This window comes from Lacerta agilis, chromosome 1 (assembly GCF_009819535.1).
Source record: "Lacerta agilis isolate rLacAgi1 chromosome 1, rLacAgi1.pri, whole genome shotgun sequence".
Classification (NCBI taxonomy): domain Eukaryota; kingdom Metazoa; phylum Chordata; class Lepidosauria; order Squamata; family Lacertidae; genus Lacerta; species Lacerta agilis.
Window position 1 is genome coordinate 75640462 of NC_046312.1, and position 126210 is coordinate 75766671.

The 126210-nt window shown below is 42.6% G+C and overlaps 2 protein-coding genes, 1 long non-coding RNA gene and 1 pseudogene across 7 annotated transcripts; 1 reads left to right on the forward strand and 3 right to left on the reverse strand.

Annotated features, from left to right (window-relative positions):
- Window positions 1-11170: 11170 nt before the first annotated feature.
- Window positions 11171-40255, reverse strand: LOC117050343. Its single transcript, XR_004427079.1, has 3 exons — window positions 40167-40255; window positions 26912-27032; window positions 11171-11225 (listed from the first exon to the last, which is right to left on the reverse strand). It is a non-coding gene; the product is annotated as an uncharacterized LOC117050343 (long non-coding RNA).
- On the reverse strand, window positions 35991-36474 carry LOC117050337 (annotated as a pseudogene).
- Window positions 40256-43408: 3153 nt separating the features above from the next.
- LMNTD2 (lamin tail domain containing 2) lies at window positions 43409-81133 on the forward strand. The gene is made up of 14 exons (XM_033139723.1): window positions 43409-43530; window positions 47100-47285; window positions 51879-51960; window positions 53377-53538; window positions 57587-57685; window positions 58834-58931; window positions 60285-60425; window positions 65720-65944; window positions 68727-68922; window positions 70043-70162; window positions 71300-71490; window positions 72745-72893; window positions 74501-74640; window positions 80919-81133. The coding sequence occupies exons 1-14, from the start codon at window positions 43409-43411 to the stop codon at window positions 81063-81065; spliced, it is 2058 nt and encodes a 685-aa protein (XP_032995614.1). The 3' UTR covers window positions 81066-81133.
- A 2628-nt stretch (window positions 81134-83761) lies between these two features.
- On the reverse strand, window positions 83762-121638 carry LRRC56 (leucine rich repeat containing 56). 5 transcript variants are annotated; one of them, XM_033155965.1, is made up of 13 exons: window positions 121612-121638; window positions 115554-115723; window positions 110783-110870; window positions 108379-108439; window positions 100468-100564; window positions 99820-100017; window positions 96416-96593; window positions 94842-95039; window positions 92956-93020; window positions 91615-91745; window positions 89565-89758; window positions 86463-86832; window positions 83762-84545 (listed from the first exon to the last, which is right to left on the reverse strand). In XM_033155965.1, exons 2-13 carry the CDS (start codon window positions 115710-115712, stop codon window positions 84353-84355), a joined length of 1932 nt encoding a protein of 643 aa, XP_033011856.1. In that variant the 5' UTR covers window positions 115713-115723; window positions 121612-121638; the 3' UTR covers window positions 83762-84352. The 5 variants fall into 5 exon arrangements, 4 of the variants coding, with proteins under 4 accessions (XP_033011856.1, XP_033011885.1, XP_033011875.1 ...); XM_033155977.1 differs by having other exon boundaries at window positions 84434-84545; window positions 86449-86832; XR_004427080.1 differs by lacking the exon at window positions 83762-84545 and adding an exon at window positions 85797-85952 and having other exon boundaries at window positions 86311-86832.
- Window positions 121639-126210: the final 4572 nt, after the last annotated feature.

A 126210-nucleotide genomic window follows, 5' to 3' on the forward strand; every position in this document is an offset into this window, starting at 1 on the left:
ATTTCCACCCCAAATCACTACGGAGGCTTCTGTAAATTGTTACCAAAACATCTGTAGAGCACCAGATTGTGAAATCTAGTGTAATCCAATCTAGTATGATATGATATGATATTTTGCATACTAAGTGTACTTAGGAGTGCAGTCTTCTTACAGTATAAGATTTTTTTATACACATGTGACAAATTGCCGTTAAAATACAATTAAAAATTCATCCATGAAAGCATTTATTGAAAGATATGCACAAGTTGAGCATAGTACTGTAGCCTTAGTTTTCTTCCCATTATGTTAAACAAGTGCCATCTTCACATTAGCAACCCCAAGCACTAGACAGTGAATATAGATCCACTCCACTACATGATAATGGTTATATTTTCCAAAGTAACAAAAGTACATTCAGTGTCTGTTTTCAAATTGAAGAATCCTTCACACAAGTAAATTACAGTCAATTTAAAACACTTTTTGTGAAAGAGAAAAGAGAGGTGGGGGGAGAGCAAGGTAGGTGAGGGAGACATTAAGCTTTCATTCTTTACATAGTATATGAGTGGCACATTTTTTGTTAGCATCACCTGGATAGGTGTCTTATTTTTGCTGGCAGAGTAAGAGATCACAGGAGCCTGGGCGTGGTTGGTTGCAGTTGATTGGTTGCAGTGTGTTTTGTTGATGTGTGTGAGGTGGAGGCGTTGCTGGGTTAATTTAGTCATATTGATTCATATGATGTCGGGGAGGATCATTGTCTTGTTGGCCTGTGTATGTAATAAAAGGGAGCCACACCGGGGTGAAGGCACCTTCCTTTGTTTGTCCTTGTGATATCTGAAGAAGTGTGCATGCACACGAAAGCTCATACCAAGAACAAACCTAGTTGGTCTCTAAGGTGCTACTGGAAGGAATTTTTTTATTTTTTATTTTGACTATGGCAGACCAACACGCCTACCTACCTGTTTCAGTTTGTTAGTTAGCTTTTCTAGTAGGGTGGTTTTCCATATAGTTTGGTATCAGTGGTCCATGGACACTCCCAATAGTTCCCTCCAGTGTCTGGTTATGACACTCCTAGTTGCTGAGAGCATGTGACTTATGAGTTCTCTGTCATGTAAGTGTGCATTATTGCCTTGGGAAATATTTAGTAGGGCCTATTCTGGAGTTGCTTCTATTACCTGTTTGCTGTTTTGCAGATTTCTTATAAGACTGATACCCAAAAGGATTGAATTTTAGGGCATTCCCACCACATGTGGAGGTGTGTTCCCGTGGTGGTGCAGCCTCTCCAGAACCTAGGTGAAGTTCCTGGGTGCAACACTACCAGCTTATGTGGTGTTGGGTACTGAGTTCCCTCCTCTTTCCTGAGGGGGTTTAAAGGGTGGGTTAGTGCATAGCTTCAACCGTTGGGTTGGGCTTATTTCATACCCTATGTCGTGTTCCCATTGGTCTTTCACTCCACTAGCATTTTAAAGTAAAATTATATCATCATTTTTTCGCCTTTGGAGCGAGCCCCTGCTTGTTCTTTTTATGGCACAAATATTGCTGGCTTTCAGTTTTGTTTAATATCACTAACAGCTTTTTAAAAGCCTCACAAGGGGAAAAAACCCCAGTAGTACAGATCCTTCAGTACCATGAGAGATGAAAGCTGCAATCCAAACCCCCTTACACTGACTGTGGGGTCCTTGGATTGAGCAGAGGCATCCATCTGCTCACTTCTGCCAGCTCAGCTGCATTCCCACTGGTGCAGACCTCCCACTCCTTTCAGTCTTCAAACAGAAAGGCAGGTGGAAATTGCACTGGCAGTATTCCTGCAATGAAGAAGCGCCAAAATAGTATGATCCGAGGGTGAGCCTGGGTTGCCCTGGGATCTGCTAGAATTAAGTTGCTGCTACAGCTGGTGCTGGCTAGTGTGGGACCCAATCCTGGCCTGGAGCTGACACAGGGATTGGGTCCAGTCTGCCTTCCCTCCTACCTTTTTCACCACTGAGTGGCCAGGCTGTGCATGGGACACTAGCTCTGTTCCTCTGCAGAGCCTCAGACACAGCAGAAAATTCAAATTGCGCTGCAAGTTACAGAGTGATTGCTCTGAGAAGTCCCCAGGGGAAAGTATGTAGGTCTGAAATTGTTCAGATCATACACAGTTGTTCCAGTTAAGAGCATTAAGAACATTTTGGCCCATTTTTGAATACTGACATGGTTTGGCATCTCGCTTCCTGCTCGGGGGACTTATTTCTGAGAAAAGTCGAATAAGACGTAACGTGATAGAAGTTCATAAAATGATGCATGGCATGGGAAAAGTAAATAGAGAAAAGTTTTTCTCCCTCTCTCATCACACTGGAACTCATGCAATGAGGCTGAATGTTGGAAGATTCAGCATAGATTCAGAAAAATTCAGGACAGATAAGAGAAAGTACTTTTTCATGCAGCACATAATTAAACTATGGAACTTACTCCCCCAGGAGGTACCAGTGGCCACCAATTAAGAGGGCTTTAAAAGAGGTTTAGGCAAATCCATGGAGGATAAGCCTATTAAGGGCTACTAGCCAAGGTGCCTAATGCTTCTGAACACCAGTTGCAAACCTCAGGAGAAAGTGCTTAGGTCCTGCTTGGGATTTTCCCATAGGTGTTTGGTGGACCACATTGAGAACAGGATGCTGGACTAGATCGGCCATTGGCCTCATCCAGCAGGCTCTTCTTATGCTATTATACCCTGTACCTTTAGCTGCATGCAGGAATAAATAAGCAGGTAGAGGCAGATTTTCCCAGCATGGAAATAGGTGCAAAGAAGGGAAAGTTGCCCTTGTTCATTTTTGCCTCTCATGCCACAGTTTAAGGCATAGAGTCTCCTGTGTCCATAAAAAGAGACCACAACCCTCAGTTCCCTTTTTTTTAAACAAAGCACCTCTAAAACAATGATAAATGTTAAGTTGCACACACAACTAATGCTAAGTGTTTCATTGGCAACAGAATGACACTGTAATTGGAGTTGATGTGAGCTGACACATGGAGAGTGCTTTGCTGTAATCCTACCAGCATCTGCAAGAAAACAACCTGCTACACCACCTGAGCTGCTGGCAGTCAGCAGCTGACACCTTTATTTTTACCTGAGTCAAAGGTACACTTCCTGAGTTTGATCTGGTTTCTATCTAAGCTACTAGCAAAATAAGGAAGTGACTCAGTGGCTCCATCTGAGTGGCCTATTCAAAGAATCAATCAGTTACTGTACTTATGTGAGTATTATTTGGATGTCATAAGCAATTAGGTGTCATAAGCAATTACAGGATTCTCTACCACTAGAGAAAAGTCCATTTTCAGAACAGAAGTCTTTGACCAAACCAGGTGTGGTGAAGAATATCAGAATTTCCTGCTGCTTTTTTTTTAAACTAAAGGGAATGAGGAGAATTGAATTAGGGGATGATGTTTAACCCCATGCCTTTTTTCTAAACCAAATTCCCCTCCCAAAGCTGTTATTTGTCCTATATAGGGAGAAAACATACAGGTACTTGAATGGTGTTTGCATGCTTTCCTCCATGTGAGACAGAGCAGCTTTTGGGAGGGTTGATTAAAAATAGCCTGCCCTAGCAGAATGTGGTTTTGCTATTGGTTTCAAGCATCCTATAGTTGTACAAATGTTATTTCCCTGATGTGGAGAAATCTTTATCTCAATCAACACCTCTCCCACCCTATCGACCTGCAGGGAGAAAGAGCGACCTGAGAGTCGACCTGCTTTGATCTGTAAAAAAGAAAAAGCTGTGGGATATCTTGATCATGGATCTCCTGTATCAAAGTGTAACTTGTAAATGTCTACTTGATGCAACCCACTTCCTCCTCTTCATTATCCCTAAATTTGGGCTTTGCTAACAGAACAGACAGATCCTGAAGTTGAGGCTCCAGTACTTTGGCCACCTCATGAGAAGAGAAGACTCCCTTGAAAAGACCCTGATGTTGGGGAAGATGGAGGGCACAAGGAGAAGGGGACGACAGAGGATGAGATGGTTGGACAGTGTTCTCGAAGCAACTAGCATGAGTTTGGCCAAACTGCGGGAGGCAGTGAAAGACAGGCGTGCCTGGAATGCTCTGGTCCATGGGGTAACGAAGAGTCGGACACGACTGAACGACTGAACAACAAAACAGAACAGGTATTTGCATGGAGAATTCCTAGACTTACCATCTTGCTCTAATGCAGTTCAAAAATACTATTCTTCATTTGCGCTACTGCTACTTGTTTTCCAGCTTCTACAACTACAATGCTTACACTACAAAAATAGGTGCATGTGTATGATGAAGTGACCAGCTCGGGGGCCGGGTCTCTTTGGGTTCTTTAGACCACATTGTTTATTTCCATGGAGGGAAAGAGCAAGCCTGTTTTACCAAAATTGTTTGGAATAGCCACTTGAACAAGAGAACGTCAGAATGATTAAATAATTCTGGTTTATATGATTCTAGATTTTTATTTTTGTGGATTTTTTTTCCCAAGGGGAAATCCTTGCTGCACATTGTTTTGGATTATAATCAAAAGGAAAAGCCAACAGGGAGTTTTTGTTGAATGCAGAAAGATAAACCTGCTTCATAAAAATAATTAAAAGCCTGTGTTTCGCTGACGATAAGGCGGTGCCATAAAACTGTCGCCTTTCTTGGCAGCAATCAACATGGGGGCTTGAAAAAATAATCTCTGTTTAGAGAACTGCCAGGAATGAAATGTGTCTACTTGATGTTTTCTAAACTCCAGTCATTTGCTAAAGCCTTAAAAGATTAGGGTTTTAAAGAAGCTGAGCCCCTGTCTCAAAAGATTTTGGGCTGGTCCTTAAATTCAGGTACATGTATTCCGAAATCTAAATCATACAAGCTAAAGAAAGAAGCAGGTAGGAAGGCAGTAAGAACAAGCTTCAAGAAAAAGCAGAATCCTTCCCACTATGGCAAAGGACTAAAATAGCTTCCCTGTTATAGCAAGTGGACAACTGTCCTCTGCTTGATCCTTTGGAAGACTGAGTGTGGTCTGCCAGTTTCAACGCATCAGTGCTATAAGGCAAAAATGGACAGGTGTTTTTTCTAGCCATTCTTTGTTGTGTGTTCCTACTATTTGTTTGTTTGTTTGTTTGTTTCATTTATATACCACCCTTCATCATAAGATCTTAGGGCGGTTCAGATACACATACTACTACTAATACTACTACTAATACTTCTTCTTCTACTACTACTACTACTACACACACACATGGGTTCAGATCTACATGTTTCAAGGCTTAGAGTATCTGGGAGCAATGGCCCTTAAATAGGTAAAAGGCTATGAAAGGTTGGGAATTGCTCCATTTATCCTCTGTTGTTGTTGTTGTTGTTCAGTCGTTCAGTAGTGTCCGACTCTTCGTGACCCCATGGACCATTTATTTATTTATCCTCTAGACAGATCATATATTCGATGGAGCCCTATTGGTACATTGGGTGAAAGTAGGCCAGCAGTACACTCATTTCCTGCACCGATCAATATACAGTACACAAAGGGAAGTTCCAGGAGAATTAATGACGTTCTAGGAAACAGTCCCAAGTGAAGCCCACCACCTAGTGTGAGAATCACTTCCTCAAGTCAAAGTACTGTATTAGGATAGGTCACATCCACACCATACAGCACATATAAAATGCATGGCTTTCCCCAATGCATTATGGGAACCATGCTGGGAATTGTAATTTTGTAAGGGCTAATCTACAATTGCCCAGATTCTTTGAGGGAAGCCATGTGATTTAGTGCAGATGTTTGGGTCTGGCAAATAGCTAAATGTGATCTCTTGGAGCCATTGGTCTTGGCAGCTTTATGAAAGGGCAGGATACAAATATATCAGATAAATAAATAGATAATTAGCTGTGAGAGAGATTTTTCACAGACATTCTGGTAATGAAACGAAGGAGGTGGTAGAAACTAGTTTATAGGTGGTTTTTGAAAAACAATTCTGTGCTTTGTTTCTCAGATGACTGGTTAGGCCACTTTTTCTGGGATTGCATGTCACATAAATGCAATATGCCATTTGCACTAATTAAAATAAATATATTTGCTGTGTGGGCGCTGTCAGGCTTATATTATGCTTTAAGGAGTGTCTTTCCTTGTTTTAAATGCTTACGTTGCAAAATGTGTATACAATGTCACTCAACTACCTTAATTGTTCTTTTAATTAATTTTTTCTTTGCTAGTTATTTTTTAAGTAATATATGCAGCACCCTAGAAGACATCATCCTTCTTGAAAGAGAATACATTCCCATTACAGAACTGAACTTGAATGGGTTTGAACATCTTTGCCCAGCCCAAGATCATCAGGAGGAGGAAAATTTAACTTTGTCTACCCTTCAGATGTTTGATCAGAAAAACAGAGAAGGTGGAATTTTCCTTCCCATTACAGTGCTTGGCTAGGACTGGCTTAAATCTTTCTACCTACTCCAGTGCCACAATGTTAGCAGATTCTACTGTTGCTAGCAAAGCTGGAGTGTTGGCAGGCCATTAAAAAGGGCTTGGGAAGGCATTTTTGGCCTATTTATTTGTACAATTTGCATACCGCTTAATCATTCACCACTAAGTGCAGTACAGAAGACCTAATGCAGAAAGACTAAAGATGAGTTAAATCAGAATTAAATTAAGAAGCCTGCTGAAATAAAAACAAAAGTAGTCGGTTAGCACCAGAAGTTCAACCTCTACTGGATGTTCGACAAATTTGAATGCCCACAATACTGAATGCAAAGCTCTTTGTGGATATGAGTTGTGCATCCGAGTCATGGGGAACCAAAACAAGTCACTCCAAAGACCTCAGTGATTGAGCAGGGATATAAGGGATCAGGCAGTTCCTCACATATCCTGGTCCCAAGATGCTAATACAAGAACCTTCAATCTGGCCTTGTAGCATATGGGCAGCCAGTGCAAGATTTCAAGCACCGGAGTTACGTGGTGGTGATACTCTGTTCCCGTTAACAGCATTTTACAACCACTAAAACCTGCAGACCAGGCCCAAGGATAGCCCCACATACAGCATATTGCAACAATTGAGGTTGCCAATGAATGAATCATTATGGTCATTCTATCCTTGTCCAAGAATTACCATAGTTGGCGTACTAGCAATAGCTGATAAAAAGAACTCCTAGCCATTGAGGATAGTTGAGCCACTAGAGGCAACGACAGATCCAGCAACATCCCCAAAATTCAAACCGGTTCCTTCAGAGGGAGTGCAACCCAATCCAGAACAGGCAACCGGCCAAACTCCCAGACATAAGAACCACCAACCCACAGTTCTTCCGTCTTCCCAGGGTTCAAGCTCAGTTTATTGGCCCACATCCACACCACCAGTGAGACCAAACAATGGTCCAGAACACTAAAGACTCAAATGGTATGGAGAAGTAGAGCTGCTCGGCTTGCTTAGCATTATGTCTGAACCTGAACTAACCAGACTCATTTCAAACTATCCATGAGCTTTACAAACCATAAGCAGTAGACCAAGAACAAATCCAGGTTAAAGATTGTGGATCTCTGCAGTGCAGCTGTTTAGTCCAGGTTCATACATAATGCTAAGGCAGAGGAGTCCAGAACAGACCCAATCCGTAGCAGCTTCCTCCACTTACCCAACTAGCTGGGCAGGTCTCATTTCTGATTTGTTGAAGTACTGAAGGCCACACTGAAAGTTGCTACAGAACTCTGTCTGCTTCTGTCTTTCAAGGATCAGCCTAACCCAAAGATTCTCTGGAGTTAATTTCATGCAGATTAAATGCAAAGGAGAAACATATAGTAAGTCTGTGAATGGCTGATGGCCAGGTGGTGAAATTGGTGGTTGATTCTGTTGTACAATAAATTTCACTTCCCAGATGTTAAGAATTTTATTTGTTTATAATGCTTATTGAGTATACAAAATATGCATGGTGGCTCTGTTATTCAGCTGATCTACAGATAATTTATTTATCTTGCACACAAAGTGCCTATCCTTAAAAGCACTACCTAAACATTTAAATGCTGATATATACCTGGGATTCAATACATATTTGAGTCCTGGTTTAAATTAAGTCTTGCTACCTTGTGAAAGTAAGTTTGCCTAAACAACCTTCCAATTGGTTACCTGATCTGACATCTACAGCCACAAAGCTTCTTCTGAATTTTTAACTTTGTTGATCCCTGGCTATGCCTTCTGGTTTATTCCATGACCCTGGTGACCTGGTGATGGACCACTTCAGCTCCACACCCTTCTTTCTCATCCCTTTGGCCTGATAATTGAGTAAACAAATCTTCTAGGGAAAAGGTAGGCTCCTTCTTATTGCTACTTAAGTGTAACTAGAGCACCACAGATATTTTTTCAGAGACAGGAAGAAACTGCAGCTCTCATTGATCTTACCAGAGAAGTGTTTGATCAGCACTTGTAAAACACACACACACACACACAAACACAAACACAAACACAAAAGCCCCAGGTGCTTATCACCTGCAGTTGCACAATGTTATCAGTAAATGGGTCCTTTTGTTCATATTTACCCACTCATTGAAGGGCTAAGGGGTGAAGAATAGGATTTTAAGTATGGATTTCAAATTATTTAGGAAACATCAGAACATTTTATTTTTTTTAATTGCTTTTAGTATTCCTGCCAATTCATAGCTTAAGTGGAATTTATCCTATCTCGCTCCCTTTTCTGATTTTTTTAAGGGTTTTTCTCTTCTTGAAAAGTAATCATAATTCAATGCACTATGTATAAGTTTATTCATCTGGACAATTAAATGCCGACATTATCTTACTGCAAAGTTATAAATGGAAAGTTTTATGTATGTGTGTGTGTTTATTTTAAATGTCCCTAAACATATGTCTTGAACTTGGGAATTTACTGCATGATTTGTTTAAGCTTTGAGAAACTGCGGGCAACTGACTGCAGTTTTTTCCTCACCAAGGCCCCAGCAGCAGCAGCAGCAGAAAAAAGAAAGAAGAAGAAAAAAGCAGATAAGTTACATTGTATGGTGGACTCCTGGCTCACCACACACAGAAGATATTCTCACAAGGAAGTTTCTCTTTCTGGACAAGGTTCCGATCAATGGGTGATTGTCAAAAGCTATGTAGCATGTTGACACTGACATTCTCCTACTGGCAGAAGTCCCATGGCTGCTGCAGCCTATTGTCAGAAGTGATAATGTTGACCCTGGGTGTTACAATGCACATTGCAACTCGCACTCACCGTGCAGCAAACTAGATGACCCCCGGGGTCCCTTCCAACGCTATGATTCCATTTTATGAAATATGGGAAGCAAAAGGCAGCCAGGTAAGAAAAATCTCACAGGTATTTTCTTTAACACCATCCCAACTGCAGAGATGCTTTCGTTGCTAAAGCTCTGTGGAGCACCATGAAAATGGATGGCGTTGCATGGATAACTTTTTGTTTTGTTTTACATGCTCACGTTGAAAACACAAGGACTATTTCATGGTAGTCTCTACTGTGAGAAAACCCTGAGGTTTGATCCAAGAGCCGGTGAAGTTACATAGAATACAATTTTCAGGTCACACATTTCTTTTGTGGAGTGATCCCATGCATGCCTAAACAAATATATGTTGCAAGGGAATCATAATAAGACCCCTAGACTTCCGTTGGTTTGTCCTACTTATATACTTTAAAAAGTTATGCTTTAACAAATTGAGTGAATGGGAACCTTTTCAAAGGTTACTCTTTGGAGGCAAACTGCTATGTTGAAAGAGGGCCTAGGGCTGCAATCCTATATCCACAAACCTGTGAATAAGCACTATCGAAATCAACAAGCCTTGCTTCTAAGTATAGGATGGCCATGTGAGACTTTAAGTGGAAGCATACAAAGAATTGCAATGTAAAAGGAATGCTTTGCAGTGCATTTCTAACCATGTCTACAAGTCCTAGTTAATTCAGTGAGGCGTGCTCCCAGGTAAGTGGGGTTAGGATTGCAGCCTTTGACATTAAATGCAATAAGTGAAGCTTGTTTTCACTTAGATGTGTTTAGGATTGTAGCCTGTGCTATAAAACCAATTTGTGAAGAAAAACAAAGCTGAAGCAACAGAGCTGGTAACAATCCACCCCCACACAGAGCCCACCAGTGTTGGTTTTTCACAGGTACCAACCAGCATGCATCCCCGCCACCCCCCTTCCTGGGACATAGCAGGATTCATTATGTTACTGAGTATGGGAATGCAAACAGCTTCAGTGTGTCTGCCTGCAAGGAAGCTGATGACCTTAGCCATCTGGATCTTTCAAGCAGTTAGCAATGCAGTCACACTAATTTAGTTAACGTTTTTAAAAGACTCTCCAGGAGAAGCTTCCTCCTTCCCAGGGGCACTGACAACAGTGACCCACTGACCCTCTCTTGTACAGTTAGGTTCAAAAGCATAAAGCTGCAGCTGTTCAGAGTTTTTCTTCCCTCCCCAGTGACAGTGTTATGGGAGGACTAGGGCTACTGGAACAGCGTTACTGTTTATCTAGCACTGACCTCTCTTTTCCAAACATGAAGAAGCCACTTCAGCACAGCACAGCACAGCACTTGCTTACATACCTTCCCTGATTCTCAAAATGCTTCTCTGCTCTCAAGTTCTAGTACCGAGTCCTGCATAAGGATAGAGTTGATAATTCAGATCCTGGGTGTGTATCCCAGAAGTGAGCCATGAGAAATGCTGCCTGTTTTGAAGCTGTACTGTGCCACAAAACTTTACAAAAGCATGCTCTGTTGCGGTACTGCATACTGAATCCTTCTTAAGGGGCTTTTAATAGAACAGGCCTCTCATACTTGCCTAGTGTGGTTTAGTCCCATGGGCTGGCCCTCTTTTAAGCCTAAATAACAACAACAACCGCTTATAAATCTTCCTGTCTCTACTGAGTGCTGACCTGAGATTGGAAAAACCAAAGTGCTCTATCTCTGGAACCCATAGGTAAAGATACCATAGGTATTATACCATCCAACCATGGGCGTAGCCAGGATTTTTGTTAGAGGGGAACCAGGACTTTTTTAGGGGGCCAGAACTGATGTGATTGGTCAGTTCAGTATTTCTATTTTTTTACTTAATCTAGAGGGGCAGCTGCCCCCCTGGCTATGCCCATGCATCCAACATTGTTTGCCGCCCATCTCTTGTGCTAACAAAGCAGAATGAGTAGTATTCCAATCCTTAAAGCTTCTGTAGCATTAATGGACAAGTACACAGCAGTGAACCAGGAAATCTTGAAGGCCCATCTCACCTTTGCTCATTTAAGTAGATTTAGTCAAGCCTCTTTCTCATATTCAGTCCAACTCCCATCTGCAATTAAGAATAATAATACTGACTTAGCTTTCTGGGTTGTTACTTCTCTTAGCTCTTCTAGTGTGGATGTCTGTTTCATCATCCTCACCCATGAGCCTATTAGTCGGCTGCAACAGCTGGAAAGCCACATGCCATGTTGTATTGGGAACAGTGGTTCCCAACTGGTGGTACGTGTAGCCCACCCAGGTGGTCCATGGCACCATTGACATAACAAAAAGGTATTCTTTGTTACCAAATACTGAAGTTAGTCTCAAACATTGCAAGTATAATCTTGGCAACAGAATTCCCAGACTCCACCTTTTAAAGCAGGTAATAATTATTTACAACAGGATTCATCTAATGAGGCCCATCAGTGAAAGCAGTGCACAGAGACTTCCGCTTATGCAACGGTGCTTTTCCCTCCTCACCTTCCTATGTGCCCTTGTGCTTTGAAAATTGGATGGTGGAATCCACCACAACAACACGGGGTGGAAGGGGTGGTTCCATTGGGCACGATGATATGGAACATTCAACACCACACATTTTTGAATTTATTCCTGAGTTTCTAAATACCGTCTATCATCAAAAGAGTTTTCAAAATGGTTTGCATATAACATTTTAATATAATAAAGCACCTTACTGAAAGAGTCGTACAAACTAAAACGGAATCTTAAAAAGTCAGCAATCTAAGATCTTAGCTCCCTAAAGCATGAAAGAACGCACAAAGTTTTTTACCTGTCTCTGAAAACAGAAGGAGGATGTAAAATGACTTACCTACCCAGGGAAGGCATTCTCTAAATCCAGGGCCACCACAAGATAGCTCTGATCTTAGTTGATGGCAATCTAATACTGAAATAAAGAAATCGTACCTGACTGATTGTAAAGCTTTTTTTGGGGGTGTATTATACAGGTAAAGGAGAAACTAAGATCTGGTAGCCAATAAAGTTGTTTCAAAACTGGCATAATATTTTATGCTGCCTCTGCCTAACAACAATTGGGCACCTGCATTCAGAAGTACATAGAGCATTGTTGAACACTGACCCCAGAGAGGTTTGCTGGTGCCCTGCTTTATTTTGGTGTTGGGCACAGATCTTTTTAATTTTCCAGGATGTTTTAGAGGAAGTTTTAATCCTACTACCGGTAGTTGTTTTATGCTGCTTCTCTAATGTTGCAGCTTTTAGCTAATTTTTGTTTGTTTACTTTTTTTTTTAAGTCTTTATGTAAACTGCCCTGGGAGTAGGATTGAAGTACAGTATAAAAATATTATAAATATTAGAGAGAACCGATCTGGAAGATGACTAAGGAATGGCATTTACCATTTAATGACATCTAAGTATCCCTCAACATGCCCTGCTCCAGGTTCCTCCTCTGTCAGGAAGTTTACCAGGGACATACCCACCTAAGGAAGGTTTACCTTCTCTCTCCTGATACTTAGATACCATGCAATGGCTAGATTTTTACAAACTGCTTTTGGGGTTCTCTCTTCGGTATTTCTTGATTTGCTGGTCCTATTTTCTGTTTCTTGACACTGAATGTAATAGCTATGAAACTGTGTATTGTGAATGTTTATATAAACAACCAAATAGTTCTGGTAATTCCAAAATACACTTATGAGAAGCATCAATACTTTTTGCAACATAAAAACAACAGCAAACAACCAAGTTCCAAAGAAATAAAATAAATTCCAGGAATAGGATAAAAAACACCAATATCTGAGTAATGTAAGGAAAATAATAAAATAAGAGAAAATGGCTTCAGAATACCCTGCTCTAAATGTAACTGTACTGTTTCTCTCCTCCTGCCCCATTTACCAGTAGCTTTAGTCTGTACTTTGGGTGCTACAGTGATGTCATGTTTTACAGACCTAGTTAATACCCTCCGAAATGATGGCCTACACCCTGTGTTTATGTTTGATTCATTCTTTCAAATTGCTGCATGAAAGGACAAGGTGGTTATTATTTCTGTGGAAGGGGAGGTAGGGGAATTAGTTGCCTAAAGTCAAGCAGAAATTTGGGACAGGGGAAAGAATAGAATCTAGACCTTTTTACTTTTAAGTCTATGATGATTGACCTACAGTTAGCAGCATTAGCATACCTTCTAGTTATTCAGTTCATACTTGTTTCAAGCACAAGATGAGAAGAAGCAACCTGCTCATAAGCAAACTGATTTTTAAAATGAGCTATATTTTCCCATTGATGGCAGCAGCCAGGACTGGCCTGTGACCAAGGAGTGGCCTCCCTCCTTGCCATTATATCGCTGGCCCTCAGCGAGATATTTATTGGCTCCTTCGTGTACAGCCCCAACGCTAATTACCACCAAAGCTAAAAAGACAATTCACATTTACTTTAAAACAGAGGCACAAGTTTCCTCTGCCTGGATCACTTAGTTATATGCACAGATCAACTCCCTTATCTGCATGTGAGCTAGCACTGAGTTAGAAAGTGCTTATTACAGAAGTGGAGCAATTTACTTACCATCTTTGCTCTCCAGATGAGCCCCTAAAACCCATCTTCCCCTTCCCTGCCTTTCTGCCACACTCTGTCGTACGCCTTGACTCCAAACTCTGGCATAACTCCTTCCTATGCCTTGCAAAGACAAGATTATATCATCCCTTAGGGGTGGGGGATGGGCAGAGAGTTATGCTACTGCCCTCTTAACTTCTTCTTTGATTTTCCTATTCAGAATATCCTAGAGTGGCCCTGTACCAAGCAGCCATGTTCTACCATTAGCTCCTATTGAGATAAAGGTAAAGGGACCCCTGACCATTAGGTCCAGTCGCGGACAACTCTGGGGTTGCAGTGCTCATCTCGCTCTATAGGCCAAGGGAGCCGCCATTTGTCTGCAGACAGCTTCCGGGTCATGTGGCCAACATGACAAAGCTGCTTCTGGCGAACCAGAGCACTGCACGGAAACGGCGTTTACCTTCCCGCCAGAGCGGTACCTATTTATCTACTTGCACTTTGACATGCTTTCGAACTGCTAGGCTGGCAGGAGCAGGGACCGAGCAACAGGAGCTCACCCCGTCACGGGGATTCAAACCGCCAACCTTCTGATCGGCAAGCCCTAGGCTCTGTGGTTTAGACCATAGCACCTATATAAGTCCCTTATATAAGTCTCTTATAATTCCAAGACCTCAGCCAGGTATTGCCCTAAGGTAGGGTTGCCATACATCTTCTTTTTCCAGGACATGTCCTCTTTTTCAGGGATAACATTTCTGTCCGAGTGGATTTTTTGAGTTTGCCAAAATGTCTGGTGCAGGAGCGGGCTACCTTATATGTTGGATGTGCAGTACTAGACAACCAAGTGCAAAACATATACATACTGTGTGAGTTTTGCATGGTGCAGGAAAGAACCAGGTCCTTGTTTTTGTATATTTTGAAGGTACACTGCAGAATGTGCTTGCTCCTGCACCCCTTCCCCTCCCCCCTGCCCCCTGTGTCCTCTTTTTCACTCTTCAAAATATGGCAACCCTACAAGGCAACCCTATCATGATAGTTCTATTCTCAGAAAGCTGGTATCAAAATCCTTAACAGCAGAGTTGACCTAATGTCTTGGATGATATTTGTGCCTCTTACACTATAAGAGAAGAACTAAGGTCTCAATTATTAACTATGTACGGTTTTTAATTTTAAATATAACAACGAATTCTAATTTCCAGCAACTTCTTTTAAAATTGCACCCATTTTATTTTCAGATGGAGTGCAAGCATTCTGAGATGAAGTAGGTATGCTGGAAGGAGATCTCCCATTAAAAATGCAGGAGACTGTACTAAGTGAGATCATTATTTGACTGAGGTCAGTCTACTTATCTATAAAATGAGTATGATATTGATCTCACTTGTTGGGGTGTGGACAGAGAACAATGTGAAGATATTTTGAGGAGAAGGCAAAGGGTTGTTATTGTTACCTTGCTAAGCAGGCTACTGATTGTTAATAATAAGCAAGCAGATGATTGTTGTTTGTGTTGTTTAGTCGTTTAGTCGTGTCAGACTCTTCGTGACCCCATGGACCAGAGCACACCAGGCACTCCTGTCTTCCACTGCCTCCTGCAGTTTGGTCAGACATACAGTGGTGCCCCGCTAGACGAATGCCTCGCTAGACGAAAAACTCGCTAGAATTATTTTCGTCTAGCGAGGCACCACTGTATCTGATTTCTAACCATCTGTTAATAACATTTTATCTTCTTGTCCTTTAAGAGAGATGTCTTCTACCCCAACAGCTTCTTACACCCCCTTTCTGGCCTGTAGTAATTTAGGGTGGAACCCTGCATGCTTACTTGGGAGTAAGGCCTATTACTTTGTTCTTCTGAATAGATAAGCCCTTTGGAAGGGAACTTTGGAAGGAGACTTTCCAGCTGTTGTTAAAACATAGCCAAGAGTCACAGATGGTGGTAGTAAGAGTCCCGGCAACTTCTGGCAGGACACACGTTAGCCATTTTTGCACATTAAATTGCATGACTGACTGGTTCACAAAAAAATCATGTGCAGCACTACCCAGCAAGGAGAAGAGATCCATATTAAGGGTATAAAGTAACTTTTCCATAATCAGATTGATCACAGATGGGATGTGAAAAAGGGGTGTCCATCAGCATCATTGGGAAATGTGTCTGATTGACAGTTGATTTAGTTTGGTTTAATCATAAGACTGCACATCTTCATTTTGAGCTGTACTGATATACCTAGCCGAGCAAGGTCTCTCTGAAGTGCCTACAGACAGAATCCAGATGTTTCTGCATGCAGAGCCAAGGAGGACAGCAGGGTCACCAACAGAGCAGGCAAGAGCTGGGGTAGAAACAAACCTGTTCAGTTTCATAATTGGGGGGAGTAAGCTGGGGCACATAAATCCTCTCTGCAACTCTGTCTATGAAGCTTTTGAGTTCTGCAATAAGCAACAGTCATCTCACTATAATATTGTTTAATAAGAGGCACTCTTATGTTGTTTTATTTATTGTCACCAAATTAAGGACACCAAACTGGGGGAAATTTTAATTTATGACTTACCCACATGGCCACCTGGCATGGGGGGCAAATGCAGTTATCCAAGGGTGATGATGCTAGGCCTACTCTGTTGTTGTTTTTTAAATAAAACAATTCCTGATGACTGGTGGCTATGAATTCTTGGAAGAAAACTGGCTAATTTATGTGCAACTACAGGAGATAATACAGGGACGCAGGTGGTGCTGTGGGTTAAACCACTGTGCCGCTTGGGCTTGCTGATCGAAAGGTCGGCGGTTTGAATCCCCGCAACGGGGTGAGCTCCCATTGTTCAGTCCCAGCTCCTGCCAACCTAGCAGTTTGAAAGCACACAGTGCAAGTAAATAAACAGGTACCGCTCCGGCAGGAAGGTAAACAGCGTTTCTGTGCGCTGCTCTGGTTTCGCTAGAAGCGGCTTAGTCACGCTGGCCACACGACCCAGAAAAACTGTCTGTGGACAAACGCCGGCTCCATCGCCCTTTAAAGCGAGATGAGCGCCCAACCCCAGAGTTGTTTGCAACGCAACTGGACTTAATTGTCAGGGGTCCCTTTACCTTTGCCCTACAGGAGATACTATACCTACTATGTTATAATGTTTTAACTAATTAAAAAGAGATCTAATGGGGCAAACTCACATTTCTTTCTCAATCTGTCATTTTCTGTAAGTGGGAGACTGAAAATTTAGAATTCAGAATTCATGGAAACTTAGAATTCACTCTAGTGGCTAATTCTGTAAACTGTAGATCCGTATTAAGGATGAAACCTCAGCTACAAGCAATAAATAAAACCTAAAATCTAGAAGGACAATATTTCTGCTAAAACAGAAGCAATGTCAGGGACAGGACTAAGGAGCACCAGTAAATATCCTGGGAGCTGTGAAACAGGATTAATGAGAAGATCTTCAATAGAGAGTGATAAATTTTATTTTTTACTCTTCTGTTCTTTAACTACTCCTTACCTTTAAAGCCCTAAATGGCTTGGGACCCCAATATCTGAAGTGCCTGCTCACATACCAATCTTGCACAAGTTGTAGTTTATTTTGAAGTTGTGAAGAATTATCTGCTGTTTTCTTGTCTTTTGTCTTGTGTGTTGTATGTTGTACAACACCCTGTAATCTGATATTATTATGAAGAATTATTAAAAAAATGTTCAAAACAAACAAGCTCTAGAGATGAGAGAAAGCGATGACAAACATGCCAGCCGAGTTGCTGTCGAATTCTTTTCCAGATAGAATCTGGCAGTGAAACAACAGTTCTATTCATGATGTAGTGGCAAAACAAACAAACTGGCACTAACTAGAATCCAGTACTGTTCTATCAAAAGACATCCATGTCATGCTAAGTGCTGCATATGTACAGGGAGTCTTCTTTACTGATGTGGCAATGTTATGTTGGCAATGAGGCCTGAAGTACAGGACTGACGTGAGATTGCAGAGCTGTGCGCCACACACATTCAGGGAGGCTTTGCATGGCCTAGGATGATCTTCACCCTCACTGCACGTGAGCAGAGCCCACCAGAGCATCGCATGTCAATGTTGGTAATGTCATCATTGACCAGTTGCCAGAAGTCTCCGTGCATCTTCACTGATGCTTAGCAGTCCTTTACAGATCCTGGAACAGTAATTCCAGAATCTTGCTGAGCTTTGGATCAAATACAGGAGTTGGTGTAGAATTAATTAGAATAAAAATCTGGTTCTGACAAAAACTATGTCCAGTGCAGAATCTGCCTACTTGTAATTAACATTCATAAGGTCAGATAAAGTGAAGGAGAAGGCACCAGGTGATGCCCTGATACAGAGACCAGGTATTGCTTCCAAGTACTTCACTGAGAGGACTCAGTAAGTTGCAAAAGGACTGATTTGCTGTTCCTTTCAACAATTCTTCTTCTTCTTCTTCTTCTTCTTCTTCTTCTTCTTCTTCTTCTTCTTCTTCTTCTTCCAAATACCCTGGTACCAATGGCATAGCCAGGGGGGCAGCTGCCCCCCTAAATCAAGCAAATAAATAAAAATACTTGACTAACTGACCAATTGCGTTGCAAATAACTTGGTTCTGCCCCCCTAAAACAAAGCTTGCCTCCCTAAAATAAATCCTGGCTACACCCATGAAAGTGTAAAAAGGTAAAGGTAAAGGACCCCTGACAGTTATGTCCAGCTGTGAACGACTCTGGGGTTGCGGCGCTCATCTCACTTTACTGGCCGAGGGAGCCGACATTTGTCTGCAGACAGTTTTTCTGGGTCATGTGGCCAGCATACCGGTAACTAAGCCGCTTCTGGTGAACCAGAGCAGCACATGGAAACACCGTTTGCCTTCCCGCTGGAGTGGTACCTATTTATCTACTTGCACTTTGACGTGCTTTCAAACTGCTAGGTTGGCAGGAGCTAGGACAGAGCAATGGGAGCTCACTCCGTCGCGGGGATTTGAACCGCCAACCTTTCGATCGGCAAGCCCAAGGCTCAGTTGTTTACACCACAGCGCCACCCGCATCCTGCATGAAAGTGTAGGCACCCTGAAAATGCTTCTGGCACAGAAGATGTACTTTCTCATGAATGGAAAAGGACAAGGGCTCTAGAGGGATCATCGGACCTGAACTTTTGTGATGAAACTGCAATGGTTGAATTATTCTCACACACTTCCAAAAGGAGCAATGCGCTGTTGCAACTCTGAGAGATGCTACATGCATTGTATTTTTTTTTCAGTACATACATGAAACATTCATTATCTACATACACCTAGTTGTGAACTTAATAAATATGTGCTTGCGCAACTATGTAACATTCAGAGAGAACAGAAGCAAGGTCAAGGAGCCAGGACTGGCAGTGGCTTCCTGCCAGCTCAAATCTAAACTACACACGGCCATGGAAGATTCATGTCTTTAAACATGGATCTACCTTTTTTGAAATGTAAAGCAGGGATAAGGAGATGGAGCCGCTTAGAATCCATTTTAACAGCATTTCCATCCAAAAGCAGCTTAATCCATCATTAACTTAAGCATCTGTCTGACAGGTAGAGTGGCTTGGGACAATTATTTTCCAGCCTTGCTGAATGCATAATATGAAAAAAAGAATGTAATAAATACACAGCATTCATGATAGATACCCCAGGGCATAGAACAATGTTGTTCTCACAAAGAGCTGGTGTTTGTCTCCCTGTCGCATTTGGATGAGCAATCAAGAGAAGGAACAAGCACAAGATGCCATTGCTTCCTTTCAGTCACATCTTCAAAAGCTTTTGTGCATGTATAATCAGCAAAACAAAGTAAAAGAAGAAGAAGACGCCACAATCCAGGGGGCTGTTTTAGGTGGGGAACCATTATACTCGACAGAGGAGGGATTAGTTGTTGACCTGTTATGAAAATTTCACTGCCTCACAGAAATCTCATTCCAGCAAAGGAAATAGTCAGGCAAAGAAGAAACATTGATTAAAATCTATAAATGCTTGAGGGGTTGCCATCTTTGTCGGCTAACTCATCCTGATCACAAGACGAAGCAGAAGACTAGTTCTTGTTATAATTTCCCTTCTACAAAAGGACAGCACAGGGGTGTGGAACCTTTTTTCAGTTCAAGGGCCATATTCATCTCTGAGTAATCTTCCAGGGGCCATATGCCATTGGGTGGGGCCAAAAGCATAAGTGAGTATATTTACATAAAATGTAAATTTTAACTTTACACAGCAGGCTAGTTCCTACACGGCTGCCCACCCCTCTGTGCCCTCCAGCCATGCAAGTGACAGGCATTAACATAGTTTAAGGACATATTCCAGCCAGCCAGAACTATTCAAGGATGGTGCAAAGCCAAGTCAGTGTGGGGTGTGGTCTGAGAAAGAGTCCTGCGGGCCATCAAGAGAGACCAGCTACATTTGGCTCCCCACTCTTAGGATAGCAGATTTTAGATTCAGAATAAGAATTTGGGAATTAATTTATCATGCACTTTCATTTCTTCTGGAAGCCACTGAGAACGGTAATCTAAGTTTTTCCAGAAAAACTTCTCAAGCATGCTTGAGCACAGAGCAGAAGGCAAGGGAACCTGCTGGGACTTGAAGCACAGTCGAAATGGAGGTTTCAGGTGCAAAAGGTGGAGTTTCAACATGGTTTTGAAGATGACTTGTTCTGCTGTTGGCACTGCATGTTTACCATGAAAACATGAAGAAAATATGCATTTCCTATTACAGCTGGAGCAAAATGCCATGCAGTTGTGAAGAAGCAGCTGATCCCCACTCAGTTTGAATTTACTTCTGAGCAAACATGCATAGTGTCAAACCTTCAGGCCAACAATCCTGTATTATCAAGGCTTTAATTTGGTTTGGCGGGGGGTTGCCTTCTGTTGTACAGGTAGTTTCGTAGGTGCTCAGTTAAAATAGAAAGGCACGTTTAAACATTTTTTGCATCTGTTGACAAAAGTGTATAGAACTATCAGAGTGAATAAAGAATGCACTCATCACATTGAAATACCCAAATAGGCATTCTGTTAAAAATAATGTATTTCAATGCATATCAAAATGTTAATGTTCCTCTTGAATCACTTTACTCCCACTGGGATGCATATTTGGGTAAATGTGGCAGTGCAAAGGAGAATTGGCCTGGTTGTCACAGCAATGGAGACATCCTTTCCCCCTCACCCAGTGTGCCAGAGGTTTATGGGAACAATGGCTGCAAACAGGTGTAGGGGGAAAGCATGAAAAAGTGGAAGGTAAAGAATTTTTCAATAACACTTTTACATTTCCGACTAAACATCAGGAAGAACTTTCTGACAGTAAGAGCTGTTCCACAGTGGAATGGACTTGCTCGGAAAGGCTGTAGATTCCCCTTCATTGGAGGTTTTTAAGCAGAGGTTGGATGGGCACCTGTCATTAATGCTTTGGTTGAGATGCCAACATTGCAGGGGGTTGGACTAGATGACCCTTGGCACCCCTTCCAACTGCCCTTGAAAAATTAAAACAATTGGTAGCTACATTTTGTGCGCTCATTTGCTACTACTATTAGAGGATTACAGTCCTAAAGTTCCAGGCTTCTCATATCTATTTCTGAGCTTGAAAAATCTATTTGCTGAAGGCAAACAGGATTGCACTGGAAGAAGCATCTACGGAATTGAGAAATAATTCCCCAGTGAAATTAAGTCCATAGCTCTTGTAGTTTGAGGCAAAGATAAGCATTGGCCAATCATCGCTTAAAGGTTTAACAATGCTTGCTTTGCTCTAAATGTGGACATAATTGCATATACCGTACTTTCATCAGATCTTCAGTGTTGCTTTCAAATATGTTATAATGTCAGTACAGTACATCTTTTTTTGCTAATGTTCAATTAACCATGTTGTCTTCAATCCACTAGTTCATCATTAACAACTATACCCTTATCTTTCAAATCATTGCACCCTAATCAACCTTGCTACAGATTTACGCTGCCATGAATAATGAATAGCATATATCACTATTAAACTCTGTGAGAGGAAATTTACTACTAACCCTGCCCTTATTGCAGTAATTACTTGTAGGAGTAATTTACCGTATATCTACCAAACAATCTAGTGCAGTGCAGGATTGCAGATAACGATCTTCATTCCACCAGAATTAAATCAAGTTCAATTACTGATCAATAGTATTTTACTACATACATCACAAGGAAAGAAAAGTATGCAAAGGTTCTAGTTACAGGCAGGTAGCCATGTTGGTCTGCCATAGTCAAAACAAAAAACAAACAAAAAAAATCCTTCCAGTAGCACCTTAGAGACCAACTAAGTTTGTTATTGGTATGAGCTTTTGTGTGCATGCACACTTCTTCAGATATGCAAATGTTGTTTTAGCACCTTTATTTTGATTCTCCACTGGTAATACCGGTAGCTCACTTCACCCACTAGCTTAGCATGGGGGGCAGGGGGACCGTGGCCCTGGGCACAGGAGCTTGGGGGGCACGAACTAGGTGCCCCTGCATGTACCCGGGATGCAAGCGCCTGCCCATTAACGGTGGGGTCTGGGTGAATGTGGAGGGCTGTAACCAAGTCCAAGCACATGTAACTTCCAGCAGATCCACACCATACATTTAAGCACATTCAATGTACATGATTTTCATCAGGGGAATCCTGGTAACTGCAGCTTGTTAAGAGTTCTGGGAACTGTAGCTTTGTGAGGGGCAAACTAAAATTCCCACAGTTCGGGGGGGGGGGAAGTCACATGCTTTAAATATGTGTTGTGCTTTAAATCTATGGTGTGAATCTGCCCTTAATTAGGTATGTATTCTTTCCTTGTTTACCTCTGCCTCCGTGTACCTCAATTTCCATCATTGTTTTGCATATAGAATTTTAGATAGTAAGTTCCTCAGGGCAGGGACCTATACACTTTTATCCTGTAAAAAAACCTATGCACGAGCAGTCTTCAGCTGTTGGGTCATAAGTTATGACCCAGAAGTGGGCTGCAATCTGACCAAAGTTGTATGCATCTATTTTTTTCACACCAATTTCTATTTTTTTCTAGGCTTTGATACTGATTTCTGGCAAGGGGGTAAAGTCACGCATTATGCTTGTGTGTGCAATGTCATCTAAGATTGTGGTTTTTGGACACATGTACACCAGCAGCTGGTGCAAAAGGGCTGGCTAGGCTGCATGAGGGTGAAACAGAAAAGGGCTGAGAGAGAAAATAAGAGGAGTAAACTTAATAGTGGGTCCCATGTCAAAGGTTGGATTAAAGTTAGTAGGTATACAAAAGATTAAAGTCACTGATATATAAAACACACCCAAACCCGCCATCAGCAATGGACTTCTTCCAGAATGGTTGTACTCAACACCCAGAATTGTCCTCAGCATCTGGAAATGTACATTATAGTCTTTTTCTGCAGCAAAGAGGGGGAAAAAATACAGCCTGATCTATACGGCATCGTAAATTAATTATCCCTGACGATCAAAGCCAGAAAATACTCTCATCAGCCCGTTAACCAACCACCTAGAGAAGAAGCTCTGGAACCAATCTAGGCTATTATGCTCAGTACACTCATTGGAAGGGTTGCAGTTAGGCAGCATTTCTGAGTGTGATGATGAGCAACAAGCTAAGACAGGAGAGCTGAGCAATAACTCTCCATAGGGGGCTTGTCAATTCTTCTGCTTTGCTTGGCTGAAAATGAAGGTTTGGTACTACAGATACCGACTGCACTCCATTACTCTTATCTTTGGAAATAATCTCAAAATGTCAAGTTCTACAGATGCAGGCTAACAAATTATTTGTGTACAACTTAATCTCACCCAAAACTGAGGTAACACCGAGTAACACAGGATTGTACCCCGAGGTGCAAATCCAAGAAATCAGTTGCTGAGAGCAAGGCATGTGGAGCAAACTACAATAATTGATCTTTACATTCCAGAATAACTTCTGCACTTTTAATTTGGATTTTCCCTGTTTGCAAAGGCATTGTTTTGGCTTGTCAACAACTTGCCTGAAATTCAGTAATATCACATCCTTGAAGATCTTTCTCCAAATTAGCTCTCAGATTCCTACACAGCAGCAGCAGCAGCTCCCAGCCTTTCTTTAAAGTGAGCTCCCCTCAACCAGCGGTTCCTGTTCTTGGCTTAACCAAGCACCACCACCCCCAGAACTCGCTCCTCTGCTGGCCTGAAGGGGAACAGAGGACAGCTTTGTGCTGACAGGTTTCTCTTTAGCATTAAAGGCGGGATATTTTAGAAGCAGTGTACTTCCTTATGCTGCTGTAATTCGTTTAGGAGCCCTCGATCAGCACGTGATAACTTTAGTTGTTCTTTTCATCACCAAGAGTAGTCTAACATAAAACAAACAAATAAAAATCAGGTGCATTTTAAAGCACCTTTCCAGGAACCCTGCCTGGGCTGTTACAAAGCCTTGTGAAAATAGTTTTAACATAGCCACAAAGAAGGTCTCCTCCTCTGGCTGGGAATTAATTTTGGACATAGTCATTCATTATCCTACAACTGTATGTTAGGCTGAAATACTATAAAGGCCACTTGATGTGGAAATAAAGGCCACAGTCCTGTACACACAGCCCCTCACAGAGAATACTTCTTACAGTTGGACTTGCTTCAGACTAAATATACATAGGGTTGTGCTGTTGCAACTCCTATTAAAAACCAAAAGAACTTGTTTCCAAGGAGATATGCTTAGATCAGGTTGTTACGGCAAGATCCCAAGCATGCTTACTCAGAAGTAAGCAAGATGCCAGCCTTAGGGCTAAATGAGGTAACACAGGGCAGCCACATTCATTCATGTGTTCTCTTTATTCAGATATTTTAAAAAATGGAATATGGGGGGGTGTATTTGTAATGTTATGCCGAGAGCTGGTGTGGGGCAGCAAAACCATTCTCCCTCTCCTTCCTTATCTCACTCAGTTCCATTGCTCAAATGACTTTTCTTCCAGCCAAGCTTTGCTACCAGTTGTGAGCAAGGCAGGGGAGAAAAGTGTTTCAAGCAATGAAGTGCAGTCAGGTGACACATGGAAGGGCCCCCTTACTTGCACATAGAAACATAAGAGTTGGAAGGGACCCCAAGGGCCTGGAGGATGTGGACCATTTGGATCCCTTCCAATCGGGATTCAGGCCCCACCATGGGACTGAAACTGTCTTGGTCGCGCTGGTCGATTATCTCTGGCGGGCTAGGGACAAAGGTGAGAGCTGGATCTCTCAGCGGCCTTTGACACCATTGACCATAACATCCTTCTGGACCGTCCGGGGCTGGGAGCTGGGGGCACTGTTATACAGTGGTTCTACTCCTTTCTACTGGGCCGTGTCCAGAAAGTGGTGTTGGGGGATGAGTGTTCAGACCCCTGGGCTCTCACTTGTGGGGTGCCTCAGGGTTCCGTCCTCTCCCCCATGCTTTTTAATATCTATATGAAGCTGCTAGGAGAGATAATCAGGGGGTTTGGGCTGGGTGTTCATCAGTATGCAGATGACACCCAGCTCTACCTCTCTTTTAAATCAGAACCAGTGAAGGCGGTGAATGTCCTGTGTGAGTGCCTGGAGGCAGTTGGAGGATGGATGGCGGCTAACAGATTGAGGTTGAATCCTGACAAGACAGAAGTACTATTTTTAGGGGAAAGGGGGCGAGCGGGTATGGGTGACTCCTTGGTCCTGAATGGGGTAACTGTGCCCCTGAAGGACCAGGTGCACCGCCTGGGAGTCATTCTGGACTCACAGCTGTCCATGGAGGTGCAGGTTAATTCTGTGTCCAGGGTGGCTGTCTGCCAGCTCCATCTGGTATGCAGGCTGAGACCCTACCTGCCCGCAGACTGTCTCGCCAGAGTGGTGCATGCTCTAGTTATCTCCCGCTTGGACTACTGTAATGCACTCTACGTGGGGCTACCTTTGAAGGTGGCCTGGAAACTGCAATTAATCCAGAATGCGGCAGCTAGACTGGTGACTGGGAGTGGCCGCCGGGACCACATAACACTGGTCCTGAGTGATCTGCATTGGCTCCCAGTATGTTGCTGAGCACAATTCAAAGTGTTGAATGGGCATGGGACAGGTAAAGACACCGCTGCAAAAGGGTTGTTATTTGGTGACATTTAAACTTGATGCGTGCAAGCCCTACTGAGATTCATTCCTGTATACCTGAAGGAGCATCTCCACCCCCATCGTTCAGCCCGGACACCGAGATCCAGCGCCGAGGGCCTTCTGGCGTTTCCCTCATTGCAAGAAGTGAGGTTACAGGGAACCAGACAGAGGGCCTTCTTGGTAGTGGCACCCGCCCTGTGGAACGCCCTCCCATCAGATGTCAAGGAAATAAGCAGCTATCCTATTTTTAAAAGATATCTGAAGGCAGCCCTGTTTAAGGAAGTTTTTAATATTTAATGCTGTATTGTTTTTAACACTCGATTGTGAGCCGCCCAGAGTGGCTGGTGAAACTCAGCCAGATGGGTGGGGTATAAATAAATTATTATTATTATTATTATTATTATTATTATTATTATTATTATTATATTGTTCAACCTTCTGCAATGCAGGATTCTCAACTTGAGAATTACTGCGCATGCCTTGTGTGTAAAAGTAAAAAAGGGGGAAACCTCCACCCCCTACTTATGTGGGAATATGAGAAACAAATGCATACATACATGTGGCTGCCCACATCTAATTTCTCCCTAAGATGCTTGAGTTTCCGGCCACTGTTTTCTACCAATTCAGAGAGAGTTGGTGTGTTTCAAGAGGCCACCAGAAAAAAAAGTTTCTTTTTCTATATAGTTGAGCATCCAATCCTAAGCAAGCATACTTGGAAGAAAATTCAGCTGAACTCCATGTTGTAGTAGGTGAAGTGTTACTTCCAAATTCAGTACTGTATATGTGCTTCAGATTAAACTGTAATTCAGATGCCTTTAGGGAATTTCTAATGCTACATTTGAAAGATGCTAGGACCCCACTGAGAGTTAAACTGGTGTCTAAACATCTATGAAAAGCACAAATTCACACATTTAATTTTTGACGAACGACGAGAAAAATTCTGGAAGCAGAAACAGGGTTGTGGCATGTGTAATACAACTCCAACATAATACTTATTTTCACAGATTTTTATAACAGGTGCAACTCCCAAGAGTTTGCCCGCATCTTGTAAAACAGCTCTTATAAAAAGCAGGGATGCATTCAGTGAGGCTTTGGGAAGAATGATAACACCTCACTTGAAAATACTGCTAAGTTCACCAACATAATTATTTGCCATAGAAAAAGTTTGATTGGAAATAAATAAATAAATAAATAAATAGCCCATTCACCCACCCAAACAGCCAATAGGTAGGTACCTGAAGAAAGTCCTGTTGGCTGCTGTGGTCCTGTGTGCTGCTGATCTTTCTTCTGTCTGTGCTGCACTCCTCTCAGAGCCCAGGAAAGTATGGCTGATCTGCTTCTCGTTGCCACGGACACCTAGGCTTTCAAAAAAGGAGCCACTGACCAATCAGGCCTCAGGGCTAGAATGGCTCTCAGCCCTAGGTCATGTGACACGTCCGTGTCTGTCTGAGTGAAAAGCATGACAATATCCATAAGGACCAAAGGGAGCTTGTCTTTGTATGACTCCAACGCTTTCCACCACCCCCCAGCCGCTCCTGCAGAGCCCCTCTTGACGGGAATCCTATTTAAGCCCTGTCCCACAAAGCTGCAAGTGGGAGGGGAGGGAGGGGAGAAAGGGCCCACAAGAGAGGAGAATGGATGAGGCTGAGTCAATGCACTGAACCTGCCTTGCACTTCCCGCAAATCTGATTTTAAAACTTTTTATCTTTTATCTGGGCGTCATTTCACATCTGACTCTAACTGCTGCTTTCATGTTGAACGTTACTGACTCAGCTAACCTGACCAGAAATTGAAGGGCAGTCAGTTGAGGCCCGAGGAGGCAAGTGTTAGGGGCTTTCCACACAGCCAGTCCAAGTGTGCTCCAACTGCATTTCTTCCTTTGCACGATATTCCCTCGAGTCCCACTCATGAGGACAACAGCGCAATTTCGCAGCTACATCTAGATAAGAAGATATCTGTGTGGCTGTCCACATACATCTACCCTTTATTTTTAAAAGCCAAAAAGGATGTGTGCTCCACAATGAAGCAGCGAATTATGTCAATTCCAAAGAATACAAATACAATATTCACAAAATGGAGAGATATTGTTAAGGAGGGGAGAAAAGGCGTGGCTTCGCTAATGCTCAGCCTCCTCCCTTTCAATAATATGATTACATGAGAAGGACTACCCACAGGATTTTCTGGGCCCTGTACAAAATTTCTATCCAGCACCCCTGACCCAAATCGTAAAATTTGGAGCTCTTGGGAGAAGAAATTGGAATAACAAGTTAGCAAGCCGCAAATGGGATGATGCAGGAAAGAAACCACAGTTATGTACACTAGATGGTCAGAGCCTGAGCATTTCAAGCTCCCTCACTCTCTGCTGCTAATGCATCACCATGACTACACCACAACATTGTTGTAAGAAGTTCACATACTGGCTCAGAGTTGTCATGTGGGGGCTTGGTTTCCTACAAGTTGCAGAGCTCCATAGAGTTCCATCTCCATACGTCTGTCAATTAGTGCTCCTATTGGGAGGTAGGGCCAGCCCAAGACATTTTGCAGCCTGAGGCAAATTATATTTATTTATTTATTGGGTTGCCCCAGCCATTCTGGGTAGCTTCCAACGCAATAAAAACACAGCAAAACAGCAAACATTAAAGGTAGCATCCCGCACCCCATGCACAGAAGCTGACTGAAAGTTGACTCTTCTTTAAAAAATGAAGATGGTATAGTTAGCTCACTGCAATTGAAGGCAGCAGACTAGCCCAGGAAACATTTAACAGGCCACGTGGTGGGACACACAATTGTTTTCCAACAGCTTTCCAATGCTCCCCTGACCCCCATGCGGCAGTTGCCTAATGGCCCTGCTTGAAGCACATAACCTCTAAATAATTCCCACATACAAAATAAGAACCAATAAAAGTAGCTGAATTTGGCTGTGGGCAAGAAGGGAAGGGGCATTATGCAAACACACCAATGGCACTTGGATAACCACTTTCTATTCAGCAATAATTTCAACTGCAAAAAATGCAGTGAATAGCAAAAGGGTGGAGAGGGAGAGAAACAAACTTCCCCCATATATTTCTATGTGAAGTACACAGCATTACCCTATTCCCACAACAGAAGCACAGGCTTGAGGGAAAGTATATGGTGTGTATACAATAAACTGTGTGGGAAAGGGCCCTAGTCTCACTCAGCACAACTGAATAATGAGCAGGGGCCACCTACTGTGCATATAGCTCCTGCATCTATTTCTGCCCCATCAGCTCCACTGCGTATAAATTATATGTTTTCTCTCTGTATCTGTCTTGCCCTTGGGACATAGAGAGCATATTGCATAACCAAACAGGTTACCTGTTGCTATGTCATATCACTCCTTCAAATAGCAAACTCAGGCTGCCAAAACAGAGGGGGGGGGAGGGAGAGAGAGGTACCAGCATGCTTGAGGGCATGAACATCTGCAGGATTTTTTTCCAGATGCCAATATCCTTTTTGGAAGTGAGGCAACCCAAACTGTACCTACTGCTCCAACTGTGGTCTCCCCATAGGTTGTGATATAGTATAACCCATAGTATAACTGCGTTTTGATATGGGCAGTTTTCTTTTCTTTTTATCCCTTCCTTAATGATCCCTAACATGGAATTCACCATTTTTCACAGCTGATGCACACTGGGTTGACATCTTCATCATGCTATCCACTATGGCCTTGAGGTTTTGTTCCTTGTGAGTCACTACCAGTTCAGATGCCAGTAGTTTATATGAGAGATTTGGATTCTTTTGCCACAGTGTCCATCACTTGACATTATTGTGAAAAGATGGAGGTGTTTGAATCATCTGTTTTATAACCCAGACTTGGGGTTGTTTTTTTTTTGCTATGATAATCACATCTCCACATGGGGGGGGGGAGTTCCTACTTATCTGAATGCATATTAAATGAGAAATGTAATTCAAGCTCTTCTAATTGATGCAATGGAAAGGTGCTGACATGACAACCGAATTTGTGCCTTTAGCACAAGCCGAAGCTTTTACAGCTTTAAATAAAGGCTACATGTGTGGCTTTGGGTTTTGTTTTTTCTAGCTCTGCAAAACAAGTAATAAGAGTCCATTGCATGCTGCACTGTTAGAGCAGCTGATTTGCTTTGGGTTTGTGTCTGAAAGCATTAGCCAGCTCATAAAGCTCTTATGTGGACCAGCTACTATATAATTAAACAGAGGCACACACGACTCTTGGGGTGAATTACATTACCACTACTTGCTACTGAATTTAGTATCCTGAAAAAACAACCATGCCTCAAATTTGTATTTAGAGCACAGTAAATCCCAGGGCATTGTAGCTTCAAATCTCCTGTTCACATTTTTGGATTATTGTGTGTGGTTTCTGTGTATTGTGACTGTGCCGAGATCCAGCATCACATATTATGTATTCATTTACCCTGCCATTGCCACAGAGGAGAGCAAAATGGCCTTAATTATTCATTCCAAATGTGGATTTTCTTCTTGACTACGTAAATTCATTTGCAAAATGAAGTGAACCAAGAAATAATTGTGATTTACTGTGAATGCAAGCTCTACAACAGTTTCTAGCTCATCATCTTGAGCTTGTTTCTCAACTTATTAAATATTGGAGAAGTCAGAAGAGAGGTACAGGTATCAGGCTTGTACTGCTCTTCAGAAGCCTCCTGTGCCTGACCCAGGATATACTTAATTCATGCAGATAAAGGCTATGAAGAAGTGTTGAAGTGGAAGATAAACACAAGCAGGGTCAGGTTTGAGTCAGAAAACTGCACTGCAGTGGACTCCCTCTGCAGAGCCAGAGCTATGGGGGTGGGGGTGGGAGTGGGGGTGGGAGTGGACTAGCTGGGTTTTTTGCCCCAGGTGAAGCCTCCAGAAGGGGTGCCATTGAGACTCCCAGCCTGTGTGTTAGTGTATGAAATTTGTGTGTGTGTGTGTGTGTGTGTGTGTGTGCGTGCGCCAAACTGTGTCTTTGACCCGGGTGAAATAAAGCCTATTTTCGCCCCCATCCCTCCAACCCTGGGTCCTGTGCAATGGTCCTGGAAGTGGCAATAAGCAGCACACTGAAATTGTGGCCATTTTACTTTTCTACAGTGTCCCAGAGTACTATGGGAAACAGTTGCTCCAAACTGCCTGGCATTGAGGGTCCCAGACAGGCTTCACTTCCCCGAAGTTGCCACATGCTGACATGCCACATGGCTTGGATTTAGACACATACAGAAAAAGCTTTGGTCCTTTGTATAAAAGATCCCCTGTATAAAAGAGTTGAGAGCATACTCATGAGCTATGTAAATATTTCACCCAGATAAACTCAGCCTGCTTATTCTGAGTTACCACGAAAGTTCATGCAAAATCAAAAGTAATACCAACGCCACCAATATGCATCTTCAACTCAAGCAAGTTCCCCAAGGTTCAATATTTGTTGCTACTTCTCACACAGAACTTATTACACACTGGCCCTAGCATAAGCAATATAGCAGAGTACATAGCAAGGATGTACTCTCACAGTTTAAGTAACAGGTGGGTAGCCGTGTTGGTCTGCCATAGTCAAAACAAAATAGGAAATTCTTTCCAGTAGCACCTTAGAGACCAACTGAGTTTGTTCTTGGTATGAGCTTTCGTGTGCATGCACACTTCTTCAGATTCTTTTTTGGTATCTAAGCTCCTTAGAAACATTGTATCCGCTAATGCAGCAGCAGCTAGAAACATTGTTATTTTCTCCGTTCAGCAAAGAGAGGAACGGGCTTCCTTTTGACGTTCCTCCCGGAGTGCCAATTGTAAATTTTTTAGATCCAATTAACTCCGTATTTACGGCTTACGGGGTTCTTCTTTTTTTTCTTCAAATCAGGTAAGAACGACACGCTCATTGCAGGCGGCAGCCGCCACATTGCCTGCCCGGTTGGGGCATAGCCTCCACAGCCCGGCGCCGTTGTCCCTTCACTCCCGCGCCCCTTTTACAAGGGGACCGGGAGAAGGGTTCAGCACCATAGTGGGCCCGCTGGAGAGCTCGTGCCGCGGGACGCTCGACCCGCGTTTCGGCGGAGCCCGCTGTGCGGTAGCGGAGCTCCTACCCCCGGGACAGGCCAGGGTCGTCTCGCTGCCGAAACGACCCTCGACCGCCCGCAATGGCGTCCTCGCCGGAAGTCCAACACGGCTACCTACCTATAACCAAACTACAGTTAAAAACAAGCCATGCTTTGTCAGCCAAAAACAAACCATGGCCTCATATCATGGTTTGCTGACAGGAAAAAAAACCATGATTAATCTGCTAGGCTAGGTTCAAACATTTAACCAAAGCATAGTTAAGCTAAACAAGCCACGGTTTGGTGTTATGTGCAAATGAGACCACTGAAATAGCATGAGGCAAACTTTGCAATATTTTAGTTCAGTATTATAGACTTTGTTTGAAAGATATTACTCCAAAAAAGAATACCCAGCAAAACTATGTAAGAACAAGGGAACTAGAGAAGTGGGAATGTGTAAATGAAGTGCATTGTACACCTCAGGTCTTGGATGTGGGCCCAAGAAGTATTGATTTACTTTTTAATGTAATGCATGTTTATGTGAAGCAATTCAAAATTGTTCTATCAATGCAAGCTTGTATAATATTCTTAAGCTCCAAAATTCAAGAACTCTGTCAGCTTTCTAGAAGATATATTATTCTGAGCCAATTTATAAGTAACAAGGTTAGAATAATTGGGGTCCAAGAAAACTATTCTTGGACGTACTTTCCCCAAATTAAAACAACTCAACAGAAAAAGGCCTCAGTTCACTGTTTGCATTGGGTTGTGGTACTGGCTTTCACCAGTGCAAAGATGTTGCACTGGTTGCACTAAAACAAGTGTTATCAGGGCTGCCCCTGGCTGTTTTATCATTAGAGGCAAAACAGAAAATGCTGCACTTGCCATGTACCCACACATCCACTACCTGTGGCAGCAACGATAGGTATGAGGGCAATGGACATGCAGCAGAGGAGGTGGCCAACAATTGCCAGAGGCAGTGAACAGCAAGTTGTTCAAGAGCTGGGTTTGCCACCGTTCGCAGCTATCCAGATCCAGCAGCCCTGAGACAACTGCCTCACCTCATGGGCAGGCTGGACCTGCAGTGTATGCATTGCAAACACTAACCATTTATGTAAATAGCTCTCACATGTGCCCAAAGAGTTACTTCTGAACGAACCAGCAGTACAGCAGTACATCACACGAAGTAAGTGAAGTGAACTCTTTATTAGAAAACAAACAAGCCAGGATCTCCAAAGCAGCCTAAGTCCCCACCTTTCCAATTTGAGACACTGCCTGTGTGCCTGTCTTTGCTCCTCCCACTTTATGACTCTCCTGGCTCTGGGAGACCAGGGGCAGGGGGGGGGGGAGAGAGCTTGTCGCAGCAGAAGGGGGAGACACCCATGGCTCTTCACCAGCCTGACTCATCTCTCTGCCTCTTGGCCTCCCTAATCACACCCTCCTACTGCAGCTTCTAGTTCTGATTCGGGACTGTTCACTAAGCCCTGTTAGTTCTTCAGCTTCTGACATGTCTTCTCCTTCTTCTCCCTCTGACTACTCATTGTCGTCTCACCACCAATCCTTGGGCTCTGAGCCTTCTTCCTTTGAGGGTTCCCCAGCTGCTTCTTCCCACCATTCCTCTGTGTCCAGCCAGTTCATGACAATTCTTCAGAAGGGTTTGCTGTCAGGCTTCTGTTGTTTGAGACAGCCACAGCAGTTGCAGGTATACTGTGGTTTCTGGTAATGGTGGACATCTATCTGGTTGGCAATGTATGGGCTTCCCAAATTTTCAGGCGCCTGAGTCCTCATTGTGATGATGGGGAGAAGGAGCACACCCAGAGATGGGTTCTGGATCACCTTCCCCAACAAATTATCATAGCACTATTCCTTCAGGTTCTGCTATCACAATGCTGATCCATTATTAACTTACAAGTATCTAGAATTAGCCTGCATGCTTCCTTGTTTCACCTAACAGATTTGCAGTGCTGCTCTCACAGTCCTGCCCACTAGAGAAGAGTGTTCCCACAAGGCGAATGTATTCAGAATGGAATGTCATTATTTCTTTTTCTCACATTTTAAAATACAAACACCCCCATAAAAGTCAAACCTCTCAATTTGTTGGTTGTGTGATACTGCCCTTTTTCTCATTCCTAAAGGATTCCTTCCTACCATCCATTTCATCAAAGCACACAATGCTGATCAAATAAAACATGTGCTAGAAAACCAATAGTCACAAACATTGTAAATGCTAACTTCAGCATCTAAAATCCATACCACCCCACTTTCTCCACATTAACTCCAAACCCCTTGAATTCTAATGGATCCTATCCTATCCTATCCTATCCTATCCTATCCTATCCTATCCTATCCTATCCTATCCATAGCAGTGGGTCTCTTTCCCTGAAACAGCTGTCAACATTATAGCTAGTGAGCAGAAAGGTACCCAATGCAGATAGCTATATATAGCTGCAGATAAAAATGCTGTTGTGAATTGCATCCATAGCAACACACTACCATGCTGCAAAGTACAAAATCAGTAAGGTCACAAACAGGGCCGTCTCATCCAGCTGGGGCTCCGGGAGGCGAGGGCGGCCGGCTTGCAGCCCGCCCGCCCGCCCTTCATCCCCCGCCCACCGGCGCACGAGCGCCTGCTCCAACGCCATGCCCCTCATCCCCCGCTTGCCCACCCCCCCTCCCGAGGGGCGGCCAGCACGGGAGGGAGGCGGGAGGGAGCCAGGCGGAGAGGCGGCAGGCCGGGGGCGCTGAGGGATCGCCACGCCACGGCGGCCGATCCCTCTAAGACGGCCCTGGTCACAAAGATTTAAAAATGGAGGCTACAAGAGCTTAGGTTGGACAGTTACATGAGAAACTGATGGAAAAATAAAACCACTGGATTGGATTGAGACTTGTTCATGTTTAAAATAGAGCCATAAAATCAATTATTGGTTTACTCCAAGCATGAATGCCAGAATCCCACCCACTGGCTGCATTCAAGTTTCAAAATAAACCATGGTTTATTGTGAGGGGAATGGACCATGCTCAGGCTTACACAACTCCCATTTGTCCCTTCACAGGTTGCCATTTCATCCAGCTACAACAAACTGTAGTGTAAAAATAACAGCCTACACAACTACTCAAACTGCTGGGGAAAACAAGGGAGAGAAAGAGGAAAAACAATCAACTATTTTGTACATTACAAAAGCTTGCATTGCTGCTGGTCTGGAATTTATTCCTCCTTGCCACAGGCTACCGTGCAAGTACATTTTTACAAGCCTATAGCTAGCAAGTGGAAAGTGGTCGTGATAGTGACTTGATATTATGTGCAGCTAGGGCCAACCTGAGATACATTAAAACATGAAAAGAGAGGAGTTGATTTTGTGTTTTAAAACACACTGATCTCTATACCACCGCACAGGCTGTAAATAGCAAAGAAGATTAGAACACACTAGAACACAGAGTAGAATGAGATTAGAAATGACATTACAGGTTTAAAGACCCTTACCTTGCCACCTGTCAAAGAGATGCACACAATACCAATTCTCCCAAAAAAGTTGCAACAGACTAGAGAAACCAGTACAAGGTTCTGTTATGAGACCAGAGACTGCAGTGCTCAGGTGGGTGTGTTATTAGAACAAGAACCAGAGTTGGGAGGGTGCTGAGTTAGGTTAAAGGTTCATGTTGTATGTTCACAGGAGACTAAATAGATTGTAAAGTAAAAATCCAATTAGCAAGTCTAACTGTAAGAAGTTGGTCTTTGAAACAGCACTAACATATTGTATTAGCAGCCAAGGAAGGGATCAGAGCAAAAATTTGGAAAAAGCAGATTTATGCAATTGATGGATGAACAAAATGCAAACATTTTAGTTGCAAAACATTTAAGATTTTGCCTATACTTTATCTCAATTTAGTTTGTCCCCAACCATTGCTGATTTTTAGAAAATATTACAACAGGATATAAAATGTTACCCACAACCACATTTTACACATGGACAATTAAAGCAGCCCTTAAACGTTGAAAACAGTCCCCATTTCACCTTACCTTGAATGAATAAAGCAAAATATGTCATGATGTTTGGCTTTCCCCTTCTCTTACTTCTAAGTATCATCAATTCACAGTACAAAAAGTAAGTTACAGAAATGAAGGGAGCAATTATTATTATTTTCAATAGTTAAAGCTTTATTGAAAAACAATATATGTCCATCCCCAAATGACTAACAAAGCAAAAAGGTAAAGGGATCAGGAAACAAGCAGCTGGTATGTTTTTCCTTTCGTGGAGGAGGGGCAGCAGCTTAAAATGGAGTTTCATTATTTACCCCACTTAATCATATCCCATCATGGATTCTCCACCTCTCACACAGGATGAAGTGTTAATCAGTTGTGCATTGGTAATCCTGCCCAGTTGTTGACTTTATTCTAGGTTGCTCTTCAGCATTTCAACCACCTTGTTTGGTTTGGGAAACTTGAGCTTCCATGGTGGCCCTTCCTTGAGGCCGCTCCATAACTCCACCTTGGTGCCATCTTCTTTCCACAAAGCAACCTCAAAGCTATTCCTGCGCGGTTTCTCAGGGTTCACCATCACCACGATGTCAGGAAAGGTCTGGTGCAGTGCCTCGCTGACTGCATTGGCACTGTGCCCATAGACTCACCAGCTTTTACGATGCTCAATGATCACATGAAAGCCCAATTCTTCATCCTTCTTCGGTTTCTTGGGCAATTCCTCAGCAACATTCATCCCCACTCCTTCAGATGTTGCAGTCTTTGCCTGAGGTGCCTCTGCCTTCCACTTCCTCCCTTTGGGGGCCATTCTACTGGCCTCTCTTCTTTCTTGCAAACAGTGCTATAGCCCCTGAAGGGAGCAATTATGCCCCCCACTGGATTCTCCCTCAACCCCCTACCAAGACAATATTAGTCTTATAATCGATTCCTTGGGGGGGGGTGCAAAACCAACAAAATTCTAATTACAGGAAAGACACTTGATTTTCTTTGCTCTGCAGACATAAGATGTCAAAATGTCTAGACAGCTTGAAAAAGAAACTGACACAGCACCCTTTCTTGACAGAGTGGGGGGAGGAAGAAAGATAACAAGCTTATTACACATAAGTCATCCCTCATTACTTAAATTGAGCAGAATCATGCAAACTGGTCTGCAGCTGGAGTGAAATAGGAAGCTTGGGACATATTGAAGAATTGTCAACAGTCCATGTTATACTGATCATAACTTATTTTATTGCTTCTAGACAGCTGTATTTCCTAATTTCAATCAATGGTGGCCTGAAGTTAGACTGCATTTGCACATGTGAACTAAATTCTGCAGCAAGAAAATGTACGTTCTGAGCTTAGAATAAATTTTGCAATACTTTACAAAATTTGTCCAAAGTTACTGAGTTTGATCAGAACCATTAGCACGGGGAGCCTTGAAGGCTTGAATCCTGACCACAAAATATCCCATTCAAACTCCACTTTGGTTTCCATGCATTTATCAGATTTTTTACACATTCCTTGGCAGGGAGGGGATAAAAGCACTTGGGCACTTTTTGCTTCCAGCATTTATCTCTAGCAATGATTACTAGGAACTATATTTTAAAAAGAAAAAGAAAGTCAGTCTGCTTAAGAAGCCAAATCAAATGTCAGATTCTTTGGCAGGTCACAAGACAGAGATGAAGAGCATAACTGAACATTTTTGTGACTGCAGTTCCTAAAAGCATAGAATTCTAACACCCAGATTTCCTTCCTCCAGTAAGTAGTAGCAATACTCAACATTTGCAAAACACTCAGATGCACTGTAAAGACTGCACTGCACAACAAGCTAAAAAAATTTTTTTATTAAGGATTTTCTTGTTTTACAAAGGTATATGCAATGTCTCTCTCGTATTTTTCCATGTAACATTTATACACATCAGTTTTGTTTTTTGAGACATTAGGGAGAAAAGGGGGAGAGGTGGGTGGGATGGGGTGGGTTGGTGATGTTTCTACTTTACTTTATCTATGTAGGGTTTGGTGTCAGCCTCATTTGTGCTGGTTCTCTGTTGTTCGCTTGTGCTCCTTTGGTGGTGACAGAGGTCGGGGTTGGCGTAGGGTGTGATTGTTCATTTGTGGTTGGCTGTGGTGGTCTTTGGTTTCCTGTGTGAGTGGGGTGGGTGAGTGTTTTTGGTCAGGTTATCCATATTGATTTGTATGCTGCTGGTAGGTTTTTGTCATTGTCTTTTTGGGCTGTCATTATCTTTTTGGGCTGACAACAAGCTAAAATTATGATGCGGAAATCTGTGGTCAACAAGAGGGATTTAAACTTCTATTGTTGTACACACAAAAGCAGGTAAAGCCCTATTCAAGCCGAATGTTAATTGGATGACAAATCTCTACAAATATGCTTTGTTGTATCTTCATCCCTAAGTCTAAAAGAAAAGGATATAAAGATAAGGAGGCTAAAAGTTAACTTTAGATCAACAAACCCATTGAGTTTTGAGGCCAAAAACAAAGTCAAGAAACACCAAAGAAAAAAGACTATAATAGATACATTAAGCTGGAACCAACCTCCAGGGGTCATCCAGTCTAACCTACCTCAGGAAGCCTTAACCAGCCAGGAGGAAAGACAAATAAACAAAAAATAAATAAAATGAGATATTAGGGAGCCAGCTGTCGTCTATTTAATGGTATATGTGTTTTTTGTGTATGCATGCATATATGTGTGTGTATGTATTTATATTTGTGTGTGCATACAAGAAAAGCCTTTTTTTATTAATTTTATTAATTTTTATTTTAAACAATTCTGTTCAGCTAACACAAGTAAAAGGTTAAATACTGAGCCCCCAAGATAATCATATCTAGGTAGGCTGGGCCCACTCCTTGATTCCACCACTGTGTTAAACCCAAATAATATTTCAGCCAGATAGTTCTGCCATGTAGGAGTTTCCAACTTCTGTAGAAAATTATCCTCATTTAACACTATGACTGTGTGCAAACATAACTCTAAACCATGGTTTAGCACTTTATGCAGAAGCAGAAACAAAATGCAAGTTACAACACAGGAACAATGAGAGAAAGGCAGTATCAGAGCAGTATGACTCCAAATGTCCATTGCTAGGGGTCACCAACAGAAGGGTGCTATTGCACTTGTGTCCAGGAGCAGATGGCTCCAACTTCACTCCTAGTATAACTGAGAGCAGCAAACCACGATGCCTGACGCATCATGTCCACACCAGGGACTAAGGTTTGTTTCACTCCAAATAAATCATGATGGTAAGCCAAAGCTTGTTCTTGGCTTACCATTTGTGGTTTGGAACAAAACTACCCTCAATCCCCAGTTCTGATATAATACTAAGCCAGGAAGCATGGTTTGTCAGTCCCATTCCCACTAGTGGAAGAGTGAAGCAGCAACAATCTCTGTTTTCATAGTAAACTATGGCTTACTGTGACATGTAAACTGGGCCTGGAAAGATGGAAAGAGATGAAGGAGTAACGAACACAAAAAAGGAAGATTTGCTATATATATATTTTCTGCTCCGTTAGAGAATTTGGCATGTTTTATGCCTCTGCCTTTACAGACGAACTCTTAATAATTTATTGCCTTTGCTGCTTTGTCAATATGACACACTCCATTTGCAAACTCAACAAAACGATCTGTCTTGGGAACTCAGCCAACAAGTGTTTTATGAAGGCTTCAAGCAGAGAAGCCAACTCTGTTAAAACAGCATCCTGTTGATAAATCCTATCCATATAGGTAGAGAGTGTAATGTGAGCAGGAATTAGAGTGATCAGATCCAGCTATAATAGTGTTAGAATACCTTTGTTGTTCTTTCAAAGGTTGTGTGTTCATTTGCCATATTTTGTAGTCTAGTAGGCTTACACAATTATTTCTTTTCCATGTCACCTTCTTTGTCACATGAATTATCAATGCATTCTGTTTGAGTCTGGGTACCCATACAGTCTTAACATACCCTGCCTGACTTCCATCTTCACTTTGCCCTTGCCTAAACTTCTTGTGGATTCCTCCTATGTAGAATAAGTGAATGGTTACATGGTTGGTTAGTATTTAAGAACTATGTGAAAGCATTGTTGTCCCTTTCTTGGGGTGCCATGCTTCACGTCGTCAATCCACATATGCTTGCTCATCGCATGAAGTGTTGCATATGAGAATGAACCATCAAGATTCAACCACATCTGCACACTATTTCACAATAGAATCAGTTCACATATTTTGTTGCAATGAGAAACCACAGGAATACATATATGCAGAAACCAAGATCTCGGTTTTGTACTCCCTTCTCCCTCTTTTCCCGTTCATTCTTTTTCTGTTGCAGTTTTCTCAATTATAATAACATGTGTTTGTGTGGGGTATGTTGTGTTGTGCGTGGAGTTAAGTGCGGAAACACAGTATGAGTAATATGTCAATACAAAGCTGATGATTTCAAGAATCCATAATCTAAACTAACATTGCTTCGTATGAAAAAAAAAAGTTACATACAGTTCTCCTCCTTCTAAATCACTTCTGTGACTTACGGATTTTTCAGGAAGGCCCCAAGATAACACCCTCCTCAATAGGTCTTTTTCCTTCTGGTCTCCCTTCCTGCATCATACTTCATTGTCTCCCACTCCTTTACTATGTTACTATGGTGACCTCAACAAAGACTTTGCTAGACCTCTGGGGCAGAGACACAACCAACAGTACTAGGATCACAAAGCTCACCCCCTAAGTGCAACAGCAGAGGAAAGATAGCCATGTGAGTTATGGGGATTATGGGGTAGGGGGGGAATAAGCAATTATATGGTTGGGAAAACATAAGCAAGTAAACCTAGTTATTGGATCCCATTATTTTGGTGGTGGCGGTAGTGAGGAAGAATAACTTAAGAGACCATTTTGAAGTGGTGGTGCTTCCTATGTGTTACTGTGTTTGCCTTTACAACATTCCTGTAACACTGGTCACTCCAGCAGTGGCTGTTGCTGATTGGGGCTCGTGGGGCAGAAGGGTGGGACACCAGTAGGAGTAGCAGAAGCTCAAGTCAATGACAGGCAGAGAGAAATAATTCCGTTTTTGTTCCTATTATCATCCATGCTGAGTTCTACGAGGGAAACAATGGGCCTAAGGAGGAGTAAGCTGACAAGCAGTGGCTGGTTGTCAGTAAGAAGGCAGGCAGGCAATGTCTTAATAATCATAGAAAAATAATCATAGAATTGTCGAGTTGAAAGGGACCACAAAGGTCCTCTAGTACAACCCCCCCCCCTGCAATGCAGGCTTGTTGAGGGCAGGCTGGGCTGCTGGCACAGTACCCCATTTGCCTAAACAGAAGCCTCCACTTGGGTCACTTTCCACCTCCATTTTATCCACTGAGAATAAAGGTGAGGGAAAGTGGCTTACCTAGGGCTATGCAAGAAATAATTTCAACCCATTGTCTCCCAGACCAAGTGCATCAAATATCACCTAAATGTCTGAATAGGCCATCTTAAATGCAACCCCACAAAGAGAACTTTTATTTGTCTTCAAGCACAATATTTTTAATGGAGTCAATTTACTTCACACATTAGCTGAAGTAATGTACATGCATGGGTAGACCAGCCTGTGAATGGATTTAGACTGCATAGCTGTCAACCCTCCCTGCTGTTTCCCAATGCTATAAGGGAATTTCCTGCAAAAAAAGGAAAAGGTTGACAGCTATGATTTAGAGCCCACCTGGACCTGGGAAGACAATGCTGGATCAGTGAGACTTTGTACCTGCTCCATTAAGGGGAGTTCAACCCCTTCAGGACAGGCTACACAGCTAATTCCAGGACATGAGAACCACTTACTCCCAGTGTCTCTGTTTTGTCAGGATTCAGCTTTTGTTTATTATCCCTCATCCAGAACACTGGCATATTAAATCCCTGTCCAGCCTCAGATGGTTCAGAGGAGAGAAATAGGACAGAGTGTTGTCCGCATTCTGAGGGCACCTCACTCCAAACCCTTCTCATCATTCTCATCTTCTCACAACATTCTTTGCTTCTTTGTGATACCTGAATTGTTCTGTGTTTTGATAAAAGTAAATATTTAAATGCATAAATAATAAAACATATACCACATGCTTGCTCAAAGTGTTTTGAACAAAATCTATTTCTTTTTTGTAGTTAGCTTTTTTCCATTAACAACATATTAAATATTTTTTATGGAATGCATTGTTACAGTGTTTATTCAAGGTGTTGTAAACTTTCACTGGTCTACTGTTGCATTTCCATATATTCACAAAATTGGCCTGGTTGCTGTTGTTTGCATTCTCGTGCAGTTGTCAGTAAATTCATGACTGAACATTCACACAACATAACTGGGACTGTCAGGGCTCCCACATGACTGGCAATAACAACAATTTCTGATATTTGCTGCAATATATGCATGTGGTAGTGAGTTTTATAGATGCACTCATTGTGTGTGTAATGAAAAGCGCATCAGTTCCCAAATATATTGGATAACAAACGTTTATTGTTGTATCTCTCCTCCCATTTCTTCTCAGATACATGATCTCAGATTTTTTTACCCACACAGGGAAATTTTAGAAAAGAAATATATGTGAAACAATATCAGAAAAGGGGAGGGAGGAATGTGGATTTTGCAATAAGAGATGCATAAGAAGGAGGATGGACTGCTGCCCACACATGTTCAGAGATATTTCTTGCAGAATTCACATAGATTTTGCACTCTGATACCTTGTTTGTAAGTGTATGGTCAAAACTGTGATGTTTTGTGCCATCTCTCTAAGTAGGAAGCCCTCTAGAGCAGGGGTAGGCAACCTAAGGCCTGTGGGCCAGATGCGGCCCAATTGCCTTCTCAATCCAGCCCACGGACGGTCCGGGAATCAGCGTGTTTTTACATGAGTAGAATGTATCCTTTTATTTAAAATGCATTTCTGGGTTATTTGTGGGGCCTACCTGGTGTTTTTACATGAGCAGAATGTGTGCTTTTATTTAAAATGCATCTCTGGGTTATTTGTGGGGCATAGGAATTCGTTCATTCCCCCCCCCCCAAAAAAAAATATAGTCCGGCCCACCACATGGTCTGAGGGACGGTGGACTGGCCCACGGCTGAAAAAGGTTGCTGACCCCTGCTCTAGAGCAATCTTTTTTCTGTCAAGGACCTCATTCTCTCAGAGGTAAATTGCTGGGGCCTACATGCCACCAATGGTTGGTGGTCCACAGCCAATTATTGACTGTGCCAGAGCCAAAGTAGGCAGGGCATCCCCTTTTCTTTCTCACCCCTCTCTGCCATCCTACAATTCCATCCTTGCCAACTGCATGTTGTTGAGCATAGGCTACCCACAACAGCTCTAGATGAAGACTGTAACTGGAGAGTGACAGGACAACACACAAAGAAGAAACACATAGGGAGGGGCTTCACATGCTGCATTTTAAGGTATAGGCTATGCCTAACATTTTAATCATCTATCATGAAAAGGTATGATATTAAAGGCAAAAGCATGCACGCATCATATGTACACTGATCAAGAAGCTAACTTTGGCTGAGGCTCTCTGTCAAGTCAAGGGCACATTTAGGCAGTAAATTCAGCTTTGTTCCTATGCTATGTGTAAAATGGCTGGTGGTTGCAATTCATAGGAAGAGTAAAGGAGTAATGAATGTTTTGATTTGCAGAGAAGCTATGCTGCACGGTTACTTCTTCTTTTTCACAGGGAAAAGAAATCCAGCACGAAGCACATCATTGTGGAAGAAGATGAAAATGAAATAGATAGGGATGCCACTAACAACCAGCTCGTGGGGGAAATGGAGAAGGAATCTCCTGTCGTCAGACTCAGTGTGATGTTCAGCCCCAATCTGGACAGTGAAAGAGTTGACGGCTCCAGCCCTTCCCCACCTGCTGCTGAATCCCTGAAGAAGCAGAATGTGTAAGCATTGTTCACAAATGGGTTCCTTCATAACCTGTAGAAGAGCCTTCTCCAACTTGGTGCCCTCTGGATATTTTGGGCTACAACTCCCCTCAGCTCCAGCATGCAGGGCCAATGCTCAGAGACGATAAGAGTAGTGTCCAGCACCACCTTAAGGGCATCTAGCTAGGGAAGGCTGCTTCATCATTTCTTATATGTAGTTGGCACAGCACAATTTTGCTCCCGTGTCATTTTTTTAGAGCCTTTTATAGACTCAAGTTAACATAAGTATCTTAACACCTGCTGGTTGAACATGAGCTTTATTCTACTGTACCGACACACCTGCAAAGGTTTATACATCTTTAACTTAAAATTGTGCAGTTTGCCATCTGAATGGCCGACACCTCAATCATGTTTGCACTTACTTTGGGGGACTGTTCCTCCACTGAAATAACGAAATCCACCCCTTCCTGGGTATATAACACAAGTTGATGAATGGCCTCTTTCCCTTTGTCTTGTAAGGATGGGACTGTGAAGCAGCCATATGCCCTTTGTCTCATAATGGGGCAGAATAAACAAAAGTAAACTGGGAATGATGTTTGTTGGGCTCACAAGGAAGGATGCTAACCCAAAAAGAAGATGTAAAGGAAGCTGTAGCTCCTTCACCTGTGCAGCTCAGGAACATATATCTCTATTTAGTAGGACCTATTTTATCTAATGAGCTTTCTTTCCAAGCAAGCACTGATGGAATTGCAGCCTCAGTAATCAAGCAGGAGAAGGAATATCAGCTGGTGTAGTTTGTTTGTTTTTTATGATGCTGGAGGAAGGCTTGGGAAATGAGAAAAACTTCCAAATTCCTTCTGCTATGCAACTGCTAAACTTAACCTTACCTTTCAGAAGTTACTTGTAAAGAAGTTAGGAGTGATTGGCTCTAGCAGGGGTTTGCCTGCAAAAGCTTAGCTTCCAGCCATGCTTGTAACCTTTGGGTTGAAATGCAAAAGATGCTTTCTATTTCTGAAGGTTTTTAGCAAGAGTTGAAAATTATTGGCTCTCCCATCCCTTTATTTGCCTTTATCTAACAGATAACATGGCATATTTTTGCTGTTTACACCCCCCCCCCCCACCTAGCAACCAAAGGCTATTGAACACAAACAAAACCACTCAACTTGCTGTTTGTGAGATCAAGTGGAATAAATGAGAGACAGATGGAGGCAGGTAGAAAAACCTCTTAATCTTAGAAGAGCCAAGATATCATAGGAATCCCTGAATGCTGGAGCCAAAATAAGCTGACCCCTGAGTTGTGAGGAGGATGAGTAAGAAGGAGGAAAAGAGACAGGAGGCTATTGAACAGAGGCCAGAACAGCAGGCCATCTGTAATTATTCCAACTTAGGAAGAGTCAAGATGGGCTCTGGGGAAACTGGCTTGATGCAAGAACAACAAGCCACGTGGGTGCATTTGACTGCAGGTGAACATCTCAAACAATAAGGGGTGAATGCATTCATGTCAAAGCTGAATTGTGGAGACTGGTTTACATCCAACCTTCTTTCTAAGGGATAAGGAAAGAGAGGGCATTTTCGGTCATTGTGTCCCATCTGTAGAATACCCTCACCAGGAAAGCCTGTCTGATGCCAACTTTGATGTAATTCCTTCCAGTCCCCTGCAAAATCATTTTTATTTGCCTGGGCCCTGCGGCATGCAGTCTAAACTGAGTTTGATTTTGGCTTTATCTGTCTGCTGAATTCATATGGTTCAATTTCATTGCTGCTTCTGATATTTTAACTTGCTTTAATTTTATACTTTTAACATGATAACATAAGCGCCGGTAGGGCCCTCCAATTAAAATGTTCCTCCTCAGTACCAAAAATAATCATAGACATATAAATTGAATTCCAGGGATAAAACTGAACTAGAATCCCTTCCCCTTTGACGTCTACTTTTTGTGCAGAGGGGAGTGTATGTTTGAAGGAAAAGGAGGAGCATTCAACCATGCTAAAGATTCCCCACTTGCAGCCATCCAGCCCACACACAGGTTTAATATTTGGGTGAGAACCAGACCCATCTGATGGCCAGTCCTAGATATTAAGGCCCCAAAGTGGAGCAGCAGCCACATGCAAACTATTTCCTCTAGTAGTTGGTGAACAAAATGTGTGGGCCGGCAGTGGCTTACCTATGGTCTTCCAGATGGATTCCAACTCCCATCAGCTCAAGGCAGCATAGCCAAAGATCAGAGATGATGGTAGTTGTAGTTCAGCAGCATCTGGAGGATCATAGGCTCCTAAACTTGATGCAAACTGAACTTTAGAGACAGTGGTTGTCAGGGACTGGGCAGAGGAGGAATGGTGGAGACCGCCTCCCCAGCCTGACCCTTCCAGAGAAGAAGGCAGTTCAGAATTACAACAGGGGTTTGAGGGAGATCACAGCTCAGAGGCAGATGAAGGGAAAAGCTGGGAAATAATGGGAGAGGAGGAAGAAGCAGCACCAGAGGGGGACAGCTGACGGACACAATGTATTTAGAAAGCATTCCAGATGCCCCCTCTCCCAGAACCCGGCAGGCATTGAAAGTAGGAGAGAAGAGAGCTCAGAAACAGAGGGCACATCTCAGCACCTGTAGTGATGACACATAGTGGGAGAGAGGGAGGGGGTGGAGACTCACTTGGAGCAACGCCATTTTCCAAGAGGCTGCATTTCTAAGCCTCTCTCTATGAATATTGAAAAAAAAGGCAATTTGGTAAGAATTTTTCCTTGTCTTATCCATTCCTGGCAACCCACCGTGGGGGTTGGATCCTCTGATGCCTGACAGTGGTATAGAAAAGAGATGAGTGCAAATAAAGGCTCCTATTGGCATCCTTTTTATTGGGTATTCATGATTTATGCCCATGGTGGCATTAGGATTCGACAGATACCTGTCCCCACTTTTAATGCTGTTTGTGCCTGAAAACATTTTGGGGCAGACATACTGTTTTGTAGCCATTTCCAACTCTACAGTTCTATGATTTTGTTGCACTCTAGCACAAGAGTGCCTCTCCAGGTAGTAATAATGTGTTAGCACTGGGGAAGCATAAAAGAATAACGAGAAAGGGTGTGTGGATGGGCCAGTATAAATCTACCACTACTGTTCTATTGCTGCATCAGAGACTTGTTTCAGAATACCAGGAAAAAACTGCACCAGTCTGGCTCTAAGAGAGACGGGCAGGTAAGAAAGAATTCTGACCCATAGTTATAGGTGTATTTTACTCCGTAAATGGCATGTTTGAACTGGAAGCCTCCAGATAACCAGCAAAGATTTATTACGGTTACAGATCCAGCAGGAGGGATAACAAAACATTGCTTGTGGCTCACAACAAAAACTCTTATCTCACATGTCTTTAAATCACCTACATATAACCAACCTGGAAAAATGACAGTTTCTTCGCTGGAGACAGCCAACAATTTTGTGAAAGGTTTTTGCATATACCGGTAAACAGTACTTTTGCCCCACTCTCTGTTCAAGCAGGTTTCTGAAAGAATTCAAACCTGCTTAGAAGAGACAAGAAGTGGACTTCCTTGCAGGATACATCATACAAACCATAGCATTCTGTTTCCTTTGCAGGGCAATCCATTCTCCGCAACAGAGCCCTGACATGATGGAAAATCCACGAACACTGCTCATGCTGCTGCGCCAGAGGGACCTGGAAATCATGGCACTGAAAAATGCTAACCGGAGAGATCCATCAGAACGGCTTGGCTGTATTTTGCAGGAACTTGTGAAGACAAGGCAAAAACTGCCACCTAGGAGGTGAGCAACATAAAGCTTTGCAAAACTGGAGTGTGTGCCTACTGAAAAGCACTTGCAAAATTACAGGTGACAAAGAAGGGCAGTGGCTGTCAGGTAACACTGTTATAGCTGCTTTGCTGGAAGGGGCAGGATTTATTCTGTGATGGGCAAAGGGTGTTGTGCAGATGCGCCCATAGGAAGCAAGGTTTAACACCTTTCGCAAAGGTAGGATTAAAAACATGATTTGCAGATTAAAGTCATTTATTGAAGATAGTAAGTAGTAAAACTTTAATACGGTCAAAGACCAGCAGAAATTTATTGAAGGTTAAGATATTGGGTGGGATTCAACTAAATTGTTGTATGTGCAGAACATGGTCCACTCATGCAATGGGACTTTCTCCCTCCTCCCCATCACACCCTCTAAAGTTGCTCTGGAGGGTTGGGGAAACCACCACAACGGGTTGGGGGGTACGGAGAGGAGATGGTGTGGAAGTTCAGTTGTGCAAGCAGACCTCATTTCCCATGCACATATCCACCTTCCTGCTAGTGCTACGCTCTTCCAAACTTTTAAGGATACATCTCTCTAACAGATTATCGTAATGTGTAGGATCATTAAACTGCTTCTGTATTGGGATTTTTTTGAATAGTTTGACAATGGCTCCATTCTGGTGTGTTGACAGACCTGTGCGATTCCCTACTACATCAGAGATGAGTTGCACACTGGTGTGCAACTGAGCCACGAAAGTCACACAGTGATCTGGATGCAAGCCATTTGCAACATGAGGTGCATGGGAGGGGGAGGGGGAAGACTTCCCACCCTTGATCTGAAATGGTACAATCCATAATTACTAATTAATTCATTCATAAAATGCATATACCTCTTGATTATATATATAAAAAACCAATCCTCTAAGCGGTTTGCAAAACGATAAAACAAGACTTTAAAATTATTAGTGAAAATGGTTAAAAACAAGCATATGAAAGCATGCAAAAGATATAGTAAAATCAACACTAGCTAAAAGGAGAGAAAATGCATGTAACTTCTACATGTTGGATGGCCATTTGTCATGGATGCTGTAGCTGAGATTCCTACATTGCATGGGGATGACTAAATGACCCTTGGGGTCCCTTCTAACTCTACAATTCTAAGATTCTATGTCTAGATAGACTTGAACAAAACTGTTTTAAGCAGGTGGAATAAAGAGTACAGTGAAGGTGCCTGACGTCACTAGGCAGGGAGCTCCAAAGTGTAAGTGCTCCCACATTAGAATAGAATATCAATTTCTTAAGAGTGTGGAATGGATATTACAAGGTACCTGTTAACAGTGCCAGTTCTGAATTCTACTATCTCAGTCTACTGCTTTCTTCTATGTGTGGTGTCTCAGACTCAGAAAACAGCTCTGAGTCAGAATTATGACTCATCAGACTTAGTTCCCCAGGTGAAATCCCTACTTGTTAAAACAAAATAAAATAAAAAATTTCCTTCCAGTAGCACCTTAGAGACCAACTAAGATTGTTCTTGGTATGAGCGATCGTGTGCATGTATCTTGCTACACAGAGATTTAAAGAATTGTCTGTGTACGAAATTTGCAAGTCTCCTCTCCAGCAGAAAGAGTTACTCCTGTACTGAGTTTTCTCCTTGTTTTCAGGGGAGAGAGAGTGGGAGGGAGTGTTATACTTTGCAATCCATCCCATGATTCACTGGACAAACAATGCCATTCTCCCTCCGCAAAGGAAGCAAGGGAAACAAAGCACCCATTCAAACCTAGTGATCCAGAACATGAATAATCTGCATGTGGCAAAGGGCAGCCACAATGCCTGTTATAAGAATATCCTTTTTAAATGGTAGGATTCCAGGACATCTATTGTGCTATGAAACTCTGACTAAGGTACCTTTTGATCTGGCCCACAAGAAGTAAGTCCAGCGTGGTGGTAGTATAGAATCACTAGTATCTGAAATGCTTAGCTATTAAAGCACTCTTACCTCCAACTTTAAAAACGGCTTGATCTGTAAACATGAACAGGAGATCAAACTTCTCCCTGTGCCACGATAAGCTTTGGCTACTGATTTCTGCAGATATGGTGCAGTTGACAGCAGTTGATTTTTATTTTGTTTGGGTGCCAATCATAAGTCAAATAAAAGTTATTTTAAAAATAAATAATGCAACCATTAGTAAACGTGCATACAGATATGCCACTCAATGAAATCAGTTCAAAACTTTCTGCTTTACTGGGCAGAAACAAGCAAGTTTTTTTTTTACCATCTGGACAGCTCAGTTGGTTAGAGCATGGTGCTGATAATGCCAAGGTTGCAGGTTCGATCCCCATAAGGGACAGCTGCTCTGCATTGCAGAGCATTGGACTAGATGATCCTCAGGGTCCCTTCCAAATCTATGATTCTAACACAAATGGAGTGGTTAATTGAAGAAAACCCACCACACTAGCATGTTGTAGGCATTTTAATGTGACAAGGAGATTGTCATCTAAATGACAGAAGGATGGAGCTCAGGCAAGGGATCTCTTCTGGGAGGTAGTTCCCAGGATATAGCACAACCATTAAGGTCCTACTCTGTGCTCTGACAAAGGACAGCTTCACTTTGTAAGCAGGAAGAACCAGGTATGCATATCTACTCCCATTCATCTTAATGATTCAAGGAAGTTGTACGGGAGAAGGCGGTCCCTAAAGTATTTTGATAGCTAGGCTGCTCTTCCTAGCCATGAAAAGTTTAGAATTCATGATTTATTTATTTATTTTAAAAAATCTGGTTTAGGCTATAAACGAACAAACAACCAGCATGGGCTGTAGTTCAGTAGCAGAGCACCTGCTCTGCACACAGAAGATTCCGGGTTCAATCCCTAGCAACTTCAGGTAGGGTTAAGATTGCCCCCAGTCTGAAACCCTGGAAAACTTCTGCCAGTCAGTGCAGAGAGTACTCAGGTAGATGCACCAATGGTCTGACTCAATATAAGGCAACTTCCTTTGTTCCAATGTTTTTTAAAAAAAGAAACCAAAAGAACACCACCCCTAAAAAGTAAAAGCTCACAAAATGGGTTGGGTGTTGAGGGAGTTTTGTTGCTCATCACCAGTCATGACAAAGGTACTATTCAACAGCCATCCATGACCCTTCCCCAGCCACATTCTATATGGCTGTTGGTAAGAGCACTGAATGCACTAGCTAAGGCAAGAATCACATTTCCCAGCAACATACCTTACTTACATTTGAGTGCTGACTGGGGAATTCGTGATAATCCACAAAACAGAAGTGCTGCTGTGAAGGAGGCCCATCAGATTTCCGCAGAGCAAATGTGTAACAGCCCTACATCTACTACTGCTCAAGATAGTTTTCTGGCTTCACTTATCAATACCGTTAATCCTGCTGGTTTCCTTCTTTGCTTTTCTGAATTTAAGTTGACGCTTGAGTTTAAGCTGTGCAGTTAAGAACTGACAGCCAAGGAAGAGTTCATCTTGCCTTGAAGCAATGTTCCTATATAAATTGTAGGCTGCTATCCCACAAGGCATGACATCAGTCCTGGAGAGGGGATGTCAAAAGGAGGCAAGCCACAACCAGTGCAGGGAGCAACCAGAGCAAGGTTCTCAGAAGAGAAAATGTGCTCAGACGTCAATTTTTACCAACTTGGCATGCTCATCAGTATCAGATCAGAGAAAGGACAGGCAGATTATATCAAACATCACTTTGTTTATGGATCACAAGCAGCCACTCACAGCTTTTTCAATTTCAAGCAATTTCAGGAAAGGGCATAATGACCTGGAACGCAACCGCCACACAAATGGGAAGTTGCCTGTATTTCAGTAGTACAAATCAAAGGTTTCTCTTTATCCTATTATATAATTCTGATTGCCATGGATTATGCTGTTGCCTTTGTCATCACTCTTCCACACACACACACACACACACATTTAAATGTATTTCTAATGCTCCACTTTGTGAACGCAAACTGTTGCTTTTATCTAGTTTTTAATTTATATCCTGCCATATTTAGTAGGATCTTGAGGATCCAGGGAAAACTCAGTTTCACAGGGACTTCAGTTTCAGGGCAGAATATTAACTTAAAACCATGGAGAGACCTGGTCTGAACAAAGACATTGGATTCTTATCTCATTATACATGACAAAGCTATCTTGAGCCATCTCACCCCTTGCTTTTTCCTGTAAGACCAATTGCAGTTGTTAACAGTCGTCAACAGGTTTTCCACACCTATCAGCCAATCACACATTCCCACCACCCTTCTGAGTAATACCCCTCCCCACTCTCTCACTATATATTAGGGTCTGGTGACTTCTGTTTCAGTGTATCTGAAGAAGTGTGCATGCACACAAAAGTTCATACCAAGAACAAACTTAGTTGGTCTCTAAGGTGCTACTGGAAGGAATTTTTTATTTATTTATTTATTTTTGACTATGGCAGACCAACACAGCTACCTACCTGTAACAGTTAGGGTTTCTAAGAAGAGTCTCTTCATTAAGAAGTATAGACCACAGAGCATAGGAAACTATCAGTTTCTGAGATAAGCTAATGTGTATGTTAGTTGATTTCTTTTTCTCCAAACACAGCTGAAAAACTAAAGCAAAGTTTTAATTCTGCTTGTTTTCAGGAGCCCAAAGGAAGAAGGTCTTCAAGCAGAAGTTGACCAGCTGAGTGATGAACTGAAGACTATCAAGAAGAGCCATGAGAAGGTGAATGAGTAACAGACACAGTAACACTGGGTGGCCTTTCTGACAGGCCAGATGCCACAAACACCTGCAAGTGGCAATTTAAAGAACAAAGTAAACAAACAGTGATATTGAAAAATGGACCAGAAGATAGACAAATCTTGCTGGGTCAGGGATCATCCTGTTGATTCCCAGGATTCCTCCTGGATTCTTTTTTTTTAAATTCCAGCTTTCAGGTGGATGCTGACTGCACCTGGTAATTTGCTAATTTTTAATTTGTTAGTAAGGCCCAGAACTTTATGTCTTTTCATGTCTATCTGAGTCAGTTCTTAAGGACTTTGCCCTGAAAACGTCAGCTCAGGATTAGGTATCTGTCTTATATTTTCTCTAGAGATGATGGATGTAAATTTTAGATTCTATGCAATCTCCTTACTTACCTTCAGCACACCTTTCACTCTCTTGTCAATTTAGGGTCAAATCTCCTCCCTGGCATATTTTCATAATTTCTCATGGTTGATTTTAATATTTCTAGCAATGTGCTTCCCAAATTCCTTTTTCACTTGCCTTATTGTCAACATACATTTGTTTTGCCAGAGTGTGTGCTCATTTGGGCATAACACTTACGATGGTTTTTTGTATTACACATATTCATAAAAAATAATGAGAAACAGATGTTGACGATTGCACACTTGATCCAAAACTGCCTTTCTTCGACTTTCTAGCTCTCATTAGCAGCCATGTGAGACCTATTCCAGAGTCACTTATTAAAAGGCTTTATATCTCTGATGTAAACAAGTATCAAGTGATGCATGTTGGAGCAAAAATATATATAAATTTCAAGTAGATGCTCATGGGGTCTGAACTGGAGGTGACAGACCTTTTCTGTGAACCGCCCTGAGACCTCTGGGTGTAGGGCAGTATATAAATTCAATAAATAAAAATAATTAAATAATTTTTAAAACTGGATGTATTAACACTCTGCTTTGTACACACTGTGTGGAATTTGGGCTGCAATACTATGTACACTTGCCTAGGTGTAAACCCTACAGAACTTGGTGAAACCTACTTCAGAGTAAATATGTATAGCACCAGGCTGTTAATTGCAGGCTCCTGGCCTAATATTTAATAGGTTCTTTCAGCGTATATGCTTTGCAGTTTGAGTTCATGAGTTTAACGTCCACTGAAATCCCAAGAATCTTTAAGCAGAAATATGACCATTTTATCTGTGATCATGCAGACTCATCTCAGTAGCTGGGAATATTAGTGAAATCAGTGGAACAAGAAAAGAAGCATTATCCTGGAATAAACTTTAAACGAGGATTGTCTTTTGCTGGCTTTTCTTTTGCCGGCAGATAATTTGGGCCTAGGCTTTTTGAGAAGCCTCTAATTTCCATTATTTCTCTTGTCCATCATTCCCTTTATTTTTTTATTTTTCAAAAGGAGATAAAAGTGATGGAAGATAAACTTGCAAAGACAAAAATGCAGGTTATGTATTTGCAAAAGGAAGCAAGAACCCCCTCAAGAAAGATGGATGACGAATCAGACACCGAGTCTAGCACTTCATTGGATGAAGGGGCCAAATTAGCATGCGAGTGCTTCGAGGTAGGAGCTACAATGCATACTCTCTGATGCACTGTACTGCAAATCGGTAGAATGCAGTGTTTTTATTTTACATTTAATAATAATTAAGACACAGAAGTATAATCATTCGGCGATATCGAGATAAGTCATACTCATTGATTTCATGGCTTCTACTGCATGTGACTAACATTGGATATAACGCACTGCATATATTCTTACTGCTGTTTCTGGTTTTACAAGTTGCTGGTGTAAGATGGGGACAGGCAACAGTTTTTGAAAGAGATGAAGGTGGTACGCAGAGCTGTAATTACCTACGGGGTGCGCATAGACATTTCTTGTGTCCCACACAATTATTTATGTTCCAACAGATTTTTGAAGCAAGAAATACGTATGTAGCCCATCATCAGTTCCTCCATTCCACTTCCAATTATTTTCTGTTTCCAACCACGGGCTGAATTTTTATCCAACCTTACCTACCACATGTATATTTTTCTTCAGCAAGAATGCTGCCTGTTGCCTCACTACTTTGCTGGTGCGTTCTCAGCGTAGTAATTCTGAAAAATGTCAGTACATGGGGGGAATGTGACGCTAGGAGGCATTTATAGCATGTGACTGGCTCTTATGATGCCTAACCCTGGGGAAGAAAGGTTTTTGGAGACTGCTACAAAAAGTAATATTTTGAAGGCTTTTTGGTGTGTGTGTGTGTTTTTAAACTGGCTCACACCGCACCAGAAATCCCTTGTTCACATAATATAATGCAAGTGTGTGCCTCCAGTCAATCACCAGAAGGGAGGTAATGAGAAGCAGAAGGATTGGTGCAGTGTTTGTATGCTAGGGGGATGGCTAGATGCTAGGAAAACATTTGAGGCCAGAAACAGAATACTACACATTCTTCATGCATGAGGATTCAAATGAGATTAAACTGCATGAGCTGCAAATGGACTCACTAGCTGGTGATTTATTAGTACAGTTTGCAGGGAAAAGTCCTGGCTGTGATAGATGCAGAATGATATCCCAAGGCACTGGAACAGAGATGGAAGCCCCCCCCCCCCTTTTTGTACAGTAGTTCCTAATGTTCCTTTCACAATAGACCTGCCTTCCTCTATCAGCAAATGACTGTACAGTTTATATGTAAACAACTGCAGAAAATGTAGAAGAGCTAAACCACTTTTAAAAAGCAAGCAAGCACAGAACAGCAGCATCAAGACCCAAAACTAGTCAAAACCACTACGTGACATCAGTGGTAGCAGCGTATTGTCAGTTTGCACTTACTGCAAATGCCCCTCTTAAACAGCAAGCCTAGGTTGCTTAAATGGCCACCCTGGCAGGAACTTCCATGCACCCATTGGTTAGGGTGTTGGACTAGGACTTGCGAAAGCAGGCTTCAAATCCCCACTCAGCCCTGAAGCTCTTGAGCCAGTTCCCATCTCTTAGCTGAACCAACCTCACTGGGTTGTTGTGAGGATGAAATGGGAAGGAGAACCACGTACACCACCTTGAGATCCTTGTATATAAAGCTTGAATATAAATGTAATAAAATAATAAATTGTTGTAGCTGGGGTGCCACTGAAGCTTTTCATATCAAGTGCACCACAAGCCCACAAAGGAGAGTGCACGCAGTCACGGGTGACATGAGAAGCGCTGAAACCAATAAAAATATAGCTCCGACTCAGCACTCTCCTCTGTGGGTTTATTGTGAGCATCAATTAGAGATCAGGGGGCAGAACTCTTTGCCCTTCTCCCAGTCAATGACTTGCTCTTGTTGCCCATGGCTGCCTGGGCAATGCTGAGCTGTAGAAAGCTCATGTGAGAAACAGGAAAAGCTCCTGGGCCAAACTGAAGCTTTGTCCCTCAGAGATGTCAGTAACTCAAAGCTCAGAGGAAAGTCTAAGCAGCTCCCACAATGGCAGCTTAACAGGAAAGGTTAGGAGAGGTGTGAGATTGGGTCAAAGCAATTACTTGATTATCTTGACATCATTTCAGAGAGACAGAGAGGTGTGCACAGAGCAGCCAAGTGGCTAATGGGAGGAGAGGGAGCAGAGCGGGCGAGAGCAAACCCATATTTTACAAATCATGTGCCCAGGGACACCGCAGGCTCTTGTGCAGAGAGCCTCCAAGCTTCTTCAGAGTGCACTGTTCCGACAGTAAAGAAAAAGACCAGCACCCCAGCACCATACTTCTTAATGAGGATGATGATTCCTGGATGGAGACCTTGTAAGCCAACTTAGTAAGAGAAATGAGTTTTAAAAGATTCAGAAAAAGTCCAGAACTTACATAACTGCTTACATAAGCTGCAGCATCAAAGCAAGGCAGGAGAAGGAGGACACCTTGAGGCTGCAGCTGAGCTGAAGGGGCATTGAATAAGAGCATAAGGAGAGCCCTGCTCAAGGTTCATCAAATTCAGCATTGAATTTCATAGGCTGGCCTGTGAGAAGCTTCTAAGCAGTCAAGAGAGCTGCATTGTGCATGTTCACCCTGTGCAATCCCCTCTGTCCTGCATAATCCCTTCCCTGATTTGGGGGTAGCTCAGTCAGTAGAGCATGAGTCTCTCAAGCTCAGGGGTGTGGGTTTGATACCCATGTTGGGCATGCACACGGAAGCTCATACCAAGAACAAACTTAGTTGGTCTCTAAGGTACTACTGGAAGGAATTTTTTATTTTTTTATTTTGTTTTGACTACCTGTACTCAGGTTTTGTTATGGCGGTGTGGCATCCTTCATTTTAAAAGCAAAAATAGATGCCCCCCCCCGCCTGGGTTAAAACTTCTGTTATTTCCTATGTGTATGCACATTAAAGTAACTTGTCCTAGAACTGACACTCTCTCACACACACTTATATCCCACTTATCGCAATTTGTGTCTGAATCAGTACTAATACCCCTCTCTCTTTCACAGATGATGGCAACCCATCTTTATAAGTACAGTACTGTTACTGTAGACCCAAGATTAATTTCAATAACTGGCCAGTAGGGGGCACTCACTGCTTGCAAAAAGTTTGATGCCTGTTTCCCTTTTTCTTCTCAAAATCGAACACATCAAACCCCAGATTATGCAGAGTGCTGACATATGCTATTTCATTTGTATTTTGTTTCAGTATATAGCCTGCTTCATCGCAAATGATCAGAATAAAATATTTTTTAAAAAGGCAAAATATAAAGTAACTCCAGTCAAAAAACATCACCACTAACAAGATTCTGAGCATTTGCCAAAAATATTTGATTCTGCTCTATGATGGCTGTTGAGTACTAGGCCTTACAAATTGGTTGCATTTACAACTGAATCAGTCTTTTTCCTCTGGCCAAGCTCCTAAATGGGGGTAAGATCCTAAACTGGTTGCTAAGGCATTGCCCTTGCCTTTTCTGCCGCTTATTGTCTCCTACTACCTCCATTGTCCCATCCTTGCTTCCCATCACACAGAGACATATGTTGTTCTTTTTACTCTTTTCAATCTTAAAAGGACTGGTCTACCAGGTGGATTGAGGATTACCAGTAGTCCTAGCACCCTTATACAAATATGAGGTGGAACTGGGAATACTGTATACAGCTCTGGTCACCCCATCTCAAAAAAAAAGAAAAAAGAAAATACACACACACACACACACACACACACACACACACACATTGCAGAGCTGGAAACACTACAGAAAAGGGCAGCCAGAATGATCAGGGAACTAGACCACCTCACCTAAAGGGAAAGGCAAAAATGCTCGGAGCTTTTAAGATTAGAATACAGTACAAGGTGACTAAGATGGGACTCAAGAGAGATTTAGGAAAGAATGCACACTGCAGAGAAAGTAGAGGGGTTTTTTTCTCCCTCTCACATCATGGTAGAAGTTTGGTCATCCAGTGAAAGATGAAAGTTAGTACTTCATTGCACACAATGCATAATTGATTTCTGGAGGTTGCTGCCCTAATGAGTTGTGATGGTCACTGGCTTAGATGCCTTTTAAAAGGGACAAATTGATGAAAGGCTGATCTATCAATAGCTGGAAAATGCAACAAATAAATTCTAACTTGAGGGATTGGCAGGCACTAATAGGATCTGACTTCCCCCCACCCCTCTTGTGTAGCTCTGGTCGGAGACAGGAACAAAGGTAACATCAGAAACAAGTGATCTACGGCTTCGGAGAATTCCAAAGCACACAAGCTTTGTTGATGCTTTTCATAAGGTCAGTACCATGAAGACAGGAAAACCCAGAAGAGTGTGAGGACTAGATACTTGTCGCCTCAAAACCCATATACAGAAACACCGCCATCTAGCACAATTCTATACAGTATATAGCCCATCTCAACTGAATGAAGCAGCCTTAGAAGCAACCAGTGTGACCTTATTAAGTATACCATCTTAGTATAATAAGTTTGCCTGCTTACAGTTTGCCTGTAATCACACTTTGCACCTTGTTATTGTTCAGTTCCCTTACTCCTGTGAAATTCAGAGGAAGAGACTTTTGATTAGGTGTTAATGGCTCTGAAATGAGCATAGACTGAACTAAGAACCCCAAAATTTGGGATCTGCTCCAAACCAGTGCCAAACTTTTGCAGTTGTTTTGCAGCACTTTGTAGCAAAAAACCCCACATTTTGCAGCTCCCCTCCAACTGAGCAATAGCTAGGGTCATAGCTACCACCCCAAAATGCAATTGCAGGAAGCACATCACGGAATACTTCAAGCCTGGGTTCCAAGTTAATGCCAGAGTTTTGCTATTGTTTTGCAAACTTTTTGAAGTGAAACCCTCACATTTTGTCACACCCCCAACAGTGGGTTACTGCCTTACTCAGTGTGGGTTGGGGCCATAATGAACTGACTCCCAACAAGCACTATTTCTGGGAGACAAATTTTGGGGTTTGTAGTAGTTATTGGTGCTGGAACAATATTTCCCTATTTAAAAAAAACCTGACACAATGGAACCCACGATCTGTGTATGCGTGTGCGCACGAGCAAGTATGTACACACATACTTCAACATAAGTATTCCCCCCCCCCCAAGGAGCAGACAATGCCTTCAAGAGGTAATCTGGCAGCCTTACATAAGGAATATACCTTGTTTGGGCATGGATTTGCTTAGTATGCTTCATGGAGGGAACATAGATTTCACTTCACAGAATTACTGTATTTTTCCATGTATAAGACGCCCCCATGTATAAGATGACCTTTAATTTTTGTGCCCCAAATTAAATAATTGCAACATTCCATGTATAAGACACCCCCCCCCCCAATTTTAAACTTAAAAAAGTTGGGGGGGGATATAGTCTTAAACACGGAAAAATACAGTATTGTTATCTTTCCTTAATCAGTGTCATCACCTTTCCTGCTTTTTAGTTTGGAAGTATTTCGCTGAGTGAAGAGGAAAAAGATGAAATAATCCTGAAATTAGAGAAGGCACACATTTGTGCACTGGATGGAAGCTCACAGGAAAGGTAATTGCAAACCACAGGCTTTCTGAGAGAAAAGACCAAAAGGGGGCATGGTAGAAAAACAGCAGCCTGTCTGAGGTAAGTCGGTATCTGAATACACCTGAGAATGTAGTGCTGTAGAAGCATCCAAGGCAGCCCTTGGTCCTCTGATTATTGCTCTACATCCTCTCAACAGTGCTATAGGGCAGGGCCAAAGGAAGCCTTTTCAAGCAGAAGGCTGCATACTTTTAGACCAGGAATAGCTCAGTCAGTAGAGCATGAGACTCTTAATCTCTTTGACATGGGTTTGAGCCCCACATTGGGGGTTGGACTAGATGACCCTTGAGGTACCTACCAGCCCCACAACTCTATGGTTCTATGAAAAGTGAGCAGAGCAATGAATCTAGCAATGAGAAGGCTAGATTCTATACACGCTCGCATACCCCTCTGTCCTCCATCCAAGCAAGCAAGAGACAGTTCATGACATGCTGCAGCCAAAGAAAAATACGCAAGGAGTGTGAGAAGCAGGGTCAGTAGGGAGTAAGTCTGGGGGGATGAGGTCTGGGGATAGTCTGGGGGCCAGTTAGAGAGGCTTGGGGGGCACATTCACACACTGGGTCTGAAGTCCCCACCTCTGTTATGGGGAAATCAGTACTTCCCTACATATTTCCTCCTGTGAGGAGTTGGGGGGGATGGACAAGCAAGGAGCTATATGGCATGGCAGCCACCATGGATTCTCCTCCCCCCAACCTAGGGTCCCTGCTATGCCCCCTTTTTGAAGCTGTGAGTGTGTCCTCTTTAATGTGAATGTGGGAAGTAGAGAGAGAAGATGCCTCTGCTCCAGCAGACAGGGAGTGTGAAATATCTGTGAAGTACCACCATTGCCACCCTGCAGAAATAGTAAATCCAAATTAAATTGGGGCTGCGGGGGGGGGGGTGGGGTGGGGGGGATATAGGGTAACATTTTTATGAGGACAATGTCAAGTGACTGCTGCAAAAAACTTGCACGCACAAACTGTACCAAGTCCACAGTAAACTTCCATGCGGAAGTGCCGTGTAAAGCAGAAAAGGCCAGCAAAATCCCTTTCCTCATGCAGCAGTCCCACTATGCTAACCGTTGTTCATTTTGATGAAGATGCCCTCTCCACTCCAGTGCTAGAGCACAAATTTTCCATTAGTTATTTTGCAAGAACAAGCAAATAGGTTATGCACTTTGCGCCACAGCACCCCATTATGTATGGATAGGATATCACACTGCTCCTAATGTATTGGGTATTCATCTGAATACAGCACTAAGAAGAATATCTGGGTTTGTTTGTTGAAAATTCTGGATTAGCCCAAAGGATGCATGTCAAACTCCCCACCCCCACTTTACAGTTCACCTTCTGAACCATCCTCGTTAGCTGTCCTCACCTCTCAGAAATCAGACATCTTTTCAGCGCCTGACACCAAAACGATAGAATCGTCTTCCTTCAATACGGCACCATCTTCAGAGAAAATGCCCATGGCGAAAAGTAAGTTCAAATTCTTCCTCTTTAATTGAATATTAAGAAGTTTGTTTAGATAATTTTGATGATTCTAAATTTAAAGATGAGAAGTTATCAAAGTGGATTGGAATTGGAAACAAAGGAGAGAGGACGGGGGAAGTCATTTAGTAAGATTTGAAACAAGAATTATTATTTTTTAAGATGAATAAGAAATATTGGTGTTTGTTTTGTTGTATTTGTTGTTGTATTGTTGTTTTGTTTTGTTTGTATTATGTGGAAAACTAATAAATTCTTTGTAAAAAAACAAAAAAAAACAAATTCTTCCTCTTTAAAAATAGTCCGGCATTGGCCTAGTTGATCAAAAAGTAGTACATGCAATGCATACTCACCCACACGCATGTGCAATGCACATAGGCCCAGTGTAACCTAGGTTAATCTCTTGGATTGTTCCACGTAAACTAAAGCATTGACTTTTTTCTAATGTATTCTGTAACAGTGTCATTGCCACAATTATGACAGAAAGCAAGCCTCTTACACCCCTTCCTCACTCAAATGTTGCCCACCTGGGGTTGGCCAGTTGTGCCTCGATTATCCATTAGTCTCCCCCACCACTTCCCTATGAGCTCACAGCCCTTTCCCCAGACAGGAAGAAATCTGGGGGTGCTCAATTAAATATTGGATCCCCAGAACCTGGAATAAGCCACCCTGCATCACTTACAGTTCACTCAGAGAGTAAAGCAAACCCACAGCTCCCTATATCTGCCAGAGAACAGATTAACTTTTTGGTCTTTAACAACCCCGATCCTAGACTCCTGAAGCAGGAACCCAAACATTTTAGGCACATGGAGAACTACAAGAATCATTGAGATTGGCAAACACATGCACCTCTGACCCCCCCTAACCAAATCACGAAGCTTTATAAAGAACATTAGGGGAGATGGAAAATAGACAAAGCAGTTTAAAAGAAAACGAGCACTGTGGCTCAGAGCTATGTAGGTTGACCTAAGCAACAACACGCTTCTCGGTCTACTCAGAAGTAACAGAACTTAGATGATCAGTTGCAGGTCCTCCCCACCTCCCCCAGGAGCAGTAACAGACAGCATGAACCCCTGATGAAGGGGGGGGGCAAAGGCTTGCCTTCAACAGCTGACTTTTAAGAACTCTATACCCCACCATTTGTTGCCATTCAGTGACCAATCAGCCATGTCATGTTTTGCAGGTAAAAAGAAAATCTACACCTTTGGGGGAATAATAGAATGCAAGGGTCTGAGGAAACTAGTTACACTATATAGTTTAACTAACTAGTGTTAGTATAACTAACTAGTGTTAGTTAATGCCAGTATTTCCCACCACCTCACTCCTAGACAAGACTAATATATAAAGTATGGATTCATTAGCCTGGTAGGAATCATGTACAGTATTGGCCTCACTCAGTAGAAATGGAGGGGCAGTTGACCAGGGCTTTCTGTGCCAGCAATAATAGTGCATTAGTGGTATATTTTATACTGGACCATCTACACATCGTTCTGCTTTATTAGTTGTTCTGTGATGCTTCCCCAATGTTACTGCATTATTGGCATCTAGAGGGGTGCTCTTGTGCTACAAAACAACAAAAATGGAACAAAAAGAACCCTCAACATTTGTGGTATAAAAAATTATGGGACATGCACTCATTTTGGGGGGGGGGGGGGAAGCAGCAGTCTGCCCTGAAACCTTTGCAAGGGTGAACAGTATTAAAAGCGTAAACCCATCATACACACAAATCAGCATGAATGTACCATGCACAATAAAAAGGATGTCTGGAGGGGCTAGGAAGCAGGCCAAGTAACCAGAATGCAGGGAGATGTATGAAATAGTTCCCCACCTTGGGAGGGACCCTAGTAAAGGGGGAAGTCTACAGAAATATAAACCACTATCCCATTGATTCCCTTTCCACTGGTAATTAGCAAAAGGTGTGAGGCCATGATTTAGCATCCTAGTCCGGTTGAGACAAGCCTATTTTATGTAGTCACCTGGGTTATATCACATGACGAGACTTCCAGATAGGATAACACCTCAGGTTGCTTGATCTCAACAAGTTGGATTTTCCTTCTTCCCTTTACTATTGACAAAGAAGCTCACAATCTTGCTGCTGCTAGAAGGAAGCAAATGAAGGCAGCCCAGTTAAACGAACACTTGTCTACATTGAGCTTCCCCCTTTTGAGGCTATGACTACAATCCTATACACACTTACTTGGGAGTAGGTCTCACTGAACTCCATTAGGCATACCTCTGAGTGGACATTCATAGGACTGCATTGTTTATTTCCCATTTCCGTGGATGACTTTCCTGCAGTAAAATAAAACTTGTGGATGAATCATCATCACGCTATAGGAGCACAATCCTGCAAACAAGTAATTATGGAAGAATTAACAGAATTTCCTTTCTATGTGGTGAGATTTCTCTGTAAAACAAAACACGTATTTACCCTTTGGCTATGCTGTTCACCAGTGTTCTTGCAGGAACACAAACCAAAAGCCCTAAAGCTGCCACCCTATGCTCATAACCCACCCAAGCACGGGGTTAGGCCTGGTCAGGCTGGCAGAGGCAACCTTCCCTTTTGCCATGACAAGAGAAAACTGTTGCAAAGCTGGCTGGTTACTTCTTCTCTGTCCCCAGGGTCTTCTAAAGCATAACAAGCACTGCTTTACCTCTAATGTTCCCTTGCCTGTCCCTGCTGACACATAAAATCTTTTCTCAAGCCCTCCATGGAATTGATAACATGGACACCATATTGAGCTGCTTGAAAGCTTGCCTTCTTTTCCCCTCCCTTTCTCCTGGCCCAGCGCCACCTAGTGGTCCTTGTGTTTCTACAGCTACCCCACACCATATGTTGTTGCCTCCTCTTGTCCCTCCTTCTCTCAAAACCGTTTCCTCTTCAGGCTATGGGTCCCTAGTCTGACTTCTCCAGCCCCTTCCTTGAACTACTTTTCTCTGGACCTTGTGTCCTGCCCTACACTTCCTGAGGGAATCTCTTCCTACATGAGCATTTTCATCTGCCCTGCCTGCGGCCTTCCCTCTGTCCCTCCTTACAGCAGGCTGATCCTAGACTCAGGAACATTTGGCCTTTCACTTGTGTCAAAGAAGGTGTACAACAAATAATCTTGTAGCATCTTCAAGACTAACATGTCCATAATGACGTAGGCTTTGGGGACTGAAGTCCACAATTGTATGTTATTATCTGTCTGTTAGGTTTTTTTTTTAAGCAATTATCCCCCCCCCCCAATAATATGGCAATTGTAGCACAGTGACTCAGCCAGTGGCTGAACAGGTGTATTGATTGATTAAGTGAGGTACCGGTAATTCTACTTTTCAGTTAGATAAATTATCCAAGTGGCAGCTTAGTATACATATGACATGGAAGTAACAGTTGTTGTTGTTGTTTTAAAGCAACCCTACAATGTTCATAAGTTATTAAAAATTAGCATTCATGATCCTGCTTGGTAGGGACGCAGGAGACTTTGGAATTTCCTCCCTAGTGAAGCTAGACTGCTTCCCTCCTTGTTGTCCTTGTTGGAAGATTCATTCCCCGTGTGCAGTCATGGGTTTATTGTATTTCACATGACTGGGTATGTGTTTTGTTTCCACAGAGTGGGAAGTGGGAAGTGACGTAGACAGGATGTTTGTCTTACTGTCTTTCCCTAAAGTGGGACTATTGTCCTTTGTTCTTTCTCTTTGCTGTCTGATGCTAGAGAGAGAGGGAGCCATGATGAAGAGCTCCAAGTGTTTATATGTAAATAAACTAGGTTAGCCAACATGCTGAGTTGCTGTGGTCTGTCACGCAAGCTGGGCAAAACTTTGCGGATCCAGTAAGTGTGTTGATGTACTCCCACATCAATCACTGTGATGTCCAGGGGCTGAGGAAGACTGATAAGCTCCCAAATGATCGCCCAGGAAGGAAAGAACATGCCAGTCAGGTATGTGTCTCTGCCAGGGTTCTACTTGTGAGTAGAGGCCGTTTCCTGATAGTCCTTCCACCAGTAGGACTTTTTTGTTTCAACAGGCTTTTGGGAATGGACTGCTTTTTATGAAAGGGCTAGTGCCGTGTTGCTTTTATTGTAATTATTTATATAGTATTGATACATGTTATATATGTATATAGTTTTACTTCTATCAATGTTTAATTGCTTTTTAATAATTGTTTTTTCCTATGTTTTTAGCGATTCTCATTTTTATATGTAAGCAGCCTTTTATATGTAAGCGTCAGGGGGAAAGGCAGGAGGGGGTCTGTATGTATGTATGTATGTATGTATATACAGGGGCGTAGCAATACATACTTTGGCCACCTCATGAGAAGAGAAGACTCCCTAGAAAAGACCCTGATGTTGGGAAAGATGGAGGGCACAAGGAGAAGGGGACGACAGAGGATGAGATGGTTGGACAGTGTTCTTGAATAGGCGTGCCTGGCGTGCTCTGGTCCATGGGGTCACGAAGAGTCGGACACGACTGAACGACTGAACAACAACAAAGCAAGGGGGCGTAGGGGGCGGTCCGCCCCAGGTTCCATAATGGAGGGGGTGACAAATTATCAAATTATTACTGCCCTACTAGGGCGGTTCATAAAAAACTTTTTTTTTAATGCCTGCTCCAAAGGTCTTACCTTACTATACTAGGGATTATATAGCTATATATGAAATAGCTGTTTACCTGGCTGTTTTCCTATGTCGTGAAGGCTGAAATTTCAGTTCAGTGGAGCATACTGTTCCCAACCCTAACCCTGTGGAAAGCCATCTAATTATATTTAATTTGATTTTGAGATGTTTTAGGAGGTAATTTAATTATTATTTGATTTTATGCCAATGTTATGTACCTGATGTTAGCCACCTGAACACGACTTTGGCCAGGGAGGGCGGGATATAAATAAAAGTTTATTATTATTATAACTTGTTATTATTCCTTTGTAAGAAAATATGAAATAACGCAAAACCATTTTTGCAGGGGGGGATCAATGGGGGGGATGACAAGAAATTTTCCGCACCGGGTACCACCTGACCTTCCTATGCCTCTGTGTATACATACATACATACATACATACATACATACATACTTTACAACCTATTTGTATAATGCATTTATTTATTATTTGGTTTATATCCCACCTTTCAGCCAAAGCACTCAAGGCAGTTGATAATTTTAAAACATAAAGTGATATGTAACAAAGAGACTTCTCTCAGACCTACAAAGGGTCATTTCTGGAGCTGATGGCCGGTGCTCTGTGGTCTGGCCTTCTCATCTGCCTTCCTCCAGGGCACACAGACCTTTCTAATGCAGCTAATATCACCACAGTCTAAAGTCTGACTTTCAGCTACAGTGTTTTTTCCTGGAAGTTTTCATTAGTTTTTCATTAGTTTTCATTCATATGCCATATGAGTATATTATGTTTCAACTTTTGAAAGCTCTTTCCCTGGATCATTGGAGCCTTGCACAGTCTGGTCTCACTCTTGGACAGCTGTCAGAGGAAGAAATGTACGCCCACTTTTTGGCCTGCCCCTTCGTAGAAGAATGCAGGAGGTGAGTACCTTCAGAGCTCAACTCTGGTGTGAGCATTTGCTGCTATTTCTCTGCAACTCAGGAGAAGAGTGATAAGCCTCTGGCCTTACAGTTTCACCAGACTTAAGAAGAGACTCCTGCATGCTTTCTGCTACATTCCATTTTGAAGCAAATATTATTCCTTCCTCCTGGATGGTCTGTACACTACTCCACTGTGTGAGAGATTCTCTAAAAGCCCAGCCCATAAAAGACAGAGTGCACCCAACCAGTAGCAACCCAGTTGCTTACCTGGCTTTCCAATTTTGAGTTCACGGCTGGTAAAGAAGATGGGGAAGGGTGAGGTGGCAGGGATGTTGGTGCAGTGTGGGCACAGTGGAGGGAGTGTTTGATGGGCTCCACCAGTGCTGGTACCACGCTGAACTCCCTGCCACCTTTTCTCTCTTAAGTTACTGGCAGCAGCCTCTGCCATGGGAAGCCAGATGATCAATGCCAACCTATGCTGCTGTGCCCTGCTGACCACTCCTGGCTGAACCTGTGTCCACCTGTACACTGAAAGCTATGGCCTGGGGCCACCCACCCCATCCTCTCATAGTGCAATAGTAGTTCTGCCTTCAAATGAGGAGGTAGGCTTTTTCAGAGCAGGGAGCAAAGACCTTTCTTTGCAAGTTTCACTTGGGACACTTTGAGACAACAGTGTAGAACAAGCAGCCCGCCTTCAGCTTTTTAGTGTGTTGCTGCCCCACTTTGGAGCGCTTTTTGAGGCCCTGTATCATTCATCAGTTTGCCCATCCTTTTGTGTAGTGCTCCTTTTCTGAGACAATGTTCTGGGCCTACCTGCTGTCCATCACTGATCAACATGAAGGAGGCCCTCAGCAATGCAGGGCAGGGTCCACCCCTGAGGCACCCTCCGCCATTCTGTCAGACAGGTGTCTGGTGGATCCGGAGCTGCCAAAGAATCATAAGTTACCGTATAAAGACCCAGAGAAGCAAAATTGGGAATACAGGTAAGTTGGGCTTTTCACATTATGTGGATAACTGTGTGCTTTAAAGCATCAGCCAGCTAGACATACAAGTCCACTACTAACACCTCCAGCACCATCTTAAGCTCACAAAGCAGCAAGTCTGTAACCACTTTGTGGAGTGTGGAAACATCTGCTCAACCCATGACTACATGCCCCCGTGTATACACACACACACACACACATATAGAGCCAGCATCCTGCCAACGATCCCTTCATATGTTTACCACACAAACCTCGTTGTTTAAGGAATAGCTGTTAGAGTCACTTCACCTCAGATGAAGTGACTTTACCAGCACCACTTCTCTCTCACATCCGCTCTAAATCCATGTGCTTTAATTACCTTCTTATGTGCCTCCCTCCCCCCACATCTTTTTGGCTTTTAACCTCCTCAGTTGGCTTCTTATTTTTTATTGCTTTTACCACCTTCCTGGAATATATAATGGAAGTGGAGCGAATATGATCTCTGACAGGATGTGCTATTTTGCCTGTTCTTCTGTGACACAGCTTCTTGTCAGGCTTTTCTGCTCCTCCTCTACAGACCTGGTATTAACTAGGAAATTGCAAATGGCCAATTTGAATATGGCAAATGTTTAATAATATTGGAAGTATAATAAAAAAATTCTGTTGAAGATAAACATGTATATCTGTTAACCCAAGAAACTATAGCTGTTTATGCTCTATTCCTTAAAAGCACATTCAAAGCACAGTCTTTTTCTCAAAGAATTCTGGGCACTGTAGTTTACCCCTCACAGAGTTACAATTCACATCCACATGTTAACAAACAGCAGTGCCCAGAATTCTTTGAGGAGAAAAATGTTCTTCGAATGTGCTTTGAAGGCATAGTGTACATAGTCTAGATTTTGTATAGATGTGATCTCTCCCACCCCCACCCTCAAATATAGTTTACCCCAAGATTGTCAGAGTGGTTCTCATGGGTGCAGCTGCACATGCAGAGACACTCACTGGCTCTCAGAGGCTTCCTTCCCCTGCTGAAATTAGGCTTGTAAAGCATTTTGTTGCAGCCAATAGAAAGATTACAGAGTGTGCTTGGTCATTCTGTGCATGTAGTGCTCATGACAGTTTGTCCAATTTGCAAATGCACCCATGAGCAAAAAAAGGTTGGTGATCCGTGCTCTGCCCTAAATAATCCTTTTCTAATTCTACTATGTTTCCAGACAAATTCACAACTGTCTCAGCTGCTACTACTCTTGTAGCTTCAGACCACCATTTCCCTTATCCTGGAACCTCGGTTTTTGAACATAATCTATTCTGGAAGACAGTTCCACTTCCCAAACGTTCGAAAACTGAAGCATGCATTTATGGAAGCATTTACTTATGGAAAATTCAATACGGAAGCCGTGTGGCATGTTTGACTTCCGAAAAGCGTTCAAAAACCAAAGCAGTTACGTTCAGGTTTTCGGCATTTGAAAACCAAAACAATCGACTTCCGAGACGTTCAAAAACCAAAGTTCCACTGTACAAGAGTTACAGATGACTAAGTTGGTCTGTGAGAAGACTTGTTCTCTTCACAACTTCCTGTGCTTCTCTCAGCTGACTTCTAACCCACCACCTGTCTGGATTTTCACTTTTTGAAATATGGCAGCCCTAGATACCTCCCATCTCCCATATCTCTTACCTTACTTCCTTTGTCTGCCTTACACTTTAAGAACCCCAGAAGTATTCCATCACAGGCCCATAAGTAGCATAGCTCTTAGCAATTGTTTCTAAATCAGTCATACCTAACCCATATTTTTTCTCCTCTTCCCCCTTTCTGCCCCTAGATGCCATATTGGTTCAGGACCGTTAAGGATTGTGAGTGTACATAATACGGGCAAATTTGTCCGAATCTTCAATACATTATTGAACAAGGAAATAGATTTAAGTGGCTACGTCATCCAGCAGTGGGTTAAAGACTTCCCAGTGTCTGTCTATCGTTTCCCGAATGGCACCATTCTGCCTGCACAGCATCACATCACAGTAAGCAGCAGGGACCTCTCCTGCTTCCCAGTCCTGAGTGTGATATAGATATAGATACCATATTTTTCCATGTATAAGACATCCCCATGTATAACTCACCTCTTATTTGGGGGGACTAAATTTAAAGAAAATGAGGGGAGATGGCCCAAAGTTGTTGAGCTTTTTAAAGGGAGAATTGCACTTGTGCCATCACCCCAGCAGGGCCGTTGCTGGGGTTTGGCAAAGTGGGCAGCCACTCGCCCCATGCCACGGTGGGCAGGAAGCTCCCTAGAGCATGGCCGCCAACCAACTGGCTGGCGCGCACAGCTTCCCCACCACCACCACTACTATCCGTGTATAGGACAACCCCAGTTTTTTGACATGATTTTTGAGTCAAGAAACCTCATCTAATACACAGAAAAATTCAGTATATAGATACTATCTTGCTGAACAATAATTTCATGCCACAGGTAGTCCAAAACATTTTGCTTCAAACAGATGGCATCAATATGAACTGAAAGTTAGCCCACTGGATTTAAGAACTCTAAAAAGTGAATTTTTGCTATAAATATTTTCTATATCCTAAAAAAAAAAATTGAGTTTGAGCAAAGAAACAAAGAAAGAGGGAATCAGTTGTCTCTATCTGAAATATTTCTAAATTGTACTATGTGCTTATGGGTAGAATAATATTTTTAAAAAGCAAAATGATTGTATGGGAAGTGTTTCTGCTTTCCCAGAAATGTGTAATTCTGACCAACAAAACAGAATGTATTTTGTACCAGCATTACAGGGAAATAATAGAATATATATGGGTGGAATTTAACATTGTGCTAACACAATTGTTCCATCAGCACAAGCATTTGTGTTTGCCAGACCAGGGTTTTTTAAAAGCAGAATTCCCGACTGCACAGGAATTTAATGAGCAAAGCCAAGAGGGATTAACAAATCAGTAGTAGTTTTCTGGACTTGTTCACTTGCTGGATCTCCTCTTCATTCCAGATTGTCTATCCAAGTACTGTAGCTTTTCTCCCCATGAGGTTTGCAAAAACAGGCCACCAGGCTACAGTTACAGATCAACATGGGAGGTACTGTAGGTCATACATTAATGTTGTGTCTCATCCATTTGCCCCGTATTTTATAGGTGTGGGCTGCAGGGGCCAACCTTGCTCATGAGCAAGCTTCAAACATGCCACTAAGCGGGCCAAATTTTTTCAGGACGGGTCCAGAATGCACAACCTGCCTCTATGACCACCATGGCCAGGTGAATTGCTTTGTTTAATAGTTTGGAGAGGAAGGGATATACAGTGTGTTATAATTTTCTTAGTTTTAAAAATTAAAAAGGGGGAAAGGCCCAAAAGGTTGAACATCCTAAGGTAATGATAGCCAACGTGGGACCCCCCCAGATGTTGTTGGGTTACAACACCCATCATCCTTGACCACTAGACATGATGGTTGGGGTTGATGGGAATTGTAGTCCAACAACACTGGCAGGGCACCACATTGGCTATCCATGACGTAGGGTGGCATTGTATCAGAGTAATAGATTTGTAATACGAAACAGTATTTGAGTGTGGTGGAGCTCATGAATGTACATGAAATGGCAGTTATGCACACTGTAAGCAGTGAGAGGTTTATGTGATCCCAAAGTGTGCCGTGGGGTTGGTTTCTGTTGAATGAGGTCACCAAAGACCTATGGCATTTCTGTGACTTAAGGTGTTTTTTACATGGCGAGTGAAGGTGTGTGGCTTGAGTAGATTACTGAGGGCCAGATAGGGAGGCCTAGGGGGCTGCAATTGGTTTCCCACATCCAGGGAACAGTGTATCTCTGGGTGTTTATTTTGTGTGTCAGTTATAGTACCCCTGCCCCAAACAGAACATCAGGTGCAGCCACCAAATGGCATTGCAGCTTGTTTGGAGCAGAGCATTAGTAGTTATAAGCCAGCAGCTAAATATGAATTGCCACTTCTAAAATCTTGAATAAATGAGTATAAACCTAAGTACGTGATCCTAGATTATAATTTCTGGATCAACAGCTAATACACATTTATGGCTGTTGGGAATGAAGGACATGCTAAAGGACTTGCATGCCCTGAGGGGAAAGCAGAAGAGGGAATGTCTACTATCCACTTCTGAATAGATCTTGAGAGAATCTGTCCTTTTCTCATGCGTTGATATAACAAATTGTCAACTACCATGGGAGCATTGAAAAGCAGAATTATATAAATGTCAAAGTCTGGTGAATAACTTTATTTTCCTTTCACTTTCATCATTGGTGGTCATAGGACAGCACAGAGAGTACAACAAGGACTGAGAGATGGCGGAGGGGCTCATTTTAATCTCACTGTAAACAAGTGGTACAGTGACAATAAAGTATTTCTATTTCTGTTTCTATTATAAGACTATCTCACAATATAGAGGTCCTCAGCACTTCATGGCAGCTGCAGATGCCTATAGCGATAATGTGGACCTTTCAGTGGACAAATTTCCACTCAGTGAAGATGATGAAACTTTTGAGTCCTTGCCCTCGAGGCCAGAGGTAGCTTCGTCCCAACGAAATCGTAGAACTTCAGGCATCTTGGTAAACAAAAGGTAGAGATTCAATCTAGGAGTGTGCTGGTGAAAAACAGGTAGAAGGAATGGAGTACAGTCAGTGTCATGCAATGGTTTGCACATAACACTAAACCATGGTTTATTAAACAATAGCTTAGTGTTATGCATGACCCCTTTTGAGCCGCTTAACTATGGTTTGCTTACTGCATACAAACCACAAGCTAAATGCATTATTTGTTACTGGCTCACAAATCCTGGTTTATTTTACATGTTTGGTGTTACATGTGAACCTAGCACCTTTCCTTAACCATGGCTTGTTTGACACTCCCTGTCTTCTACAAATTCACGAAACTAGAAAGACATGAGGCAAGATTAGCTCTAAAGCCAAACAAATGTTGGAGAAACAAATCGTGTTTTGTTTGATTGTCTGTAAGGCAACTTGTGGTTAACTCACTTTTTGTTAAACAAACCATTGTTTGAAACAAACTATGGTTGAGTATTAAGTGCAAATCATACCATTACTGTCACACTGCTAATATCAAAAACTCATGCCCTCTGAAGACTGTGGTTCTGAATCTTTAGATGCCAGCACCAATTTTTAGAACTTCAGTGCAGTCTTCAAAGGTTTGATCTGCCATTTTAATTCAAAATGGCATCTAATTGTACCCAAAGAGACGAAAACGTGCTCCATGATCTCAGGAAGCATTATGCAAAATTATGACAGAGGTGTCCAAGAGGTGTCCAAATGGGCGGTGTACAAACAACTTTCCAAAATATAAAGTAGTTCAGGTTTATCACTTTCAGTGCCCAGGTGCACCTGTGTGAAGTGTTTGCAGGTGCCCTGCAGCTGTTTGAAATGGATAGTGTTAGTTGCAAGCAGGGGCGGAGGAAGCCTCTTGGCTGCCTGAGGTGGCAAATGCCGTGTGGAGGCATCCCCCTGGGGGCGGGGCGTCCTGATGCATGCGTTGTGACGGACGGACTGTTCATGCGCAGTCCATCCAGGCCGGCGCTGCTGCTCCCGTGGCGACCAAGGGAGCCGCCGAGCGAGCGGCAGCTGGTGGGGCTGCCCCGGCCATCTGTAAAGTAGCATGGACGGGGTGCCGGGTGGTGGGGCTCGGCTTGGGGAGTGGTGGGAGGGGCCGCAGAGTGTCACCCCCCTCCCCTGGAACCCGGGTTGTCCCGCCCCATCGCCCCTCCCTTGCTACGCCACTGGTTGCAAGGAGCTGGTGCTTATTCTGACTCTTTTAACAGGTAAGCTTCCTTGTGAGTCAGTCCTTTTTTTTTCTTGTTCAGGTTCCATGGACACTTTTCTTTTGAGTCTGCGCAAAGTAGCAAAGTGCTGCTTACTCGTACCCCAGGAGTCAGGACGAAAATCAGTGATGCAAGCAGTGAAACTTCCAGCGCATATTCAGTTTCCTCAAAAAGTTTGCTTCCACTCATAGGTATGCAAGTCAACAGAAGGATCTCTGCTTTAGCTATATCTGTTGTTAAATATAATCTGTGTACTGCTATGTGCATTAAGGAAGAATTTTATGCTATATTTGTCAAAATAAATAAAAAAATAATTTTAGAAGCATAGCTTAATTCAATGTTTTCATAACTGGAACAAACTACACATCACATGCAAACTGATGGTATGGAGCCCTGATGCCTTCTTAAAAAGAAGAAGAAGGGAAAATAGCTTTAGGAGGGAGTGTTTTGAGCAGAGCATCATCAAAGATAGGTTGCTTGCTTAGCTCTTTCCTGTCCATCATTTCTCAGTTCCATATTACCTTCTAAGCAGTTCCCCACTGCTATTCCCTGCTGCTTTGGAAGACAAATGTGAAGCACAAAAGGGTAGATACTGAAAGAGAGAAGCATTCCCTCTTTTTGTCCTCCCTACTCTGTTCAAAATACTTCCTCCCCCTTCCAAAGTTTTATTCCTTTCAGAATGGTGTTGGGCCTCCATTTGGTGTGTGTACACATACCATATAGTTAGCCCCTTAGGACAATACTACACTAGGGACCTAAATATGGGTAATAAAAATGTTTCCCCTCCCACCTGAATGGATGGAGGACAGAAATCTCTCAACATCTCACAAAACACAGTCTTGTGTTCATTTAGTGTAGATGCACACTAAGAAACAATACCAATGTGCAGTGAGCAATCTAATTACAGTACCTAAATCTGTGGTCATGGGCACAGTGGCACCCTTGAGGATTTCCCCTGGTGCCCACAAAACCATTGAGCACTCTATTCACTGCCTCCTTGACATGATATGGCAAAGGTGGGTATTCCCCCCCCACACACACCAAAGTACATAGAGCTGAAGGAGGAAGTTTCAAAGAGTGACATTCTTTCCTACTTTCTCGTTCAGTGCAATGTGTTTTTCATGTCTCAGACTGGCAGCAGAGCAATGAAGAGGAAAGAAAGGGGCATGAACTGGAAGACAGCAGAGGAAAATGAAGTGGCAAGAGGCAGAATGAGAAAGTGAAGTGCCATAGGGGATCAGGGCCAGTGAAGGGTGCAGACTGCAGTCTGGGAAGGAGATGGGGAGTGTCCCAAGGGCCACATAGAGGCACCCAGACAGCCACATTTGGCCTCTGGGTCTGAGGTTTCCCGCCTCTGCTCTGAATGATTTAGGTCAAAGTTACCTGAAGTGCCCTTATTTTACTGTTAGATATTGTTTTCTAATTGGAAATTGTAAACTACTTTGTGGAAGAAGTTACTCAAAAAGTAGGATATACATTTTTAAATGAACAAGTATGGCTATGTCCCCCTCGCTCATCATTTGATGGTCCCAAACACATGAACATGTTCTCCCCACCAACATCCCCAGTTGCTCTGTTCTTTCTGCAGCATGTGGAATCATGTGCTAAAAGTTAAATAATGTGTGTGGTAAGACAGGGATAAATTGTGAGCCCTACTTGGTATTGCGTGAGTTCCAAAACACATTGTGCTCAGCCATTGCTCTGTGGGACTAGACAAAGGTGTCCAAATGTTTATGATTCTTCTAAAGTGGGGAGGGGGTGTTTTAGACACCATCTTCAGTTTAGATTAAATTGTAAGGGAGGGGGGCAAATTTTAGTGCTAATAAGGCACTCTGCTTTTATTGTTCTTTGGCAGCAAAGAATAGCAATTCTTCAACCAGCGAGGGAGATTTTGCTTGTCAGACATGGCAGCCTCAAATTATGGAACCAGAAGCTAGAGTAAGTATGTTCATTAGTAACAAATACATGGAGAGGTTAGTGGCCTCCCCAGAGTTGTACTGTAAATGCTGTGTAGGCACCTCTGAGCCCAAGGTTGCTGGATAATCAGATATTGGAATAAAGAAAAAGGAAATGGAGGTTTCCTTCTCCAAAGCATAGTACAAGTACAACTAGCAGAAAGTGCCCGGCGCTGTCTGGGAATTCTAAGAAACCCAAACATATTGTGATTTGTAAATGGATAGTATGATTTGTGAGTTTGGCTGCTGTGCATGTCCCGTCCCCAATAATGCAGGGCTCAGTGCATCCAGTGGAATCCAAACATAGACAAAAAATACCTCTTCCACCTTAGGAAATCTCATTTGCAACTATCACACCAAATTGGATGAAGTCATGTCAAAGTCATTTTCGGTCTGCCCTCGATTCAAAATTATGTCTAGCCTCCAAACATAGAGCAGGATGACCACTTCCATCTTGGAACCAAATTGGGGGACAATAACTTCAAGTCATCCAAATTGGTGTAGTTTGAACTAAATTGGGCAAAGTGACATCAAATTGGGCGACAATATCTTCAGAGGTGTCCACACTGGCACCGTTTGGACCCATAACCAAAACTGAGTGAAGTCACATCCAAGTCACATTTTGGTCCACCATCTTGATTCAAACTAGCACCCAGCATCAAAACATAGATAAAGTTTGCTGCTTCCCCCCTCAGGAACTCTCATGCTGAGTTGGCAAATGTCTTCAGAGGCATCAGATTGGCACAGGTTAGCTTGTCATGCCAAATTTGCTAAATGGTGAGATGATATATTCTGAGGTGTCCAAATTGGTGCAGGTTGGACACATCACACCAAAAACTGGGCAACGTCATGCCCAAGTCACATTTCAGTCTGCCATCTTGATTCAAAATGACAGTCAGTGGCCCAGCATCAATGAAAATTGCTGCCCCCACTTCAGCAGCCCTCATGTAGAGTTTGAAATAAGCATAGTTTGGACCTGTCCCACCAAAAATTGGGCAGTCAGGCCAAAGACATGTTTCAGTCTGCCAACATCCAATCAATGGCAGCCGATATCAAACATTGATGAAGACTACCACCCCCACTTTAAGAACCCTCATGACAAATTTGTAAACAATATCTTGAGAGGCATCGCAACGTATAGGAAACTTTCCAAAATATACAGTAGATAAATAAGTACTAAAACATTTAAAAAAAAAAATCAAAAAAATAAAATAGCACTATAGCATGTCACACCACAATGCTATAATGCTTTTTAAAAAGTTTAAAAGCATTCTGGCCACTGGCATTTTTGCAGCAGGGTTAATGGCAATGACCAGAAGGCTATTTATTTCTTATTTTAGACAACATTATGGTGTTAATCACACTAACATTATTTTGGTTTTTTTAAAAAAAAATAGCAGGAAAAACTTTAGCTCTAGTTAAGAGATCAATTAAATAACATAAACAGGGTGATAAAAAGCACCTACCACAAAGGTTATGGTGAATGTATGCAGAGTTTTGACAAGTTCACCTGCATGATAGATCTCTGCCCATCTAATCCTTGCCTCTTTAAACAGACAGAAGTAGCACCAAGGGCATGTACACCTAGCGAGACTGTGCTCTTATTTTGAAAAAACAAAAACAAAAACCCAGACTTTCTACAGCCTGAGAAATGATGGAAAGGGATGGTGCTGGGTAGATTCCTCATAAAAAGGGAGTGAATGGAACATAGCTTAGTATAGACTATGGAATCATCCAGGGGTTCCTTTAAATAACAGAGTTGGAAGAGCAGGGGTTAGTTTAGCTATCTGTAAAAGCTCCTTTAGACCAGGATGATTTGAAGAAACAAAAGGCTGTAGGAGTAAATCCAAAGCTTGTAGGTGGCAGACAGAGGGAGAATCTAGCTCAAGGAGAATAAGTACTTCTGTTCTGCTAACCTGCAAGGGTTGGATGTTTTAGAAGGAACATCTGGACCTTTTCCAACCCCCATCCTTTGTTTAGCTCTAATCCAGGATAAACTGATAATATAGGCAAGTCCCAAGAGAAAGAATAGGAGAAATAGAAGGAAGAGTACACGGTGGCAGGGTGAATACCTAAGTCTCAACACTGACTCACTGGGCACTTCAGCTGGAAAGCCCTCTTTTTGTGCTAAGTTGGAATCTATTTTCTTTACCTCTTGCTTGCTTAGATACATATCAGCGTGTCTACTTATATAACAATTTCACAGTGCGCAGCAAATCCCATTAACTCCAAAAAAGATTGCAAAGAACCAGTGGTTCTTGCATAGCGTGAGGATAGCAGCGCTATAAGATGACAGCATTTTAACTAGACCCAGGGACTGTGCTAAGGTTAATATGAGTAGAATGAGCAACAGCAGAACAAAGATGCTGGGACCTTATAAATAGCCCCTGCCCCCTAAGTGCCAGTGCCAGACTATAATTATGGAAAAACACACAGAAAGAGCCACAGTGAATGCTGCTTATACAAATGCAGTCCTGGAACTGTTTTACATTAAAGGGCATGAAATATTATAAAATAAGTACATGTATGCATTATGGGTTGCAGCCAACTAAGTTTTACTCAGAGTAGACACATTGAAATTAATGGACACAAGAGTCATGCCTCTTACTTTCAATTGGTCAACTTTGAGTAGGACTAGCATTGGATACCTTGGGTTCACATCATGTGAGGGATCAGTTATTATTATTTTGTGATTACACAAGTAAAAAGTATCCTATCTGAACCCACTATAATTTCAAGTCTTCCTACATACCTGCCAGTTCCAAGTTATTAATTCATTAGGTCAGTGTTGATGACTGAAATTATGAATTGCTGTAGCATCCATCTGCAGCAGAGGAAGAGGCGCCTCCCAAAGTCTTGCACATTTTCAGGCCTTGAGTAATTTCCTTTATTTAAAGATGAGGCTTCCTGCTATTACTTTCTGTCATTTATGTAGCCCCACAAGTCACATTAAAACCAATGTAAAAAACAAAAACAAACCTTGCATGCAATGTGCCTTTTCCAGGAACCTTGAAAATTAGATGAACAGAGAGGCGGTTTGGCAGACCTTATATTAGTAAAAAAAAATGTTATTGCTAATCCTTAGTGGAAGAATTAAATTGCTCTGCTTCGTTATCTCCCCCTGCACAACCAGTTAGTATTTTAGTAGAATTAAGGTGGCAATTTTTTCAAAGGCAAATAAATAAATAAATGGCATTTAGATTTCTAACTTCTAGTGAGTTAAGTAGATGTTTTTGCCTCTAGCTTGTGTCACAGGTCTGTTGTGCAACTTTGACAAATATGTTCCTCTTTTCTCTGCCAAATTTGAAAAAGGAGAAATCTTTATCCCCCTTTGGGCAGAGATCTTGGATATATTTGTTGTTGTTGTTGTTCAGTCGTTCAGTCGTGTCCGACTCTTCGTGACCCCATGGACCAGAGCACGCCAGGCACGCCTATCCTTCACTGCCTCCCGCAGTTTGGCCAAACTCATGTTAGTAGCTTCAAGAATACTGTCCAACCATCTCATCCTTTGTCGTCCCCTTCTCCTTGTGCCCTCCATCTTTCCCAACATCAGGGTCTTTTCCAGGGAGTCTTCTCTTCTCATGAGGTGGCCAAAGTACTGGAGCCTCAACTTCAGGATCTGTCCTTCTAGTGAGCACTCAGGGCCGATTTCCTTGAGAATGGATAGGTTTGATCTTCTTGCAGTCCATGGGACTCTCAAGAGTCTCCTCCAGCACCATAATTCAAAAGCATCAATTCTTCGGCGATCAGCCTTCTTGATGGTCCAGCTCTCACTTCCGTACATTACTACTGGGAAAACCATAGCTTTAACTATACGGACCTTTGTTGGCAAGGTGATGTCTTTGCTTTTTAAGATGCTGTCTAGGTTTGTCATTGCTTTTCTCCCAAGAAGCAGGCGTCTTCTAATTTCGTGACTGCTGTCACCATCTGCAGTGATCATGGAACCCAAGAAAGTGAAATCTCTCACTGCCTCCATTTCTTCCCCTTCTATTTGCCAGGAGGTGATGGGACCAGTGGCCATGATCTTAGTTTTTTTGATGTTGAGCTTCAGACCATATTTTGCGCTTTCCTCTTTCACCCTCATTAAAAGGTTCTTCAATTCCTCCTCACTTTCTGCCATCAAGGTTGTATCATCAGCATATCTGAGGTTGTTGATATTTTTTCCGGCAATCTTAATTCCGGTTTGGGATTCATCCAGCCCAGCCTTTCGCATGATGAATTCTGCATATAAGTTAAATAAGCAGGGAGACAATATACAGCCTTGTCGTACTCCTTTCCCAATTTTGAACCAATCAGTTATTCCATATCCAGTTCTAACTGTAGCTTCTTGTCCCACATACAGTTTTCTCAGGAGACAGATGAGGTGATCAGGCACTCCCATTTCTTTAAGAACTTTCCATAGTTTGCTGTGGTCGACACAGTCAAATGCTTTTGCGTAGTCAATGAAGCAGAAGTAGATGTTTTTCTGGAACTCTCTAGCTTTCTCCATAATCCAGCGCATGTTTGCAATTTGGTCTCTGGTTCCTCTGCCCCTTTGAAATCCAGCTTGCACTTCTGGGAGTTCGCGGTCCACGTACTGCTTAAGCCTGCCTTGTAGAATTTTAAGCATAACCTTGCTAGCGTGTGAAATGAGTGCAATTGTGCGGTAGTTAGAGCATTCTTTGGCACTGCCCTTCTTTGGGATTGGGATGTAAACTGATCTTCTCCAATCCTCTGGCCACTGCTGAGTTTTCCAAACTTGTTGGCATATTGAGTGTAGCACCTTAACAGCATCATCTTTTAGGATTTTAAATAGTTCAGCTGGAATATCATCACTTCCACTGGCCTTGTTGTTAGCAAGGCTTTCTAAGGCCCATTTGACTTCACTCTCCAGGATGTCTGGCTCAAGGTCAGCAACCACACTACCTGGGGTGTATGAGACCTCTATATCTTTCTGGTATAGTTCCTCTGTGTATTCTTGCCACCTCTTCTTTATGTCTTCTGCTTCTGTTAGGTCCTTCCCACTTTTGTCCTTTACTATGGTAATCTTTGGACGAAATGTTCCTTTCATGTCTCCAATTTTCTTGAACAGATCTCTGGTTTTTCCCATTCTGTTATTTTCCTCTATTTCTTTGCATTGCTCGTTTAGAAAGGCCCTCTTGTCTCTCCTTGCTATTCTTTGGAAATCTGCATTCAATTTCCTGTATCTTTCACTATCTCCCTCGCATTTTGCTTGCCTTCTCTCCCCCGCTATTTTTAAGGCCTCATTGGACAGCCACTTTGCTTTCTTGCATTTCTTTTTCATTGGGATGGTTTTCGTTGCTGCCTCCTGTATAATGTTACGAGCCTTGGATATATTTAAGAGTGGGAAAAGCTTTGATACTTTCAACACTTCCACAAAAGGGCAGATGTTAATAGATTTCACTGCCGCTAACACATCATACATATGGAGCATTCATCCTATAACAATAGGTTCTGGACTGTGCTTGCTGATTTGAGTAGTATGCTATACTAAGGTAAAGGTAAAGGACCCCTGGACAGTTAAGTCCAGTCAAAGGTGACTATGGGGTGCAGTGCTCATCTCACTTCAGGCCGAAGGAGCCGGTGTTTGTTCACAGACAGCTTTTTTCCAGTGTGACAGAAGCACGGAAATAGCATTACGGTGGACTAAACCACTGAGCCTCTTGGGTTTGCCAATCAGAAGGTTGGCAGTTTGAATCCATGCGATGGGGTGAGCTACTGTTGCTCTGTCCCGGCTCCTGCCAACCTAGCAGTTCGAAGCCCACCAGTGCAAGTAGATAAATAAATAAATAAATACGGCGGGAAGGGTATGCTGTACTAAAACCACATCCAGGTAGCATAAGCTGTGTGTGTGTGTGTGTGTGTGTGATAGAGAGAGAGAGAGAGAGAGAGAGAGAGAGACAGACAGACAGACATAATCAGGTGCAACACAAGGTTGCTTGATCTGATTCCCCCCTCCCTGTCTTGTTTGTGAAGCTCACCTTTTCTGCCAAAAGTCACAAAACAGCCAGCAATGAAACAGTCACAACACTAAACAGAGCTACGCCCAAGATTCCTGTTTAGAGTTTCTATGACCGTTATGTGTAATTTAGTTTTAGTAGCAGAGAACTGGGCTTGGATAAAATTATATTTAATTAATTTTATATTTAATTAATTAATTAAATATAAATTATATTTAACAAAGTCCTGAAGGCAAATGCCAGTCATACACACCTGCTTTTAAATGCTATCTTTTGGTAACAGCAATGACCTTTTTTTCAGGAATTCAAGACTACGCTGGATACTACACTTCCCATGGTGTCCCTGATAGGACAGAGGAGTGCTCGCTCAAGATATGGCTTCAAGCATATGACTTACATGCCCACTATCACTGATCTGCACCTAAGGAGGTACTGTCCTGCTAGATGACATGCTGATGAATGTCAGCAGCAAAGGAGGTTTGCATGGGTTTAAATACACAGCACAACTCTGCAGTTTGCCTGGCATGTATCTTTTGTGACTTTCCCTTCCAATTCCGAGGCAGTTCTTTGTGCCAGCTTAACTATCTCGGAAGGCGTAAGACAAGAAGCACCACACTAATGGTGACGGGAAAGGGGCTTTAGGAGGCAGAGAAAAGAAGTAAAGCTACATATTGCTATGAATTTGGCAGACTCCCCATTATCTTGAATTTGGTAAAGGGGTAGAATTTACCCCTAATTTTTTGAAGTATGAAGGAAAGATGCCAGGTAAGTGAAAAAACTCATGCTGAACCAGTTCAGGAGATTGCTGATTAAGAACAGGAGAACTATTTTTATGTTGTGAACCACTCTCAGGTCTATGGATAGAGGGCAGTGTACAAATTTAATAAATAAAATAACTAAGTACCAGGTCATTAAGAACAATTGATCATTCAGATGGTGTCCTTTTCCCCAGCTGTGTGTTAAGTTAGGAGAAGACAATAGCAGAGTTGAGAGGGAGAGGTTCCCAGGGTAACAGTGGGGCGTGATGTCACCACAGGAAGAGAGGGCGTCCTTTTGCAACAGACATTTTGGGGCAGAACAGCAGGCTGTTAGAAAGAGACATGGGGAGGGCGCTTAGGATGCCTCTGAATCCAAGGCTGCGCTGCTGGGAAGGACAAGTCTCTCTTGTGATGTAAATGCTGTGAACTCTCTCTCTTCATCAAAACCCAGGTTGTAAATATGTATAGAATAAACTATATTTCATAAAGATGCTAGTCTCCACTGCGCCTTGATTTCCCAACAGAAACACAACCTTGGAGAAGTGCCAAATCCCCTCAAATCTCTTACTATTGCTTGGCAGAGATTGGGGTGGCCGAAACAATAGTTGGTCGGCTTTGGATCAACATAAAACTCACACATTAACTGGGGACTGGGAAAATAATTTGGCATTTGGGGCAATATAGGCATGTCTTTAAACATAGATTACCACATAAAGAGACAGATTGGAAGTGAGCCCAGCTGGAAGAAAACATTTGGGACGATGGCTGCAGTACATCATGGGTGAGCAACGGTTCAGCACCTCTCTCCCATATGCTTTTTTTCCTATTAAAATTGGATGTGATTGGGTAATTTTGCCCAGAATTCTTGTGGTCACATCCAGTGCTACTTGGGGGTACTGTGTGCCAGACTTGCTGATCTTCCCCATACCAAGGGTAGCATAAATGGTGCCCTCTAGATGTTGCTGAATTTTAATGCCCACCATTGGCCATGATGGTTGGGGTTGATGGGAGTTGGAGTCTAACATCTGGAGGGCACCATATTGGCTACCCCTGCTCTCTCACCATATATATACAGAGGAGAATTTTAATTATGATTGCAAAGTGAGAGACTGGTGTAAAGAAGGAAGCTGGCTTAAATGGTGCATGTTTTGCCAAGGCCAATTTTACACATTTCCTGGGAACCACCATTCTATGAATTGTGATTTTACTCCTCTACAAACCCCTGCTCCATTTACTGCAGAAATGCATGCCTTCTAAGGGTGTGAACGTCCCAAATCTTCTTATATTCTTTAAATGTTTTGGCTTCAAAGGACAAGCTGAAGATATGCTGTGAACGTTCTTGGTTTCATTTCTGGTTCTGTGAAGTATCCTCCATTATGCATTTCAAACACTTGACTAGAAAGAAATGACCTACAGATTGGGATGCTGCATAATTCATGTATTATAAATAGTCTTCCAGGAAATAATTTAAACAATTACAGTACTTAGTTTCAAAATATTCACAATTGTTGAAAATACCTGTCTTGAGTGCTAGTTCATACACAGCTTTTGTTCTACTTGCAAGCAGTCCCAACTGTCCCTGGGATTTGTGTGGACAAATATATGAACTTGACTATCACATATGCAGACAGCAGCAATTCCCATGATTATGGCAGCATGCTTCTCCTGCTGACATGCTCACAACCACTGCTGCTCGCAACATCTGTGAATGCCTGCTCACGTGTTGACTTTATCCATAAGATGTCATACCTGGGGCCTGGTGGAATTGTTTACATTGTTATGCAAACCAGATCAGATTATACCAGTTCATAGCATTTCATATTGTATTCTAAAGCAGAATAAATGTTATTAAAAGTAGAGTAAGCTCCCTGCAGTGGTTGTGTGTGTGTGCGCACACACACACGCACATGCATGCACACACACACATATTCTTGTATTCCTTAAAACTGATCTAGTAAAAAAAAAGTTACAGAACATTTGATTGCAAATACATTTGTGGTAAAAACGCATGAAAATGAGGTAAAGGAGAGATTGTTGGGAACAAACTTCATCCACTGCAAATATATTTACAATGGACATCTGGCTTAGAGAAAACACAACCCACCCAAATCAGGTACAGTATATCTGTATGACAGCATTCTGGATGAGCATCAGGAGTTCCTTCCAAGTGCAAATAAAACAAAGTGATGTGCTCAATCCCTCTCTCCCAAACTCCTTCTGAACTACTGAGTTTTCCCCTGCTAAAAAAGAATAGAGAATAATGATTTCAAGCAAGATGGTCACTTGAAAGGGCTATGGCGGCACAAGCTTTCATTCCTCCTTTTGCAGAAGCTGCCAAAATGGTTGATAGGGGAGTTGCAGATTCTCTATTCGCAGCAGCAGTTTTGTTTGAGGTACATCAATGTGGAATCCAAGTTCGTGCCTGAATCAAGGATGTGCTCTGAAAGTGAGAGTCCTGCTCAAAGCACACTCAGTTACATTCTACACAGCTTTCCCAGTCTGTTGTATGATTTCAAAAGAGGGACCGCATCCCTTTGACAGCAGTTGGACACATGGAAGTAGCTGCAGCTGGATACCTGAGGGAATGCTGAAGGATGGTCTGTACCTTCCTCCCACTGGATGAGTTAAAGGGGCCACCCTGGCCATGAGGCCAGGCACGCAGCTGCTGTAAACATCAGGCATACAGTCACTTGAAAGGGCTATGGCGGCACAAGCTTTCATTCCTCCTTTTGCAGAAGCTGCCAAAATGGTTGATAGGGGAGTTGCAGATTCTCTATTCGCAGCAGCAGTTGTGTTTGAGGTCAATCAAATTGTTTATTTAAACTGCTTTGCTTACCTAGGGCACTGCTGTGTTCAGAGATCGCGATGAGTCAGAGAAGGCAGCCTGTGTTGCTCATAGGAAGATGGGAAACACAGAAAGCAGCTGAACGCTTCTGTGACTTGGCAACAACATACGCACAGCTGCTGAGGGCATTTCCTACAATTTGGGAGTCTTGCTTTGAGCCGTCATTGAGATATTTGGCTTGCTCGGCAAGCTCTGCAGGGCAGCCTTGGCAGTCAGAGGGCGGACCACGTTCAGAACTGCAAGTCCTTCTGGCATTTTTGTGCAAAAGCGAACAGCAGGTTGATGAGAGTTGATCATCTTGAGGAGCTTTCTATCTACAGAGGCTCTGAAAACAAGAAACACCAGAGTACAGCGAGTTGGCACAAATATGTTTCAGAGACTAAGCTAGAATTGCATAGTCACTTAAACCTTCTGCGCTGGATGCAACTAAGAGGGATAAAACCTCTTCTGTATTTCTAGGTACCCCCTATATCCACCTCATTAACATGGAGAACAACACACTACTCAGCTAGAGATGCAGTATATAGCACGCAGCTTGGGGGTACCTGTGGACCCATTACTGTCACTGGAAGCACAAGTGGCCCTGGTGGCACAGCGGCTTTCCATCAGCTTTGACTGGTGGCCCAGCTGCAGCCCTCTCTGGACTGGGATAGTCTTGCTTCTGTAGTCTATGCTATGATAACCTTTAGGATAGATTACTGCAATGTGTTTTATCATACATGCAGCTGCCTTTGAAGATAATTTGTAAACTGCAGCTAGTGCAGAATTCAGAAGCCAGATTGTCAACTGGGAGTAGAAGGCATATAACACTGATCCTGCCCAAAATGCATTGGCTACCTGTTAGTTTTTAGCCTCAGTTTGAAGTGCTGGTTTTCATCTAAAAAGACTGATGTAACCGACCTCTGTACCTTAGAGACTGCCTCTTCTCATATGAGCCTATCTAGAGTCTGTGTTCTTCATCTGAGGCCCTTGTTCATGTGTGTGGAATGTGGCAACATGAGAACAGGTCTTTTCAGTGATGGTTATGCAATTTTCTCCCTGGGGAGATATGCCTGGTGCCATCATTATCAACTTTTAAGTGCCAGGCAAAGGCATTATTGTTTACCTTAGCATTTGGTTCTTAACTGGGTTCATAAGGCACCTAGCTGTTTTTGGTGTTTGTCTTTTAGCTGGGTGGTGTAGGATTCATCCTTTATATAGTACTGCAGGATGAGCACTTTGGGTAAATAATGTTGTTTTATTGATGTTACTTTAAATACTTGCCTTTGTATGTTTTTTTCCAACTGTAAGTTGCTTTGAGACATTTTATGTAGTAAATTATGGATAAATGTTATAATAATAATATAATAATAATAAAATGTTATAATAATAATATTAATAAGGGAGAATATGTTGCAAGTGTCAGGTGCAACTTAGCTTGCACTATACGCTGATGCGTCTGCAAGAGGAAGAGTATATAGAGGAACCTCCCAACCTCCCAGATGGTCTTCCTTGTGCTGACCTGTTGAGACAATTTTGTCTGAAAAGCAGGGTAGTTAGGTAGATAGATCCACTGTTAATCTATGGAAGGGAGATGTGCAGTGGACAGGTGCTAGACAGCTGAAGCTAATCTTAGATGCAAGTTGTCAATGAAGCTTCCTGGAACCATATTTGAGAAGGATAACACCACCCAAAACAGAAAAACAAGCAGTAAGTATAAGATCAAAAGACTGCAATCACACTCTTGAGAGAGTTAAAGGTAAAGGGACCCCTGACCATTAGGTCCAGTCGCGGATGACTCTGGGGTTGCAGCGCTCATCTCGCTTTATTGGCCGAGGGAGCCGGCGTACAGCTTCCAGGTCATGTGGCCAGCATGACTAAGCTGCTTCTGGCAAACCAGAGCAGCGCACCGAAATGGCGTTTATCTACTCGCCGGAGCAGTACCTATTTATCTACTTGCACTTTGACGTGCTTTCGAACTGTTAGGTTGGCAGGAGCAGGGACCGAGCAATGGGAGCTCACCCAGTCGCGGGGATTTGAACCGCCAACCTTCTGATCGACAAGCCCTAGGCTCTGTGGTTTAACCCACAGCACCACCCACGTCCCTTGAGAGAGTTAGGTATGCTTAAAACCAAAGCCAATGGGTTAAACTTTAAAGCATAGTTCACTCCATCCTGGATGTTATGAAGCAGCTTTTATCCCATGTGGATTTGTTCCATTTGGTTTAGCAATCCTAGTGAAAGAGCTACCTAGGTATCCAAACCTGATGTTTGTTGGTCCAATTGTTGCTGGTCCTGAAACAGGTCTCTTGGTCTGCTTGCTGTCGGGGCCAAAAGTCCTGTGCCTCTGACTTAAGATAGATGCATCAGATAAGGAGAAATCAGGTTTTCTGTTGAGACTCTGAACAGTAGTCTTCTCAAACACATTCTGTACTGTATCACTGTTCTGAGTTGATGAAGGCTGTGGCTTCGGTAGAACTGCCTTTTCTGAACTGTGCACTTTCAGGCGTCTAGCTCCAACAAACTCAGTTCTCACTCGCTGTATGGATGCAGACAAGGGACTTTTTGGAGGAGAGGGCACAACAGAGCGCTTTATAATGGTGGGCAATGAATTTTCCTGGACGTGCAATGAATCTGAAATGCAAAGGGAAAGCACAGCAATTTAGAAGCAGAGAATGTAACTTCACTCACATCCACTTGAGACAGTAAATCAGCAGCCACAGGTGCTGGTAACAGACCAACAGTTTGAGTTTGACTTCACCCCCAAAGGCGCACTCCTCCATTGTCTCCCAACAACAACAACAACAACAACAACAACAACTGTAGTTAAGAGGCTCTCATGAACTGAGGTGGGTTTGGACCAGGAACTCTTGTTCTTATTAGAATGGCCTGAATTTCCATCTATTTAGCTATGCGAGGTTTCAAAATATTAAAGGACTGATAGTATAATTCAGTGCAAATTTACTCAGAAATAAGTCCCACTAAATTTAATGGCGCTCACTCCCTATGCAGTGTACATAGAACGTCAGTATGAGTTGAACTCTCCCATCATTCAAGTTACAAAGATTGAATGGAAAAAGCTCTTTGTTCCACACCATACGTTCTACTTGGTACAGCTTCTAAAGAATCTTGGTGTTTGTTACAGAACCCAATAGTTACTGTGGGAAGTTGGAAAGTTAGGCAGGCATTCAATCATGGAAAATCAAAGGAAATCTTGATCTCCTATGGCTTCCAGTAGTTTAAATGATCAGAGTTGTTTCTTCCCATGTACCTCCCTGTCATGCTCTATAACTTCTGGTCTCTGGCACCTTGCCATCACAGCCTGCACTGTCTCTCTCTTTCTTCCTTGCCTTCATATTCTGAAATAGGAAGGCAGGGACAAAAATAAAATGCAAATAAAATGTAGATACAAGTTAGCATTATTTCTCTTCTGAGCACATAGTTTGGGTCTTGTGAAGCATAGGTATCTCAAATAGGAATTTAGAGAAAATAATTACTCAAGCCAATCTGTCCTGATTTCATTAGCCAGCAAAATCCCCATGTCAGGAGAAAATGATTGGAAGGATAACTCCATGCTCATATTTTTGTCATAGAAAATGGAATTTTGCCAAAGATACATACATACCATGGGAACTTTAGAACTACAAAACCTAAGGCAAGCATATAATAGCTGTTGTCAGTCTAAGTGCTTTCCTAAGCAATTAGTTAAGTTATTTCAATGTAAAAGAAACTGGGAGGGGGTAGAAGTCAAGTGGTGGTAGGAACTGGATGGGGTACAAAAGGAGGCAGCAAGTAGGTCTGAATGCTATAAGAACATAATAAGAGCCTGCTGGATCAGGCCAGTGGCTCATCTCATCCAGCATCCTGTTTTCACAGGATTCAAGCACAAGAGCACTCTCCCCTCCTGTGGCTTCTAGTTGCTGAAAGCCAGCAGATGCCCATGGGAAGCTTGCAAACAGGACCTGAGTCCAGCAGCACTCTGCCCACCTGTGATTGCCAGCATATGGTATTCAGAGGTGTACTGCCTCCAAAAGGAACCACATCATGACTAGGAACTACTGACAACCTTATCCTCCATGAATCTGTCTAATCCTCTTGTAAAGCCATCCAAGTTAGTGGCCATCACAACATCTTGCAGGAGCAGATTCCACAGTGTTGTGTGAAGAAATGCTTCCTTCTGTCCACTCTTAATCTTCCAGCATTCAACTTCATGGGATGATCCTGTGTTCTAGTTTTATGAGAGGGAGAAAAACTCCCTATTCACTTTCTCCACACAGTGTAAAATCTTACACACCTCTATCATGTCTACCCTTACATGCCTTTTTGACCAAATAAAAAAGCCTTTCCTCAAAGGCATGTTGCTTCAGCCCCTTGATCATGTTGGTTGTCCTTTTCTGAAGTTATAGTGTTAATATTTGTAAAGGGGAAAAGAAAAGTTATTCCCCACCATTGAATTTTTCAGTTTTAATGTGGCCTGTGTGGCTGTTACATAAAATGGGAGGGGTGCATTAATCATTTGGATAATGCAGCGGCGTCACGAGGGGGGGCGATGGGGGCAGACCGCCCTGGGTTCAAGGGGAGGGGGGGTGACACTTGGGCCAGCCCCGCCCCACCGGCGGGCCCCAAGCAAGCCGTGGAGCGAGGCAGCCTTGCCCTGCAGCCTGCTCACAAACCTGCTCAGCGGCCTGCAAGCAAGCCGCGGAGCGAGGCCACTCCGCCCCTTGGCCCACCCACCGGCACCGCTATGGGGCTGCCCCACCCCTGCTGCTCGAGCCGCCGTGGAAGCAGCAGCGTCTGCCCAGACGAGTACGCATGTGCGAAATGTCGCGCATGCGCACTCTGTCTGGGCCGGTGCTGCTGCTTCCGTGGCGACCTTGTGAGCCCGCGGAGCGAAAAGGAGGCTTGTGGGGCTGCCGCACGCGATCAGCGGCTCGTGGGGAGCTGCTGATAGCACACAGCAGCCCCACAAGCTGCCTTTTCGCTCAGTGGGCTTGCAAGATCGCCGCGAAGTAGCAGCCCTGGCTCAGACGGAGTATGCATGTGCAAAATGTCACGCGTACGCTGTCCGTCTGGGCCGGCGCTGCTGCTTCCGCGGCAACCTTGCAAGCCCGCCGAGCGAAAAGGAGGCTTGTGGAGCTGCCGCACGCCATCAGCGGCTCGTGGGGAGCTGCCGATCGCGCATGGCAGCCCTACAAGCCGCCTTTTCGCTCCGCAGGCTCGCAACTTCGCCGTGGAAGCGGTGGCAGCCCTGTGACGGAGTGCGCACACGCAACATTTCACAACGTCACGATGCCCCGCCCCCGGGGGTGCCTCTGTTTGCCGCCCCAGGTAGCGAGGAGGCTTCCTCCGCATCTGGGATAATGTACCTGACGATGACTGAGAAAGACGGGACTGGCAAGAAGAATCTGATGATGTGATTTCCACGATCTCCTCCTGAGTGGCTTCTTTCATATCTTCATCACAGCTGTCACTCAGGCTGTAGTGTTCCTCCTCCTCACTTAATGTTGGTGTTGTTTTTAGCTCCTGGGGAGAATTTGCCCTTTGGAGAGCTTGTAGGTGCCTGCCAGAAATTTGATGCTAGTAAGTTCATTTTTCTTCCTGCCTTATCCAAACCACATGTTCTAACACATTAAAAAACATAATGCACTATACACCACTATCTTTAGATTAAGATATATAATGACCATATCTAAGTAAGGGTAAAATACTCCATGTTACAATACTCCTCTGGAGACAAGCTTTAACACTGGCTCTGTATTCTCACAACACTTTTAGATTATGTTCAGATTTGAGCTTTGGCAAGTCTCTTTTTGCAAGAAATGCCACAAAGAGAAAGCTTCCACCAAAAACTCTTCTGAAAACTTCGGAACTCTCTTCTGGGAGCTGTTCATTTGGCTCCCTCTCATGGCATTATAGAAATGGATGGAGACTATTCTGTGCTTTTGAAAATTAGCCCCACTTTATGTGTTTTTGTTTTTAGCTTTGATATGAATTTTCATATGATGGTTTCAAGATGCTTTATTTCATTGTTTGGTTAACTGCTTTTGAAGCAGCAGTGGTAAAGCAATTTAATTTTTTGTGAATAAATTAACACAATTTTAAAAATAACGGGTGTGGGTGTAGATGTGTGTCCCATCACACAGACAGACACAGGAACTCCCCATTGCACTTTAATGCTAAATTTGAAACATAGGACAAAAACCTGAAAAGATTGATGAGATGGAGAAAAAGCCTTGCCCACACCATTCCTTCCAGACATACAGCAATCATGCTGGGACGACAATTTTCCAAAGTGAGCAGCAAGGTTGACTGACGGCAACAATGTGAGCCAAAGATGTACAGCAGGGAATGGTTACGTGGTGCCCTCTAGATGTTTGCTGCACTGTAATGCTCATCATGCCAACCATTGCCCGTTCTGGCTGGGGCTGGTGGGAGTTGTACCCCAACAGTTGGAGGGCTATAGGTTCCCTATCCCCGATGTACAACATAGTCTTCAGGGAATCTCTGTTAGTACAACCCTTTTTCCAGTCTGTAAAAATAGACTACCTCATCCGTGGGAAGAAGATCTTGACTTAACAGGTGACAAATCAGTTCTGGGAACAGATTACATCACAATTTAAGCGTGAAGGGCAATTCCTCAGAACTGCCACAAGGTGGCTTTAGTGCTTATCTTATCTCAGTGAGAAGAAACAGGCAGAGAACTAAACTTTCATATGCTAATTTAGAGAACAGGATAATCTAGTGAGCAAGGGTCCTTAAAAATGGGGTAAATGTGCTAGGTCACAAAAGTTTCCATAGTTCACATGCCTTAAGATTTGTGTGTGTTTAGAATGGTCTAAGAGATGTAGCACGGAGCATCTTGGAGCAAGACAGGTTTTCTGAAAAGAAGCTAAGGGTTGATTTTGCAATGTTTATATATATATATATATATATATATATATATATATATATATATATATTCTGCCCTTCTAGTGCTTATACATCACTGAGGGTAGATAGCAACAATTAATACTGCTATAAAATCCAATACTATTAAAAAAAACCCACACAATTAAAAACAGACAGGTGCAACAGATAGAATAGAAAAAGCTGGTACAAAAAGGTCAAAAAAAATCAAATACAGCCTCATGGGACGAAGTATTCCACTATTTAGGTACGATCACTTAGAATTCCCTCTCTCTTATCCCCAACAACAGTACCTCCACTACAACAGACATAGAGAATGGGCTCTCCATCAGATCTTAGGCAGCACTCAGGCTTGTATAGGAGGAGGTGATCCTTAAGGTATCCTGAGCCTAGGTCATGGCTTGGACAGAAGCAAGTCAGTTTATAGTTGAGTGTTCATTCCATACAGTGATCACTGGTTGCTTTATCTGGGGAGCAGCTCACTTAATAAGACTAAATTTGAACTCTTACTGGAGGTGATGCTCTTTCAGGAGTTTCAGCTCAGCATAGATGTCATCCGTATTTACATAATCAGTTTCTTCAATGCCAAAGGGATGTACTGCTGGCTGACTTGGTGGCTGAAACAGGTTCATTACTGTAGGCTACAACATAGGTGGAATAATGTCAGAACACACCTGCTGTTCACTATATATCTGACTGAAAACTTCTCATTTCTCCAGGACCACAGATGGTTTGTTTGTTTGTTTTTTACAAGTTAATTTTTCTCTCGCAACCATTTTCTGAGGTAAAGAATTCCTCTTATTGCGGCCAGTGCATGCTACACCACCGGGCTACTGCTGTGGAGCCACAAAAGATGGGGTGGGGTGCATGGACTGGCAGACAACTGCAGGATGAAGGAGCAGCAGGGCCAGGCAGGCTGCTTCCATGACAATTCCACCTGTTGCTTGTTTAATGGTGGTGTCCTAGCAGAGTCCTTTCCTTCATCAGCACCCATCATTATTCAAGGAACCGAGGAGAGGCAAGGCACCCTGCTGCGATCCTCCCCTCAGCAATGGCCCATCAGCTTTCACAGTGGGCTTCCATCGTGCACAAGGCCGCTCTGAAGCCCAGTCTGACCAAGACACAAGGTAGCTTTATATAATAACTTGTAAAATGCCCATAATCATGAGGCAAGGTTTGTATGAAGGATGATGTCTATATTGCAGAGATCAACACACTTCTATGTGTGTTCACATACCTGTTATAAACCCCTTCACTGCAATAATGGGCTTATCCATACTTTCCAGGCACAGGTCCAGGCTTAAATGTTCTGTGTCCAAGTGTTGTTGTGTTTGCCCAGGAGCTTTCCCCGTTGGAGCAAACATCCATTCGGTTTTTAAGTGGATTGCCATTTGCTCCAATTGAGCTTTGGAGAGCAGGTTTTCACAGGGAAATCTCTGAAGCAAAAAAGGACATGCAGCTTTAAAAATGTGGACTGTGCCTGGAAGGAGAGGAGGAAAGGTAACTGCGGAGAAGCCCAGTGTCTTGAAGCACAATGTTTTATTTTCTCCATAAAAGTAGACAGCAGTTTAGTGGGATGCAGTGATAGTTTAGATGTCACTTCTCTATGTTCTCATGTGTTGGCATCCCATCCCACAATGGAAGGCCCTACACCACCTTGCAGCTTGAGCTGTACAGACATGCAATTAACTTTTTTCAATTTTTGCTTCTTCTCAGAATGGTCTTCTACACAGTAGAAATCTATGGAATTCTATAGAACTCTTTAGCTTTTATCTCCCTAGAATTAATGACATGCTGGCTTGCCAAGAAAAAAAGAAAAGAAAAAGAAATTACATATGAAAGAAAACCTACACCTAGTTTCTGTCTCCGTGCATGAAGAGCTTTGATGGGGTTCCCACAAATAACTCTGCTGACACCTGGAAAAAGAAAAGGAAGAGGGTTTGTTCCAGTTTACCATTTCACAGCCACAGAAATCTTTTTCTTATACCAAGTCATCCCATTTGCTTATATATGTTAAGGGGAATGCAAGTTGTATGGTTAATGTGCATAACAACCAGCCGTTGAGCACATTCACCAAGTGTCATGGAGAATGTGTCCATAATCTTTCCATGAATAGGGACTTGTGCACAATTCCTGGTCTTCTTCTTCTTTGGAGATCACTCGTAGCCAAGTAAGATTGCCTTCCATGAACACGGTCTTAACAGTGAGTCCGTAAGTGACTGTGGAGGCCAATTCTGGATCCACATGTCCTTCCACAGTGGGGACATAGGTTTCCAGGCGGGAGTTGATCATGGTGAGGGTTTGCCAAATGTGCCTTCCTCTTAGCGCGTTTCTCCCTTTCGCCCTCAGTTTAAGCATCTTCATGACACCTTTGGTAAAGGCTGTTCTCCAACTGGAGTGCTCGCAGGCTAGTGTTTCCCAATTGTTGGTGTTTATACTACATTTTTAAAGATTTGCCTTCAGAGAGTCTTTAAACCTCTTTTGTTGATCACCACATTACGCTTTCCATTTTTAAGTTCGGAATAGAGTAGTTGTTGTGGAAGACGATAATTGGGCAGTCAAACAACATGACCAGTCCAACAAAATTGATGCTGAAGAATCATTTCTTCAACACTGGTGAATATATACACATTCCTTCAACAGGCCTTGGGAAATATGACTGAATTTTTTTATATTCTCAGGGCAAAATGCACCTTCTCTGGTCAATACGCATAATCTCTAAGAAACATGCATTTTTTTCTATGTCTTGTTCAGAAGTGGGCAATCTGCATTCCCTGGATTGCTTCTGACCCACTGCATAATCTTACATGGTCTGCAATGTACTCTCCTACTGATCAGCAGAGCAGTAGGAAGGGGGAGAGCTACAGATAAAGATCAACATTTTTCTTCAGTTGAACCCCCTTTTCACCATTCTCACTGGTTTCCCAGGCACCTGAGCAGCATAAGCGTGGGGGGGGGGGGTTCAGAGAGAGAAAATTCTCCCACGATTCAGGTGGTCCCCCAAGGGAAAGGCTTAATAGCAGCATAGGATCAAACATAATGGGAATTGCAAGGGAGCGAATATTTAGCCAGCTGAAGAAGGGTTACCAACAGGCAAAAGAGGACTGAAAGAGAAAGAACAATGGCTGGCTATTATGTATGCTATCTGCCCATTCCCTTTAACATATTCAACAATACAGCTGGCTCATTCACTGGTTTTCATATTTAGGGAAAGGAAGTAGTGGACTTTTCCATTTTGGTTTAACTATTAGTCCACAGCTACTGCTTCGACACCACTGAATAGCATGCATAGGTGAGCTGAGGTGGAGATAGTAATAATGGACAAATCTCATCTTGCTCAGCTGGAGACAACATAATAGTCAAGTGGTCTCTTTACATCTAGTTACTGTAAGACAGAAGTTTGTCTATCTGTATGTATGGCAAGAGAGCTGGGGACAAACTCACTGTGACATAGTGGATCATCCTACTGAAGGGCAGCAATAATATAAATGAAATGAAATGAAGTTTGAGCCATCAAACAATGCCTTTTAACCCAATGTGCATATTTCCATGGTCCTATTAACTGAAAGAGCTTTACAAAAATAGAAGTCTGTGCCCAATGCACATACATGTCATTCAAGAAAATATATGGGAGAGCGAGAATGCTTTTAAATCATCTGTGCACATGCACACATGCTTTTGGAAGAGAGGTTTGCAAATGGGAGGTTAGGCAAGAATGGCACCAGGTATTCCATTACCATGTGTCAAGTCACTGGCGTCATCTTCAGGCAACATCTCATCACAGATGGTAGCCTCCAGGAGAGTGCTACTACCAGAGAGCAAATGGGCGCTAAGTGGTCTTTGTGGAACCTGAGGTCGAGAAGCTGACAAGAGCTGAGTTATGGCAGGTCTCACAGCAGAGCAGGGCCTTCTTGCTACAGGTCCTAAAAAAGAATCTAAACAGGGTGATGGGGGGGGGGAGTTCAGTGAGATATTGCAACACAAAATAAGATGGTATAAATGTTCAGTTTAGCAAAGCAGTGATAATGAGCAGAGCAAAGGAAATTCTTTTCCGTATTCTAAGGTTATGTTGGTACTCATATGCTCTCCTGTTGGAGCCTCGAGAGTACTAGCTTTCTTCATTTTCACTGTCATCTTCCAGCCACCCTGGTTCTGTAGATATGTAAATATCTGACAGCAAGGTATACAAAGAAGCTTAGACTGCAAGTATGGGAGCAGGTATTCAGAACCAGCTTTGAAATGATAATGACTTAAATAACATTAGAAGTGTGTGTTTTTTTAGACAGATCTAGGGTTTCCACATTTAGGTAAAAATTATGGAATGGGAGTCTAGCAAAACATATACCACCAGTTCTAGTTTGGCACCAACTGGTCTCTGATTTTTTATATATATTTCAGGATGGCCCCAAATAAAGTTGTCCTCTATTTCATAATTTCAGTCAGCGGTGTGTGTTGGTACACCATTATTGAATTTTCAAAGCTAAAATTTCTCATCAACTCCAGAAGGTCTCGTGAAAAGAGCAGAACAGTTTACGGTAATCATAGAACACAACACAATACTAGGTCATTAACTTCTGAATGGAACAAAAGACAAAGTACTTTTGAGCCTTAATGAGTTATTTTGGAAATGCATTGGTATTTTAAATAAATACAGTAATAATCCATAATTTTCAGGATGTCTAACTCCTGGGAAATGAATTTCACTGCAAGCAGTATAATCAATAAGCTTCAAAACTTCACCAAGAAGTCAGTGCAGTATTAGTTCATTGTTCCTGTTCTGGACCAAATCTCCCTCAGGGTAGTATTCAGTTGAACCTTGATGTTAACAGTGACAGACCAATGGTTTCAAATGCTGGCTGCTGCTGGTCAGGTGAGGTGGACAATTTCAAACGTGGCAAAGCAGCAGGTGGGAGGCTTCTGAGCCCTTTCACTGCCTGCTGCTTGTTTCACTATCTCTAGCCACATTTCCCCTAGCAAATCTTGAGAAGAAAAACAGTGTGTGTGGGGGGGGAGCAGGATGTGGAGGGCTTTGAAACTCCTTTCCCACCTACCACACAAGAGGACCCACACCTATCTCTCTCTGTCTTACAGCTGTTTACAGTGTTCTGTGTACAGACACACTTCTGCTGCTATCACATCTAACACTACCCTTACCCTCTTGCAAAAGCTACTGCCCATTCTTATTCCTGATAACTAGGTCTGGCTCTGGTGCATACAAGAGAGTGTGCATGGATCTATGTATGTACACATTATCTTCCCCTGAAACCTTGTCCCCAGTAAAAATGGATCCTTGGGAAACAATTTGGCCTGCCTGAACAAGATGCCTCTTCAACTAAACTTCCATCTTTGATGGATTCCTTGACAAGTAGCCACTCCTTGTTCATCTTGCATGGAAAAGGAAGATCAGTTTGGTCTGCTGGTATTTCATCCAAATACTTTAAATGAGGGATGAGTTTTTTCACCTCAGCTCTGTAGTTGTAGTCTGGGACCTGGGGGGAAAAACACAAAGCAGAAATTTCTCAGTGTACTCATTTCAAACACATTTTGACAAGGGAGACGGGAAGGAAATCTGAGAAGTGGGCAGGAACCACATAAAGACACTATGAAACAAAGTCCACTAGCTCATCCAGTCCAGGGATGGGTAGAATGTAATCTATTGGTAGAGTCCTAGATGATTTACAGTAGACTTGCAAGAGTTTCTAACTCCCCCCCCCTTTTTTTTTTTTACTATCCCTAGTTTATATAGGCCAAACTAGCAGACGCAGAGAGCTTGATTCAGACTAGAACTGTGGTGTGGAGACAAGAGTGTAAAATCCCCTTTCTCCATCACTTTACATCTAGATGGGCCTTACAATTAGTCTGCTGAAAAGAAGAAACCTTACAGAAAAACTAGGAGTGGGATGCTGTGTGACAGGACTAATTTTGTTCTGGTGCTGAAGAAAATCCAGGGCTGAGCACATGTTCAGAAGCACCTTTGTTCCTTAATTTTAAGTGTATGGCTGTCTGTGGTTCTCGGGGTTCTAGTAAAAAAGCAAAGTAGATCCTGCAGACCTGAACTGTACACACTTTAGATCTAGACTACAGAAGCTTCCTCTCACTCCACTTTCTATATGACCTTTTTCTTTTGCACTTAAAATATAGGAAACTAGAGCCTGGTCAGCAACTACTGGGCTACATCTACCTTCTTCCTACTAACCGATTCCTATGCAAACTTATGGCAAGGCAAAGTGTGATCAGCCAGAGAGGCTTTTCTAATGTACCCCCCCCCCTTTATGCACCTCACCTACTGCCTCCTGTGACTCAGCCATGGCCAAGCAAAGAGGGAGCAGCTGGGGTCCATAAAGGGAGGACTCCCCCAAGCCTCCTCTGCTGCACATGCTGGAGAGGAGGAGGTCAGAGTTCTTTGCTCATGACTCATCTTGTGTAGGAGAAATGACAAGCTGCATTATGAGGCATCCTTGAGATCAGGCACTATGCTAGGACCAGATGGGAAGCCCCTAGGGACTGGACTAAGCCCCCAGGCCACAGTTGCTGGTTACTAACAGATGGCTTTAGACACATGCATTAAAACTGCATCTTCTGGAGCAGCCTTTAGACTGCATGATTTTGGGAGGGTGCATCACCCCTAGATTTTGTATAGTGCTACAAAAGAACTGCAGCAAAGTAGCAGTAGTGGTAAATATATGCACCTGGAATATTTTCCCCATTTTCAATGAACTACAAACTGCTACTCCATCTGTATAATGTTAAGACTGGCTGATGAACTTTCAGCCTACCGGTATATTCTTTCCCACAATAGGGTAAATACCTAGTACAGAAGACAAAATAATCTTTTTACGTAGGGCATTTGCTTTCTGTTATATGGAAGCTATAGGTTTTCCAGTCTGCAAGTCTGAAATGCTATCCTGGTTGAGGGGTGCATCACATTACATGTACACACAAACACACACATATATGGACACAGAGTGCTATTGAAACAGCTGTGATAGAGACCACCACATTCATCATTAGATTGTTGCTTTGGGTTTTAATGTCTGGAAGAGATGAGCTCATCTGGAAATCAAATTACACTGAGCTGAGCAAACAGACAGCCTGTATAGAGAGCTGTAAATTTAGTTGAATCAGTATATGTAATTTTAATTTTATTTTACATAGAAAGGGCCAGGCAGAATTATTAGCTATCCTTGTTTGGATGAAGTCTAGAAGATATATTTGTATTATTTCTACATTTGATGGTGGTATGCAAATATGAAGCATGGCCTTAGATGCAACAGTGCAAGGAGGGGAATCTCCAGCTTGCAGGTAAACTACACCCACCTGCCCCTCAGCAGGCATCATATGGGGTATAAGGTGTAGGACAGGTACATGTGTGGCTATAAAGGAACAATCATGAGCATAAAGAGAGCTCCTGATTGCTTTTTGATGGGGAAGACATGCTCCCAATCCATTTAGAAGTGGTGGGAGCATACCTTGCTTCAACATCACAAGGAGGTTTTCATAGAAAGCGCTGCTAAAACAGAGGGGGGAGGTTTTGTTTTAGCAGTGGTTTCAATGAATTAAAAAACCCAACAACTGTCCGGTACAATACTGAACACCAATAAATAATCATAGCTGAAACCAATTCAACTTGGCAGGCCAATAAATCTTATTTAAGCAAATGTGGCTGTGAATAAATAAGTCTTTGGGGCTCCTCTAAAGGCCTTTGTTGATGGGGCATGTGCAATACTCCAGGTGTTAGCATGTCCCCCGCTGCTGAAAAAGCCCTCTCTGTTGTGGTAGGCATGTGCCTAGGATTTTGGCTGCTGATCTTAACTGCCACAAGCGCAATCAATACCAGACTGCCCGTGTAGCAGGGGAACACATTTTTGCAGTGTATGCCGCAAGGAATTTACTTACACAGTAGACCCCCATAACACAACAAATTGGCTTTGAATCTCTTGAGAATTCCAAAAGTGGCCTGCAGCAAAGCACAAGAGGGCTTCCTGTACTAGAAATGAAGAAAACTGACATGGAGGATAGGCTCTGAACTGCAGCCACCAACAACAAGGGTGTTTCAGAAAGCTGCGGCCATTCTTAATCTGCCAACCAGGCAGCCATTATTTTTTCTTTCTTTTCTGAAACACCTTCATATAGGAGGAGGAGGAGGAGGAGGAGGAGAGTTTGGATTTGATATCCTGCTTTATCACTACCCGAAGGAGTCTCAAAGCGGCTAACAATCTCCTTTCCCTTCCTCCCCCACAACAAACATTCTGAGAAGTGAGAGACTTCAGAGAAGTGTGACTAGCCCAAGGTCACCCAGCAGCTGCATGTGGAGGAGCGGGGATGCGAACCCGGTTCACCAGATTACGAGTCCACTGCTTTTAACCACTACACCACACTGGCTCTGTAAACACGTCCCACTGATTTCAGTGGAACTCCCTTCAAATAATTGCTTTGGGTTGCACAGTGCTCAACAGTACTTGGGGTGCTTAAATCAGTTGTCATTTATTTATTTCATAAAATTTATAGACAGCTTGATTGTAAAAAGCCTCTCTGGCCGAGCATGAGGTGATACAGACAACAGCAACTTAGCTATTCACTTAGAGTGGGTAGCATTTGCCTCCCTATGTAAGCATTCACATGGTAAACTATGCTGTGTTAAGCAGTATCTTCTTGTAATCAGATTAAAACACATATGCATGTTTTTAAATGAAATCTAAAAGCAAGCAAAGTTACCTCTGGAGATTGTGGGCTTGGCTTCAAGCAAATAAGATTTCCTTCCACTGTAAGGGCAGACAGAGTAACACAGAGCCCCAGATACTGAATCTGACTGAGGTCCTCCACATTGTTTCCTTCTAGGTCTAGAATCTCAAGGTGCTCCAACAGGCTCAGTTGACTTAAGTCAGCAATATTGTTATATGCTATGTAGAGTTCCTAAAGGAAAACAAAGGGATCTTATCAACATGAAGTTTTAACCATTGTCCATTAAGTAATAACAGTGAACCCATGGCTTGCAGTTTAGAGATATGGCACAATACTGAACTTTAGACCATAGCTGTCAACTTTTCCCTTTTTAAAAGGGAAATTACCTTATTCTGAATAGGATTCCTCACAAGAAAAAGGAAAAGTTGATAGCTATGCTTTAGACCCCCTCAAGGCCCAGAATTGCCAATCACAATACATGATAAATTATGATGGAAGTACCTTTTAACTACAAGGAATGGCAGTGATTTCTATCAGACCTAAAATTAATTTTTAGAAGGCTCCAGCATCAGTTTAAGAAAGAAAGAAAATGAACAGGAACTTAAGGTTCTCTGCCTCATAAAACGAAGCAGACCATTAAGTAAAGAGGGCAACTGAAGAAATATTTCAAATCTGTCCTACCTTCAAAGAGCAGCAGGAAGAGATACCATCTAAATCTGGAAGCCCACAGCGAGCCATCCAGAGGACTTGAAGATTAGACAATGCTGTTCCAAGGTCCCTTAAAGAAAGTTGATACTGTAAGCTCCAAGGGTTATGTATTCAGTTCATTTTAATATTTTTTAGTTTTGTCCCATTTTTAATTGTACTATTGTATGACTGATCATCTTTGGCAAAGCAATAGAGCTTTAGATTAAGGGTCAAATTCACCCATTAGGTTTCACAATAGCACCCTTATATTAAGGAGCTCATACTCATGAGTAGTGTAACATGTAATTTTATTACATATATTTATTTTAAAATTGCTAAATTTATCTATATTTTGATCAATTTTATGTCTAGCTGTTTTTAAAGACAGATTTTAGCCTTTTATGCATATTTTATATGGTTTTATGTAAACAATTAAGGTTTTTTGTTAATTAAGTGGTAAAAAAATCTAGCTGGATGGATAAATAAATAAATAAATAAATAAATAAATAACAGTTTTATAGAAAGCACATTTCAGCTTCTGTCGCACGGATTTCTGATTTTGCAGTTTATCCTGCTCAGGTTCAAAAGCTGATGACAGCATACACTTACATTGCTTATTCCTTGGCAGCTAGAGAGAGAAGATATTAGAGCAGGGGTAGTCAACCTTTTTATACATAACGCCCACTAGTGGGCGGTAGGGACCAGGTTGACAACCCCTGCATTATTGTGTACACACATAGGGAGTAAGGATGCCCCCAAAAGCTGGGTCTATCCCCACCCCAATGTTGCACGCTCTGCTTGGATTGGAACATGTATTGGTGTCACTGGGCCCCAGGCCATGAGGCTAGAGTAGGCAGTCCCATAACACCCACTGATTTTTTCAGAGATACGAATTCATACATATACCCATCACACACATGCAAAACCACATAAGTGCACCCAAACAGAGATACAGGATATAAGCCTGGGATAGCCAATGTGGTGCTCTCCAGATGACAACAGCTAGTTAAAATCCATTCATTCCTAATCATTGACCATGCTGACTGGGGCTGGTGGTTGCTAGAGTGGAACATCTTGATGCACCGATTTGGCTTCCCCTGGTGTATCCTTTTTCAGTTCTGCTCTGATTCCCCATGTGTCAAAACAGTATTCTACCCTATTAATTTTCAAACTAAGTGCCAGAGATAAATGCTATAATAAGGTCACATATGCATTAATTGATTAAAAGGAAAGTGTCTGTGATCCCAAAGTAACTGCCCACTGAGTTGGGTGTTCAACAATCCAAAACTAACTTGAATTAATTCATACCTGAGAGCTTGGCTTGGATTATTTTGCACTGCAGTATTTGAAAGTGAACCCAAAAGCTTAAACTGAGTGTTTTCTCCAAGCAATGAAGGAGTCTTTGGAGATGAAGTCATAGCAGCATAAAAGTGACTAACAGAATTCTATGCATGTTTACTTAGAAATCATTTCCACTGTGTTCACTTGGGCTTTCTCCCTGGTAAGTGAAGCTAGGATTATTGTCTAAAAGGATTAGTAAAGTAAAATTGATCACTAATGATTTTCCAGAACTCAACATTTCAATATGCATTGCAAAATCCCTTTTTACACACATCCTTCCATAGTACACATTCATGACATCCAATTATTTGAGTTGAGGACACTTCTTGAAAACAAGGGAGAAAGCCAGTGTGGTTTGGCACAAAGTGGCATTTTGAGAGAACCACAATTTACTCAATAAATTCTTTATTCAAAACTATTTGGAACAGCTTTATCTGAGCCAAAAACTTATTGGATAGATACCAGAAGAAGCTCCCTTTGGCTTCACCAGTTTAAACCTAAAGTAATTTCAGATGTCATGTCAAAGATCCTGAAAGAAAATAAAAAGTGGTAGCCCAGCCTCAAAGCACTTCATATCAGCAACCCCCTGAAACTAATAGGAATTGCTGCCAATCACTTAGAACCATAGAACTGTAGAGTTGGAAGCGACCCTGAGGATCATCTAGGGGTCTGCAACCTTTAAGACCAAAAGAGCCACTTGGACCCGTTTCCGAAGGGGAAAAAAAACTGGGAGCCGCAAAACCATTGCGACATTTAAAACAAATATAACACTGCATTTTATTTTTAAAAATCCGATTTAAATAAAAAAAATCCGATTTAAATAAAAAAATCCGATTTAAATTTTAAAAATCCATTTTTTTAATAAAAAAAACATTCATTTTTATCCACCCTGGGGACCACTACCAGGTCACAGCCTGATCCAAGGTGGGTTGCAACAGCATACAAATATTTGATTTGTTGTTTTTTTTAAAAAAAATGAGTCCTCAACTGCACACTTGTGTTAAATGTTTGTCCCATGTCTTATTGAAGACTGCTGGCTTTTACAATAATCTTAGTGTCTTTTACCCTTAATATTCCAGACCAGAGGCTATGTTCACCTCTTCCAACCTCCTCTCTTGCTAAATAAAGCACAGAATTGCACCAGAGAAGCCTGTGATGTTTGTGCTGACTTGCGTACAGGTGGCTGTAGTAGTTCGTAGTGTTCAAACCTTTTTAGGGGAGTTCCCTGCCCCCTTAATGACAATGGCGATAGATTTTGCACATGAACACAGATCCAAGTTAGGACTCCTCTCTTCCATGCCAACAGGTGCTTTGTCAAGGCTCCCCTAACACACACTCAGGACAGAGGAAAAACTGCAAAACGTCCCGGCCTTGCTCCAGGGCAGAGAGAGACGCGCGCCTGCGAGAGCGCGGTCTGAGGCTGCGAGCGGAACCAGGAGCGAAGGAGGCAGTGGCAGGGAAACAGGCGCCGCTTCCTCGACCATTTTTTAAAAGAGGGCTTCCCCCCTCGCCCGCCGCCCCTGGCCCAGCCCGCAGCTGCCTACCTCCTCCTCGCCTCGACGCAGCAGCCAGCAGCCTTCCGAGAGGAACCGCGGCCAGCCCTCCCCCGCGGTCCCACGACCCAGCCGAGGAGTCCTGGCCTCCAGTGCCCGTGCAGGAACGCGTCTGAAGGCCCCCTTCCTGCCCCCATCCCGTCCCGCCTCCCAGCTGCCTCTGGATGCCGCGGGGTCCCACATACCCGCCGACCCCAGAGCTCCCCTGTCCGCCCCAAGGCCACCTCCCACGCTAGGAAGACTCCCGGAGCTGGGCAGGGTTGGGCCCGGCAGGCAGGCTCGGGGGGCGGCCTCTCCCATGGGCGCCTGCTTCGGAGGCAGAGGCGGGGTCTTCAAAGTTCCCCCTCCCGCTCGCCCAGCTCCATCTCTTCCCGAAGGAGCATGCGCGCCTCAGGCGCGCTTCCCGCCAGAGCCCTCGGCTGAGCTGCGCCACCTCTACTGCGTCCCCACCGCCTCCGAGCCCCGCTGCCCCGCTGTTCAAGACCAGGTGATCCTGGGTACACCCCTGAGCAGCACCCTCAGCCTCCGGAGGGCGGGCTGCCAGCCAGCTGGAAGGCGGTCGCTGCCAGCTGGAGAAGTGGGCGGATGTATCCGTCCCGGAGCCGCGGCAGCCGTGTAAAAGAGCCGCATGCGGCTCCGGAGCCGCAGGTTGCTGACCCCCGATCTAGTCCAATCCCTGCAATGCAGGAATATGCAGCTGCCCCATACGGGAATCGAACCTGCAACCTTAGTGTTATCAGCACCACACTCTAATCAACTGAGCTAACCTGAAGGTCTCAGAAATGTGTCTTTTTCAAACACAAATTAAACTTTGTGGTTGCAATTCTGCTTTTCCCATGTAGTGGAGAAGGGTGTAAAGGGGCTCCTCGTAGGATTCCAGTATAGCCCTCTCTCCCTTGGCATGCTGCCCCAGCACCTTTAAGCTGATGTCTTCTTCCCCCCCAAGAGCCCAGCAGCCTGGCCCTCCTAAATGGAGCAGTGATCAGGATGAGATCAGAGAGTAAGTCTCTGCAGCAGCATGGGGTGCAAGAGGTCTCCATTCAATGTGAATGTTCTGGTGCTTTCTCAGGATCTCTATGGGAATTGGAATCTGTCTGTCTTCTCTCAAATCACTCCATTTTTATGGCTAACTTGTTTGATTTCCTTTTGTAATTTAATTTTTTTTTCACTTGGTACAGCTTCCAGACTACACTAAGGGATGTAAACAATGGCCTACATGACCCTCTGCTGGGCAGTTTCTGCACATGCCCAGTTTCTGCTCAAATGGAGGGTGTGGAATAAATAATTTAGAAGGCAGGGAGAAACAACTGGCTGAGCCATGCTGGAGAATAAGAAAGTCTGTGGTGCCAGGGGCTGAAAAAGTCACTTTTTGCCAACCCCTTTCTGCCAGCACTTCTCTTGAGTCCATGCCAGTATAGTTTACAATGCAAGATAATTACAAGAGCTATGTTTACATTTATTACCCTTTAAAAACATGAATAAAGAGAAGGGAAGATAAACTTGTACAGTACTAAAATAAAAGACTGATTCTGCAAAATCTAAATAACACATGGTGGTACATACTAGCAGGTACTTCCAATGTGAAAAGATAGTTCATATCTAAACATGTTCCATGGAAACCCCTTCAGTACAACTTACCGGTAGTATTTCTAGTTTGCAGCCTCTGTACAAGTAGGCACTTTTGATCACATTGTTTAATAGTTATTAATATTCCTGTGCCTAATAAGTTGTTTAGACCTCCTTCCTAACTCACATATTAATGACCATTACCTCAATTCCTGTTGCAGTGTGTTCTTGAGACGCATTAAATTTTTTTTTTTAAAGCTTGCTGCATACATGGGCCTTTTAGCATTAAAGAATACATTTTATAATGTTAATCTATACTTGTGTCTCAAAAGTATCTTTGCCCTAAATTGAAACTTATCCTTTTGGCAAAATTTCTATCAAAAGAATAATATATCATTTTCTAGAAAATAAAATAATAAAATAATAATTTGTAGACTGACCAACTTATGAAAATACATTGTATAAATTGCAAATTTCAACTTTCAAGCTCTGAATTAAACAATGTGATCAAAAGTGCCTACTTATTATCCAATGGGATAATAAGCAATGCAGCTTAATTTACTGTCCTTAAGCCACTTTTCTCTTAGTCTGATATTGGAGGGCAATTGTCTTAGAAAGCAGATAAGTGACAGACAAGAGTGAAAAACTAACTCTTTATAGATCTCATCTTTCTTGCTGAAGATTATGTTCTACTCCTTTCTGTAACTGATGACTCTTTGGACCACTGTTGCCATGGAGACTGATAAGGATGGGCAACTCTCCTGCCAGCTGCCTAATTACACTATTATCTCCCAACATTCAATTCTTTGCGTTTTCTCAACGGTTGATGATAATTGTTCCTCTCTCATTTCTGACTAAATCACTTAGAACCTACATAACCGCTGGGAGCAACGTGTTGCAGGTGCATTTCAAATTAGTTAGATATGTACGTATCTGTTTTCAGACAAACAGCATCATTTGTGGTATTGGGTTCCTGAATATAAATCTGGAGGCTTGCAAACTGAGATTAGATCTCTGGTTTGCTGCAAACAGCCATATTTCTAAATATCGTAACCAAAAATGAGGGCAAGAAAGAGGAAAATATAATATTGAGTATCCATCACATTATATCAGGTGTGGAGAACTTTTGGACCTCCAGATGCTGTTGAACCACAGCTTCCATCTTCCTTGGCCATTGGTTATGCTTGCAGGGACTGATGGGAGTTGTAGTTCAGCAGTGTCTGGAAGGCAGAAAGGTTTCCCACACCTGCACTGAATGGAAAGGAAAATGATGAAGATCTGGGATTTTTCATAAACAATCCTTACTACCAGGTATGATGAAAAACAACCATCTGCCTGCTAAAAGTCCCAGCAGCACAATTCTTTACATTACTCAAAAGTAAAATCCACAGGATTCAATGGGAATTACTCCCATTTTTGTGGATATAGGACTGCAGCCTGATTCTGGGACAAAGATGTTGCTGCAAGGGTGGGCTCCTCACAGAGTTTTCACAGAGCACCTCTGGGCTCTACATAAAGAGACAGGTCAAATAATTTTGAAATCTGATACATAATAAAGCCATCCAAGGTGGTGGCCATCACTATGTCTTTGAGAGCAGAATTCACAGTTGAATTATGTGCCTTGTGACAAACTACTTTTTTGAGGTCTGCCCTCAATCTTCCAACATTCAGCTTTACTGGGTGGTCCCAGGTTCTAGTATTATGAGAAAAACATATCTCTGTCCACTTTCTCCATATAATGCATAATCATATACACCTCTACCATGTTCCTTGGTAGAGTCCTGGTAGCGCAACAGGACTCCCCTCCCTCCCCAAATTTGCTCAGGAAGGTCAGGCGAACCCTCAGAACAGTGTGTGGGGAAAGGAGAAATCACTCCGTCTGGCAAGGAGAGATGGTTGCTTTGTCAGAACTATCCATCTACTACAATATTGGATTCTACCCCTGTACTGTATGTTTATTGGCATTCCTACCTTAGCCCTCCAGGCAAATAGGAGCCACTGTACATTAACTGATAAAGCAGTGCAAAGGTGACTCAAAACAAATAGGCGGTTTTGTGATACAGTACTCTGAAAATGACAGGTCACTTAATAGTTGAGGATTACTGCATATGCCCAGCTACGGATGCTGCATCTAATAGAACAGCCTACGTTTTAAGAAAGTATTTATCTAGGATTTTACATATATCCTTTTACTCATCCCTGAAATTAGAAAGCAGAAGCAATTAGATTAAAAACGGTGGCTGTTAGCCAGACTAGAACGAATACCCCATTAGCTCTGAAATATAGCCCTTTTTGCCAGAATCATTAGGGAGATAAGTAACATATGTCATCATGCAAGAGTAAAAGATAGTTTTTTAACTTGCTCTCTTCAGAGAGTGTTCCATGTTTCTCCCTCAATTATTACTTCATAAATCTGATATTATTTGGCAGGAGAGAGATGGATGGAAGCAATAGAGTAAAAGCCTCATAAAATAAGTGTAAAGTAGGAAATTAACAAGGACCTAAAGCAATACCTTTTCATCACATTCTGTGTACGAAGTCTCCCTACTGACCACGCAAAAATAAGTAGGCCAACCTCTAGATATTTGAGAAATAAACCTGCAACCCACAAAGTAACACACAAATATTGAGAGACTTTGCTGCAATTGCAATGGGAAAAACGTGGGCTCTCACCCTTGAGATAGGAGAAACAAGGTAACTTTGGTCTTGGCATTAAAAAGAGAGAGCAGAGAGTGTAACAGGTTCAGAAAGGTTTTGTAATGAGTTCCAAATATGGTTTCACACAAACACTGCCTCCTGCAGGCTGGAGAAGAAAATTTTGTGTTTCTCACAATTACTCTATGACAGGAAGGTTTTCAGGCCTTCTCCCTTGGTATAATTGTGCCTACTATCTTGTTGCCAAACTCAGCAATAAGCTCTGCTTGCTGTGTTATATGGTCAGAGTAGTGCTTTTGCAATTCACCACCACATACTGTATAACAATATTGCATGGAACGACTTACTGTCACTTGGAAAACCATGTGTGGTTCTGTTATTTACAGATCATCAGTAGGGCTTAGGTCTTACTAAAAGGTATCAAGATATATTTGCTCTTTCCATGTGATTTTTTGAGATACAGAAATTTCTTAAGACTGCAAAAGCATTCCACTTCATCCAGTAAAAGAATAATAAAAGTAGAAACCTCACATTTTTTCATTTCCAAAGCAGTGCAAAACACACCTAAACACTATGAAAATAACTTGGCCAATGGAGTTGTAGTCGAATAACATATGGAGGGCCACAAGTTCCCTATTACTGCAATAGAGCAACAGTGAGATTTTCCCCTGTATATAGCAGATTCAGAACTAGCTCGCTCTTTCTGGATTATTGAGAGGAGGTGCTATGGGGTGGGGACAGAGAGTGAAAGCGTACTCTGGACTTTACTTTGTGTACTATAGCTCCTTACCTCACTGACATAAGCATGCTGCTATTCAGTTTCAGTTGTTTTAGATTAGGCAGATAAGCACCTGTAAGAACAGGGAAGAAACGGAACAATTTGCAGTTTGGTAAAAGCAGTCTGTGTGAAATCCTCTTAGACATATAACATAACTGCAGTTGTTTTAATGGTACAGCTTATATATTTGTTCACCATAATTTCTGATTGATTCCTGTGGTGCAACATATCTTCTCTGACTAATGCCATATGAAGAATCCATACTAAGAGAAGGCTTGCCTGGAAGTGATCACATACTGTCAGATTATATTTTACATCACTAGTAACTTGACATTTTAAAAGTTACCTTTGAGAACCTCTCCCTGTGTCCTACATCTGTTTCTGCTGGGAACTATTCCCCTCACCTCTCAGATTTAAAGAAGATTTGAAAGGATTATTGCTTGTGGTGTGCGCACTCTTCCCATTTTCACCACTGGTAAAACAGGTTCTGCAGAATGTTGTATGCTGTATGTGTATATATTACAGGAAGCAGAACCTTTTCAACACTCTCTCAAGGACTGCTGCTTGTATCCAGCCAATGTTTCCTGACTTATCCATCTCCCCCTCTCTTCAGATTTATCCACACAATCTTAGTTGTTTGTTTGTTTGTTTGTTTTAAAAAAGCACTGGGTATTCAACTAAGTTTTACTCAGAGCAGACTCACTGACTTAATGAACACGACTAAGCTGCATCAATTTCAATCAGCCTACTCTGAGTAAAACTTAATTAAATACCATCCACTGTATTATCTAGATATAACTCATAGTTGTGACCATTCACACTTTCAAACAAGATTTTGCTTATTCTGTATGTTACAAATTATTAGGACCACAACATCTGGTCAAACCACTTGATCTATTAAAAATCTTTCAATTAATTAACACCCTCCATCACTTGCAAAAACAAAGATAAGCAGTAAGAGTAAAATGTTGTTGCCTGTACATGTGTTCTGTATTCTTTTCTGTTTCACCCATATGCAAGTGGGGATGGGGAGTCTCCATTTTGATCTTACAATGTGGTTAGGTAGAAAATACAATTCAAATTAATTGTCCAGTTTCTGAATCGTTCAATAAGTCTTAAAGCTTCTGTAGCACATGCATTTTCTTACTGCTGCTATTGAAGATTATTGTTATGCATAGTTTATATGAGCCCATTTCTAGGTCATAATCAGTATTACAAAGCAAATTATTACAGGATAAATCAGTTCTGTAAGTAATAGGCTTCATGAAACAGATGCATGCCAAATGCTTTCCCCTACATATGCATATTTAACTATTTTATTTTTGTCAGAAATCTTCAAGTTCATTTTCTTTCATTAAACTGTTTCTTCACCCAGAGAAGAAGGCAGCCTCAGATACACAATCAACTTAGTGTGCCTGCCAGGAGGCAAAAATAAAAAATAAAAAATAAGGGTGTGCCACGGGTAACTTGATTTGTGGCTCTCCCATAAAGAAACCTGGTAGCATAAGGGATGAGTTTACCAACCAGCATTTTCAAATAAGAGCTTATTCAGCTTGCTTTGAATATAAATCCTGTCAGTATTTAGAAATGAAAGCTTTACAAATGCCACCTCCCACAAGCTGCTCCATTTGGAACCTTTCTACCTCTTTAATATTAAAGAGATTTTCTTTAGCTCCAACTGACACAAGGACAGCCTGCTGGATCATGCCAATGGGCTCATCTAGTCCAGCATCACATTCTCACAGTGATCAACCAGATGGCTGTGGGAAACCCCCAAGCGGAACCTAGGTGCAACCGTACGCTCCTCACTAGTGATTCCCAGCAACGGACATTCAGCAGCAGACTGTCATTGATAGCCTTCCCTTCCATGAATTTGTCTTTTAAAGCTAACCACTTGGTGGCCATCACTCCTTCTTGTGGGAAAGAATGCCATCATTTAATTATGTGATGTGTGAAGAAGTACTTGCTTTTGTTTGCTCTGAATCTTATAACATTCAGCTTCATGGGATGTCCATCAGTTCTAGCATTATGAGAGAGAGAAAAGCTTTTCTCTATCGACTTTCTCCACACCATGAATGATTTTATGACTCCATTTAACTCTAAACTGAAAAGCTCCATGTGTCATACCCTCTTCTCATCGGGCAGTTGCTCCATCCCCTTGATCAAGTGGGTTGACTTTTCTGAACTTTTTCCAGCTCTACAATACCCTTTTTGAGATGATGCAGTCAGAACTTTGCACAGCATTCCAAATGTGGTTACACCATAGATTTGTATAATGGCGTTATAATATGGCAGTTATATTTTTAGTTCCTTTCCTAATAATCCTGAGCAAGGAATTTACCTTTTCACAGCTGCAGCACAATGGGCTCTAATAAAAGACTAAGAGGGTCTGAGCCAGAATAAAATGTTTTCTCACCAAAGTTTCCAAGGCTGTTCTCTCTCGTGTCTACATGCATCTCTAGAGCTTTCACTTGACGCAGATCATCTAGCCCAGTCAGTGTTTTCTACAACAATAAGCAGAGAGTATGAAACTTGCATCCTTCATCATGATATTCTACAAATAAATTAGTATTCTGCTAGTAATTCAGTCCTAGACAAAGGGTTCTCAGAAGGCCCCAAACTTGATGTTTAGCTTCTGTGCTAAACATCCATACAGCTTTGGTTCTTTACAGAAGGGTGGGAAATATGTAGCAATACGACAGAGAATTAGAAAGAGAACGAAAAACAGCTGAGCTGCTTGGGTAAAGTCTAAGTTTCCCAGAACTGATGGGAAGTTGGTAGTGCTCAACTTGAAACCTCTTTCAAGAGACAAACACCACAGTCTTAACTGTGTTAAAATCTACTAAGAAGAAAGTTACATTGAATTCACTGAGGTTTACTCCCAGTTAAGTGTGGTTAGCATTGCAGTCTAAAATAGGAAAATATATAGTCACTAGAGACAAGAAGTAGACAAAAGTTGTTTCCTTTTTTGCTTTATAAGACACCTTAGACCTGCAGTCAACGTTTAAGGCTTTGCAGGAACAATGTAGGACACCACCTAGTTAGCATACTATTCTGAAGGGCACCTAAAGCCCTAGCAGTCTACATATATATTAATGTAAGAATTATGCTCTATAACTGAAGAGGCAGAACTCTATTAAAAAGTGAATATTAGTATAAATGTTTTTAAATGTATAAATGTTCAATTAAAAAAAAATTAACCTAGTGGAAAAAGGAAAGGGAAAGCACATAGATGGGATAGCATCTGTTCTTAGATTGCATACCAGTATGTCATGCAACACAACAGTTTCAACAGGGAACAAAATTCTCCCCCTCACATCACCTTTCCATAAAACTTCAACAACTGTCTGAAATGTTTTTGAACTTGTTCATTCTATCTGTGGCCTTGCTGTCAAATTCATTTACCTCAACTTTGAAAAGTAATCATCTGCCAAGAAAAAAAGGAAGTAATTCTGTCTTCAAAATATAAGACAGAACCCACTAACTTTAGTTTTCTCTGTGAATGGCCCCACAGTACAGTTAAATGCATATCCCAAGATACCATCAAATCTATTATTCAGAGAAAAGCTTTTCTTCTATCACCTGTGTGTTCATGTGTGCGTATGCATATATGTGCATTCTCGGCTAAAAATAAATGACCACAATTTATGAAAACCAGCAATTGGGGTACTAAAAGTTAGCCACTGAACAAAATATAATTTACAATTATATAAATCAAAATACCACATTCTCAATTGTTTGTACCAATAACTCAAATTTAATAGGGCACTGTGATGGCTCCATGAAAAAGGACAGGAAGCTATGCAGAGCAAAAAGATCCTGAGCACTAGAAGACTTACTAGACTCAAAAGAGCCAACACTTTTTCAAGCTTATTTCATAGAATCGTACAATCATTCTACAACCATGAGGACTAGAAACTTGCTTTCTACACTGCCCAGAACTAGCTGTTGTAGTGTGATGCTGACTGTATGCTCAATGCATGATTCATACTGGACTCATCTTCTGTTTTCAGAAAGGACAGAAAAAGATATAAATGCATAAGGATATGTACAAGGAAATACACTCACTGCAGTAATAAATATGCTGAGCAAACTGGTTTGAAACTGTCTATACACTACCACACCCAAGAGTAAGTAGGATATGGACCTAAAGTTTTGAAAGAGGAAAGGAAAAGTCAGGCACGCACAGCCTCAATTTTAAAATATTGTTTTCTTTCTGAAAGGCTAACAGATTCTTCTCCCAGATATAAAAAAATGCTAAGACTGTGTAAGTGTGTTGGTGAGAAAATGATTTCCTGCTACTGTTCCATTAAAGAGTTCTAAGCACTAAAAAAGACATAATGAACATTTGTTTCTAATCAATTGGTTGAACGGCAGTGCTATTTTTAAACTTGAAAAAGCAAAAGGAAGTTAACAGTATGGAAGCAGCTGCTTCAACCTGAGCAACAAGAGGTCAAATAATAGTTACATTAGACTTGTTATTAAAGCGTGCTGCAAACATAGTTAGTGTTTCCTTGGCAATGTTGTATATCTATATTTTAAAAAACAGGAAGCGACTGCCCCAACAAATGCCCACTCAAAACTTTCAGGCCAAATGAAAGTCCCTATTAGGCAAAAAAGAATGCAGCTGTCAAAGGTAAGTGCTGCATTACAAAAATCTTGACACATGAAAACTTGAAGAGTTTGAGTTGGTGCTGAAACCAGATTGGTTATTTTCAGTGGGGTTTTTTCTTTAAAAATGTTCAGGGGTACTCTCATTTTCCTACTCATATTGAAATACTGCCCCTCAATGAGGCCAAACTTAGATTCACAAAATGTTTAGGAGTATGCGTACCCCTGCATACCCCCCCCCCCAAAAAGCACTGGTTCTTTTATTTTATTTATTTATAATATTTCTTATCCACGCTTCATCATAACATCCCATTGCAGGCCACAACAATATATTATACAGCTATAAACACGATAAAACTGTTGCCACTATAAAACAAGCAAGACCATTCTAAGTGGAAAAGAGCAATATACATTCAACAAAACGAAATGCCTTAACTGTCAAAGGCCAGGGTAAAGAGGTGTGTCTTCAGCATTGGGCAAAATCTGTACAATGAAGAGGCTGTTCACACTCCTGCAGGAGGGAGTTCCACAGTTTAGGGACTGCCACAGAGAAAGCTCCCTCCTGAGCTGCACTTCTGAGGAAGGTGGAACTACCAAGAGAACCTCCAAGAAGGTCAGCAGGGATGGAAACAGGCCCCAAATATTTGAAGGGCTAAGTTGTTTAGGACTGAAGCCTCACCAGACATGGGTCTTGCTGGGTTGTTCCATTTAAGATTGCAGATAGGGGATCAAACTAATTTTACTAGCTCTGTATGTAAAATTAGATGCTTTTGGGTTTGTTTGTTTTTAACGTGGCAGAGCATTAAACATTAAACATTTCATCTCCCAATCCTGCAACAGTGAGATCAGATTGGACATTTGCTAATCTGTTACAGCTTTCAGAGTGTGTTGACCAGGGTAAGGGCATCCTGATGGTTTTACACCCTACACTTTCCAAATAAAATGCTTTCACTCTAAAAGCAATTGCTGTTTTGATAAAGATGTCAACCCTCCTACGCCTTTGCTTCTATTACATCTCTTAGTGAAATTTCATTTGATAATCTGACAGAGGCATGGCGTCTGAAGGGAAAAGTCTATTCACTGAATTCCCCAAATTTTGTTTAAAATAAGTTCCCCTTCCTTCAACTGCCACACAGAAAGAAAAGGAAATGGCCCACAAGCAGCCTTGCTGAAGCTCCTTTCCCACAGAAAGCCCTGTCTACCATTGCATGTCGCTGCCTGTTTACCATCATCTTCATCCCATCAACATGCAGCCTGTTGTCTAGCTATCCCCCTGCCAGCAGATGTGAGCTATATTTCCAGTGCACCCCAGGCCTTTCCCAGCCCTTAATTAGTAACCGAGTAAATAATGCATGCTGCAACATAAAAAGTGCATCGTCACAAGGGAATCCAGACTCATACCCTTTCCTACAGCACAATTATTTTACCAACACAAAATGTTATTCAAATATTAACAAAATCTGAAAGTTTATCTCCTTTGCACAACACACAGAAAGCAGTGTTTTACACTGGCTCTTCTGTGGACAAGGAAAGGTGGATGAAGGGATGCTCATTGCTTCAGGTCAGCAATAGGTCTCAGGAGCAGTCCATGCAGTTATTGCTTTTAAAGCTATCAGGTAGCAACAAGCAAGCCTCAAAGAGTGTGAGTGAGATGCTGGGAAAACTGCACTGACATTCAAGGTTGACAATACCATGCTAGAGGAAGCCCACTAGCATAACAAATTGAGTGATTTATATGTGCCAAATGTATGACCCATATACTGAGGCAGCTCTCTGCCTCTCTTATTCAGGGATGTTAATCATATTTGCGATGTTAGAATATAGACTGTTTTAATCCTTTTGCTATTAAACAGAAATAAGGTTACTGTAAAATAGGACCTTTTAATCCTTCTCTGTAGGATCTAATTAATACTCATTGTCAGAGGACTGCCCTCGCCAGAAGGCAAGGAGTTGCCAGGGCTTTATCGGTATTGCAAGCCCCCCCCCCCCCCATCCCAGATGCTGAGTAATTCATCTTCATCCAGTGTGGGAACCAGTGATCCCTCTAGTGAGGAGGGGGAGATGGGAGCAGGAAATAGGAGTCAGGGCTCTGACAGGGGAAGAGAGCCCTCGCACCAGGCAGAGGCTGGAGGAGAAGCACCCCTTCCGTCTCCCCATTTGCGCAGGGGGGACAGACGCAGAGGGGGTAGGGTGGGGGTTCCGCATCCCGCGCCTTTTATGCTGGGCAAAGAACCGGAAGGGGTCATTCCTGGACTCTGCCGAAGGATGAGCTGGACGTCTTTTTCTTAGTTGCACTGTATATAATTGCACAATAAAGAAACTCAGTTTCAGAAGTTTATGCGTCAGCCTGGTTACTCATGAGCAGCCACTGAAAACCTTACACTCATGCTGGTAATATTTGTTTATGGAAGTGCCTGAGAGGTAGCCAGGAGTACCAAAAGCATCTTTCAGTAGTCCAATTTGACTGGAAGTCCATCAGATATGCCACAGTAATGCAATGTGTATCAGCAAGCCTAATTTGATTATTTCCATTCCAGAGTTCTCATTCCAGATGCATTAAATTGGTATCTACTTACCAGTTTGTTGGGGGAAAGATATTCATTCACAAGTAGTTCTTCATCATCATCTTTAATTGATGGACTGGGATTCAGGAGACCTTGCCGACCCAAATCTGTGACCCGAACTGTAGCAGAACCTGGTCTTGAGACTCTACCTAATTTCCAGTTTAGCTCCATCCCAGAATGTCCTAAACATTAACCACAGGAAGAGAAACTTGTTTGGTTTCAGCACTTACATTACTTCATACATTCTTAAGCCAAAGTCAGTCTGATGCATCTAGATAGTGTGGTGTTAAAATTGCAATGATACTGAAAACAGGTATAAAATGTTCCACCTATACACCCTGAATTTCACATTTCATTTCAAATATATGTAACTGTGATACATTACTGTTTCTGGGCAAAAAAATTAAAAACCATTCAACCCCCACTGTTCCTTTTAGATTATATTCACCCACAAATGCTTAGTCATTCCAAGAACCAATAACAAAGCTGTCAATTAATAACTATAAAACAAGTATGAAAGAATGATATTCTACATTCAACCCAGAAATAAAAGTAGCACTAAAAACTTTACTTGTTTAGAGAAAAAGGAAAGAAATTCAACTAGTTCATTTATTTAAAAAGCAAAGGGTTTATACAGCCTCATCATGGGAACCCTGAAATTACATAACAATGTGAAAACATAAGAAGAGCTCTGCTGGATCAGATCCATCTAGCCAGCATAATATTTTTACAGTGTTCAAACAGATGCCTATAGGAAGGCCACAAGCAGCAGCTGAGTACAATAGCAACTCTCTCCACTTGTGATGCCCAGGAACAGGTATACAGAGAAATAGTACAACACAGTCCTCATGGCTAGTATTAATTTACAGCCCCATCCTTCATGAATTTGTCTAATTCTCTTTAAAGTCATCCAAGTTCACTCTGTCTTGCAAGAACACATTCCAAAGTTTAACTATGCACTGTATAAACTGCATGCTCTGAATCTTCCAACATCAGTTTTGTTGGAAGACCCTGCATTCTAGTACCAGTATAATGATATCCACTTCTTGCAAACCATGCATAAATTGGACACACCTTTATTGTGTCCTCCCTTGCTTACAGTGTTCGAAATTCCCATGGTTCTAGGCACATTTTGCGACAGGGAATTTCATTAGCGTGAGCAGTTTCTGAGCTCGGTGCAGTATTGCACCTAAGATTTAAGATTAAAACTGCAGAGTGGAAGGAAAGGAGGAACTTATGCTGCCTCCCCACTTCCATCTACTCTCTGAAGCCTGGAAAATAGACCCTCTTAAGAATATTAGGGGGGTGGGCAGGGGAAGGACTAGACCAGGTGTTGGCAAGGTTATCCGGCCATGGGTCAGATCAAGCCCACGGACAGTGTCTGTGGGCTGGACATGCGCAGCGCGATGCCAGAAATCGCGTCTGCACATGTCCGTGGCACTGGAAATCACTTCTGCGCATGCCCAGATGCTGAAAATTGCCCCTGCGCAGAAGCGGTATTCGGTGTCTGGACATGCACAGACGCGATTTCTGGCGCCGCACGGGGGGGCTTGCTGAGCGGGAGGCTCAGTTGGCAGGCGGCTCATGGGCCAGTAAAACGGCCTTCATGGGCCTCATCCGGCACATGGGCCGGAGGTTGCCGACCTCTGAACTAGACCATGTTGAAAATGAACATAATATTTCAGCTGCAGTTCATTCATTTTCAGCTTTGTATTCGTTATTAAAAAAAATGAACCTAGACCAGGGGTCTGCAACCTTTAAGACACAAAGAGCCACTTGGACCCGTTTCCAAAGGGAAAAAAAAAAACCTGGGAGCCGCAAAACCATTGCGACATTTAAAACAAATATAACGCTGCATATATTGTTTCTTACCTTAATGCAATAATAATAAATAACGTATAGGAGCCAATGCAAAGTATAATTAGTAAAAACAACAAGAATAAGTTCTTACTTTTTTGCATTGACTCAGGGGCGTACCCAGGATCAAAACTGGGGGGGGGGCAAGCCATGGTCCTTCAGGTTGTGACATTTCAGCACGGAAAGGCGAATGAAACCAAAATTTTAGGGAAATTATATATAATTATAGCAGTGCTTTATTACAGTAGTTATTACAATTATTTGCTTGGTTTTTTAAAATTTTTATTCTAGTTACATGTCTTATACCAGGGGTGGCCAACTCCCAAGAAACTGATCTACTTTCAGCAGTGATCTACCCCCGTTTTTTGGGGTTCAGCTCAAAGTTGTTTTGGGGGGGTGTGGTGGGTGGGAGAGAGGGCTTCCCCCTCTAAGATAGGTTGGCAAGCGAACTAAGAAAGAAAGAAAAAGGGGGGTGGGAATGGAAAAGTGGGGTGGAAAAATATAAATTGGGGGTGGGGTGGGTGGGAGAGAGGGCTTCCCCCTCTAAGATAGGTTGGCAAGCGAATTAATAAAGAAAGAAAAAGGGGGTGGGAATGGAAAAGTGGGGTGGAAAAATATAAATTGGGGGTGGGGTGGGGTGGGGAGAATATCTATTAAAAATATGTAGTAGTTTAAAAAATAAAAATAAAGGGGGGAAATCTTTTTCTTCTTTTTCCTTTTTTTGAAAACAAAAACAAAAGGGGAAGAGAAAAGAAAAAGGGGGGATAGAGGGAGAAAAGGGTAATAATAAAAATTCAAATAGAGTGGCTGCAGCAGCTGTGGGGGGTGTTTGTTTATTTTTCGTTTGTTTGTTTGTTTTAAAAATGGGATTTCTCCCCTTGGATTAAAAAAGGAGGGGAGGAAAAAAAAAAGAGGGGGGGTGGGAGAGCAAGGCAAAAAGCCAAAAAGCAAAAAACAGGTTTTTTTTTTTGGGGGGGGGGAATCGCGCCAGGCTCTGCAGCGCGCCGGCCTCGGGGCTCCGGGCCCCCGAGCCGCCCTTGGGGCCATCGTTGAGCATGTACACCGCCCGCAGCGAGCGCTGGCGAAGCACCGGTTGGCGGAGGTTTCAGAAGCAGCCCGGACGTTTTCGCCGCCGCCGCCCGGCCTTCCTGTTGCACAGCGGCGCAGGAAGGCTCCGAGTCCCGGCCGGGCCCCCGGGCGCCCCCCGGATCCCGCTGCCAAAGAGGCGCCGGACGGCGAAGCGGAGCAGCAAAGCCAGGCGGAGGCGGCAGCAGCACCATCCGGCGACCGACGCCGGGAAGGTCCCCCGCCCGCCCGCCTCTCCGGGGAGCGGGGAAGGCGCAACGGAGCCAAGCCCCACAAGGACACCCCAGCCGCCCGCCGGGCCCGACACTCCAAGGAGGGAAGCGGGCAGGCGCGGCGGGTCAGGAGGATGGCGCGGCGGGCGCAGCCCAGGCGGGCCAGGAGCGCAGCGCAGTGCCCCCACCACTCCGCGCCACCTCCGCGCCCCAGGCAGCCGCCCCGGAGCCGAAGGAGGAGCGCCTGTTGCGCGCTCACAGTGGCGGGCCGCGGCGGGGACGGCCCCGCTCCGCTCCGCCAACTGCGCTGCCGCCGTCGCACCAGGCCCCGCCCCCCGCGCCTCCCCCTGGCTGCCCCCTCCCTCCCTCTCTCTCCCCCCCTGCAAACCACCCCTCCATCGCTGGCAGGGCTGGCGCGTCTTCCCTCCGGCCGAGGAGTTCTCAGGCGCAGTGCCCCCACCACTCTGCGCCACCTCCGCGCCCCAGGCAGCCGCCCTGGAGCCGCGGCAGGGCCGCGAAAGAGCCGCATGCGGCTCCAGAGCCGCAGGTTCCCTACCCCCGACCTAGACATTCTGTTGTTGTGCCCATAACCTAGGTTAAGGTGCCATTTAGCTCCTAGCTTTCTTATTTCAGTTTCTAACACTGCCGCATATCAGGCTGACATTTTCATCAGAAACTGAAGTGCTCTTTCCTGGTTAATCACAATTTACCACAAATTCAAACCCATAGGGTCATAAATTGAACTGCCCTGAGACCTCCTGGTATAGGCCGGTATATAAATTTAATAAATAATAAATATATAAATTATGAACGGGAGCAAGATCTTGCCATTCTATCTCCTGATGGTGAAAAAGCATTAAATTTATTTAAATTGGGAGAAGTTGTAAAATAATCCTATATAAGAAGACACCAAATGCAATGGTGGGATTGCATAAATCACCAGACGGTGCGCCTAAAGAGTTAATAAACACACAAGAAATAAAATGATTTATTTCACTGCTACCAAATACTACAGTTGCCGTGCAAAATGCCCTCTTACCTCTGAAACATGTATTAGAGCAACACTTACTTATGGTTTGACAAGAAGATCAATTCATGGTTTAATATATGAAGTTACGCTCATGATTTTATACTTCCCAATACTGATCTGTTACTTGTAATTGCTTTACAAGTGAATTAGCAAGAAGAACAACATTTTCATGCCCAGCTCCATATGTGTAAAATGCAATAAAATTAACAGTGGAGCAATTAAAAGATAGCCCAAATTAGAATCTTTTTGTGTAGCAAAACCGCTGCACAAAAGGACCACACCCATGGTAGCTTTAAAGAGGCCACTTCCCCCTTTTCAGTGCAACTAGATTGCAGGCAAGAAGAGAAACATTTCAAGTGCCTGAGCTTCTTGTGGCCAAAAAATATCTTTCCATCATAGACTGTAATACAACAGTAGAACTCTTGAAACATGTAACAGGATTCAATGACAGCAATTAGTAGAGTTACTGAACTGTAAAGTGGCAGAAAAGAGATATTTACTGTTATTGAAAACTGCTAAACTGGTATAGTGCCACAAATTCATTGTTAAATCTGTATGAATCTATGGAAGTGGCTTGTGCACAAGTGTCCTCCATCTGGTGGCAGCAGTATTGTGCTCATTGAAATGTGCCTGGGGTGAACTGGTGGCAGCAAAGATGGAGGACTTCCAGATTGGCAGCTGCAGTTTTGAATGGGTGTGTGCACCTGCTGGCCTGCAACCACCTTGGAGCACTCCTAATTTTGCCATCTCACCACTTTCCTGTCCCAATGAGTACAGTGAGACTGGAAGCATGCCGCCACCCACTGTGAATATGCAATTCAATATTTTATTATACCGTATATTGGATTTTTCAATTACAACTATGCAACAGTACTTCTAAACTGCTCTTAGTTCTGACATAGGATAGACAAAATAGTAGCATCTTTTGTTGGAACGTCAAGTTGGGAAGTTGCCAACCTGTTTGGGCCACTGGGAACATTTGGGATTCTGATAAAGTATGCCAAATGCCAGTCACATAATAGTTGCTATGAGGGTATGGCATAACACAAAATGGCATAGGCTGAGCCAATGCAAACACAAGCTGAGCATCAAAAGCAAACAATTGCTCATGCAACATAGATTTTTAGAGGATATTTACGGAGACCTTTTGCAGGTGCCATAGGAAATACTGGTGGGCACACAAGTGTTGATATAGAATCACAGAATCATAGAATTGTTGGATGAGACCACAAAGGTCATCTAGTCGCTTTGTACATACTCTATGGTACAACTTGCTTTTTATGTTTCTTCTTTGTTATTGTATTACAAAAATATTAATTAGTTATTATAGAAATCTCAATATAAGGTAGGTATAAATAAATAAATAAATGAGAACAGCAGTTAAAATAGCACCATAAAATTATACCAGCAACAGCAAGCTAAAAACATCAGCAGAGGCTCTAACAACAACAAAGCCAAATGGATTAGATAAATGCCTACTTAATAGCTGACAAAGAGCAGGTCTCCCTAATGAATCTATTCCATAGTTTAGGCACAACGGAAAAGACCACCCTCTTGTTCTCCGCCAGTTCTACTTCCATAGGCCAAGGGAAGACAAGGAGAGTCTGAGAACCTGAGCGCTTGGCTTGAACTGGTTCATACATGCAGAGGTGGTTGCTGAGATATGCTGTTCTCAGGCCACATAGAGGCTTTGAAGGCCAAAGCCAATACCATGAATTGAGCCCAGAAACAAACCAAAAGCCAATGAAAGTGGAACAGACTTGGCCTAATATGTTCCATCCTGCTGACCCCAGGCACAAATCTGGCCACAAAGTTCTCAGCCATTTGAAGTTTCCAATATTATCTTCAAGAGCAACCCACACATAAGTGTGTTTTAGTGACTAACCTGGAAGTAACTGAAGTGCTATACTTGTCATCCACTACAATATTCTACAAATGAAGCATGTGAAGAACTAAAGGAGTGTGACAGATGTAGCCCTGTCCAGCAGGCAGGTCAGTTTGCAAGCACTCTTTCCATTTTCAGTACAAACATGTTTTCTCTCTCTCTGGTGTTAATCTCTGGGGAGAAAACAATTTATAATTGGATCAGTTCAACTATCAATCCAATCACAACCACCACCACCCCTGCACCTCAGAGTATCATGGCATTTGCCAAATTTGGACATTCAAGAAATTATTGCTCTAAATGCTCTTATGCCTGAAGCTTTTTTAATGCATTAATTTCCAAAATAATAGAACAATATATTTCAACAAGTTTTCCCCTTCCTCTTCCCTTCCTGAAGAAGCTTGAAGCACATTTAAATACATAATTTGTCCACTTGATAACACCCATTCTGACACAACATATTTCTATTAACAATCAAACTTATCCTTTCTACATTTCAGCTCCAAAATATAACTTTGATGAAAATCTTGGTACAGTGTCTAAATTAATCAATAGACTTTTGCTGCAGTCCACACTCCCAGGCAATAGCAGTTGTTTAAGCACTACAGTACAGTACTAAATAAAAAGTAAGAAAATCTATGCAAGCTATAGACTGTATATATGGTTTGGCTCCTCAGGGAGCTGTGAATGCCATTTTAAGTGTAATTTAGCAAAAAGTGCCCTGTAGATAACCTCTTCTGGGGAAAAAAAAACCTTTAGACAGCTGAGATTTACTATGATGTCACTAGGAAACTCTATTACACCAATCAGTTCCTAATGTTAAAAACTATTTTTGCCCACATTTATGTATCAGGCTGCATTCTATACAACTCTAATCCTGCAATGTATGAACTGTTATTTAAATACAATTCTAAAAGGTGAGGAAAAACAAAGGTAGAGTGGGCATTTACATTATGAATATCATAATGAACTGTTTCACAAGCTGGCCCATTACTGAATATATATTTGCTGATGGCAGATGCCCTTCCTGTCTTACTCCCATTTTCAAGGTCAAGGTGGGCAACCTGCAGGCCACATTTTATGCAGCCCCAATGCTTCCTTAAACTGCCTTATTCTTCCATTGCATCAGAGGTCTTTCCTTTCCATTCCTTTCCTCCTTATTTTTCTGACTTTTAAATGCCCCACCTTCTATTATGTCATTTCAGAACACAGGATAGTTTTTAATAGATAATTGATGAGTTTTTTTATTTTTTAAAAAAACATTTTCATGGTTGTTTGGCTTCCAGAAAAGAGGTTTCCCCCACCTCACTATCTAATATCAAATTACCATTTTTTCCCTCTATAAAATGCCCCCATGTATAAGACGCCCCTATTTTTTGTGGCAACAACCAATCGCCAGTCCACCCTTGACACTATCGGTGTATAAGATGCCCCCTAATTTTTGACATTATTTTGCAGGGAAAAAACCTAGTCTTATACATGGAAAAATATGGTACTATGCTTCTGAATACACTCACACACACCAGAATCACAAAGGATTCTTTTCACTTGCTTTCCAGAACATTAGCTGTATTGGTCTGTTGAGGTAGCCACAGTGAAAATTGAAACAGGGTGGTCTTTATTCTGAATTAATGTCCGTTGTAAGTAACGGTAGTTTTGGCTCTGCCCACTCCCAGCAGATTAGCAGTCCAAGGGAATGTGGCCCTTAACATAAAAAAAGGTTGCCCATCTCTGTTTTAGGAGCAGTGAGAAGGAGTGCCAGGGTGAGAGAGAACAGAAGGTGAGAGAAGGTGGAGGGAGAGAAAGACTAATTGAAACTCTCTCCTGAGAGTTCCCTCCCCAGTTTAGGCTGTAATCCTATGTACATTTACATGGGAATAAGCCCCTCAATAGACATTTTTAATAAACATTCACAAAAGCAGGCTGTTAGGAGTTTGTTTTTGGCAGTGTAGCTCAGTCAACTAGATCAGAAAATCCAAACCCAACTTTAAAATTTGCAAAGGAAGCAGCAAAGTATTTTACATATTGCTTTAGTACAGTACATGAAAAGTACTTCACATACATTATTATCAAGCTTGACACCCAAATTGTATGGCTTTTGTTGCATGCTGAAGAAGCACCTTTACCGTGGACTTTGACATCTGATATGTTTGTTTTAGGACCCACCCCGGTGGCAGTGCCACAGTGGGGACAGGAAATTTCCCTTTGCAAACTTCAGGTAACGTACATTAGAATCTAAGGCCAAGTCAGTCTGCAAAACATGTATGTTTGAATGCCATTATGCATTTTGCAACTTTTTCTGCTGCATTTTAGAAACAAGAAATAAAATGTATGAGGACTAGTTTGTATAAATAATATGAAGACAGTTGTCTCATCAGTAATGCATTTGTCCAGGATTTCCTGAATTGCATTTACCTCCAGTTATTTCTTCTTGCTGTTTGTAATGGCAATATCACCAATATGATGGCAAGTATTTATGTCAAATATGCTTTGGGCTTCACACACAAAGCTGTTTTTTCTGTCACAAGTGCTATGGTTTCTGTCTGTCTTTATCCGTTGTCTAACATTTTTGATGCTTTCAAATTATTATTCTATTTCCATTTATTTGTCATCCATTCAATCTTCTCTAACAGCAAATCCACTGGTTTTATTAGTTATTACTGTTTATCTTCCTGAAAAGTTTTTCCTGCAATAAATAAGAGAGGCAAATGCTGAAAGACAGATAATTCTGTGTACTGTACAGCTCTGAAAGCACATCAGAAACACACACCAAACATTATTAAGTTATTCAAAACATATTTAGCTGTTGGCATCTAATACAATTTCCCAAGAGTAACTCTATGTGTTTTTGATCACCCAGGTTAACTGATGCCAAATCTGAAGTCAAAAAGGACTCTCTTTACAGAGTATGTTTGTTATTGACCCCAACAAAGGATGTTTGTGCTTGCCTTACTTTTACAGCATGGCTTGCTTGCTTGAGCCATAGAATCATAGAATTGTAGAGCTGGAAGGGACTCTGAGGGTCATCAAGTCCAACTAGATCATACATGACAAATGGTATCCAACCTCTGCTTTAAAACCTCCAAGGAAGGTGAGAGTCCACCACCTCTCGTGGGAGTCTATTCAACTGTCAAACAGATCTTGCTGTCAGAAAGTTCTTCCTGATGTAGTTATTGTTAAAACTGTGTTTATGGAAGACAATCTTACTCGGCAACAAGTGATAGCCAAAGAAGAAGAAGAAGAAGATATGAACTGCAAGCATATATCAACAGTAAACAATAACTTGCTTATTTGGAAGCAAGCCTTACCATTTGCAACATCCTTACTAAAATGTATGCACACTGAAGATTCCACCTGAATCCACTTGCAATTAAACCAATGCACTAAGCTATTTTCTCCTGCTCCAGAGGCTAGGACCCAAAGCAATGGATTCAAGTTACAAGAAATGACATTCCAACCTGGACAGCTCAGTCAGTAGAGCATGAGACTCTTAATCTCAGGGTTAGGGGTTCGAGCCCCACATTGGGCAAAAAGATTCCTGTATTGCAGGGGGATGGACTAGATGACCCTCACGACCCCTTCCAACTCTAGGATTCGATCTAAACATTCTAGGCAAGTAATCAAAGGATTCTAGCCATGCAGTGTTATCCCTTGCATGGTTACTCAGAAGGAAACTCCGCTGTTTTCAATGCGGTTGCTCCCCAATAAGCATGCTAACATAAGCAGAGGACCCCCCTAATAATAGTAGTAGTAATAATAATACAGTAATAATAATAATAAGCATGACTGCTCGGCCCCAATAAGGATGCTCGCCGCCGAATATGCAGAGTACATGTCCCTTATCAAGTCTTAGGGCAAAGCTTCCAGGTAAGATTGAAACCAAGAGTTGTTAAACAGTGCGAGGGGGGGGGGGCGGCACCTTCATATTGTCCCTTCCCGCCTCTCACCCACCTGGGTGGAGTCTCTCCCCTACCGGCTTCTTGTCTCCTCGGGCTGCAAAAAGGTGGCGCGCCCCCTCCCCTTTCCCTTACCTCCAGAGTAAGAGGAGGAAAGAAAGAGAAGGGGGTGCTCCTGCCAAAAAAAGCCCCAGCGAAGGAGAGCGCCTTGGGTTCCCTCCGTTCCCGGGCCCGCGCTGCCTCCTCAGGTACTTCCAGGGATTCGCGTGAGTAACAGGGCCTCGGGTTGCCCCAGCAACGGCTCGATTTGAATACGTACATTACATAGTCATGAGCACGGCGGGCCCCGGAGCCAGTCACCGCCTTGGGGGCGGATTGGAGGCGGGGCCAGTCACCGCCTCGGGGCAGGATTGACGGCGAGAAGCGGCTGCGGCGGTGCTTTGCGCGTGAGGGGAGGAAGAGCTGCAGAGAAGGTTTGGGGGCTTCCGGCCGCCCAGAAGGTGTTGCGAAGAGGAGGTTGGCTATGGGTAGGTCACGTCTGAAGCGTGTTCCCTAGGAATAAAGTTGCGCTGGTGTTACCGGGATAGTCCTGGTCCGGATAAGTGTGCAGTCGGGTTGCAAGCTTTAAAAACGAGGGGTTGTGTATTTGTCCTTTCCTGCAGGCTATGAAAAGCTGATCAATAATCTGCTGTATGGGGACTGC

Bases quoted from the DNA above. Each gene is read 5' to 3' on its own strand.
- LMNTD2 (XM_033139723.1), top strand. From the start codon at position 43,409: ATGGAGAAGGAATCTCCTGTCGTCAGACTCAGTGTGATGTTCAGCCCC. The intron at 43,531-47,099 runs GTAAGCATTGTT...TTTCCTTTGCAG, and splicing joins TCCCTGAAGAAGCAGAATGT to GGCAATCCATTCTCCGCAAC. The intron at 57,686-58,833 runs GTCAGTACCATG...CCTGCTTTTTAG, and splicing joins TTGTTGATGCTTTTCATAAG to TTTGGAAGTATTTCGCTGAG.
- LRRC56 (XM_033155965.1), bottom strand. From the start codon at position 115,712: ATGGAGCTAAACTGGAAATTAGGTAGAGTCTCAAGACCAGGTTCTGCT. The intron at 100,018-100,467 runs GTAGGACAGATT...GTTTTCCTTTAG, and splicing joins CTTCCTGCTGCTCTTTGAAG to GAACTCTACATAGCATATAA. The intron at 96,594-99,819 runs GTAACTTTGCTT...TTTTCCCCCCAG, and splicing joins CAAGCCCACAATCTCCAGAG to GTCCCAGACTACAACTACAG.